This window comes from Manis pentadactyla, chromosome 3 (assembly GCF_030020395.1).
Source record: "Manis pentadactyla isolate mManPen7 chromosome 3, mManPen7.hap1, whole genome shotgun sequence".
NCBI lineage: Eukaryota > Metazoa > Chordata > Mammalia > Pholidota > Manidae > Manis > Manis pentadactyla.
The window spans coordinates 84002491-84146669 of record NC_080021.1 but is presented as its reverse complement, the minus strand read 5'-3'; the positions used below and the strand labels follow the sequence as shown (position 1 = coordinate 84146669).

Genomic DNA, 144179 nt, shown 5'->3' with positions numbered 1-144179 from the left:
TTTCCCACCCTTATTCCTCCCTTCCCACCCATCCTCCCCAGTCCCTTTCCCTTTGGTAACTGTTAGTTCATTCTTGGGTTTTGTGCTTCTGCTGCTGTTTTGTTCCTTCAGTTTTCTTTTGTTCTTATACTCCACTATGAGTGAAATCATTTGGTACTTGTCTTTCTCCACCTGGCTTATTTCACTGAGCATAATACCCTTTAGCTCCATCCATGATGTTGCAAATGGTAGGATATGTTTTTTTCTTATAGCTGAGTAATATTCCATTGTGTATATGTACCACATCTTCTTTATCCATTCATCTACTGATGGACATTTAGGTTGCTTCCATATCTTGGCTATTGTAAATAGTGCAGTGATAAACACAGGGGTACATCTGACTTTTTCAAACTGGAGTGCTGCATTCTTGGGGTAAATTCCTAGAAGTGGAATTCCTGGGTCAAATGGTATTTCTATTTTGAGCATTTTGAGGAACCTCCATACTGCTATCCACAATGGTTGAACTAATTTACATTTCCACTAGCAGTGTAGGAGGGTTCCCCTTTCTCCACAACCACGCCAACATTTGTTGTTGTTTGTCTTTTGGATGGTAGCCATCCTCACTGGTGTGAGATGGTATCTCATTGTGGTTTTAATTTGCATTTCTCTGATGACAAGCAATGTGGACCATCTTTTCATGTGTCTGTTGGCCATCTGAATTTCTTCTTTAGAGAACTGTCTATTCAGCTCCTCTGCCCATTTTTTAATTGGATTATTTGCTTTTTGTTTGTTGAGGTGTGTGAGCTCTTTATATATTTTGAATGTCAACCCTTTATCGGATCTGTCATTTTCGAATATATTCTCCCATACTGTAGGATACCTTTTTGTTCTATTGATGGTGTCCTTTGCTGTACAGAAGCTTTCAGCTTGATATAGTCCCATTTGTTCATTTTTGCTCTTGTTTCCCTTGCCCGGGGAGATATGTTCAAGAAGAGGTCACTCATGTTTATGTCTAAGAGATTTTTGCCTATGTTTTTTTCTAAGAGTTTTATGGTTTCTAAGTTTTATGGTTTCTAAGACTTACATTCAGGTCTTTGATCCATTTCTAATTTACTTTTGTGTATGGGGTTAGACAGTGATCCAGTTTCATTATCTTACATGTAGCTGTCCAGTTTTGCCAGCACCATCTGTTGAAGAGACTGTCATTTCCCCATTGTATGTCCATGGCCCCTTTATCGAATATTAGTTGACCATAAATGTTTGGGTTAATGTTTGGAGTCTCTATTCTGTTCCATTGGTCTGTGGCTCTGTTCTTGTGCCAGTACCAAACTGTCTTGATTACTGTGGCTTTGTAGTAGAGTTTGAAGTTGGTGAGTGAGATTCTCCCCCCACCCCCACCTTATTCTTCCTTCTCAGGATTGCTTTAGCTATTCGGGGTCTTTGGTGTTTCCATATGAACTTTTGAACTATTTGTTCCAGTTCATTGAAGAATGCTGTTGGTAGTTTGATAGGGATTGGATCGAATCTGTATATTGCTTTGGGCAGGATGGCCACTTTGACGATATTAATTCTTCCTAGACAGGATCTTGGGATGAGTTTCCATTTGTTAGTGACCTCTTTAATTTCTCTTAAGAGTGTCTTATAGTTTTCAGGGTATAGGTCTTTCACTTCCTTGGTTAGGTTTATTCCTAGGTATTTTATTCTTTTTGATGCTATTGTGAATGGAATTGTCTTCCTGATTTCTCTTTCTGTTAGTTTATTGTTGGTGTATAGGAAAGCCACAGATTTCTGTGTGTTAATTTTGTATTCTGCAACTTTGCTGAATTCCAATATTAGCTCTAGTAGTTTTGGAGTGGAGTCTTTAGGGTTTTTTATGTAAAATATCATGTCATCTGCAAATAGTGACAGTTTAACTTCTTCTTTACCAATATGGATTCCTTGTATTTCTTTGTTTTGTCTAATTGCCGTGGCTAGGACCTCCATTACTATGTTGAATAACAGTGGGGAGAGTGGGCATCCCTGTCTTGTTCCTGATCACAGAGGAAAAGCTTTCAGCTTCTTGCTGTTCAGTATGATGTTGGCTGTGGCTTTATCACATATGGCCTTTATTATGTTGAAGTACTTGCCCTCTGTAGCCATTTTGTTGAGAGTTTTTATCATGAATGGATGTTGAATTTTGTCGAATAGTATGCACAAAATTTTAAATAATTGTTTAGGAGGTTTCGGGATCCCAGGATAGAATACTGAATGTAACAATCTGTATTACAAAAGCATGAAACTTACTTGTTACCTTACTGAACAGTGGAGGTGAGGGAGAGGTGCTGACCTATGTAATTCGGTAAATGAGTGGACTCTGTGGGAATAAATGCAAAAGAAACTGTCCATAAGCACTGTACCACAGTTCATAATGTTACTTCCTATGGGATTAGGGGTTCACCATCTAACATCATTATGCATGCAATCTAGAGTTGAACCATTAAGTAAATGGGTGGTGGGTGTGAGAGGGGTTTCTCACTGTCGGAGTGGGAGTTTGCAGGTGAACGAGGGAAGGAGGCCTTAATAATCCATGTGATAATGGATTAGAGCTGAAAACTTCAATATGAACTCAAAGACTTATTAGTCTCCTTTATATTTAATTCTTACCTCCTACAATCTATTCTTTCTCTATGAGCTGCTGCTTTCTATAAAAATGAGGTAATAATTGTGAGGTGTATTTTCAAATCTTTAAAATTTGTGCTGTAAAATTTACTTAGGAAAACGTTACTTTGCAAACAACATGAACAATAAAAATGTTAACAGTTGACTTCATAATGAAAAAATTAAATTTTGTGACTATTTCAGTAAAGAGAACACTGGTTAATTTAATTTTTCATTAACTTTAACCATAACTTTAAACATTTGACCATAAATGTTTGGGTTAATGTTTGGAGTCTCTATTCTGTTCCATTGGTCTGTGGCTCTGTTCTTGTGCCAGTACCAAACTGTCTTGATTACTGTGGCTTTGTAGTAGAGTTTGAAGTTGGTGAGTGAGATTCTCACAAAAAATACATTTTGTTTCAAAACATTCTTTGAAAGTGCAGTCTATACCATGGAGATATATTCAGCTGGATTATAGAAATAAACATGTTGCCCAAGGCCCTCCCCACTAGCATATAGAAGCACACAAAAGGCCATATTAGATGCAAACCTCACATGATAAAAATGGACTTGAAATAAGTTAAATATTTTTTAAGGACTATTTCTATGAATCTCTTTTCTCCACTTTTGGGATATTTATCTCTGCATAACTAGCCAATGTTTTAAAACAGGAGGAGAATATATCTTGTAAGAGGTAAGTGTTGTCAAATGGTTTTGCCTTAATTTTTTAAATCTGTCACCAGAAGCATCATTGCTTTGTTAAAGGTTAACTACAGCATGATTGAATGACTACAGTTTTCTTAACATCAGTCTATGATCAGCTTGTACGATCTAGGTTGACACCCTGACCTCTGAGTGAGACTTAGAAGTCTATTCAGTTCCATTGACCTCACACCTCTCAGGGATTTGCATATGGGGCTAAATCAATCCATTATATGTTGGTTCTTCTGTCAATCCAGAAGATAAACTTTTTGACCCTCTCAATTTTTTTTTTTAGCTTAATATAGGAGTTCCTTCTCTTCTAAAACTCTGGCATTCTTAAGACCCACCCAGGGATTTTTTGAAAAGGCAGGTTCTTGGATCCCAATTCTAGAAATTCTGATTTTCAGATCTTAGTGTGGCATCCAAGGATCTGCATTTTTAATAAACAATCCCTCCCCTCAAAAAAAAAAATCTGAGCAGGGAGTATGCAAACCACACTTTTTAAATGATTTAGTTTTTAAATGTTTTATTTGAAATCATTTTAGACTTATAAAAAATTTGCGAGAAGAGTTCCCATATACCACTGACCTAGCTTCTCTAAATGTTAAGCATCTAACATAACCATAGTACAGTTATCAAACCCAGAAAATTAACATTAATACCATTCTGTTAACTGGTCTACAGACTGGGGCCACACTTCATCAACTGTCCTACTGACATCCGTTTTCTAGTCCCAGATACAACCCAGGATTCAGCATCACTTTGAGTACTCATGTCTCCACAGTTTCTTCCAATCTGGGACAATCTTGTCTTGCATGGTTTTGACACATTTCAAGAGTACTGACTATACATATTGCAGAATGTCCCTCAGTTTTAGTTTTCTGAGGTCCTCTACAGGACCAAATTCTGCTCGTCATTTTGGTAAGAACACTACATAAGTGATGGTGTGCCACCTTATTGGGAGGCCCTTGATGTCACTATGTATCATTACTGCTTTATCTTCAATCACTTGTCTACCAGACATTTTCACAGTAAATTACTGATTTTTCCTTTGTAATTAATAGATGTCTTATGGGCAGATACTTCTTGACAAAATACCTTGTTTCTATTCATGCTTTAATCTACTAATTGTAGCATCCATTGATGATTCTGGATTGCAACAATTATTCCTGTGTCTTTGTTAAATGGAAATTTTCCATTTGTGTCAGTACTTTATATTTATTAATTAGACATCTATTTAAGGCAGAACCATCCCTTCTTACTCACCTATTTATTTATATACTTATGGATTTTTATTCAATTCCTTGTTTATATTTGAGAAATGCCATTCTATGTATTCATCCAGCACGTAATGAGCTTCTCTAATCAATTAGGCTTTACTCTAAGCTCTGGGACATGTAAGTGAGTAAGGAATGGTCCTTACTCTTGAGGATTCTAGTTTATTAGTCAGATCCAGATGATTTTGATTATTATGACATATTTTTCTCGTCTACTTTTATAGACTGAGTTGATAATGAAACTTCCTGATCCACCAGGTGCTCTCAAATCCTAGAGAGCATAAGAATCACTTAGGAAACTTGTGGAACATGCAAGCCCTCCAGAAAATCTGACTCAGTACATCCAGAAAGAGGCCTGGCCATCCGCATATGTTGCTCTGGCTCCTCAATGACCGAGATGCTGGAAACCAAGGACCACACTTGAGAACCTGCTCCAGGACAGGGCTTCAACTAACTTTGACAGGTTTTTAATCACAACAGGCATTTTCACTTCTTCAGAAGATTATTCTAAAGCATTTGAAGAATTATTTTATTAAAAGCCATCACTCTCCCAGGACCCATTAACCTGTGCATCCAATAGAGGAAGACATTTGTAAAGGATGAAAAAACACTGTCTTTTATTGAAATTGAATCACCAGGACTTGCTAGCAGTGTTGCAAATGAGTGGTTTTGATTAATCTTGAAGTTTTGTGGGCTCTGGATGGCCTGAGGCTTGTTGTGTAAGGTTCCCACAGACCATCATAGAAAAATCAATGGAATACATTATTGTAGTTCAGAATGAGGTAAAAAGCTAATTTGCTTAAGTAGACTCAATAGCCATTTTATGGATGTTTATATAACTGACTTCATTCCTTAGGAGAAACTGAAGTACAGTAGGTCAAGAAAGAGAGTCTATTTAAGGTTGGTAATGAAAAACCAAGATTTAGAAGCAGCTTCTCCACTTCCTGGCATGTGAATTTGGGCATATCAGTAATGAGCTCTGAATCTTAGCTTCCTCTTCAGCAGAACCTGGTAATCCACTTTACCAGGAATGGTTCCAAAGAATGGGAGTGGTTCCATTGAGACCCTGATGCAGGGAAGCAGTTTTTGTTTCAACTACAGTAATCCATATCTGTACTCTTTGTTATTAGAAGTCATAAAGAAATTAATTGATTGCCATCCTTAGAAATGAAGGGAATTAACCCTGATTACTTAGTGTTCCTCAAAAAAAAAATACGTTCTACTTAGATTGTTAAAATGTTTAAATATGATTAAAATATTGGGGGAAATGGATTACCCACCCCCAATTTACTTGCTCTTTTTATTTTTATTTGATCTTTTCAGCAGCAGAGAGAATGCCAACTTATAATAAATTTCAAGAAATATAATTTGAGGTATATAAAATAGAAATATTCATTTTTGCTTTAAATAAATCATTCACATGATGGTTTATTTCTTATGAATGGACTTGGTGCCACAAGTTAAATTAATGAATTTTTTCTGCATGACAACAACGGCTAACTAACACACAGGAAAAGTCTCCAGCCCTCTGCGTTGCTGGGCGTGTTCAGCTTACTATAAAGTCTGTTTAGATATCAACCTATCTTCTTAAAACATTCTTAAATAAAAAACAAACTCAAACCCTTTAGGGGAAAAAATTGCCTTATTTATCTGCTAATTTCCTTGTCAGTCTCCCAAGGATGATAAATATTACTTAAACCCAACCATCCAAGGGGAATTTTTGACAGTTTCATGAGGGAATTGGTTGCATTCTATTTCATGGCTGGCCTTTTCCCTCTCAGCTGTTTAATATCACTCTTCTGGGGCATCTCCATCCTGTCCCTACACACCAAGCCCATGGCCAGACCCTGAGCTGCCTTCCCTCCATATTTGACACCTTCATTCCGTCTTGCCTCATTCACAATTAAATCCCAAGGTCATGTCATGAGTGCCTTACCTGAGATTTTTCCTTCTATGCTCCCTCCCTCACAATTCTATCTAAGGTGGGTGGATAGATCAACAGATAAAATAAACGTTTTCTGTCCTTTTAGGCATATTATGCTAAACATATTTCCCCCTTTTTATTACACTGAACAGGTGTTTCTGCGCTATCCACTACTGTCCAGAACCTTAGGGCTGACACCCCAGAGTTTTAGTATGAGATAACCATTCCTCTGATCTGCTTAGACATTACTTTTATTCTAAAGATTTATACTATTCTGAACTCTGGCCTGTCCCCTATTTCTCCAGATTTATGGGGCAGTCATTTCTATTTTTCATTTTGTTGAATTCTGTGCCCATATATCAACTACATTTCTTTCAAAAGGCTCTTGGACTGTCATTTTCCAGGTGACATAAAGACTAGAGCAGTGGTTCTCCAAGCCTCATGTGGGAACTTCTTAGAAAAAAAATACTCTGCTCGTCCCAGAAGTGCTGAGCAAGAGGCTCTGGGTGGGGACCAGCAATCTGGGTTTTAAGAAACCCAGCATGGAATGCTGTTTTTTCCTAGTGTGAGAACCACCAGAGTAGAGGATTACCCAAGGTCCTCACAGCAACACATGAATAACTGGGCCCCCAGCAAATTTATGCTATTTTTCCCCCAGCACTGGGAAAGAATCATGACCTCCTTCTCCCTCCACTCTCTGGCTGGTGTTCCCCATTGATTAAATCCTCCCCAAAGCCTGAGCACAGACAGATGGTTCAAGGGTGGCAGGGTGGAGAGCTGGGTGGAGAAGACAGGAGGCTAAATCAGGAGCAGTGAAAAAGCTATCCAGCCTAACTTACTAGGAAGGTACAGTCCCTACCAGCAGTGAAGAACAGCCCAGGGGCAATACAAATACATATGTAACTCACAAATGCAAAGGAGAATATACTAAAATTAGGGTCACCCTTCATCTCAATTTCCCTTGGAAGAAAAATGGACAGAGGGTCATCTTCCATCTGTTTCCCAGGACACGGGGCTTTCAGGGCCAAAATCAAAAGAGAATAGAAAACAACAAGTGTTGGTGAGAACACAAGGAAATTGGAATCCTTGTGCATTGCTAGTGTGAATGTAAAATGGTGCAGCTGCCAGGGGAAACAGTACAGTGGCTCCTCAAAAAAATTAAACATAGAATTACCATATGATCCAGTAATTCTACTTCTGGGTATCTACCCAAAAGAACTGGAAGAAGATACTCTGATACTGGTACACTCATGTGCATACAGCATTATTCATAACAGGCAAAGGTGGAAACAACCCAAGTGCCCATCAACAGATGAATGATACCCAAGTAATGGAATATTATTCAGTAATAAAAAGGAGTGGATTGGGAGTCACAATATACTGTTTGGATTTTTTAAAATTCTCTTTATTGGGGGGGGTGGGGCTTGGTTAGTTTTTTGTTTTGTTTTATTTTATCTTAAAAGAAACTTGAAGCCACAGATCCTTCTATTCTGCTGTAAACTTTAGAGTGCTGGTGCCCAACCAAAAAATTCAAAGGGCCATTAAAACCCAAAAATGCTCTTGATTTCAAAGCTTATTTTCTATCATTTATTTTTTTATTTATATTATATTCTTTTATTCTCTTCTCACTTGTACTTTGGTTCACAAGACGATTTCTTTAAAAGAATGTAAGCATGGTATCTGCTCTACAGGGACAGTAGAGCTGTAGCTCCATACCACATGAGGTCATTGTGAAAGTTTATAATGACACTAATGGAAGATAAAAATATTTTAAGATGTTTTTCCCAGTTACATCAGGGATTTCTCTTTACTTTTGATACATAATAGAAATAAGATGGATTAAAAAGAGTTTAGGCTTACAGCTAACATCATACTCAATGGTGAAAGATTAAAAGCTTTTCCTTTCAGTTCATGAACAAGACAAAAGTGCCTGTTCTCACCACTCCTATTCTACTTAGTATTGTAAGTACTAGCTAGAGCCATCAGGCAAGTAAATAAATAAAAGCATTAGAATTGGAAAGAAACAAGTAAAATCATCTTTATCAGCAGATAACATGTTTTATACAGAAAATTCTATAGACTCCACCAGAAAACTATTAGATCTAATAAAAAAATTCAGTGAAGCTGCAGGATACAAAATTAACATACAAAAATCAGCAGCATTCCTATACACTAACAATGGACTATCTGAAAAGAAAGAAAATGATCCCATTTACAATAACATCAAAAACAATAATATACTTAGGAATAAATTTGACCAAGGAAGTGAAAGATCTCTACACTGAAAACTATAGGATACTGATGAGAAATCAAAGAAGACAAAAACAAATGGAAAGGTAGCCCATATTCATGGATTATAAGAATTTTTATGATTAAAATGTCTATACTAGCCAAAGCCACCTACAGACTCAATGTATTCTTTACTAAGTTTCTGGCATTTTTTATAGAAGTAGAAGAAGCAATCCTGAAATTTATATGGAACCATAAAGACTCCTAATAGCCAAATCAATTCTGAGAAAGAAGAACAAAGTAGGAAACATCACACTGTTGGATTTCAAACTATAGTAATCAAAACACTATGGTAACAGCATAAAGAGAGACATATAAACCCAGGGAACAGAACTGAGAGCCCAGAAATCACCTCATGCACATATGGCCAACTAATATTTGACAAGGCAGCCAAGAATACTCAATGGAGGAAAGACAGTCTCTTCAATAAATGGTGCAGGAAAAATAGAAATTCATGTGTCAAAAAATGAAAGTTGATCCTTATCTTACATCATACACAAAAACCAACTAAAAATTGACTAAATATTTAACATAAGACCTGAAACCATAAAACTCCTAGGAGAAAACACAGGGGGAAAAGCTCCTTGAAACTGATTTTGTCAATTATTTTTTGTATTTAACATTAACAAAGCAGGAACAAAATAAAAAATAAAAAAGGTACAACTCATCAAACTAAAAAGCTTCTGCATAGCAAAAGAAGCAATCAACAAAATGAAAAGACAACTTACAGAATGGGAAAAATTATTTGTAAGCCATATATCTGATAAAAGGCTAACATCCAAAATATATTATGAACTCATACAACTCAATAGCAAAGAATCCCAAATAATCCAATTTAAAAAAGGGGCAAAGGACCAGAACAGAGATTTTTCCAAAGAATATATTCAAATGGCCAAAAGGTACTCAACATCATTAGTCATTAGAGAAATACAAGTCAAAACCACAATGGAATTTCACCTCAAGTCTGTTAGAATGACTGGCATCATAAAGGCAAGAGATAACAAATGCTGGTGAGGATGTGGAGAAAAGAGAGCCCTCATACACTGTTGGTGGGAATATAAACTAATACAACTACTATGGAAACCAGTGTGGAGGTTCCTCAAAAAATTAAAAATAGGACTACCATATAATCTAGCAAGTCTACTTCCAGGAATATATCCAAAGGAAAAGATGACACTAATTTGAAAAGATATCTGCACCTCCATATTCATAGCAGCATTATTTACAATAACCAAGACAAGGAAACAACCTAAGGGTCCATAAATGGATGAATGGACTTATCCAATTACAGGATAAGTAAGTACTAAGGATGTGATTTACAGCATGGTGACTGTAGCTACCACTGTTGTATGATATACAGGAAGTCGATAAGTGAGTAAATCCTAAGAGTTCTCATCGCAAGTTTTTCATTTTTTTGTATCTATAATGAGATTACAGATGCTAAACTTACTTTGATAAGCATTTCATGATATATGTAAGTCAAATTATTATACTGTGTACCTTAAACTTACACAGTGTTGTATGTCATTACATCTTAATAAAACTGTGGGGAAAAAAGAAGACTTTTGGGAGGTATTTTGAAGAGAAGGGAAGCAGGGCACAACTGACCTGGGTACCTGTTTGCCCAGAGCAGCAGCCCCTGCACCCTGAGGCAGATGGAAATGGATGTGGGGAGAGCAGTGTCCTGGGCTTTGGATTCCCAATTTGGGGTAACAAACAAGCCTGTCAAGACAGGAAGGCTACCCATACTTCACTGTCCTGAATTCTGATACTGCCAGTGTCTGTTATGGAGGAGAATGGGACCCTTTGCTAGGAAAATGCCATCATCTCTCCAGAAAGCTTAAAATAAGAGATAACCTAGTAAGAAATAATAGGAAGACTCAGAAAAAAAGGATGTGAAACACAAGAAAATTTTTACCAGAGGAGAATTAATGATGAAAAAGAAAAATACATCTGTGCCAGCAAGACTCTGCGTTGACCCATTGTAATTGAGAGCCTTCCCACCCACTGTAGAGAAATAAGATTTTCTTTTTCTATTTTACTATTAAAAATTTTTAATTTATTTGATGTTTTCAAGTGTTGCCTTCAAGTCTTGAACCCATCAAGGATTGGAATGAACTTTTTCCGAACTCCCTTAGTGTTGATATTTTGACCTCTTCCCATGAATCATGAATGTTCTTGATAGAACTGTGAATCATTTCTAGAAGGTTTTCAATTTACTTTGCCCAGACCCATCAGAGAAATCACTATATATGGCAGCTATAGCCTTATGAACAGTTTATTTCTTAAATAAAACACTTGAATAACTTCCTGATCATGGGCTGTAGAATAGATGTTGCCTTAGTAGTCATGAAAACAGCAATAATGTCATTGTCTATCTCCATCAGAGCTCTTGGGTGACCAGGTACATTGTCAATGAGCAGTAATATTTTTTTTTATTGAGGTATCATTGATATACAGTCTTGTGCTCAGGTTCCACATGAGCAACATTGTGGTTACTACATTCCCCCCTATTATCAAGTCCCCACCACATACCCCATTACAGGCACTGTCCATCAGCATAGTAAGATGCTATAGAGTCACTACTTGTCTTCTCTATGCTGTATTTCCTTTCCCATGCCCTCCCTATATTACGTATGCTAATCATAGTCCCCTTAATCCCCTTATCCCTCCCTTCCCACCCACCATCCCCAACTCCTTTTCCTTTGGTAACTGCTAGTCCATTCTTGGGCTCTGTTAGTCTGCTGCTGTTTTGTTCCTTCAGTTTTTGCTTTGTTGTTATACTCCACAAATGAGGGAAATCATTTGGTACTTGTCTTTCTCTGCCTGGCTTATTTCACTGAGCATAACACCCTCTAGCTCCATCCATATTGTTGCAAATGATAGGATTTATTTTCTTCTTATGACTGAATAATATTACATTGTGTATATGTACCATATCTATCCATTCATCTACTGATGGACATGTCTTAGCTATTGTAAATAGTGCTGCGATAAACATAGGGGTGCATATGTCTTTTTGAATCTGAGATCTTGTTTTCTTCAGGTAAATTCTTAGGACTGGAATTCCTAGGTCAAATAATATTTCTATTTTTAGTTTTTTGAGGAACCTCCATACTGCTTTCCACAATGGTTGAACTAATTTACATTCCCTCCAGCAGTGTAGGAGGGTTCCCCTTTCCCTGCATCCTCATCAGCATTTGTTGTTGCTTGTCTTTTGGATGTTGGCCATCCTAACTGATGTGAGGTGATATCTCACTGTGGTTTTAATTTGCATTTCCCTGATGATTAGAGATGTGGAGCATCTTTTCATGTGTCTGTTGGCCATCTGAATTTCTTCTTTGGAGAAGTGTCTGTTCAGATCCTCTGCCCATTTTTTAATCGGGTTATTTGCTTTTTGGGTGTTGAGGTGTGTGAGCACTTTATAGATTTTGGATGTTAACCTCTTATCAGATATGTCATTTATGAATATATTCTCCCATACTGTAGGATGCCTTTTTGTTCTACTGATGGTGTCCTCTGTTGTATAGAAGCTTTTCATTTGATATAGTCCCATTTGCTCATTTTTGCTTTTGCTTCCCTTGGTCGAGAGATATGTTCATGAAAAAGTTACTCATGTTTATATTAAAGAGATTTTTGCCTGTGTTTTCTTCTAAGAGTTTTATGGTTTAATGATTTACATTCAAGTCTTCGATCCATTTCAAGTTTACTTTTGTTTATGGAGTTAGACAATAATCCAGTTTCATTCCCTTCCATGTAGATATTCAGTTTTACCAACACCAGCTGTTGAAGAGGCTGTCATTTCCCCATTGTACATCCATGGCTCCTTTATCATATATTAATTGGCCATATATGTGTCAGTTTATATCTGGGCTCTCTATTCTGATCCATTGATCTATGGGTCTGTTCTTGTGCCAGTACCAAACTGTCTTGATTAGTGTGGCTTTGTAATAGAGCTTAAAGTTGGGGAGCACAATCCCCCCAGTTTTATTTTTCTTTCTCTGGATTGTTTTAGCTATTCGGGGTCTTTTGTGATTCCATATGAATTTTAGAACTGTTTCTCTAGTTTGTGGAAGAATGCCATTGGTATTTTGATGGGAATTGCATTGACTCTGTAGCTTGCTTTAAGCAGGATGGCCTTTTGACAACATTCTTCCTACCTGTGAGCATGGGATGTATTTCCATTTATTGGTGTCTTCTTTAATTTCTCTTATGACTGTCTTGTAGTTTTCAGGGTCTAGGTCTTTCACTTCCTTGGTTAGATTTATTCCTAGGTAGTTTATTCTTTTTGATGCGATTGTGAATGGAATTTTTTTCCTGATTTCTCTCCCTACTAGTTCATCATTCATATATAGGAATGCAACAGATTTCTATGTATTAATTTTGTAACCTGCAACTTTAATGAGTAATAATATTTTGAAAGGAATCTTTTTCTTTTTTCTGAGCAGATCCTAATAATGGGCTTCAAATATTCAATAAACCATGTTATAAACTGAAGTGCTTTCATCCAGACTTTATTATTCCATTTACAGAGCACAGGCAAAATAGATTTAGCATAATTGTTAAGGGCCCTGGGTAATGAAAGATAAATGAGCACTGGCTTCAACTTATAGTCACCAACTACATTACCCCTAACAATAGAACCAGTCTATCCTTTAAAGCTTTGAAGCCAGGCATTGACTTCTCTTCTCTAGCTGTGAAAGTCCTAGATGGCATCTTCTTCCAATAGAAGGCTGTTTCATCTACCTTGAAAATGTATTGTTTAGTACAGCCACCTTCATTATTATCTCAGCTAAATCTCCTAGATAATTTACTGCTCCTTCTCCACCAGCCTTTGCTGCTTCCCTTGCACTTTTGTGTTACAGAGATGGGTTATTTCCTTAAACCTCATGAACCGACTTCTGCCAGCTTCCAACTTTTCTCTGCAGCTTCCTCACCTCTCTCAGCCTGACAGAATTAGGGAGAGTTAAGATCTTGTTCTGAATTAGGCTTTGCCTTAGGGGAATGTTGTGACTGGTTTGATCTTCTATCCAGACCATTAAGACTTTCTCCATTATCAGCCATAAGGTTCTTATCATCCATGTGTTCATTGGAGGAGCACTTCTAATCTTCCTCAAGAACTTCACCTTCACAATTTAGCCAACTGTTTGGGACAAGAGGCCAAGCCTTCAGCCCATCTCAGCTTTCAACACACCTTCCTCGCTAAGCTTAGTCATTTCTAGTTTTTGATTTAAAGTGAGAGATGTGGGAGTCTTCCTTTCTCTTCACCACATAGAGGCCACTGTAGGGTTGTTAACTGGCCTAATTTCAATATTGTTGTGTCTCAAGGAATATGGAACACTGAAGAGAGGGAGAGAGACAGGGGATAGCCAGCGGATGGAGCAGTCAGAACACACATTTATCAATTAAGTTTGCCATCTTGTATTGGTACTGTTTGTACAACCCCAAAACAGTTACAATAGTAACATTAAAGATCACTGATCACAGGTCACCATAATAAATATAATAATAATGAAAAAGTTTGAAATCTGAAAATTTTCAAAATGTGACACAGACACGTGAAGTGACCAAATGCTGTTGGAAAAAAGGCACCAAACAACGTGCTCAACTCAGGTGACAAACCTGACAAACCTTTGATTTGTAAGAAAAAAAAATGTAATATCTGCAAAGCACAACAAAACAGTATGACTATACTTTTTGGTGGGAAAGCAGTGTGTCCACTCCTTCTTATCCCAAACCAGGAGTCTGTGTGGCATGGTTCCAATCACCCTCATGTCTGGATTATTTTTTCTTAAGGTAAGTCATCAAGAGGACTTATGATGGTATGACCACAAGGCTCTCTCTGGATTAGAGATTTTATAATTTGATATCAAACAGGCAGAACAAAACAAATATTGTTTGCACTTGCTCTGGAAGTTACTCTAAATTGGGTTCCACTTACTATTATCAGTTCAAAGTTGTTTCATCATCTTCTGGTATAATTCATACCAGGTTAATTCAGAGCCCAGCTGTCCTATGAGCTCATATTTTATCCAGGAATTTCTTAGACTTAATAAAGGAGTTCTCAAGTAATTAGTTTTAAAGTCATATGTTTCCAAAACACTCATAAGTAATTTCTTACATGTACTGTAAGGTTTTCAGATACTTAATAAAAATTTTCTCAACTTTTATTCAGTTTAGGAAATTAAACCTCATAGAAAATTAAATTATTTATCCAAATTAATGGTGCAGCTGTGTTGTGTAGGATAGTTATTGTCCATATTTGAAGGTTTTCATTATGAAGTTGGATCAGAAAAACCTTCAAGAGCAGTACAGCACAGAGAAAACAAGTAGTGACTCTATAGCATCTTATTATGCTGATGGACAGTGATGGTAATGGGGTATGTGTGGGGGACTTGATAATAAGGGGAAATGCAGTAACCACAATGTTGCTCATGTGAAACCTTCATAAGATTGTATATCAATGATGCCTTAATAAAAAGAAAAAAGAAGGAAAAGCCTCCAAGAAGACCAATGGTTTGGAGTTACAAGGAGAATATTTTACAAGTCAGATTATAGACAGAGGAAATGAACTGTCCTGGGTGGTAGTAATTTTTCCATCTCTGGAGCAGTTCAAACAACAGATAAGATTTAAACATTGCTCAGGTTTTTGGTGATGATGGCTTTTATGGGCTCTGATATTTTATTATTTTATACAACTCCACTGACGATTTATAACAGGTTTGAAATTTAGAATATTGAGGCCAAGTCAAATGCTTGAACTGATGCTTTGTATCTAAATCACACTAGAAAAGATCATATACCATTCAAAGAAATCATTTATTAAATTTTGATTTTCCTGAGAAGTTGCCTACTAATTATAAGAATAGATTTTAAAACATTAATTGCAGAAAGACTCCATTGAGAATTTATTATATGAATGAAATCTGGAAAATTAAACATAAAAAAATTACATGTTTATGTTAGATTTTTCATCCATTATTCTTCAGCTTAAAGAGAGTTTTGAACTAAATGTATAATAAAGAGGCTTCTCTGCTCTGCATGTGAATATTAGCCAATTTTAAGGAAAAGAGTTAATTTCATATGCCCTTTGGTGCACTAATTATTAAAGCAATTGCCACTTTTTAAATAAGTACCCTTGGATGTCAAGTAGAAGAGAGGAAATAGAGTATCATAAACTTCATTATCAATAATTGAAACACCACACTTACTTTAGCAAGATAATTATTGTTGTTTTCAGTGGGACCTTACTCTGACAATTGTGAGAGTTTGCCTTGTCTCACCTTCTGCCACTAGGAAACATGTCCAGGCATATTTCAGAGCAGGAGATGGGCGGAAATAATAGTGTTTTCTAAGTATATCACTCAAAATCGAAATGCCTTTCACTTACTTATTTCCTTACTGTCCTATCAGAGGCATTAGGCTACTGGGGTCCTGTTGATAGCTATCTCAATTACCTTTATTTAAGGCATCTCTCATTCACCAGACACTGCTTCAGTCACTCATTATGTGGACTATTTTTTTCTGACACAGTCAGCAATTGGTGTTGAGTCCTTTGTTACATTTCTAGGTCCACATTCTTTGGAATGTGTATTTAAGGCCTTTTTGTAAGTTGGTCTTCAGGCATTTATAAAAAATCAGAATGAAAAGAAAATGGTCTTACACTGCACTAAATGTAATCTTATATGAAAATATCTTTCAATTGTGCCTTATCCCTGTAAACAGATGTTTTGTCATTATTGCTAGTAAAATAATTTTAAGTATCATCTCTAAATTAAAAGAAAACTTAAATAAAACTATTGGAATATTTCTGCGAACACTAGCTGGAGAAACACAGGCTTGTAATTTATGTTTTAAAACATCTTTAGGTTTGTAATGTATATCATTTTAATGACTCAATGGCTATTGTTTAGATCACGTTTAATACAAACTGTTATCAATATAAAGTTTGATGAAACAACACTGAGTCTCTAAGGCTATATTCCACTCATGCTGAGTCACAACCACTAAAAGAGCATACTGCTAAAATAATTAGTACTGGCCAGTAAAAAATTACTAATAAATTACTAAGAGGTTAAGTCACTAGTGCCATGTATGAATGTAGAGTAATTTTAGAGAAATATATCATAATGTATTTCTTCTATTGTTAATACATACAAATTTGGGGGTACTGTGCTAATTATGGGAAATAGAAAGACATGCTAAAATATGTACCTGTACTTCGATAAAGGAGCCCCTGAGGGCCAGGCAGTGACAGAGCAAAACACCACATGGACTCCGCCAGTCTAGCCTTAAGCACTTTACAAACATAACTTGAGTCCTCACTCTGAGTTGTTAATGTTACGACTACCCCCAATTGTCATTGTATTCCTACATAGAGAAACAGAATGATGGAGACAGTCACTGGTCCAAGGCCACAGCTTATAAATGGCAGAGTCAGGATCTGAACAGGGAGGTCTGCTCTAGACTTCCTGTTCTCACCTCTCACCTGATAGCACATTAGGTTCACACTCCATATTAGTTTATTCAGTGAACATGGTCATCTATGCCAGCTCATATTCCACCAGCTTCGCATGTCAGGAGGACTTTTTTTTTTCCTGACCTGTTTTAGGATGGTACTTGAGAGGCTGTTGCTAATTTGGCTTTCCTGTCTACGGACAGAACATTTGCATCTCTGCAGAATTAGCAATTAGTTCCTTGGCTTGACTGCAAGCATTTTTATATAACTGCTAAGATAATAAACAACTCCTAGTTATCCACAAGCAGAGTTAGCTACTGGACTGCAACAGCCGCAAAAGGGCCAAAATTTTAAACGGTCATAGTACTGCTCCACACGGTGTGACTCAGTTGGCCGGCTGTGCAGGCCCCCTACCTCATGTGCAGGGCCTCCAAACCCCATGTGCAGGCCCCCTGCCCCAAGGCCCTGAGCCCTTCTGCTATAAGTCAGCCAACTAGCCACATTGGTGGACAATCAGTGGAGCTAAAGTGTCTGTGAATAACTTCTATTTATTTGTTCCTACTTGAAGATTACTTACAAGATAATATTTATTCATGGCATGATTTCCTAATTTTAAAGCAATTTTAAAAAATTTCCACATTAAATATTTTAATGTAAAAATTGTTCATAAACATAGGACGCATAGAAAACAGACATCCCTTCATTCTTCTTGTTAGCATTTCACACTCAGCCCTCCAGCGAAGTGGGAGGAACAAGCCTCGGCTTTCCTGGTGTTTAGTATGAGGACTCACTGGGACTTTCTGAGACTCCTTTCTGGGTCCCTGTGAATGACCACTGCAGTCTGGACTGGGTGTGAGCCACTCACCACCTTTGTTTTCCAGATCTTTTCCTCTGGGAGGCAGCAGTCAGAGTGAAGTATTAATCGCTTGCGTGAGACTAGAGTCTGGAAGGAGAGGCCTAAGGCTAATTTTACAAATATAGAAAGCAAACTGGGCAGCTTGGCTGTCCTTCCCTGTGGCTTAAAGCAGGGCCAGGCATGCAGGACATAAACCATGAGCTCAGTAGAAAGGCCAGTAAGTGCCTGCACTTGCAGTTTTGAAGAATTTGACACTTTATAAAAGGCAGCTTCCCAAAGCTCTTCAAGGACTGTGACCTAAGCACAGATTAATCCAAGTTTGACAACGTTGCCAAAATATGATTGACTTATTAAGATACCTAACTATACATTTTTCTGTCCACATTAAGGTATCGAGCACTGAGGTTTCCCAAAAGCAGTCAGGCCTGATATAACTGCAGTGTTCCTTAACCAGGTAGCTCAGAAACACTGCAAGCATGAAGCAGAAATGTGTAGAGTAGGCAAAAAAAAGAGAAAGAAAATGAGAGTCAGAGAGAGTTTGAATCTATATGCAATAAATAGGGATCAGCAAATGTTTTTACGTAATGAACAGAAATAAAACTAAACATTTTGGTGACAACATTTTGATGCTACTCAAAAGTTGAATTTCCCCTGAAGAAATTAAAACCCACCACAAAGAAAGTGGGATTAAACTCTTAAGGCAACTGTTGGAGGAAATAGCCTGTTGTTTAGGCTGTGGAGAACCAATATTTTCAGAGCTGTGACTTTCTCTTTGCACCCTTTGCAAAAGTTAAGAAACAACACAGGTTCTGATTTGTGCAGAGATTTTCTTGGCACCTTTTAAAGTAATTTGACCCATTCATCTATTGATCTTAGTAACATTCTTGTTAATTTGTATTTATTTTTAATTATATGAAATAGTAAGCTTTTATCATATTTGTAGACCTAGTATTTCTTTGTGAGCTGTTTACCATTTCATTTAGGTTATTGCATTCACTGAAGACACTTTTTCATTAGCAAGTGGACATATCTACCTTTTTTTCCCCTTTGTGCTTATAATTTCTTCTCTTTGTAAGATTAGAAAGCCTTTCCCCTTTCAGGGTGGGATTTAACAATATTTAATCAACTCTTATCACTGCTCTTGTTTTTAAATGGTGTCTACAGTTTCCATCTTGCATTCATCTAGATGTTATTTTGGACAAGGAACTAGGCTGATTTTCCTTTTTTTTGTAAAGGCACATGTCTCCTCTGCTGAAATTCATGAAGTGTGTTAATTTGGTTTCCCCTGTTTTATAGAAGAGATTTCATAGGCTCAGGCTCTTCACTCCTGATATGGGTTCCATCCAGCACCAGGGCTCTGACCCGGGGAGCCCCTACAATATGGGGAAGGTGGAGACTGGGTTAAAGACTTGAAATAAGTCATCCCAGGTTGTTCCCTTTCACCGTCATCACAACTATGAAACTGCCTTTCTCTTTTTCATGCATAGACTTCCTAGGCTAGATGCCACATCATTTAATTTGATTTAATTTGAGTTTTTTTAAAAAGCAGATCATTTGTTCTGAGCACTGAATCCTGTCTAGGGAGGCTGTTCACCACTGCCTCAATGCCTACCTCTGGTTCCGGGGAGGAAGGGGGTGCCCTGCTTGGGGCAAGTTCTATATGTGAATCTTGTCAGACTGAAGGAAAACATGGGTGAGGGGTTGGAAATGAAAGGTTTAAATGTTTATTCTCACAGCTCAGTCTCTTCTCGCTCTCCCCTTACCAGGTGAGGGATTGGCAGTTCTGCTGCAGTAAACATCACACTGACAGGCAAACAGGTCCTTACTTGCATTTCCCTATCAAGGCTAGGCAGGAATTCTGGCTGAAAACTTCCATTTATGCCACAAAGCCCTTTTAGTGTCAGCAATCATAAAAGCACAGCTATCCCCATTTTCTTTCTTTAAATTCTTTCTACCATGTTCATCCTGTGAGCAGACATGGCAAAGGATTTTATTGTTTAAAATCACACCAGGATGAATCTAGGTTAGACATAAAGAAGGTCTCTGAAATTCTGAGAAATGGGTTGAGGCCTTTGCTGCGCCCTGGCCTTGCCTTTCTGGAACTCATAGCCTAGGGTGACAAGCAGAAAGGAGGGATGATAAATGCAAAATAGAAATATGAAGGCAGATAATAAATTTTAAAGTCTAAGACATAGCCTGTATATCCTGCATATCTTACAGCAGTGGTCCAGTATGAAGCTTGCAAACTTGTGTTTTGGAGACCAAAGGGATGGTAGTGGTTACATGTATGAGAACAGTCAGATGGGACATGGGGACACAAGATGGGCTGCGTCATCTCCCCACCACATCCCTTGGTCCTCACAGTGTCACCTGCAGGGATGATGAGTGATGCTGTGAATGAGACATGGATTTCCCAGCTGAGGTGAAAGTGGGGGGGAGAGTAATGCTTCCTGCACAATGGGAAGCCAGCAATAGGAGTGAATTTGAGATGAAAATGTTGCCATTCATCTGTAATAGTTGGCTTTGTGAAGAGTGAAATGAACAGAATTCATGGTCCTGACCCTGGGTCAGTCCAGTCCCTTCCTAAACATTGGTGTCTTTATGTATAAAAACAGAGAGAAACTTATTTTGAGATTGAAAAAGATGGAGAACCTGGCTCTCTTGACTCACCTCAATCCTTGAAATTCCAGGATGTCAATAGGTTGTCAGAATAACTTGGAACTAAACCCCAGCAAAATCCTAATATGGGCAGTTTCAGAAGGAAACAAAAGGGACTTAAGGGCTGGCTAAGACTTTATTTAGGGGAAAGCTTTTCTTTAGAGAAAAGCATGGATAAAAGTAAATATAAATAAACAAATCTATAGATACTTAATTGAAGTATTGAAGGTTATGTGGGTCTTGATAAATTAGGGATAATTTTCTGGTTCTTTGATGTTTTATTTTGCCAGATTTTAGGGAACCTTTTTCTCTTTTCTCTAATGCTACCAAAACAGTTTGGTAAGATATACCTTTGTGAACAAAAATGAAAACTTACTTTTTCTCCTTCTGATCCCTCCAGAATTTGGATATTCTTGAGTATTCATTTTGTGACAATGTATTTATTTACATAAATCCAATGAGAATCTGTTCTCTGTATAACAGAACTCAGTTGGAAATACTGGTTATATCCCCAGTATTTGACTGGAATGTAACATTCGAGAGAGATGTGCAGAGACTCAGACATGACCAGACTGCTCTAAGGAACTAAGGTTGACTTTATGGAGCAATAAAAACCCTTGGAAAAATTGGCCTTGTACTTGTTTACAAAGTTCCAGCAAAACAATCTAAAAAGAGCTTACGTGGTCAGTCACTCTTTCTGCTGCACTTACATAAATAATCAGGCCAAGGTAATGCAAACAAACTAGTTTACTATGAATATCTTTGGGGGGGGAATGGGAATAAGTGTACAGAGAAAAATTAAGTTTGCACCTTTGTCTACATTGGTTTCTAATCCTGTTAATTGCCTTTGGACTTTTGTCATAAACCTATAAACCAGACTAGATCCCGGATCCTAGTTTCCTCAAACACCTGGCTACAACTAACCAAACTAACATTTCCAATGTTCTCCTACTCTTCTGATTTAGAATCACTAAGAACAAAAACTGCCCTTGAATCTCCTTGAAAGGGACTATACTTCTTGGGAGGTCCTTCTCACTACCAAAATGGCAGCCAAACTTCAGGGACATGAGCCTTGAGTACACATCTCACAGCTGAAGAAGGCTCCACCTGACATCTGGTCCTGTGAAGATGCTGGTGAAGATGCTGGAGACCTTCAAGTCAAACTGAGGAGAAAGAGAAGCAGCTGACATAGAGGTAGACCGCTTCCTCCAAGACACCAAATTAAGACTTCATACTTTAACTAAACATGAAACCCTTTCTTTTACTCTGCCATTGGCCTGGAAAGATAACACCACCATTTGTATCTCTGGCCATTGCTAAGTCGGGTAACCTCTGGAATTTAGAAATTTTGCTACAAGGAGGGAACCTAACTGACCTCTGGCTTGAATAGGCAAAGGCAATATTGCATGTGAATGAGTCCGCTAACAGCACCCCCTTAACAGGAATGTTCTGTGCTCTGATATGGTTTTGTTTGTGGTATCATCAATCTACCTGAGCCTGTGAATGCCTAGATATCGGGCATATAGCTGGGAAATGCCTCTTAGATTAGTTAACTGTGTTCCTAAATTGTCACAAGCAAACTGAGACACATCATTGGTCAACAACCCTGGATTTATATCATCGAGTCAGAAAAGACATACCAGGAGACTTTCATGATTTGAGATTCCCTTCCTCTGGAAAGGCTGGTTTCCTTACCCAGGAGTGAGTGAAGTTGAGGCTGTTGGTGGAGGGGGTGCTGTTTATTTTCCTTGGTTCTTGTCCCTGCCACAACAAAGAATTGAAAGGCAGAGACACAGTAGTGTAGCAGAGTAAAAGTTTTATTTAAAATTACTTAAAGAGAGAAAGAGTACAGGGAGGAGAGGCTTGAAAGGCTTAAATTTTATTTAAAGAGAGAAAGTGCACACAGAGAAAGGGGAGTGTGGGCTACCTCAGAGAGAGAGAGTCACGCTGAAAGATTGGGAGAAGTTTTAAGGCAAAAGTTTACATGCTTAGAAAATGCTGGTGACTTCAGAGAGAGGCATGCTCTGAAAGGTTGAGAAAAAGTCTATGCACTTAAAAGGTGCTGGCTACTTCAGAGAGAGGGTGTGTACTGAAAGGTTGGGGGTTCCCCCTTTTAAGGATTTTTCAGGAATGTGACAAAGGGCTAGGAGTGTGGACTTCTTAAGTGTTCTCAAGATGTTTATTTTTTGATGAGACATTAAGTTTCTTATCAGTCCTCCAGGTAATTCTGCAAAATTAGCTTAAGACAAGAAATTTACTGCTCTGATTCCCTCCCAGGATAGCAGCTTCCTGGTCTGAGACCATATCAATCAAGACTGCCTACCATGCCTCCAAAGTGGGCTGAGATATTGCCTGTTTGCTAAAGAATATGTTAAGAATCTTACTTCCTAATTTCTTGGGTTTTAAAATGTAATTTTAGCTTTAAGGTGAAATCTTCCTGTCTTTATTATGGTGTTTATAATGGAGCCTTTTAGCAGGCTAAAGCAAATCTTACAATGGTGTGATCTAATTGACACAATGAAAACATGGGCTGTGCTCAGATACTTTTCTTTATCTGGGGAATATTCAAACATTCCAGGCCAAGTTGCTCCTGGCATTTTGAGCTTTAACTCATTAACTCATTAACTCTGGGTCTTTTCTGGGTTTCTAGTTTTAACTAGTTAATTCTTTGAGTCTCTTGTATTGGGCTTTACCAGACCTAATTCTCTCTGCACCCTGCTCATATCTATTCTCCTGCCTATTAAGGGTATGCCCAGGAACTTCTCTTTAACTCCCAATAATATTGTAGAATCCACTGTAAAAGCACGAGCTGCCCAACAGAGTTCCCTGGATCTTGGCCTTGATTATCTTCCAGCTAGGCCAGTTATGCCTGCTGTGGCAACTACCACTTGCTATGCCTGGAGTAACACTTCTAGGAAGACTGAAACTCATTTACATAGGATGACTGAGCAAGCCTCTTGGCATAAAGAGGTGACTCCTTCCACAGGGTCTTTCTTTGACTGACTTATTTGATTTTGTTTGGTTTGGGTCTGGGGTACCACAGCTCTGAAATACATTCCAGACATTGGAAATTATCTGCTTATAATAATCATAGTGGCCTCCCTGGTAAGCTGTATTCTCTCAAAGGCTTTAAATGCATGTGATCTCCCTAAGACTGGAGTGCCAGGAAAGAAATGAAGAAAATGACCAAGTAAAAAACTGTGAACCTGAAGTCATGACCTGTGAATGCCACAGAGATTCAGCAAAGACCTCATGACCTGTAACTATCACCCAGAGGATCAAGAAAAGTCATGAGAACTGAGAATGGAGAAAGAGTGGAGCTGAGAATAGCAAATGCTTTAAATTTTGATTACTTCTCTCAGTTAGGCTAAGAGTCTAATCAAAAGGGGGAGAGGTATTGTTAAAAAGAAAGATAGAGAGAGGGAGGGAGGAAGGAAGGAAGGAGGGAATGAGGAAGCAAGGAAAGGAAGGAAGAATGGAAGGGAAGGAAAGAAAGGAAGTGTAAGTCTGGGGAGAGGAAATCCCAGGGCAAAATACCTCTAAAACCGAAATCAGTCAAAGGGAGAAATAAAGTTTAAAACCCACTTATTGCTTACAAAATGCAGTCTGGGCCATTTCTTTCCTTCTCGGGCAGAAGCAAGCAAGACCATCCCCTAACCTCACAGGTTCAGATCAGCACTTGGTTGCCCAGGTTGCCAAGATCCATTAATAGGGAGATAAACTACCACTCTCTACCCCTGAGGAACATCTGTTGATATGCAGATGTACTAAAGCCAGGTAAGATATTCTGGAAATATTACAATTTTACCCACAGGAAGTCTTTCTTTGACTGACTTATTTGATTTTGCTTGGTTTGGGTCTGGGGTATCACAGGTCTGAAATACATTCCAGACATTGGAAATTATCTGCTTATAATAATCATAGTGGAAGAAGGAAATGGAAGAAACAAGGCCAAAATGAAATCACTTGCCCATGACAGCAAACTAAGACTTAATTGCAAGAATGTGACCTTTAACCAGTCCATCTGGAATTCCTGATCCAACACTAGTGAGGTAACCTGCAAGATAGATCCCTGCCCTTCCCCCCAAAAAGGAAGGTGATCTTGCCTGAAATAATCCTTTCTTTTGCTAATAACTTCCTTGTTCTGCCCTATTTCTGACTGTGGAAGTCTTCCATTTAGTCCAGCTCCTTGATCTCCTTTCTGCTTGCTGGATGGGATGCTGCTCTATTTATGAATCATTGAATGCAGCCAATTAGATCTTCAAGTTTACTCAGTTGAATTTTGTTCTCAACAATACAAGGAGAAATGTTGTAAAAATTAAAGGGAAAATACATCAAGAATATATAACAATTATGAATATAGGTCTGCCTAAAAATATAGTGTAAAAATACACAGAGCAATATATGACAAAATGGTGTGAATATATAAATCAACTACTGTAGTTATTTTAAAAATTAGTGAGATAAGGCACACATCCAGTAAAATCTATGAGTATAACCAATTCATTCCACCCTGATGAAAAAGTAGACTGTTTCTAGCACCCAAAGTTTCCCTCATGCCTTCTACAAAATTAACTTCTATCATCATGGTTCATTTGTCTATTCTAGAGCTTCATATCAATGGAATTACTCAGTATGTAATCTTTTGTAGCTATCATTTTAAATGTTCACTATTATGTCTGTGATATTTCTCCATGTTGTTGTGTATAGCAATAGTTCATTCTTTTAAATTGCTACATACCATTGTGTGACCATACCACAAATTATCTATTCTTTCATTGAAAAGTTTTTTTTTCGAGTTTTTATCTACATTATTGTATACATCTGTGGGTAAAATTGTAATATTTCCAGAATATTGCACCTGGCTTTAATATATCTGCATATCAATAGGTGTTCAGAGGTGGAAAGAAGTATAGCTTTAGTGCATTTGCATCATTCTTCAGGGGTGGAGAGAAGTTCATCTCCATATCAATGGGTAATTACCTGGGCGAGGAGGGCTTACCTGTACCTGAGAGGGGAGGGGAGGGCCGGTTTTGCTTCTGCTGGAGCAGAAAAGAGAGAAGGGCCCGGACTGCAGTTTGTAAGCAATAAATGGATTTTAAATTTTGTTGCTCCCTTTGACTGATTTTGGTTTTTAGAGGTATTTTGCCCCAGGATTTCGTCTCCCCAGACTTACAACATCTTTTGGTAAACATATTTACTCATTTTGGTAAACAAATATAATCATTATTCTTGGGTAAATACTTAAAAATGGGGTATGTTTAATTTTTAAAAATTCTGCCATATTTTCAAATTACACCCCCCTTCAGTGTATGAGAGTTCCAATTCTCCCACTTTGTTAACCCTTGGTATTACTAGTCTTTTAAATTTAAGTCACTCTAGTGGGTGTGTAGTGATACCACACTGTAGTTTTGATTTGCATTTTTGTGATGACTAATAATGTTAAGCACTTTATTTTTAGTCTATTGGCCATTTCCTCTTTTATGAAGATTCAAGTCTTTTGCTTATTTTTTAAATTGGCTTGTCTCTTTGTTGATTTGTCATTCTTTGTATATTCTAGCTACTACTCCTTTGATAGATGCAGATATTACAAATGTCTTCTCCTGGTCTGTGACTTGCCTTTTTACTCTGTTAATAGGGACTTTTGATGAGCAATAGTTCTTAGTTTCAATGAAATCCAATGTCTCAGTTTTTTAATTGCTTTTTTCTTTTGGTCCTGTTTAAGAATATTTTTGTCTTTCTCAGGGAAAAGAAGATCTATATTTTATTTCTAAAAGTCTTATTGTTATTACCATTCATGTTTAATGTTTGTGATCCATTTCAAATAAATTTTTCTGTTTCAATACATTTTGCATATAGTATGCAGTCAAGACCAAGGTTCATTTATTTTCCATCTGGTGCCTTTCATGAAGAAGAATATCCCTTCCCTGCTGAATTGCAGTGTCACCTTTCTGGTAAATTAGGTGGCTGTATATATATATGAGTCTATTTCTGTACTGTTTTCTTTTCCATTTTATCATGTGAGCAGAGGATATCTGGGCGGCCAGAGATAGTAATTTCCCAAGATGCTATTTTTAGGTTGAGACATGAACGCCTCTGTAAAGTTCTTTTGAGTCTTTGCTTGACTTACTTTCCATCCCTTTATAAGGACATACACTGGCAGTGGTGACCCCAGAAATTCTCCTATAAATTGTTATGTCTACTTTTTCTAATCAAAAAAATTTAATATATAAATTTAATCTTCCTTAACTCAATATCCAGAAAAATGAAATACAATTACATAAATGCCTAAGATACCTTATTTTGCATTATTCATAATTCATTTTCTATATTTCTGTTTGTATAAACACCTCTTAGAAATATTCTACAAATATTTGATTGAGATCTCAGAGAAGTAAGTTAGTGCTATAATCTTGGATTTTAACTTTTCTTCTTCCTATTTTGTTTATGTAAAAAATTATTACATCAGTTTATCTTTAATCTTGGCATTTAATGTAATATTACAGATAATCATATAATCTCTGTATTTGCAATATAAAATATTTTATCTTTTAATTAAAAAGAACATTTTTAGCTCTTGCCTATGAATAGAAATATTAATTACAAGAAGAAATATTTGTATATACTTAGGCTGTGATACATTTTATTAAATAAAATTCCATATATTCTTCATAAACTGACAGCTAAATGTATCTCCTGATGTAAGTATTATCACAGTTTCTCTGTTGCATCCAGTGTATACTTCAGAATCAGTTATGGACAAGCACTTAGTCACTGAACTCTTAATGCCTTGTGAAACTTAAAGTCCATCTCAGAATCCACCTGGCTTTCATAAAATGGGTTCAGCATTTTTGAGTGACTTTATGGTGAAATTACAGATTTCTCTTTTCTCTTCTCCCTGGATTCACTTGTGCTTCCTCAAAATGTTAGATCAGCCTTTTGAGGTCCCATCCAACACAATAGCTTGTTGATAAATTATAGCTACTGGGTCATTCAGGTAAGAAAGTTTCTGTTAAGGGAACAAAGAAAAAGTAGTCATTGGCCAACAGGCACTGTGAAAAATCCATGATTTGTTTGCATTCACAATATACATAAAGGTCTGAGATCTTTCTCTGGAACCTTAGTCTATGAAGATAAGGCATATCTTCTGATAACATCCTTAGATACCATCAGTTTAGAGGAACTTAAGAATATATATGTGAATGAAGTCACATAGCGAATCACTTTATTAGTTTAATTAGTTTTGAAGCATGTAAACTGAAGAAGCATTTAAGAGACATTGTGTATCAGCCCAAAAAGAGATTTAAATATCAAGATGGCCAATGAAGCTCTTATTTGGAAATGAAAAAAATAAATCTGCACCTATACTTTAATCCTTTTACAGCATAATAAGGTTAGTTCTCAAATCTTTTAATGCCATTGTCAAAAATTATTTTTCATCTCATTTTTCATGAAAATTATACTTCATTTTAGAGGAAAACAAACTTTAATTGTGAAAATAAGAGAGGCTGCGTCTAGTGAATGATATAAACTAAAACAGGAATCAGTGTCCAATATATTTTCTAAAATATTCTAGAAATGTATATTCTAGGATTTTAAGAAAACAAAATATGAATACAAGTGATCTTTAAGTGCTACCACCCCATTAATTTTGGAATGGAAAGTAAAATTCTTCTTTCTAAATTCTTGTGTGAAAGTAGCTGACCCAGAGAAAAACAGAGGGAAAAGAGCAGTAACGCCTCCTTGAATCCTTGACGACACAGACGTCATCTGCTCGTGTGTCTGAGAATGCTCTTACTTAGCTGGTGTGGGGTTTTGGTGGAAGGCTGGACTTAGAGTGGAGAACTTGTACACCTTTTTTTGTTTAATTGAATAACACAGCATCGATGTAGAAGCTGAAGAAGATCACCCTACAGCTTCTAATTTGTTATCGTTTTTAAAACATGTAGAATCTCTTTGAAGTCTTTCTAGGAGTGTATAAATGTTTTTACTTTCCAAAATGGAAAACACTTTCACTTACTCTCTCTCACTGTAGTCACCACAACAAACTGGGAGGTTTATTTATTTATTTATTCCGTTTATTAAGGTATGATTGATATACACTCTTATGAAGGTTTCACATGAAAAAACATTGTGGTCACTACATTCACCCATATTATTGAGTCCCCCCCATACCCCACTGCAGTCACTGTCCATCAGTGTAGTAAGATGCCACAGAGTCACTATTTCTCTTCTCTGTGCTGCATTGTCTTCCCTGTGGCTCCATGTATGCTAATCATAATACCCCTCAGTCCCCTTCTCCCTCCTTCCCCATCTGCCCTCCTCCAACCCTCCCCTTTGGTAACCACTGTTTTTTTCCTTCAGTTTTGCTTCGTTGTTATACTCCACTGGGAGGTTTATTTCTTACAGATAAAATAAATTCTTATGGGGAAATTGAGGCCAAAAAGATTACATGGCTTAACCAGTCATTTACTTTGGAGTTGGTACTTGAACCCAGGTTTATGCAATAACAGGGTTCTGCCTTTTATCAGGTTATATTGTACCATATCTACAATCCTAAGCAGCAGGAGCTACATAGAACATTGGAATTTCCCAGGGGACATAAGTTTTAAAATGCTAAACATGAAAGACTTAACAAGTAAATAAGGATAACTGTTCAAATTGTGTATTTTTGAGATTTGACTCTGGATACCGATGATGCACTGTTGATCAGTTTTGTGAGGTGCAGTACTGGAATCCAAACATGAACAGAAAGTGGCTGAGGGCAAGTGCTGTCTTGGGCAGCTTGTATTGCTCTGACTGTTCAGTCTGTGATTTTACCTGAGCACTAGCCTCAGTGTCATGTGCCTACCAGCAAGGTGTAACCTGACTTGACATGGTTCAGAATTTTTCCTTAGAACAAAAGGCATATTTCCTTCAAAGTACAAATGCTAGGGTCGGATAGCATGACAAAGGTCATCTTTGCAAACTCTTCGTGTCTTGGGCATTATCTTTGAGAATGTGGACTACTTCTTGTAGTAGAGCTGTTCATACTAAGGTTTACAGGAGAAAATAGCCCACATGCTCCTTGTCCAACAAGCCATGTCCTTCAAGGTATGCTTGTCCAGGTCTCTTTCTTTTCTGTGTAGAACTTGCTCCAGGAAAGAGTCACAGCTACTAATTATCACTTTCAGTAACATCCAATTTGGGTAACACAGTAAGTAACCTTGAATATATGGGATCCCCAAAACCTTTAGATAGAATAGTGTGCAAAGAAATTTTACTGAATTGATATTCTACATAATCAATGCATTTTCTGCCTTTGAAGTAGCATGACTAGTGCAACAGAAAGCATTTTCCTTTGGCCTTTCTAGCCAAAACATGGATTTCACTATTCTATGAGTACACAATCATTTTGGTGTCAGGCATTCTTTAATGGAGATTTTCTGAACTTCATTCTAATGATAAACTTTTAGGGGCAAGCTCTGTAATTAAGGGAATTAGAAATAATAGGATAGCGAGCACTGTGCAGGTATTTTAGTATGTCAAAGTGTTGGAATTTTCAAAATTTATGTAAATAATTTAGGTATTTCCAATTCCAGGTTGGCTTATTGTAATAACACAACAGACAACACAAGCAGGGAGGGAATCAAGCACCCTCCAAAACTTGAGAAATATTAGAAAATATTAGGGAAGTAATTCAATAGTCTGGAAAGTATGTGGATTTCTGGATGTGTGGCTGGGATTTTAAAACTATGAGTAGAGTTCAATCAGGACTACATGAATTTGGCTATGGATTCAAGTGGACATGATTAGAAAGTAATTTTACTTTTGAAAAAGGTAACCCCTGAACAGTTGAAAATGACACTATTGGTTAATGGTGGGGGATAGAAGAAAGTAGGGAAGGGAGCTGGGGAAGGATGTGTCAGTGTGTGAAAAGCAGACAAGGCCTATCCCAGTAGACAGACTACCACAGTCAGACCACTATGGCCACCTGACAAACTATGGCCACCTGACAACTAAGCCTCGCTCCAGTGCTCAGCTCACCAGGCGATTTTTCTGACAATTCTGCTTCCAACAAGGTGAAAGTACAATACATACCTCAGCAAGTACATAACTCATCGCAAATGAGAATGGTTTTGGTTATACCAGCATCATCCCCCCCCAGGTGGCATGGCCTGCCTTTTTACAGGGAAAAAGTAGTACTATGGATTTTTTTTTTTTTTGGTTGGTATGGGCAACAGTTTGTGTGAAGATATTTAGAAGGGACAGCAGCACTGACATGCTAGCAAAAGGACAGTGGTAATTCAAGAAAACTTAGGTATGCTTTCCAAAGGGTGACATTTTTTTGACATTCCATTTATATCCACAGGCCTCTACCCACCTCGTAATGTTATGAATTAGTAATTGCTATTTAGTTCGTGGTGTGGTATTTCAATTATCTCAACTGAGAATACTCTGAGTATTGATAACAGCAAATGGCCAGTTTTTCAAAATACCAAAGCTTCATTGTTTGGAAAGCCCCTCTGAGGTTTTGAGGAGTGCACAGCTGTTCATAGTTCTCACCAGGTGATGTGTAGGTGCTTCGAGAAATACCCGTTTTTGAGGCTGGAAGATGGCCTGTCTGGCACTCCAGATCCCTACAGAAATTACCAGCATCAGTGAAGAGAGAATTCTTGAATAGAGAACTTTTTAATGCTTTATTTACTATATCATGATACTGTTATTTGCAAGGCATCTCAAAATATTAAATGATACACAATTGCTTTGAGTGCTGAGTGTTAAGAAGAGCCCTGTGGAAGACTCCCGGCATGTAAATAGCCATTTCACAGTTGTGAAAGTTGCTCACCCTTGCTCTCCTGGATTCTCCAATGCTGCAGCCTGAATTTAGGAATATCCAGACAATGTTACTTTTAAAAAGGATCTGACTGAGCATGTGGTGGCATGAAAACAGAAAAGTATACTCTTCTAGTAGACCATGTATAACCCATTTTAAAAGTAGTATTTACATGTATGGTGCCATCTCCAGAGAGCACACTTCTCAAACAGGTTGGATGAAGTGACAAGCTTATAATATGCAATCATGACTGAAATTGTTGAGAAAACTCAGGCTTTGTATATGCTTGTGAGACTAGGCTTTGCACTTTCGTAGGAATTAAGTTTAAGACATCATTTTTTAAGCAACTAAGCAGCACATGTTCGAAGCAGACATTCACTAGTAGAACAGAATTCCAAAGACATTACAAATGACACTGACATTAACCACTCACTGAGTAATATTACTACTTGACTGGTGGAGGAATTAATTGGTGACATTTCTCAGTCTAAGAGAGGAGTATTACAACATCTGTTTGGAATTAGACTGTCAGAAACATCTTTGCTATTAGGTACCAAAAAACTGGAGAGATCTTTCTGAACCAACACGTTACAGTTTTAAAAACAGCTGCTGAAAAGTGTTGGAAATTCCTAAATTGCCAAAATCAAAACTACATGAGGATGGAGGGACTCCTGCCCCTCGGAGACCTCGCACCCTGCTCTGAAGGAAAGGAAAGGTGGTCATCTATGAACATGACTTAATGGCAGCATCTAAGTGGGACATGAACACTAGAGGCATTCTAGATATATTTCTACGTAACGCATGCTACTATGGCTTTGATTAGAAGAGTACATGGAGGACTAATCTTGCACTCTGACATACTGAGCCTTGTCATTTGTTTCCACTAACATTAGTACTATTGCTACTAAACCTTATTTAACATGGGAATGAGACAGACAGATGGAGCTCAATAGCTCAATGTAAATGGTCTCTTAAGTCTGAGACACCCAACAAGTATGTAAACTGAATAGCTTACAGCTGACTGTACAGTCTCATTACCACTGTTAAAAATTGTTTGAATTTCCATCTTTCCCATAAAGATTATAAATTATACAAAGTATTTTAAAAAACTGGCCAAACACAACTGGTTTATATTCTGAGTGTGACTCACACAAAAACTATCAGTTAGTGGACATTAATATTTTTAACTACTTCCCAGTCATCACTAGTAAGTAAACCAAGTTTTTGAAAATTAAAGTTAACTTTACTTCTTTGTAGCTTTAGGAATCATGAAATCACATGCTCTTTTTGAACTTTCAAGGACATCTGCACCTAAATATTAATAAGTGATAGCTAATTTAGAATTAATTTAAAGAAGTCCAGCAGTTTAACTTAAAAAAAGACAAATTCTTTTTTGCAGCTACTGTACTCTGAATCTAAGTTGGCTCTGTGACAGTTTGACCAACAGACTGTTGAAGGTAGAACTGACATAATTTGACTAATAAACCTTGGGCTTTTGCTGCCACTCTCTTAGGAATGTTTAGAAACCCATGGTATGCTGTGACAGAGGCCATGCAAGGAACGAGGGCATCCCCGATGACCACCCTAACCTCCAGACTTAAGTGAAAGCATTATGGAACACCCAGCCTAAACTGAGTCAACATGACCTCAGTCACAAGCAGATAAATGTTCTCTTAAATCATTCTGGAGTGAGTAGTTACACAACATACAGAAACTGGTACCAAGAGAGTGCTGCCATAACAAAGTCCTAGAGCACTAGGCACTGCCTGACCAAGGGTAGTAGAAAAGTGAACCACCTACCCATGAAGGTTCTGAGAGTAAAACTGCTGTTGGGAGCTGGAAGGATGGTAACTAATACTTGTGGAGCAAAACAACAGGCAGAACAGTGAATGTGTACTTCTGCCCAAGAGTTCCCAAGAATGTTCAAAGTGCGAACTGGCTTATTTTAGCTGTGTATAATGAGGCATGGGAAAAGAGAGATGAACTAGATAAGAAACCGTTGCTTGCAAGAATTTAGCAAAAATATAGAAGACTGAAGACCTGTAGGGTTGGGTCCACTCCCTCTGGCAAGCTGAAATGGTTCAAGGTCCTATCAAGGCGGTAACTGCTATGCCCTTTTATAGACCTCAGGTTTACCAGTGCCTAGGAAATCCTCCTAGCTAGGCAAAGTAGTTCATAGGAATCTTGAATGCTTTCCCATAATACTCTACAATTCCAGAGATAGGTCTGAATGCATTATGATTTAGCTTTTAAAAGGCATGTAGAGAGCTCCAATAGTTAAATAAGAAATCCACAGTATTAAGGGAGTTGTACTTTGCTGAACACATAGGCACAGACATTTTAAAATGAAAAAGGCTTCTAGGCCCCCAACTTTGAGCAAGGAAGGATATAGCCAATTTATTGCATGAGTCCACTTCAGGGCACTTAAGGTAAATGCTGTAGTCTTAATTTCCAGCAAATGTGCATCTTTCAGTCTTTTTGTTCTCTTAAATTCATGCCTGAAAGTAGTTAAGTTCACATGAACTATTCTAACCAATGGAGGAAATTAAACCATACACTAAGGGTTCTCCCCCCATTCCACTTCTTTAACTGAAGAAAATTATGCTAGAAGTCAGAGGTGATCAATTGGAGTCACAGCTGTGAGCCTTAATTCTGAGACATTGGCCAACTCAACAATCACTGATCATGTTCTCTTACCTTTAAAGGATCAGGCCAGTAATGATGTCATTTTAAAAAATGGTGGATTAGTACCTTAGAGAGTGGGTTCCTCCACTTAGACAAACAATGATGCAAGAATTCTCAATATACTAGCAAAGTGAATCCAGCAGTAGTATTAAAAGGATTATACACCATGACCAAGGATAGTTCAACATGTGAAAATCAATGTAACACACATCAACAGAAGAAACCACATGATCATCTCAATTGAAACAGAAAATTATTTGACAAAATTCAACATACTTTTGTGATAAAAATAAGAAATTGCAGGGAACTTCTTTTAACATAAAGCCACATATGAAAAACCCAGTGAGGACTTTGATAATGGTGATTTTCAATGGTTAAAGACTGATGGCTTTTTCCTCTAAGATCAGGAGCACAAGAATGCTCATTTTCCCTGCTTCTATTTAACCCTGTACGGGAAGTTCCAGCTAGGACAATAAGGAAAGAAAAAGGAATCGAAAGCACCCAACTGAGGAATGCTTTCACCATGATGCAACACCACGAAAATCAGTATGAAAAAAAGGTCTTGGAGATAATGGAGGATAGAAGAGAACTATAGGAAAACAACTTATCTTCAGAGATTTGAAACGGTAAAGGAACCTGTCATGAAAGATAATCAGCACTCTTGGAAGTTAAACCTGTAATTGGCAACAAAAAATTCAGAGAAATGGTTTAAAGGAAACATTGAGGAAACTCTCTCTGAAAAGACTAAAATATCAGATAGAAAACAGCAAATAAGAATACAAGGGAAACCGATACAAAAGTTTTAACATACATTAAGTCTGACAAGAAAACAAAGAATTTAAAAACTTCCCCAGTGCCACAGGATGTGCACCTTAGGTTGATTGCCTAGCACCATGAATGGAGGGTGGGAACCTCAAGACACTATCATGCCGCTTTAGAATACTAAGATTAAAAAGGAGCTCCTGAAGATTTCTGGGGAGCAATGGATAGGGTAGGAATCACAAATGTAATGGCATTAGTTTTCTCAACAGTAACCTGGAAGCTAGAAGTCAATGGTATTATTTCTGAATGCTTTTTTTTTTTCTTGGGGAGGTTGTTTATTGCCTGGCCATCACACCAGATGTAAGTACCCCCAGGGCAGAGAACATGTTTGTTTAGTTCACATATATGCCCACTGTCAAGCATAGCAACTGGCTCAGGCATGTGCTCACTAACCATGTGTCATGGGCAGGCAGACAATGTGCAATAGCACACCAGTTTGTACTTCACACTATGAGGCATGCTACACACAAGGACACAGACACTAAGAGAATAAGACAGTTATGCAAGTCAGTACATGAGGAAGTGATCAGCTAGGCTCTAAAAGGCACTTCTGCCCACAGTTGTGACCTGCCCAAAGGCACTCAGGCTAGGAGTTTAACACTGGGCCCCAGCCTGGGCCTGCCAGGCGAGTCCTCCCAGAGGACCAGCACCCCATCTGCATGCGTGAGCACCTACCTCCCAGGCTGGGTGCTCTGGGCTTTTAAAAAATTTTTTATTAAGGTATTATTGATATACACTCTTATGAAGGTTTCACATGAAAAAAACAATATGGTTACTACATTTACCCATATTATCCAGTCCCCACTCATACCCCAGTGCAGTCACTGTCCTTCAGTGTAGTAAGATGCCACAGTCACTATCTGCCTTCTCTGTGCTACACTGCTTTCCCTGTGAACCCCACACCATGTGTACTAAACATAATACCCCTCCATACCCTTCTCCCTCCCTCCCCACCCACCCTCCCCCACCCCTCCCCTTTGGTAACCACTAGTCCCTTCTTGGAGTCTCAGAGTCTGCTGTTATTTTCTTCCTTCAGTTTTGCTTCGTTATTATACTCCACAAATGATGGAAATCATTTGACACTTGTCTTTCTCCACCTGGCTTATTTCACTGAGCATATCCTCCAGCTCCATCCATGTTGTTGCAAATGGTAGGATTTTTCTTATGGCTGAATAGTATTCCATTGTGTATATGTACATCTTCTTTATCCATTTACCTACTGATGAACACTTAGGTTGCTTCCATATCTTGGCTATTGTAAATAGTGCTGAGATAAACATAGGGGTGCATATGTCTTTTTGAATCTGAGAAGTTGTATTCTTTGGGGAAATTCCAAGAAGGATTCCCGGGTCTAATGGTATTTCTATTTTTAGTTTTTTGAGGAACCTCCATATTGCTTTCCACAATGGTTAAACTAGCTTACCTTCCCACCAGCAGTGTAGGAGGATTCCCCTTTCTCCACAACCTTGCTAACATTTGTTGTTGTCTGTCTTTTCGATATTGGCCATCCTTACTGGTGTGAGGTGATATCTCATTGTGGTTTTAATTTGCATTTCCCTGATGATTAGTGATGTGGAGCATCTTTTCATGTCTGTTGGCCATCTGAATTTCTTCTTTGGAGAACTGTCTCTCCATATCCTCTGCCCATTTTTTAATCAGGTTATTTGCTTTTGGTGCGTTGGGGCGTGTGAGTTCTTTATATATTTTGGGTGTTAACCCCTTGTCGGATATGTCATTTACAAATATATTCTCTCATACTGTAGGATGCCTTTTTGTTCTGTTGATGGTGTCCTTCTGAACATTTCTATATCCAGTTAAATACCACGTATTAGTCTATTCCACTTGCAGATTCAGAAAATTTCCTAGTAAGATTCAGATTATTTCCTAGTAAGTTACTTGATCATAAGCTCCAGGAAGAGAACCAAAAAAAAACAATGGCTTCCTAACAAAAATGTTAGTATATTACTTCATAGTCTTAGAGTAGGACAGAGGCTGAGATGCCAACTAGATCTGTCTGAGACAGAAGAGCCAATGATTCCACAATGGTGCTCTCTGAGAAAACATTACCTGACAGCATAAAGTATGAGGAGTATTTGAAAAGACTAAAGCTGTGGCAATTATGCAATAGCATAGGATGGAAGAAAAAAAACAAGAAAAACTTCAAATAGACTACAGGTTGGTATAGGAAAGGAAATGTAATCACAGTTAAAGACTTGGCTCAGCAGACAATATTTTTGAGTCATAGCAATGTTCATGTCAGTGGACCATTTAGAAAGTAACATACTATGTAGGAAAGATAAAAGCAGAGAAAGTTCTTATGAAATAACTATCTTCACATCATGAGAAAGGAAACTGATTCATCAAAAAATAGCAGTATTTCTCATGCTTATGGATAGGAAGAATTAATATTAACAAAATGGCTATCCTGCTTAAAGCAATCTACAGATTCAATGCAATCCCTATCAAAATTCCAACAGCATCCTTCAACGAACCAGAATAGTTCTAAAATTCATATGGAACCACAGGAGACCCCAAATAGCCCAAGCAATCCTGACAAGGAAGAATAAAGCTGGGGGGATTACATTCCCCAACTTCAAGTTCTACTACAAAGTCACAGTAATCAAAACAATTTGGTGCTGGCACAAGAACAGACTCTATAGAGAGTCCTGCTATAAATCCAAACATATACGGCCAATTAAGACACAATAAAGGAGCCTAGATAAACAATGGGGAAATGACAGCCTCTTCAACAGATGGTGTTGGCAAAACTGGACAGCTACAAGCTCTGAGAAGATGAAAGATGGTGGTGTGAAAGGTGAGACAGAAATCTCCTCCCAAAACCACATATAATATGAAAATATAGCAAAAACATCAAATCCTGAAAGAGCAACAGGAAAGAAGGCTGTGGCAGACTGTCCACACCTGGGGAAACCAGCAGACCTCAAGGAAAAGGGTAAAGTACCAAAGCTGTGATCTGGCAGGACCCAAGCACTTCCCCCACCCCAGCTCACCAGAAGGAAGAGAAACTGAGTGGGGAGAGGGTGGAGGCTTATTACTGCTGAACACCCAGCCCTGGAGATCGACTCTGGGAGCACAAACCTTACATTACATGGTGCTCTGGAGATCAGTGGGGTTGGAAAGCTAAGACAGGTGGAATACTTGGAGAGACTGAGATTCCAGCTGCTTGTGGAAAACAGATCCACATTCAGCCACTCTGGGACAAAAGAAAGGCAGGCAGTCTGAGAGACTTCCTTATAAAGAGAGGATTGCACAGAGTTTGCTGCTCAGGAGAAAGGACATATGGACAAACTGTCTGGGTGCACTCTATCCAGCAGGTTGGGAAAGTTCAGGAGCTTCAGGCACTCCATCACCCTGGCTAGCTATGCAGCTCTGAGGCCCCCCACAGCAATACACAGCCTGCTGTGCCTTTCTCCCGGCCGGCACCAGCTTGCAAACTGGATGCCCATCATCACACCAGGCTAGCGAGATGGCGGCTCCACCTACGGCAGCTAAAAGTGCAAACCATAGAGGCTTCTTCCAGCATGCTCGGCCCACTAGCCCTCGCAGTGGAGACAGGCACTCTAGCTGGGAAGCAGAAAAGACCTCTTTCCTCCCGACAGGCACCAGCGCCGCTCCTCTGTGACCCCAACCATTGCTCCAGGGGCTGAGTAGCTCTAGAGTAGAGCTTCTGCACACTAGAGGGCACCACCTACAAATATGAAATGTCAAAGGAAACTGGTTCAAACAAAAATCCCACAAACACCAGAAAGAGGGCCACATGAAACTGAATTCATCTTCCTGAAAGATTTCAAAATAAAAATCATAAACATGCTCATGGAGGTACAGAAAAATATTCAAGAACTCAGGGAAGAAATCAGCGGATACAAATGTTGAAGAAATCAGTATCTGAAATGAAAAAACATACAATGAAAGGATTTAAAAGCAGATTAGATGAAGTAGAGAAGATGGTAAATGAAATATAAATTAAAGACGAATATAAAGGAGCTGAGGCAGAGAGAAAAAAGGATCTCTAGAAATGAAAGAATATTTAGAGAACTGTTACCAATCCAAATGGAAAAATATTTGCATTACAGAGGCACCAGAAGAAGAGAGAGAAAAAGGGAAAGTGTCTTTGAGGAGGTACTTGCTGAGAACTTCCCCAATATGGGGAAAGAGTCTTTCAGGCCATGGAGGTGCACAGACCTCCCAAAACAAGGGACACAAGGAAGACAACACCAAGACATATTATAATTAAAATGGCAAAGATAAAGGATAAGGACAGACTATTAAAAGCAGCCACAGAGAAAAAAGATCACATACAAAGGAAAACCCATCAGACTTCTCAACAGAAACCTTACAGGTCAGAAAGGAGTGGGATGATATATTTAATGCAATGAAGCAGAAGGGCCTCAAACCAAGAATACTCTACCCAGTGAAGGAGGGATTAAACAATTTTCAGATGAGCAAAAGCTGAATTTACCTCTTACAAACCATCTCTACAGTGTAATTTGGAGGGACTGCTATACAGGGAAGTGCTTCTAAGGCTAAATAGCTGTCACGAGAGGAAATAAAACCACAGTAAAAAAAACAGACAAATTAATTACTAAGCAGATGCAGAATCAAATCAACCACCCCCAAAAAGTCAGGGATAGACAAAGAGTACAGAATATGATACTAATATATAAAGAATGGAGAAGGAAGAAAAAGGAGGGAAAAAAAACCCTTTAGACTGTGTTTTTAATAGCATACTAAGTGAGTTAGACTGTTAGATAGTAAGGAAGTTAACCTTGAACCTTTGGCAACCACGAATCGAAAGCCTGCAATGGCAATAAGTACATACCTATTGATAATCACCCTGAACATAAATGGACTGAATGCACCAATCAAATGACAGTCACTGAATGGATAAAAAAACATGGCCCATTTATATGCTGCCTTCAAGAGACTCACTTTACACCCAAAGACATATGCAGACTAAAAGTGAAGGGATGGAAAAAGATATTTCATGCAACTAATAGGAAGAAAAAAAAAGCAGGAGTTGCAGTACTTGTATCAGACAAAATAGACTTCAAAATAAAGTAAATAACAAGAGACAATGAAGGACATTGCATAATGAGGTCAGTCCAACAAGAGGATATACCCCTTATGAATATCTATGCACCCAACATAGGAGCACCTACATAAGTGAAACAAATACTAACAGAATTAAAAGGGGAAATAGAATGCAATGCATTCATTTTAGGAGACTTCAACACACCACTCATTCCAAAGGAGAGATCAACCAGACAGAAAGTAAGGAGCCAGAGGCACTGAACAATATATTAGAACAGGTGGACCTCACAGACATCTACAGAACGCTTCACCCAAAAGCAGCAGGATACACATTATTATTCTCAAGTGCACATGGAACATTTTCAAGACTAGATCATATAGTAGGCCACAAAAAGAGCTTCAGTAAATTTAGAAAGACTGAAATTGTACCAACCAGCTTCTCAGACCACAAAGGTATGAAACTGGAAATAAATTACGCAAACATAACAAAAAAGCCCCAAAACACATGGAAGCTTAACAACATGCTCCTAAATAATCAATGGATCAATGACCAAATGAAAAGAGATCAAGCAATATATGGAGACAAATGACAATAACTCAACACTGCAAAATCTGAGGGACTCAGTGAAGGCCATGCTAAGAGGGAAGTATATTGCAATACAAGCTTACTTCAGGAAAGAACAATCCTATATGAAAAGCCCAAACTCAGTACAAGGGACATAAGAAAGATCAGAGCAGAAATAAATAAAATCGAGAAGAATAAAACAATAGAATCAATGAAAGCAGGAGCTGGTTTTTTAAGAAAATAAACAAAATAGATAAACCCCTAGCCACACTTATCAAGAAAAAAAAGAAGTCTACACACAGAGAGAATCAGAAATACAACAAATTACTAGACACTACTATGAAAACTTATATGCTAACAAACTGGATAACCTAGAAGAAATGGACAACTTTCTAGAAAAATGCAATCTTCCAAGGCTGACCCAGGAAGAAACAGGAAATCTGAATAGCCCAATTACCAGCAATGAAATTGAATTGGTAATCAAAAACTACCTAAGAACAAAACCCCTGGACCAGATGGTTTCACTGCTGAATTTTATCAAACATTTAGTGAAGACTTAATACCCATTCTCCTTAAAGTTTTCCAAAAAGAAAAGGAGGGAATACTTCCAAACTCATTCTATGAAGCCAGCATCACTCTTATCAAAACCAAGGATACCATAAAAAAAGAAAATTACAGACCAATATCCCTGATGAACACAGATGCAAAAATACTCAACAAAATATTAGCAAACTGAATTCAGAATTACATTAAAAAGAACATCCATCATGATCAAGTAGGATTTACTCTAGGGATGCAAGGATGGTACAATATTTGAAAATCCATCAACATCATACACCATATAAACAAAAAGACAAAAACCACACAATCATCTCCACAGATGCTGAAAAAGCATTCAACAAAATTCAACATCCATTCATGATAAAAACTCTCAACACAATGGGTATAAGAGGCAAGTACCTCAACATAATAAAGGCCATATATGACAAACCCACAGACAACATCATACTTAACAGCGAGAAGCTAAAAGCTTTTCCTCTAAGGCTGGGAAGAAGACAAGGATGCCCACTCTCCCCACTGTTATTCAACATAGTTGTGGAAGTCCTAGCCATGGCAATCAGACAAAACAAATAAGAGGCATCCAGATTAGTAAGGAAGAAGTTAAACAGTCACTGTTTGAAGATGGCATGATATTGTACATAAAAACCCCAAAGAATTCACCCCAAAACTACTAGAATAACTGAATTCAGCAAAGTTGCAGGATACAAAATTAATACACAGAAATCTGTTGCATTCCTATGCACTAATGATGAACTAGCAGAAAGAAATCAGGAAAACAATTCCATTCACAATTGCATTAAAAAGAATAAAATACCTAGGAACAAACTTAACCAAAGAAGTGAAAGACCTATACCCTGAAAACTACAAAGACACCCATGAGAGAAATTAAAGATACCAATAAATGGAAATACATCTCATGGTCATGGATAGTATGAATTAACATTGTCAAAATGGCCATCCTTCCTAAAGCAATCTACAGATTCAATGCAATCCCTATCAAAATACCAATGACATTCTTCCACGAACTAGAGCAAATAGTTCTAAATTTCATATGGAACCACAAAAGACCCCAAATAGCCAAAGCAATCCTGAGATGGAAGAATGAAGCTTCAGGGCTTATGCTCCCCGACTTCAAGCTCTACTACAAAGCCACAGTAATCAAGACAATTTGGTACTGGCACAAGAACAGACCCACAGATCAATGGAACAGACTAGAAAGCCCAGATATAAACCCAAGCATATATGGTCAATTAATATACAATAAAGGAGTCATGAATATACAATGGGGGAAATGACAGCCTCTTCAACAACTGGTGTTGGCAAAACTGGACAGCTACATGCAAGAGAATGAAACTGGATTGTCTAACCCCTTACACCAAAGTGGATCGAACAGCTGACTGTAAATCATTAACCATAAAACTGTTAGAAGAAAACATAGGCAAAAATCTCTTTAAAATGAAGATGAGCAACTTTTTCCTGAACACATCTCCTTGGGCAAGGGAAACAAAAGCAAAAATGAACAAATGGGACTACATCAAACTGAAAAGCTTCTGTACAGCAAAGGACACCATCAGAACAAAAAGGTATCCTACAGCATGGGAGAATATATTCGTAAATGACGTATCTGATAAAGGGTTAACATCTAAAATATATAAGAACTCACACACCTCAACACCCAAAAAGCAAGTAACCCTATTAAAGAATGGGTGGATATGAACAGACAATTCTCCAAAGAAATTCAGATGGCCAACAGGCACATGAAAAGATGCTCCACATCACTAATCATCAGGGACATGCAAATTATAACCACAATGAGCTATCACTTCACACCAGTTAGGATGGCCAACATACAAAAGACAAGCAACAACAAATGTTGATGAGAGGGTGGAGAAAGGGGAAACCTCCTACACTGCTGGTGGTAATGTAAATTAGTGCAACCATTGTGGAAAGCAATATGGAGGTTCCTCAAAAAACTAAAAATAGAAATACCATTTGACCTAGGAATTCCACTCCTAGGAATTTACTTGAAAAAGACATATGCTCCCCTATGTTTATCATAGCACTATTTACAATAGCCACAACATGGAAGAAAATTAAGTGTCCATCAATAGATGAATGGATTAAGAGATGCGGAACATATACACAATGGAATATTATTCAGTCATAAGAACACAATTCGTACCATTTGTAACATGGATGGAACTAGAGAGTATTATGCTCAGTGAAATAAGCCAGGCAGAGAAAGACAAGTACCAAATGATTTCACTCATTTGTGGAGTGTAACAGCAAAACTGAAGAAACAAAACAACAGTAGACTCACAGACTCCAAGAAGGGACTAGAGATTACCAAAGGGAATTGCATCAGGAGGGAGGGAGAAGGGAATTCAGGGGCATTATGATTAGCACACATAATTAAGGGGGGTCACAGGGAAGGCAGTATAGCACAGAGAAAACAAGTAGTGACTCTATAGCATCTTACTATGCTGACGGATAGTGACTGTGGTGCTGTGTGTGTGTGCGTGGGACTTGATAATATTGGTGAATGCAATAGTCACAATGTTGCTCATGTGAAATCTGATTGTATATCAATGATGACACCTTAATAAAAAGTATATATGTATAAAAAAAAGCACTATTATTTGGCACATAAGATTAATTAACATGACTAAAAAGGTATTACCTCTAGGTGGCAAAACTAGAAATAGGACAGGGGCTTGGGGGCATATTAACTTTTTTGAAAGCAGTTATATTTTACACCATGGTAATTTTTTCCAATTAATGAGAAGAAAAACTTATATAATTTTTGCTTATTCTATTTATTATTTCCAGATACCTCTGTCAAATAAAGCTATCCACATAATTCATGTATGCTTAAAGTTTACTTGCGGTAAAACGGGATTTAAATATTCTTTTAATAATAGAGTTAAATTTCCATTAGAGTCTGAATAGTGAATTTAGAGGTTTTAATCATACAAAGCAATCTTTACAAGTTAGTATTTAAGCAGCTTATGTTTTTTGAAGCTGTTCAAAGCCCTTTATGCTAATTTTCATCACTTAATCTTCAAAATAACCCTATGAGGTAGGTCCTACTATTATACCATTCTATACATGAGAAAACTGAGGTTCACAGCCTCTGTAACGTGCCCAAAATTCAAGTTAATCCAGGAACTGGAACTCAGGCATCCCGATGCAAAGATCATAGTCTAACATCCACCCAAAGAACTCAACTCCTGAGTTTTCACTGCCAGGTTTCATGTTTCTTCTTTTTAACTAAGAAAATTGCATTTTCTATTTGTTTGCTTTACCAAGGCTTATGTGAACACTGATAGGATGGATATAAAATGCTATATAAGAATTAGCAGCAACAAGATGGAATGTTAAAAAGCAATGTGAATGAGATGGCATCATGGATCAGCCCACCACAGTCCCACCATAGCAGACGACTGCATTTAAATTTGAAGGCACCAATTAAGTCATTATGGCAGATTTATTTAGACCCAATGAAATCTGCTTAACAAAACCACTCTGTGTATAGTTTACTGCTTCAGTATTCTTTGGATTAAGATGTCATGGAAGGACTGAATAGAAACATGTGAAATCATTTGTTCATTTATTTATGAATATGTTGTCAAATTCAGTTTTCTATACACTATGGTGTTTATTCCATTTTTTGTACTATTAGATATACATATTTAAAAAAATATTTAACTTATTTTTATGAAGAAATTAAATATTTTCTGAAAAAGAATCACTTTATTATTGTTCTCTAGTAACAGACCCTGAAACAAGCCTCATCCAACTTGGCTAATTTAAATACCTTGCTGCACAGCAATCTGTCTAAAGACCTAGTTCACACAATTCTAGTCTACAGAACACTGTTTACCCTGTTACAGTTACATATAGTTAAAGAACATTTTTGTAAATAAACATGTTTCTCTTTTGATGTGATACAGAACAAGTTTTTCACACTTCCCAGCAATCACCCAAATGTACTAAAAAATGTATCCTCCTTTAAAAGGCACACACATTTACAGGTTCAAATCTTTATTGTTTTAAAATTCTACATGTCTTTGACAATACAATATTTTGTTATTTAAATGACCTCTAAATGGTTAATGTACATGAATATTGTTTTCCAAAACTGAACCACAAATTACGGCTTCATCAGTATGATTACTCTAAACAGAATCATAAGGATACTGGGAAGGTTTGAGTGTTGGCTTTGAAACTGCCAGCAGCACTCATCTAGGACCCAGGCGGCCAATCTCCTCAAAGTGCTTTTGAAGACTGCGGATTATGGCTGACCTTAAAATCAGTCAATCAAAGTAGAGTTCTTTTTTGTTTTGAAACATCAAAGGGCATTTAAAAAAATTAATCAAACAATTTACTTTAGTAATCTACAGAGGCAAACTCAAAATTATGATTATCTGCATGCAGTAACACTCCTCTTTAAATAGTTTTGAAGAATTCATACATTTTATAAAGAATGTGTTAAAGAGTGCAAGTTTTCTGATACTGATTTCACAAAAGGACAAATGCTGGTAATAATAACTAACATTTAATATCTAAGTTCAAGCTAATGTATATGTAACAGGCAATTAACATGGCTAATCATGAGCCACAATGTACAGAGTATGCCCTTTGAGAAAATTAACTAGTTTGGTCCGTATTTCTAGAGTTTTTTGGGTATAAAAAAAAATTTTTTTTAATTCAGCCAAGGATTTTGATAAATTCATTTTTCCTAAAATGTAGCCAGTTAAAAAGTAAATGATATACACCAATGAAGTATACTGTCACGATAACTTTGTATATAAAGATGGCCTGCTGTTTTGGAGTGATGAATAAGCTCTGTAGGACAAATCAGAAACATGTCACAGAAGACACTGATTTCTTCCTTAAGTTACACTTTCTTATTCCATGACACAGCTTTCACTCTGTAAAACTTTGTCCCCAAAGGAACTTTAAATCTGTTCTGTGCCTAAGAAGGAAAGAAGAAAGGGAGTTACTTAAATTATAAAACCAAATTACATAGGTACCGTCCTACCCTATAACTCAATGGTAGGGCATTGGAGTGAGGGGTGTGTCTATCAAACTATACAAGGTCCACCCCTCACCAGGTAAGAATATATCACACACCATTACTGATAGATCACACACCACTATTACTGATAGAAGAAAGAGTTGGTAGATCATTGCTAAAGAATATGGCATAAACTGAGCCATATGTCAATTCTTTAAATACCAAGAAACCTCAATTCCACAAGTTCTATTAGTGTTTCAGAGCAGAGGGGGCCAAAATTACTGAGTTAGGAAGAATGCTCACTAGATTTCACTGATCCCACAGCACTAACACTGCTGACATTACAGTTAAGTGCACTTCTAGCCATCTAGTATTTTATGCTCTTCAATGGCAGTAGTGTATGAAAATTAAACATCAACTTTACCTACAGAAAGCTTCACTGTGGACCACCAGTTATGCTGTGGTCTTTTTCTGCACATGAAAACACCAATAAACTAAGACACAGAACAGAAACATAGTGGCTTCCTTGTACAGGTTGATGGCATGTTGGCATCTATTACTCCACTACTACAACAATACCACCTGAAGATAAATAATGTAAATACTTATAAACCTGCTGGTTCAAAATCACACTCATTAAATTTAAGGTCTACATCAAGTGAGCGCAAAGGCCAAGGACAGCACTATTAATGATTTCCACATAAAGTAGGATGAGAATCTTTGAATTCCTAGGTTTTTATCAGATGAGGCAGCTCTTACCTTTTTGGCTTGACAATATTCCTTTTCCATTACTTTTCCAAGTACCCAGGGTCTTCTAGATGTACCTGAAGCTATTGGATCAAATTGTTTTTGAAAGTACTGTTAACAATAACTCATGAAAAACATAACTGCCAGAATCAAAACAGACTAAGTTCCCAAGAGTTAAGCAATGTGTAAGACTTTCAAAACTGCTGAAATCCCTGAAAAGCTAACGATTTCTAAAACAAAACTGATTTACTTTCCACCATAATTTGGGCTTTATTTGCTCACCAACTATAGATAAGCCAAATCACAGAACTCAAGTTCAAAAATACAAGTAATCCAAGTACAAATCACGACCAAATAAATACAGGAATTCTAAATAAGCTCAACAGTGCCATCTACCGAAAGTGTTAAAGATGACCCTTTCCATTTCTGAATGCAGACAAAGGTATGATTATGTTTATTTTCTAGGTTCAGAGAAAAGCACTGCTTTGTGAGGGGGGGTGCTTTTAACACCAGTGCTCAAGAGTAGGGACGGCACCTTCCTCACCTGTCCTCCACAACACCCCTATGGCATGTGAACACAATCAGTGCCCAATAAATAACAAATGAAGAACCAAAGAGAGCTTAGAAGGATAGTACTCGTGTGAATGAGAAATGGAAGATGTTGGAGGACAGGGTGAAATGAAAAGCTAGTCCTTACAGAGCTGAAGTGTGACAAGCTAATAAGTGATGAATACTCATTCCCATTTAAAATTCATCAAAAGAGAGGTTATAAAAGTTGATGTAAGAAGTATTCAGTCAGTAAATTACCTGGTTTAACCTAAAGCCCTTGACATTCCTGAGAAGGCAAACCTGATTTTTAGCCCATAAATATAATTTGGCAAGATATAAATGAAAGCTGTCCTGAATAAACCATTAGAAATGAACCTATGTACATATTACCATGTGAAAGATAAAAGCCCCTGGAGTAAAGGATGTGGAAAACAACCCTGAAGAGTGACAGAGCACTCGGCAGGTAATTCATAATTTCTGAAAAGTTGTCTCCTAAAACTAATGCTTTTATTTTATGTCTGAGAGGCAGTGAGTCCCACTGTCACACTCTGGTAACCAATATCCCTGGGGCAACAACACAGGGGGACAGCACTGCCCCAGTGGGCACCTTCTCTTCTGTAGTCCTCAAAAACAAACAAAAAATAGGGTGTGTGTGTATATAGATATGCATAGTAAAGTAAGATTTTAAATAAACACTTTTCTGCGAAACTTGTGAGAGCCTTTAAAACGGTAAAGTGCATTAAAATCTCTGTGTAACAGTGTTTCTTAAACACTAAACTCTTCCTATTCTTAGGAAATGAATGCTGAAATATTTAAAGATAAAGGGCCATGGCAGAACTTAGCCTCATATGGTTCTGGAAACAAAAATGTGCTCATGTTTGTATTTATTTGTTTGTATATACACAAGTAGAGATAATGCAAATGGAGCAAAAAGTTAATAGATGAACCTGAGTAAAGGTATATGGGGTTTTTTTGGTAATGAACTTAGGCAACATTTTGGTAAATTTAAAAATCATCTTGAAATAAAGTTTAAACAAATGAAAAACAAAAAAGCCTGTAAAAAAAAAAAATGAAGGGTATCAAGTTGTTTTCAATGTACAAAGCCAGTAAATTTTAAGTTTATCTTTTCATTTTTCATGGGAACATGGCAAGCATATGCATGTATGGACATTCTTTATAATCTACCACCAACAGCCACAATGGATGGGTCACATGACATTGGCCTAGTTCAGGAATTGGTATTGTTCTATGTTGGTAAGTCATGCCAAATAGGAGTATCAATGCAAATGGACATTATTCTTGTTTTCTAGTAACTCTATTTAGGCTACCTATCCCAGCTATCTATTCTGTTCTTCTGAATTCATTAAGATCAAAGTAATAGATAACAAACACTATAGTATACTTTAACAAAGCTTAAAGCCTTTTTAAAAAAAATTAAAGTATCGACAAGTTTAAAGAAAAACTAAGTAGGAAATACAGGATGATAAATAGGATAGAAAAGATGCTTTATAATTTAAGAGAATTTTTGGGGGGAGACCAGAGGAAATACAACTTAAACATGTTGTATTTATATGAGAACTTTGACAATATAATTCTGCTGTTGTTGGGGTAGGAGATATCTGATCCAGTCACAGAGCTGTACTCTTGAGTTTTGAAGTATTAACAGAATCCAGGAAAATAACCTGAACAATGCACATATGGCTTAAGGAGAGCTCCCTCTTGGTGAGTTAACTGATATAATTAGACAACAAGGGAGAAAAATGTTTAATCTGTTCTCTCTACTCCAGGTTTACTATTTTAGTTATGGATGTGACACTTACCACGCTCGCCTGGTTTGAGATCCAGGGCAGGCAGAGACTCTGAATGCAGGAAATACAAGGTTGGACTGACAGTAAATAATACATAATTGTCGTGGCGTTCGTCTAGGATGATGAGTACCAAATCTCCCACCTGAAAACTGGATTAAAGGAATGTAATTTTATTGACCTAAAAGAGTTACTATCACCCTATTTTGAAAACTTTAATAAGTAAATATTATTCAGTGGTTAACTATATGTTCAAATATCAATGTAATATTAACTTTCAGTTAATGAAGTGTATTTTTTAATTCTACCCAGCTTCTAATGGGAGTGCATGTCATACACAGTAGATATTCAAAAGACGTTGCCAGAGACTGTCAAAGACCATAAGTTTTTAAAACTCAATTTCCAATAATATCTACTGTTTAAAAACAAAACAAAATAAACAGGCTTAGATAGGGGAGGAAAAAAACACCCTTTGTAGTTCATCTAGTCATAGCAAGAATATTCAACCTAATCTTTCATTTTACAATAAGAAATTTAAAGTCAGAGGGAGTGAACTTAGTCACAGTGACAAAGAAGAACTATATATATATACTATTTCTCCAGTCTCAGAGTACAGGACTCTTCAAATTCAAAGAGAAACCAATTGAGCTGGGTTCACATACTTAAGTAGGTTTTAAAAAAGTCAATGGAAAGTACAGGTTTAGGGTGAAGGCCTAAAAGAAGAGAGTAAGGAAGGAAAGAAGTTGGTACAACTTGCCTACAATGCTGTAAGTGATTTCTGTCTTTTCCATCTTTATTAGAAATGTGGTCCAAAATATCAACAGACCTTAACAGGTAATCTTGATTTCTTGTTGTCAGGATAATTTAGTAGGTCTGGCACCTGATAAATCATCAAAATCCCTGGGGAAGCTTTTCAAAGATAACAATTATTTATTCACTAATTGTTTATCCTACAAATACTTGTTGCCTACTTGACAAGAAGTGGTAGGCACTGCTTTCCCTCAATACCAGAAAGACAGTATCATAAAAAGGTAGGTGGAGCCTCTCTAAAGGCAGGTTTATTTTAGCTCTTCTCTCTCTAATCTTTGAAAGACCAAACTTATCTGAATCGACATATAGCTGGTAGGTAGAGACAGACACCACCCAGTCCTTTCAAATCAGATAAAAGATAAAGTTCTAAGGGGAAGTTAAAGGTAACTGCAGATACCTGACAACTAGTCTCATCTACAGACATATTAGACAAAATTAATGGTCTTTTAAAAATAGTTTACAGACTTTTGTATCAGTTCTGACTGGCACAGAAGGCTGATAATACTTTTATTATTAAGAGGCCCTCCTTTAAATAACCCATGACAAAAACCAATACACAGGCATACCTCATTTTATTATGCTTGGTTTTATCGCATTTTGCAAATAACGCTTTTTTTTTTTTTTACAAATTAAAAGTCTGTGGTAACCCTGCATCAAGCAAAACTACGGCACCATTTTCTCAACAGCCTTTGCTAGCACCATGTCTCTGTGTCACAGTCTAGTAAATCTTGCAACATTTTAAACTTTTTCATTACTATTATGTTTGGTACGGTGATCTGTGATCAGTGATTATGATTTGCTGAAAGCTCAGATGATGGTTAGCATTTTTCAGCAATTAAGTACTTTTTAATTAAGGTATGTACTTCTTTTTTCTTTTTTAAAGACTTAAAGCTATGGTATACTTAACAGACTAAAGTGTAGTGTAAACATAACTTATATGCACTGGGAAACCAAAAAATTCATTTGACTCACTTTATTGTAGTGGTGTCAAACCAAATCTGTAATATGTCTGCAATCTGCCTTGTATTATATTATGAGGTAACATGGTCCAGAAGACTTATTAAATTACTACACTGATCAATTTAACAGCATACTGTGCATTTGCAACATATCGATAAAGAAAATAAAAATGAGGAAACAGCAACTTAAAGTATAGTCTCTCCAATATAAGATGAAAAAATGATAAATGGTATTTAAAAGAGGTGCCACGAGCTGAAAACTGAACTAAGGCAAAAAAGCTTTAGCAATGCTTATGTGTAAATGATAATTAAAGCTGTAATAGAAATGCCTTCAAATGCAATCCCAATGTTACCAAAATAATTTAGAAAGACCTTGCTGTACAATAAAAAATATTTACTACCAATGAGTACAAAGCAATCAGTTTAATGAACCTGGTGGATCTGAAGGATGATAGCTATTGAAATACATTTTCAGTAACAATTCAGTATGATTCAACTTTTTTCCACAGAAAAAACACAAAATTTAAATAAAATACTTACTCTCTGATAGCTATCTTTTCAGAATGTCTTGAAGATACTGAAGACATGCTCTGAGACATCTAAAAAAATAGTTCATAAAACTTACACAATGAAAACACTACATTATTTATTAGGTCTTTACTGAAAAAGTTTCTTTCAGTGTTACACACATTCATGTCTGTGTCCAGGTTTTAGAAGCCAAAACATATGGTCACTAATATAAATCCTTTCCTTAACAATTATTCAGTGGACAAATTTACCTACATTCTTATTTTCTTAATCAAATTTGGCTGGATTAAAAAATGAATATAGAATGTTTTACTTATAATTACATACTTAAATATAGGGAATGAGAATAACATTCAAGAAGAATGTGAAAATTCTAACACACTGACTTCAAATCTCTCCTTTTGACAAAAGAACAAATAAACCAAAAAAAACTCTTTAGAAAAAATCTTATTCAAAAGTCCAAAATCTAATTAGGAAAAACAAATAAAAACACACTACTACTCTGGTTGAAATGGGTGAGAGAATGAAGTACTGAGAGTTGATAAAATCCCTCTTCTCTCATCTCCAAGGCAACACTGGAGATGCCTTGGCTTAAAACACCATTATTCTGAACAATCACCAAGTAACAGAAGGTGAGACTGCCACCCATTTCCGCTCCTGATATCAGCACAAAGAGATGGGATGGGCTTGTGTTGCCTTAGCTCAGCAGGGGCTACCTGCTTTTCAAACAGGCTTAGATACACTTTTCCTACCATCACATAACACAAGGGAGATGTGGCCCAAGGTCTTGGAGACAGAAAGACGGCAAGGACCCTTAAGCTTCCCAGATAGAGTGGGCCCAATGCAGTCATCCAAATCAAGCGCAGATGAGACGATTTCTCTTTGTTTATTTATTAAGTCTAGTTTTGAGGCTTAGAATTTTTTACACTTCCCTCTGAGCACTATCTGGAACAACGAAGGTGTTAACAAAAGAAAATTGAAAGTGTTTAAAAACAAACTGAGGATGAAAAGAGTAACAACAAATAATAATGAATAGAATGGCCTGAAAGTGCAGAGCAATTTATCAAAATCATCGAAATGGCCCATCTGCTGCCAGTGAAGACAAGCTGGACCATCCATTTTCAGACCATATTCAACTTTAGATTTTTTTTTAAAAAGCTTAAGTTTTTCATATGTTTATTACAAATGAGGGCTTAGATTTTAGGAAACACTATGTGAATACAGTTATAAATCAGTATGAAAGTCTGACTTACACTGAGACACCTCCCTGAGTGGAAGTGAGGTCTTCTTCAGACCTCAAGGGCGAAATTCTTTTATTCATAAACACTTCTCAAGCACCTACTGTGTACCAGTTACTATTTGAGGTGCTTGGAGCAGAGCAATGAAAAAAATTAACTAAAACTCTTGCCAAACTGAGCTTATATTCTACTGGGGATGCTGCATAAAACACAATGTTGAGTGATGTCTGGGATAGGCAACTCTCAAGTCTTCTCGAAAAATGTTTTATTCTACTTAACGAAATAGCTTCAAGATTATTTTGGTGATAAATTAATGATTGACAGTCTAATAATTACAGAATTAATGTGTAGTTCTTGCTGTTCAAGAAAGACGAAGAAAGCATGTTTCCTCTTAACACATTTGATTTTTAAAAAGTTCAATTTTAATCAGCATCTTCAAACTTTCCAAAAGTATTGAACACAGGCCTTAAAACTGTTCCCATTTTCTTGTAAACTGTAATTATTAGAACTTGAAAAATGAAATAACTGCTTTATTAAAGCACTTATAAAAATAACTATACAACGGACCACTTTAACAATTCACAGGTTAGAATAAAGTGAGGTAATTCAGAAGACCACAAAGGATCTCATGCAAGCTGTCAGGTTCAAACACCTTCTTGGGATAAAAAAGACTCATAAAAAGACATGATGCATTAATTATGCATACTTATGAGTGACCATGTTTAATCTTCAAAAGGCTTATGAAGGAAGAGTATAGCCCTAACCTATTTACTGACAAATAAGAATCCTAACTTGATGTATCAAAAACATTTAATTATGGAATTCCTAAGAGATCATTAACATTATTACTAATCTGAAAAGACCGTCAATCTTGTTGACTGCTCTTAAAATCATATTAGTAATTATACTGGTCAGGTCTACAGTCACAGAAGGTAACTCTTAACCTAATGCCATCACCTAAGAACCAATAGTCTTTGATGACAAACATGGCTCAATGAAAGCCATTTACTTAGAAATAAATTAGTCATACACACTTCTGATGGTAGATCTTTATAATGAAATACAATGCAAAAAGTTTTTAAATGTTAAGCTCAACTGGGCAGAAAAAAGCTTACCAGTCTTTGATTTAACCGCTTGTTTTCTTCTTCTTTTAATTGTAATGTCTGCAATGGAGAGAAAGACCCGTGGTTTATCCTTGCATCTCCTCAAATTCAAATATAATGACTGTCAAAATCTTCTTAATCTTCAGATTAATGTTCAGTTCTAGTTGAGAAGTTAGTGGGCATATTCTTTTTTATGGATCCTTTCCAACTGCTCTAATAATTTACTGGCTAAAAAGAGAATTAAAGGGACTAGCGGTTACAAAGGGGAGGGTGAAAGGGATTGAGAGGTATTATGATTGGCACACATGGTGTGGGGGGGAATCATGGGGAAGGCAGTGTAGCACAGAGAAGGCAAATAGTGACTGTGTGACATCTTACTATACCGATGGACAGTGACTGCAGTGGGGTATGGGGGGGCACTCAATAATATGGGTGAATGTAGTGACCACATTGTTTTTCATGTGAAACCTTCATAAGAGTGTATATCAATAATACCTTAATAAAAAAAAAAAGAGAATTAGAACAATTGTAGGTACGTATGCCTCAGCCAAGGGTTCTTAAAGCTTAGTATATAGTAGAATCATTTGTGGAGCTTGTAAACATGCAGTTAAGTATCTGAGATCCTCCAGAAGCCTGTTAGTAGGTCTGGCCTAAGAGGAGGAATCTGCTATAACTTACACCCTGCTGATCCAATTTAGGTTGGATCACACAGTCCCTTAATAATAGAAGAACACACACTACAACACAAAGTTGTACAATTTTGACTTTGGATTCTTGAACAAGCAAGCTTGTAAAAAGCACCTGTTGAAAATTTTAAAATCCTAAGGAACGAAAAGTTGTCTATGAACAAGGTATGTTAAATATGAATCAAAATTACACATTATCTCATAGTACATAAGGAGGAAACCCCTTAGTGCCAATTTTTTCCTGTTCATTTCAATTACTCTCTAATAAAGCCACAACTTTTTGTCAGATTATATTTTTGCTCAATTCTAGAAAATATTTAATACCTTGCTTTTGAAATAAATGTGTAAAATTCATTTGTTTTGCTGAATTCTGAACTATTACTGAATAAAACCATTATTTCATATATTTATTTTATAAAGTCCACCAACCTTTTTCTCTGATACAGACTTAATTTATTGGGAAGATGCGAGAAGTAAGAAGCCTGAGATACTACTACTGATTGACCACTTTGAAAAAAAAAATTACAGGACTTCTCAAAACATTAACACCTAAACAAACAAAAAAATTGAAGAACATCTAATTTATTAACCAAATACAGTATGTTTTAGCATAAGGTTTATTAAACTGCATCCCCAGAGTTAACACATTAAACACTGTATTTCAGGAAAACAATTTACTTACTCGTTCTAACAGCATTATCCTCTGTTTTTCTTCAGAAAGCATATGGATGTTTTCTCTAAGAGAGAATGATTTATTTTAGTTTAAGTCTTTTAAAATTCTGGACTTTATATTTTGGAAACTTAACTATTAACACAGAGCACTTTGAAGGGTTTGTATTATTTTGGGTTCCTTTCATTTCCACATGAATTTTAGAATCAGCTTATTTGGTTCTTCAGAGAAGATATATTTCATCAGTAATTTCTGGTTCACTGTTAAGACAACTGATTTTTAGATACTTGCGCAACCTACTGAACCATTTTATAAGTTCTAATAGATTTTTAGTGGAATCTTTAGGATTCTCTATCTAAAAGATGATGTTTATATAATAGAGATGATTTTACTCCTTCCTTTCCAATCTGGATGGAAGTACATGATTTCTTTTTCTTGCCTAAGTGCCCTTCATAGAACCTCAAATACAATGTTGAGTACCAGTAGCAAGACTGGACTATTCTTGATTACAGTGGGAAAAGCATTCTGGTCTTAATTGTTGATTTTCATATAGATGTCTGCTATTAGGCTGAGTTAATTTTATTCGATTCCTAGTTTCTTCAGTGTTTTTATGAGAGGCTGTTGTATTTTGTCACATGCTTTCTCTGCATCCATTTATATTGATATGGTATATTACATACATTGATTTTTAGACACTGGTTACCTTGTATTCCTGGGATAAACCCAGTTAAGAATCCCTTTTGCACGTCACTGAATTCAGTTTATTAGTGTTTTGTTGAGAATATTTCCATCTATAGTTTTGAGAGAGATATTTTAATGTAGTATAAATGAATTTACTGATGATGTAAGCTTCTAATTTAGCAGAACTGGCATGGGTCCCAAGATAATTTCCAAGAAGCTTAACAGTAATTTTTTTGTTCCTTGTCCAGAAATGAATTTAGAATGGCTGTACTAACACAGTTTCTTATTTTTCTAAAATGAGTTTTGTTCTGTAACTTCAGAAATACAAACAGAAAACTAAGGGGATTTCTAAACAAGGTTGAAACAGGTAGAAAACAGCACATGTAGCCAGCTATCAGGAAAGGACAGAGTCTGCATGACTAGCCCCAAGCTGCTTCTGACTCTTTGTTTTGTTTAGCTCTATTGAGGTTATGGTTGATAAAGAAGTCACACACATTTAATGTATACCATCTTGATGAGTTTGGACATGTGCATAACCGATGACGATACCATCATCACAACCAAGTAACTAAACATACCTGTCAAGTTAAGATACTTCCTTGTGTTCTTAAGAAGAGATTTTCTTTATTGTGATTATTTGATTTTGGTATCAGCGTAACAATGCCCTCAAAGAATGAGGGGGAAAAGCTCTCTTCTATTTTTTTGGAAAAGACTATGAAGAACTGGTGTTAACTATTTATATCTTTGACACATTTATCTTTAATCTGTTAAAAATATTAACTGCCAATCTTTTGCACTCTGTGGTATCTTTGACTGCATTCAAGTTTTAAATTTTGATGTTAACACTTAACAAATTTATAAGTCTTTTCCTTATGCTTCCATACTCCACAGTCGTCTACTTTAAGAAGTTCTATATGTTAAAAACATTTTTAGTCTTGAATAAATCCATAATATCTTTTGGCATGTAATATAAAATATGGGCTACCATCCACCAATGAGTAACCAATTACTACCATGTCCCATTTCTTTTCCCAAACTGATTTAAAATGCTATAAATAGGTTTCCACATATCCAAAGATTTCAAGACTACCAATTCTAGTCATCTATTTGTCTGTGACTTTACAAACGTATACTGAGTTAATGACTAAATATGTAGCTAAGACTGTACTTAACACTCAGCAGGGTAAGCTCCCTCTCACTGATCTTTTTGAAAATGTTCCAAACTATTTTGCACATTTATTTTTCTATATAAATTTTAGTACCCCACATAAAATTTTACCTCACTTATCCTGAAATTTTAACTGGGTATAAATAACTGAATATATAAATCTGATGAGAAAACTGTATTTCCCTCCATCTTTAATGTTGAGGTCTTTTATTATCTTTCATGAAGTTCTAACATTTTCTTCTCAAGAGTACTATGCATTTTTGTTGTTAAATTCACAACAAATTATTTCCTTAAATTTTTATTGGGAGGGGTATTATGTTTAGTACACATGGTGTGAGGGGTCACAGGGAAAACAGTGTAGCACAAAGAAGGCAAATAGTGAATCTGAGGCATCTTACTACACTGATGGACAGTGACTGCAAAGGGGTATGGGTGGGGACTTGATAACATGGGTAAATGTAGTAACCACATTGTTTTTTCATATGAAACCTTCATAAGAGTGTATATCAATAATACCTTAATAAAAAGTTAAAAAAATTTTATTGGGAGTCTAATATTCGAATCTGCTCTTGCTAGTAAATAGGCAAATAGCTCTTTCTTGGACATCATCTATGACCTGTATTTTGATGAGTCCTAACTAGTTGTAATTGTTCGTTAGTTCTTTATGGTTTGAAAGAGACATTATCCTGAAATGATGACAGTGCAGACTTTACTTGACAATTTTTATTATTTATTTTCTTTTTTGAACAGTAATGATGACAGCTGGCATACTTATATTCTTCCTAAATTTATGGAAAATGCTTCTAAATGTTTCAACAGTGAATATGATATTTGCTATAAGGGTCTCACATACACTCTCTCAAACTATGAAAGTTCCCTTCTATTCCTAGTTCGCTCATATGGTTTTGTTTAAAATGCTATTTTTAATGAATTGGCACTGAATTCTGTCAACTGCCATTTCTTTATCTCCTGAGATGATCACATTATTATTCTCATGTGATTGACCAACAGTGAGAGATATTCTTATGTTTTTAACTATTATTATTGCATTCCTGAACTACTCCACTGAGTCATGATGGTTATAGCATCTTAATACTCTACTGTATTTGATATACTCTGTCTTTAGGATTTGCTACATCTGTATTCACAAGTGAAATTAACCTCTATTTTATTCTCAGAAGTTTTTAAAACCATACCTGTGGTTATGGTTCTATTTGTTCCTCAATTTGTACCTTCTTATACTTGATCATTATTTTACCACAGCTCATTTACTTTTATTAATTTCCTTTCTTAATTAATGTACTTGAAATTATATAGCATTCCTAGGGTACCACCTTGATTTTATCTCTTGTTTTTTGGGTTCTTTTGTTTAGTCTTGAATAACTCAATTACCACATTCCCATCTGTACCTATGTATAGATACGAATATGTAGGCATGTAAATTTCCAGATTATAAACTCCCCCTTTTGTTACTAATTTTTAATATTACAGCTTATGTTAGTGATATAGATTATATCAATATTTAGAACTTCTGAGACTTTCTTTGTGCTTTGGCATGTACTTAGTTTTCTTAACTGTTTTTTTGTTGTTTTATTTTTTACTTCATTGTTTCCTGAGATGAGGAAGTTTTCTGTCCTGTGGCTCTAGGAAGTACTCGTTGTAGTTTTAATTCACACACAATTCATCAAAATGTTTTTAAGTACCTACAAGTTAACAAGAAATTGTTATATACATAAAAGTTCCTCTTCTAAAAACTTTTTGCTTTGAATGGCTTATATACTTTTTTCTTGTTACTTGCCTTATATATCTTTTTCAACCACATCACATTAAATGCTCTATATCATTTTTCTTTAGGTGCTTCTTGTATGCAGAATGCAGTTGGATGCTTTTATTTTTTCTGGGAGATTTTGTTGTGACAGGTTGGTTTACCTTTTCATGTGTTTGAATTTCTGTCATTTTGTTTTCTAATTACCATGGTCTCTTTATATGTTTATGCCTCGCCTTTCTGAATTACATTTTGTTTTTTTTCACATATATTCTTAAGCTTTACAACATTCCAAGAACTCGAACCAGTTTCTTAGTCCTTTCTTTTGAACTAAAAAGAAACCTATATACATTTTCACTTTTCAAAAAACTCCTCTGCCTTTCCCATCCAATACGTCCTCACCAAAAAGAATATATTTATTTCTATAGTTAACACCTTTTCCTCCTAGGTAATGGGCCTCAAAGTTTAACACTCCCTATAAAGAAGAACAGCTCAACACTGGTGCAGTGATCCTTATCCTAGTAGCCCATGAAAACTTTGATGCATATATATGAGAACATGCCAAAGTAATTCATATAGACACACAATCAGTAATGTTAAAATACTTCTCATATTTATAGCTTTAAGAATGAAAATGTCACAATTTGCAGATATGTGGGCTGCGGACAGTCAGTAGTGCTCAGCACACATGTAAAGTTCAGGGCTTTTAGCTTACAGAAGTGTACTAGTGCTTAAAGCCCAATTAAGACAGGTGAGGCCAGATGTGCTTACTGGACAGACATCATGCTTGTCTCCATTGCTGAGTCCACTCTTCCCTCCTCTTGTGTTTCCATGGCTGGCCTCTCTGCTCCACTTGCGGGTGCAGGTGCACAAGCTCCACAAAGCTCTGGGGCCATGGCCGTGTATGCTGAAGGAACAAAGCCGCCGCTACGCAACCTACTGACTTCTTCTTCAAGTTTTTTCTTTTCCTCCAGCAAACGAGCTCGACCTTCAGACAGTGACTCTATCAAATCTGAATACCCCCAAGTTGAAATAAGCATTACAGAGTATTTCATGATTTTTTTTTAATTTTAAAAGGGAATGAAAAATATGGTATTACAAATGTTACTAACCTTTATCTCGCTCTTGCTGTTGCATTGTACTTTTCAACTTATCACTAAGATCATTGATTATGGTTTCTTTTCTCATTTTTTCTCTTGTTAAAACAGTGTTAAAATTGGTCTGGAACAACAGAATAACTAAAATTAAGTGCATGCACACAGCAGCCATGACTAAAGGAAATAAACTTGTGTACGTTTTTGTATGTTCCATTTGTATGTGGAGAAGAAAAAGTGTAATTCTCAAATAGTTTATTTTTAAATGAAAATATTATACTGTAATAAATAGTATTTTGTTTCCACATTAAGATGTGTTCCAATTTAATACTCTGAAAATAAATCCTGTTTTCTCATTATTGTCCACATTATTTATTGTTTGAGGAAAAGCATAGCAAATGATTTTTAAATTATGGGGAAAGACAAAAATGCTCCAATGCCTGCCTAGGTCTTGCAGTCCTCTTTCTCCACATCCCAGTGGGTGATCCCGATGAAGGATAAACTCAGTCGTGTCACTGCTTTATTTCCTCTCTAACTGCATCCAGCACCTCAGGTGAGTGCCTGCTCCCTGGCAAGGCATCCCAGTCCTCGTGGTCTGGCCCTCACCTTCCCAGGCTTTATCTTTCACCACTGATCAGTATTAATAAGGGAACCAGCAAGTTCAACAAGATTTTACCATACTCTACCACCAGTACAATATGGATTAAGAATTATAGAAAGAAACTTGAACTGATCAGCATGTAATTCAAAATAACAAAAATCCAGCACTTAGGGGAAAATTTTCAATTATTATCGATGTAGTACTATAAACACTTTCATTTTACAAAAAAAAGTGATCTGAGTTGTTAAGAGGTTAAATGATGTATATGAGATCACCTAGGAGGTAAGAGAACTCAGGCCTCCTAAGGCCTCATCTAGGATTATTTCATTTTTGAAGTGCCTATGTGACATAATGACCATTGAAAAGAAATGCTTTTATTATGAAGAAAATATTAACAAATATTAACAGAGTGAATGTACAAATCATCATCTAAGATATAAGCAACTCTCAGTTACACAAATTACATTTTTTAATTTATGCTTACCTTCTTTAGATCCAAAATAAATGAAATGGCGGTAGGGGAACATACCTGTTGTTCAGCAATCAAAGATATCCGAAAATTTTGCATTTCTTCATTCTTTCTTTTCTCTTGCTCTTCAAGTTGTTCTAGGAACTTAGCTTTTTCTTCCTGAAGCTTTTCTTGAAGTTCAGCAACTAGGCTTGAAGAATCTTCTCTGGCAGACTCAACAGCAAGACTTGAAAATTAAATACAGCATTAAAATTTTCTTCAAAATTACAGAGGTGATCACAAATATACCAAATAAATAATTAGCTAACATCAGAAAGCCTATGTATCTTCTTTAAACCTAACAGGAGCTAATTGTGTTAAGGATATTTCTTTGTAAACCCTCTTTTTATTTACCAAAAAAAGGGAAACATTAATATATATTATACTCTCTTGACACCAACAAAGTTGAATGATGGTATCTGATAAATTCAGGATAACCTGCTTCTACCAGAAAATGGTAATATTTTCAATATAAAAATCAATATATCTCTCAGGAGCTAAGCTCTAAGTTTCAGTTTTGCTGTTATTCCTATAACTGCAATAAACACAGCTACTGAGCAAAAAAAAAAAGAATCACACACCTAAGATTAAATATGTACAAAGTTTTCATATTTTAAATAGGTTTTGGCTCCTTTTGTTAGTTGATGAATAAGCGACACAAAACTAAACCAAAACTTAAATGTTCACACATAACAAATCTACATTTCCCTGAAATAATATTTATGTCCCTTAAAATATGCTAACTACTAAGGGAGTTGCTGACAAAGCGCTAGACAGGACAAGGCAAGGAGGAAAGCATGGACTAGCCAGTAATTAACTTCTGGTACAAAAGTTGATCTTACCATTTTTCACCCAATAAGCCTTTACATGAAAACCGTCCAAGAAGTAGATAATCAATCCCATCGAAAGTGTTAAAATAGGCTCAACCACAGGAAACAGTTGACATGTTAATGAATATTTCCAAACTATTCTAGCAACTAAGCCAACTGATCATTTTATGTGTACATTTACTCAATTTTGGAATCAGGACACATTTTACAATCAACGTGGCTATTCAAACTGTTGTATTTAATTGCTCACCTAATAATAAAACAATCTAGGAGGCGGGCCAAGATGGCGGCATGAGAAGAGCAGCAGAAATCTCCTCCCAAAACCATATATATTTTTGAAAATACAACAAATACAACTATTCCTAAAAGAGAGACCAGAAGACACAGGACAACAGCCAGACTACATCTACACCTGAGAGAACCCAGCGCCTCGCGAAGGAGGTAAGATATAAGCCACGGCCCAGCAGGACCCGAGCACCCCTCACCCCAGCTTGCGGTGAGAGGAGAGGAGTCGGAGCGGGGAGGGAGAGGGAGCCCAGGAATGCTAAACACCCAGCCCTAGCCATCTGCTCCAGAGCGTGGACACACAATGCATGGGGTGCTGGATACTAGGGAAACAGGACAGTAAGACCTGTGAGTGGGTCCCCCGCAGCCGGCGCCTCTGGGACAAAGAAAAGCGAGTGCTTTTTGAAAATCCTAAAGGGACAGGGACCCCACAGCTGGACAGAAGCATCCCAGGACACTTAACCCAGCAGCTGGAATCCCAGGGAACTCCGGGTGCCCTAACCCCCTGGGTGGCAGCGCAGCTCGGAGGCCCCTCACGGCGATAAACAGCTTCCCGCCCGTATCCCCTCTGACGCGGCTCCGCTATATTGGAGCAGCAGCCTGAGGCTAGCCAGACCCACAGCAACCGCAGAGCTCCACAGTGGCCAGGCAAGAGTCAGAGGCCCCATCTGAGTGCAGCTTCCCAGCACAAGCTGCTAGGGGTCGCTGTTCTCCTAGGAGACGAAAGCCACAAACCAGCAAGAAGGGACGTTCTCTCAGCAGACACACGCAGCTCCCCACAACCACCTCTATTGCCATGAAAAGGCAAAAGAATTTGATGCAAACCAGAATAACCCAGACATCCTCCCCTGAGAAGGAATCTGGGGAGATAGACCTAACCAATCTCACTGAAAAAGAATTCAAAATAAAGGTCATAACCATGCTGATGGAGTTGCAGAGAAATATGCAAGAGCTAAGGGATGACGTCCGGAAGGCGATTACAGAAATGGAACAATCTCTGGAAGGATTTATAAGCAGAATGGAGAAGATGCAAGAGGCCATTGATGGAATAGAAACCAGAGAACAGGAACGCATAGAAGCTGACACAGAGAGAGATAAAAGGATCTCCAGGAATGAAACAATATTAAGAGAACTGTGTGACCAATCCAAAAGGAACAATATCTGCATTATAGGAGTACCAGAAGAAAAACAGAGAGAAAAAGGGATAGAAAATGTATTTGAAGAAATAATTGCTGAAAACTTCCCCAAACTAGGGGAGGAAATAATCGATCAGACCATGGAAGTGTACAGAACTCCCAACAGAAAGGACCCAAGGAGGACAACACCAAGACACATAATAATTAAAATGGCAAAGATCAAGGACAAGGACAGAGTTTTAAAGGCAGCTAGAAAGAGGAAAAAGGTCACCTACAAAGGAAAACCCAGCCGGCTATCATCAGACTTCTCAACAGAAACCTTACAGGCCAGAAGAGAATGGCATGATATATTTAATGCAATGAAACAGAAGGGCCTTGAACCAAGAATACTGTATCCAGCACGACTATCATTTAAATATGAAGGAGGGATTCAACAATTCCCAGATAAGCAAAAGTTGAGGGAATTTGCCTCCCACAAACCACCTAAACAGGGTATTTTGGAGGGACTGCTCCAGATGGGAGCACTCCTGAGACTAAACAGATGTCACAAGAGAAAATAAAACCACAGCAAAGAAAGCAGACCAACCAAATACTAACTAAAGGCAAAAAATAAAATCAACCACCCACAAAAGCAGTTAAAGGAAACACAAAAGAGCACAGAATAAAACAACCACCATATAAGGAATGGAGGAGGAGGAATAAGAAGGGAGAGAAATAAAGAATCAACAGACGGTATTTATAATAGCTCAATAAGTGAGTTAAGTTAGACAGTAAGATACTAAAGAAGATAACCTTGAACATTTGGTAACCACGAATCTAAAGCCTGCAATGGCAATAAGTACATATCTTTCAATAATCACCCTAAATGTAAATGGACTGAATGCACCAATCAAAAGACACAGTGTAAGAGAATTGATAAAAAAGGAAAACCCATCTATATGCTGCTTACAAGAGACTCACCTCAAACCCAAAGACATGCACAGACTAAAAGTCAAGGGATGGAAAAAGATATTTCATACAAACAACAGGGAGAAAAAAGCAGGTGTTGCAGTACTAGTATCAGACAAATTAGACTTCAAAACAAAGAAAGTAACAAGAGATAAAGAAGGACATTACATAATGATAAAGGGCTCAGTCCAACAAGAGGATATAACCATTATAAATATATATGCACCCAACATAGGAGCACCAACATACGTGAAACAAATAGTAACAGAATTAAAGGCAGAAATAGAATGCAATGCATTCATTTTAGGAGACTTCAACACACCACTCACTCCAAGGATAGATCCAGCAGACAGAAAATAAGTAAGGACACAGAGGCTCTGAACAACACACTAAAAACACACTAGAACAGATGGACCTAGTAGACATCTACAGAACTCTACAACCAAAAGCAACAGGATACACATTCTTCTCAAGTGCACATGGAACAATTTCCAGAATAGACCACATACTAGGCCACAAAAAGAGCCTCAGTAAATTGCAAATGACTGAAATTCTACCAACCAACTTTTCAGAACACAAAGGTATAAAACTAGAAATAAATTGTACCAAGAAAGCAAAAAGGCTCACAAACACATGGAGGCTTAACAACACGCTTCTAGTCAATGGATCAACCACCAAATTAAAATGGAGATACAGCAATATATGGAAATAAATGACAACAACAACACAAAGCCCCAACTTCTGTGGGACGCAGCGAAAGCAGTCTCAAGGGGAAAGTATATAGCAATCCAGGCATACTTAAAGAAGGAAGAACAATCCCAAATAAATAGTCTAACGTCACAATTATTGAAATTGGAAAAAGAAGAACATATGAGGCCTAAAGTCAACAGAAGGAGGGACATAATAAAGATCAGAGAAGAAATAAATAAAACTAAGAATAAAACAATAGAAAAAAGATTAATGAAAACAAGATCTGGTTCTTTGAGAAAATAAACAAAATAGATAAGCCTCTAGCCAAACTTACTAAGAGAAAAAGAGAATCCATACACATGAACAGAATCAGAAACGAGAAAAAAAATCACGACAGACCCCACAGAAATACACAGAATTATTAGAGAATACTATGAAAACCTAACACTGACAAGCTGGAAAACCTAGAATAAATGGACAACTTCCTAGAAAAATACAACCTTCCAAGACTGACCAAGGAAGAAACACAAAATTTAAACAAACCAATTACGAGCAAAGAAATTGAAGCAGTAATCAAAAAACTACCCAAGAGCAAAACCACCGGGCCAGATGGATTTACCTCAGAATTTTATCAGACATACAGAGAAGACATAATACCCATTCTCCTTAATGTTTTCCAAAAAACAGAAGAGGAGGGAATACTCCCAAACTCATTCTATGAAGCCAACATCACTCTAATACCAAAACCAGGCAAAGAACCCACCAAAAAAGAAAACTACAGACCAATATCCCTGATGAACGTAGATGCAAAAATACTCAACAAAATATTAGCAAACCAAATTCAAAAATACATCAAAAGGATCATACACCATGACCAAGTGGGATTCATCCCAGGGATGCAAGGATGGTACAACATTCGAAAATCCATCAACATCATCCACCACATCAAAAAAAAGAAGGACAAAAACTACATGATCATCTCCATAGATGCTGAAAAAGCATTCGACAAAATTCAACATCCATTCATGATAAAAACTCCCAACAAAATGGATATAGAGGGCAAGTACCTCAACATAATAAAGGTCATATATGATAAACCCACAGCTAACATCATACTGAAGAGAGAGAAGCTGAAAGCTTTTCCTCTGAGCTCAGGAACAAGAAAGGGATGCCCACTTTCCCCACAGTTATTTAACATAGTACTGGAGGTCCTAGCCACGGCAATTAGACAAAACAAAGAAATACAAGGAATCCAGATTGGTAAAGAAGAAGTCAAACTGTCACTATTTGCAGATGACATGATTGTACATAAAAAACCCTAAAGATTCCACTCCAAGACTACTAGAACTGATATTGGAATACAGCAAAGTTGCAGGATACAAAATTAATACACAGAAATCTGTGGCTTTCCTATACACGAACAATGAACCAATAGAAAGAGAAATCAGGAAAACAATTCCATTCACAACTGCATCAAAAAGAATAAAATACCTAGGAATAAACCTAACCAAAGAAGTGAAAGACCTATACCCTGAAAACTATAAGACACTCTTAAGAGAAATTAAAGAGGACACTAATAAATGTCAACTCATCCCATGCTCTTGGCTAGGAAGAATTAATATCATCAAAATGGCCATCCTGCCCAAAGCAATATGCAGATTTGATGCAATCCCTATCAAATTACCAACAGCATTCTTCAACGAACTGGAACAAATAGTTCAAAAATTCATATGGAAACACCAAAGACCCCGAATACCCAAAGCAATCCTGAGAAGGAAGAATAAAGTGGGGTGGATTTCACTTCCCAACTCCAAGCTCTACTACAAAGCCACAGTAATCAAGACAATTAGGTACTGGCACAAGAACAGAGCCACAGACCAGTGGAACAGAATAGAGACTCCAGACTTTAATCCAAAAATATATGGTCAATTACTATACGATAAAGGAGCCATGGACATACAATGGGGAAATGACAGTCTCTTCAACAGATGGTTCTGGCAAAACTGGACAGCTACATGTAAGAGAATGAAACTGGATCACTGTCTAACCCCATACAGAAAAGTAAATTTGAAATGGATCAAAGACCTGAATGTAAGTCATGAAACCATAAAACTCTTAGAAAAAAACATAGGCAAAAATCTCTTGGACATAAACGTGAGTGACTTCTTTATGAACTTATCTCCCCGGGCAAGGCGAACAAAAGCAAAAATGTACAAGTGGGACTATATCAAGCTGAAAAGCTTCTGTACAGCAAAGGACACCATCAATAGAACAAAAAGATACCCTACAGTATGGGAGAATATATTCATAAATGACAGATCCGATAAAGGCTTAACATCCAAAATATATAAAGAGCTCACTCACCTCAACAAACAAAAAGCAAATAACCAATTAAAAAATGGGCAGAGAAGCTGAACAGAGAGTTCTCCAAGGAAGAAATTCAGATGGCCAACAGACATGAAAAGATGCTCCACATTGCTAATCATCAGAGAAATGCAAATAAAAACCACAATGAGATATCACCTCACACCAGTAAGAATGGCTACTATCCAGAAGACAAAAACAAATGTTGGCAAGGTTGTGGAGAAAGGGGAAGCCTCCTACACTGCTGGTGGGAATGTAAATTAGTTCAACCACTATGGAAAGCAGTATGGAGGTTCCTCAAAAAGCTCAAAATAGACATACCATTTGACCCAGGTATTCCACTTTTAGGAATTTACCCTAAGAATGCAGCAGCCCAGTTTGAAAAAGACAGATGCACCCGTATGTTTATCGCAGCACTATTTACAATAGCCAAGAAATGGAAGCAACCTAAGTGGCCACCAGTAGATGAATGGATAAAGAACATGTGGTACATATACACAATGGAATATTATTCAGTCATAAGAAGAAAACAAATCCTACCATTTGCAACAACATGGATGGAGCTAGGGTATTACGGTCAGTGAAATAAGCAAGGTGGAGAAAGACAAATACCAAGTGATTTCACTGATATGTGGAGTATAAGAGCAAAGAAAAACTGAAGGAACAAAACAGCAGCAGAATCACAGAACCCAAGAAAGAACTAATAGTTACCAAAGGGAAAGGGACTGGGGAGGATGGGTGGGAAGGGAGGGATAAGGGTGGGGAAAAAGAAAGGGGGTATTACAATTAGCATGTATAATGCGGGGGGGAGGCACAGGGAGGGCTGTGCAACATACAGAGGAGAAGTAGTGATACTACAACATCTTACTATGCTAATGGACAGTACTGTAATGGGGTTTGTGGGGAGGACTTGTTGAAGAGGGGCCCTAGTAAACATAATGTTCTTCATGTAATTGTAGATTAATTATAACAAAAAAAACAATCACATTAATAATAACTGATAATCATAAAGGAAATTGTGAATTGTGATTCTTTTATTCATACTTATTGATGAAATCTAGTAATCCTGATAAACTTGCTGCCCATTTTCTCCTAAGGTATGGTTTTAATTTGCCAAACATGGAGTATGCAGTCTGAGGTGAAGTCTGAGACTTCTTGCCTTAACTTCCAGAAAGGCTTGAATGGGAAAACCCCTATCCCATAACTCAATTAATCAAAAGACAAGGTAAAGGATTTGTTTTCCATGTTTTCTCCTTTAGAGCTAGAGAAGAGAGGGGTATGTGGAGCCAGCAAAAGACTATTATACCCAATACTTCTAGTAACTGGAAAATCTACACTGAATGCAAACTAGACTATCTTGATGTCTGGACCTTTTCTATCACTGACTATCAAATCTGGGTCTAATAAACAATTACTGTTTATCCTGGATTTTAAAAACTCTTTTGAGATTAAAAAATAGTATTAAAATTACAAAATTCAAATGGTCGCATACTCACCCAGATCCGCATCAACTACCTTTTGGAAGGATGATCATGAACAGTGTAGGAGGTGGATTTCCTGGCACATGCAAACCACACACACACTATTCTTACTCATGTTCTTTCAACACAGGTATATGAGAAAGCCCTTTCCTCTAAATCCTCAAAAAATAATGTATGCTACAGACTTAACTTTCCCAAGTTACAGAGTTACACAGAAGAGTAAGTATCTTATTTTCATTTTACATTCCTTAATCCCAAGCAGACCCTACAGCTATTCCCATATTGGCCATTTGTGTTTCTTCTTTATCTGTTCATATCCTCTGCCCACTTTTCTAATGTATCATTTGCCCTTTCCTTATTGACTCATGGAATCTCTTTGACATTACAGATACAATTAATATTTTACTTGTATCTTGCCAATGTTTCTTCCAGGCAGTTGGTCCTTAAATGGTGCCTCTGGCATATATGTAAAACCATGTGGCAGAAGATGGGAAATGTGCTGGACTGTGTGTCATCAAACAGCATCATTTATTTGTGAAGGTTTCCTCATCCCTTTTTCAAGTGTTTCCTCTGCATGACAGAGAAGCCAAGAACTACAGCATCCAGATCCCCTTCCCAGTAAGGTCTGGGTTCAGGTTTGCCATGAAATCTGCCCACACAAGACCTGGAATACTAAAGAGAGTACATTGTTCTCTAGAAGTGGCTTGGTGCTGGTATCTCAGCAGACCACTGGCAGAAGACTCCAAAGAATTGCAGCTGTCTCCTTAGTAGCCACCTATTCTGGTTTCAGGGGACTGTGAACCTACAGGTTTCCAGGCCTTCAGCCACAACTTCCTTACCCCTCCCCAAACTCAGGGTAAGTTCTAATTCTAATATTAAACTCTTTAATCCTAGAATATTATGAAGAGAATATTATGTTTTCTGACATCAATCCAGACAGATACAAATATGATCACAGAGGGGGAAAAGACCATAAAGATGGGAATCTGCAGTTGATTCTCTCATCTGCTCTGATGTGCAAGCACTAATGACTTCACTGACAGTACAAATTAATTCTGTAGAGCAGGATATTCCATGGCAGGACAGCTGACACCAATAGTTGTCTTGGATCAGGTAGCCATAAGCAGCAACATTTTGGAGATGTCCCAACTGTTCCTCAAAATCCCACCAAACCTCCCATGCCAGAAGCAGAGCCTCTCACCATTATCTGAGGAGATCAGTGTCACCCTGCCTGAAGTTCCCTTCTCACCAAGTTGATCCTTCTCAACAATCTCTCCCACCATTTCATCACTTCCAGAGCTTTCCAACTTTTGAATGTGCATATCCCAGAGGAGTTAAAAATCTATCCAAAGAGGAATTGCATTTGCAAAATCTTCCTTTTATGTTGGCAGGAAATGTAGGAATAGGAACTATGCATGGTAATGGATCCAACGGGAGTTAGAATGGGAAGAAAAAACATAATGCTGAATCAGGTCAAAATTATTTGTATGGATATAACAACCAGAGATTCTAGATTTAATGTTAGCTTTTAACAGTTTGCTAGGTTAACTGCCTAAAATCTTGACCTAATGGCCAACAGTAAATGTAAGCAAAATACCAAAGGAGATACTCTGGTAGACCACAGGTAGGCAAACAATGGTCTACAGGCCAGATACAACCTGCTACCTGTTTGTATAATTAAAGTTTTATTGGAACACAGCCACACCCATCATTTATACTGTCTTACTCCTCTCTTCTATAATAGTAAAATTAGTGGCTTGGATAGAGACCATCTGGCCCACAAAGTTTAAAATATTTACAATGTGCCACTTCACAGGAAGTTTGCCAATGACTCTCTATACAAATGATGCTCAAAGTGTGATCCACAGAACCCTAGAATACTTCCAGGGGATCAGTAAGGTTTTAACTATTTTCATGTAATAAGAGGATGATTTTTGCTTTTTATAAGTCTTTTACAATCATTGACATTTGTACAAATGATAAAACTGCTGATACCTTGACATAAATTAAAGACAAGAGCACCAAACTATATTTTTAGTCACTGTATCCATTACTTCAAGTCATTCTAAGTAAAAAAGGCAGGTTTTTACTTTGGACTATCTCTGGTGTAGTAAAAACTATTACTATTACTTAATCCCGACCACTGAATAGACATCTTTTTAGGTTCCTTGATGAAATGAGAATACATATAAAGTACTAATGCCACTTAAAAAGTATGTTTATCTCCTGGGAAAGCTTTGGTTGTATGCTGAACTAGCTACTTTTCTCATGGCACACTCTTCTGGTTGAAAAATGACAATGCCTAATTCTTTAAATTTGGGTTTTCAACATTTTCTCAAAAATGATCAACGTGAACCTGTTATGTCAATAAACTTACACAGTTTGCTACCAATGATAAAATGTGATTCTTTAAAAGGATATTAAATTGTTAGAAAATTTATATCTGCCACTATGAGCTGGAGAGTTTCCTGGTACCTAAGAGCTTTTTTATAGAACAGGTAAGTGTTATTCACAAATGTGCTTTTTTGTGTGTGTGTGTTAAGAAAATGTGTCAACATCTGCAAATCTGCCTAACTCAGCGAACCAGTATTTTCCAAATGATTAATTCCTTGTGCTACAAAGTCATGTATGGGTAAAATACTCAAAATGCAAGATAGATAGTTCAGTAGATATTAGCATAAAGAATTTGAAAAAAAGTCTATTGACAGTTTCATATTCCATAGTTAAACTATTAAAAAATTATCATTTGTTGGATTTTGTCTCAAGGAAAAATATCTGTAATTATCTAAAAAACCTATTTTAATATTCCTCTCTATTCCAATTAAATTAAAAGGCTGGATTTTCATCATATACTTTAAATAAAAAAATACTACAATAGATTGGATGCAGAAACAGACATGAGAATCCATTAAGCTGAACATTAAAGGTCTGCAAATATATATATTAAAAAAAGCTACTCTTCTAATTTTTATTTTAGAAAATAGTTCTCTTTAGAAAACTTATTTATGCTAACATGCAGTATGCTTACTATTTTAAAATAACTAAATATCTTTCAAATTTGTTTAATTTAAAATACAGATAATATTGAGAGTTATAATCCATAGAAACAAAACCACTTTGGGGTCCTCAAAAATTTTTGAGTGTGTAAAGGGTACTGAGACCAAAGTTAAAGGACCATTTGCTCTTGATTTTACCTAAAGAGTGGTAACACACACAGTCTCACACACACACACACACACACACGCTCTCAAATGTGACAAAGATTGCATGTGACCAGCAAATCCTGAAGTATTTACCATGTGTCCCTTTAAAGAACAAATATACTGACCCTTAGTTAAGAGGAAGGCATCCAAAGAATGATGGTGACAGGCATACTAGATGGGATTTATGTACACCCTTTAGAGTCTAGAGAACACTGCCTTCACCTCAAAAGGCTCTGCTCTGCAGGATAGGGTGAGCAGAGGGGAGACAAAACCACTGAAATTCAATGAGTTTAATGGCAATGACAGAATTCTGGAATGGAAGAGGCCAACTGGTAGCACTTAACCGGAGACATGATGTGGTGCCATCAAAGGCAGCAGAGCCAGAGCAGTAATCAGAAGGCCTGACCCAGAAAAATCTTCAGCGTGACTGTCCCTAGGGCTGTAATGGAATGGGCTAATAAGGTCTTATTAAAACTTAAAAACAAACAAGAACTCCCTATGTGGCGTGGTGTTCAGAGTTCTAACTTAGAACAAAAGAATCACCATCCCCTCACCTAATTCCAAGTCAGTCACCAACTACAATGCACAAGTCTGTATTATGAAGTCTTCTACCCTTCACCAAGGGGCCTGTGGCCATTGTCCGTATTTAGTGTGCATTCAGGGAAGGTAATTAACCAACTTTTGGGGTACTACTGAACACTGGCCCTGAAGTGATTCTAATGTCACTGTGGTCCACTAGATTACTGTCAGGTGACAAACTGAATTTGGGCCCAATGGGTCCCTCACCACAGGCAAGAATCTATAGTGGAACAAACATAAAAGCAACTATCTGTTGGGGAATTTCTGTTGGTCCCCGAACTCACTGAATGAGGACTATTATTATAGAAGGCAGCAAGAAAAAATCTCTAAAACTGTCATACTTCAAATGACACAAGGAAAGAGATTTCTATCACATTCTCTTTTGTCATAAGTATGTTTCCTGCAGAAACCTATAAAAACAAGCACTGGATTACCATAAATATTATCAGGTCATGACCACAATAAAACTGCTCTTTCACATATGACCTCTTTGCTGGAGCAAATCAAAAGGGCCACTATTACTTGACATGTAGCTATTGATCTGGTGATTTCTTTCCACTCTATTCCTATTAGTATAGACTAGCGATAAACAAAATATTTTTCTGTAGAGACAAATAGTAAAAATGATCTATCACAACTAATTAACTTCACCAAAAGCAGCCACAGGCAGTAAAGAGAGGTACCTCTGTATCCCAAAAAAGCAAGTGGTGGGCTGGTTTCCTAAGGCCAGTTTGTCAATCCCTGATATAGACCAAAGCAGCAGTGTGGTTTACATACAGGGACAGCAGCAGCCTTTCACTGTCTTAATTCGATCTTGTCATCTACTCCTCTGTTAAAATCTAGTTGACAGGGATATAGTTCTTGCTATCCCTCAAGATATCACACTAAACCTACATGTTTATGGCAATATGCTCATCAGATCTTGTACGTAGAAAGCAACTACCTGAGCTAAAGGTAGAACACAGGAATGCCAGAAACAAAACAGCCCATGAAAATCTAGGAGCTTGTCAGCAGTAAAATTCCCAAGTATCCAATAGTCTGGCATGTGAGATGTCCCCTCTAAGGAGGGACAAGCCACTGCTAGGTGAGCATCTCTGGATTCTGGAGGCAATCCTACTCTGCTGCCCTAACTCATTTGCAAGTAACTTTTAAGGCTGTCTGGTCTGTTTAAGGCCCAGAGCAAGAGGTTCTCTTGCAACAGGTCCACTCTGACATATAAGTTGTTCTGTTACTTGGACCACATTTCCCAGAAGATGCTTAAGTGTCTGCAGCATAAAGGGATACTGTATGGTGCATTTGTCAAGTCCTATGGAGAACCACAGTTTAGACCCTTAGGATTTTAAAGCATACAACGATTTTCCTTCTGTACAATAGCTCTGTATAATGACTGACCACAGTCTCTCAAGTTTCTGTGTGACCTCAGCTGCCCTTCATGAAATGGATGTTGTCTACCCTGTTAAGCCATGAAGTTGTGAGCACGTGCTACAGTGCATAGGTGTGGCATGCATGAGATGGAGCCCAAACATGTCCTGAGACACAAGCCATGCACAAGAGAGTTGGATTCCAGGGCCTGACTCCTGCCACCACGTCTCCTTTCTCGTCACAGCTGAGGTGCTCACTACAAGGGAAAAACTGGCAGGCCTGATTTCCTGTGATCCTGCACAATATGCTGACACAATTCAAAAGCACAATTGAAGCATGGAGCCCCACTGAGGAGTGGCCCTGAAGATTCCACACATTCCATGATGGGAATTCTTCCCCATGGAAGTGCCAGGCAGTATACCTGAAGTTGCTGAAGAGGAGACAGCCAGAGGCATAGATCTACAGTGCCTCAAGGAGTCGGGCCAAAGGCTTGGCTGAATAGTAAGGAACTTGCAAGAAATGAAGCTGAAATCTGGTGACAAGGAGAGCTACAGAAGAGAAATATGGATGAACCTCTTAAAATGGGTACCAGTATAAGGATACTTAAGTCCTCTGAGTATATTGTGTCTCATTTGAGGAGTCTCTTAATCAGGGGCAAGGTGAATATTCGTTATCAGTCAACTGCCTTCCCAAGCCACACCAGTCCTGTTCAGGACTGTCCATAAGGCAGGAAATGAAGCTGTGTATGGGCTTGGCAATATGGATTTCTACACATCCAGTAACTGACATAGAGCCCCCTGACATAGTGCTCCATCAGGAGACAAGATAGCCAGCCACTTGGTGGCAGGTCGATTACACTGGCCCACTTCTATCAGGAAGGGACAGTAATTTGTCCTCACAAGAACAGACCATTAGTTTCCATACAAATTTACCTTCCATGCCTACAATATTTTTGCAAAAACACCATTGCTGAACTTACAAAACAGATTATTCATTGGTATGGCATTCCACTAAAATTGCTTCTGAACAAGTCAATGAGGTGTAGCCCTGGCCACATGCTTATGGAAATCACTGGCTTTACAAATATGCAATCCCTAAAGCGCCTGCCTGATAGAACTGTGGACCCACCTATTCGAAATCTAGTCATAGTAGCAGATGGATGAGATCCTGCATGGTCTGTGTAAAGAATGCACTTACTACAAACTCTGAACCAGATATTGCTCTGTGAGACTAATCCCCATAGAATGCACAGGTTGGAGAACCAGGGATAGAAACTGGAATACCCACTACCACAATAAGCCACTAGCAAAACTTCTGCTTCTTGTCCCTACAATTTTGGGTCATGCTAATTTATAAAGCTGGTTTAGCAACCCATCAAAAGAATTCTTTTACCAGAAGATACAGACAGGGTGCCTCTGAGCTGGAAGTTTAAACTACTTGGCTACTTAGGGCTCCTCCTGACACTGAGCCAACATGCAAGGAAGGCTGCTGCATGAACTTGCTGTATGCACTGATATGATATCAATGGGTGACAAATGCTCCTATTTAATAAGGGTAAGGAGGAATATTACTAGAAGTCAGGGGATTCTCTAGGCTGTATGGTGGCACTGCCATGTCCAGTGACAGAGTCAAATGAATGGCAGTCTCTTCAGGACAAGAAGTAAAATCAGCTGAGGTAAAGCTAAGGGAAAAAATGGAGTGGGTAACAGAAGAGAGCCGTAAATACTACTAGACATGCAAGGCCAGTTACAGAAATGAAGACTATAGTGATCAAGCCCATATCTTTTAACCCATTTTTATCTTTATCCTCTTTGCTTAGGATCTTATATATGCTGTGACAGTTGTAGTTTGACCCCATATTTCAGCATTTAACCTACGTAAAACCAAAAAGACACTGCCTTTTTGAAAGATGAATGGACATCAACATGTTCACTCTAGGCCGGCTCGAGTGTTATAAGGCTGAGCCTGACCTCTTGAAAGAGGATGACATATCTTAGGTTAGAAAAGGGATATAAGCTGAATTACCTTAGACAGAAACATGATGTGGTATGTGTCTTTGTTTGGAAGTTCAATATGGGTAGAGGACATATGCAGGACGACGTATGAGTACCTGGGTCTCAGGCAGGACAGTGCAGGCCATCTGCCAGTGTCTCGCCACCCCCTCAGGAACTCACCTACACAGGAATAGACTCTACATATCCCAGAATCCCCAGCAGCTGCAAGCGTGCCAATGAGAAGAACACGCACAGTTCGCAAAGAAGAAAAGCAGCCCAGGCTTACCCTCCACAGATAGCTGCAGCCAGATACACTTCTTTACACAGCAGCTCCCTTCCTGCCAAGTGACTGAAAACTACCCATTCTGTGTTGCAGGCTTTGAAGAGATTCCTGAGTGTTGTGAGCCATGGAAAAGCATCAGCTCTGGTGGGCGCCTCACTATATGCTTTCATGGTATTTCACTCAGAACTCTCCTGGACTGTAGCAGCGACTCGTGCAACCTTAACCCCCAGTTCTGGAAACACTTATGCAGGCCCTAGTCCCTCTATAAGCCCTCCAAACCCCCTAACACACAAGGAGTTTCTGCTTTCAATTAGAAGGGGAGGTATAACTATATACTGATATATGAATATTACACAGCAGAGAGTCAATCACAAGATACAATGTAACAATGATATGGCAAGAAACAGGTTAAAATATATATTGTATATATACTATATTCAGTTGGAAGAATTAATGATAGAATTGGTAATGTTCTAGATATTGTTTATTAGGCCACAAAACCACTCTGAAAATTTTAAAGAATAGAAATACTGAAGACCATTCTCTGATCAAGTCAGTAACATCAGAAAATAAAAATGAAAAAAAAAAAAAACCCACCCACCACTGTATAAAACCTGAATTTAAAAACATTATCTTTTGAACAATAGAGGAAATAAACTGATAAACTGTATAGCCCCAGTTTAGAATTTGGCCTTTAGCAAACATTCTCAGAGGAAACAGCTTTTATACATACATACACAATTTAAAAAGCATGAAATAATTTTCAACTGAAGGCTATAAGGAAAAATCTTCAAATAAACCAAAAGAAGAAAATTTGCGAATTAAAAAGGGAGAAAAAAGCTTCCGAGAAACATTCAAATTTTTCAAAAAAATTTGTTTCTCTGGGAATCCAAATAATCCATTTTTAAGTCGCTCATGAATTTATGCAGTCTGGTATTTTTTAAATGTTTATAAGAAACACTTTAAAAAATAAAAGTTTTTACTTTGTAAAAATATCTCAATTGCTAGATTTACCAAAGATAAATTCATGGATTAAAGTACTGTGATTACACACAATTAAAATTTGAATCACCAATATTTTAATTTAATAATCACAGACTAACATTATTTCTTACCTTTTTGCTATTTGATTCTTAAGATGCTTAACTTTTTCTAGTAACTCTTTCTCAACAGCTTCTCTCTCCAATTTAAATTCTTTTAGGGCAGTCTGAATAGCTTCTTCTTTTTCACAATTAAACTTCTGAATTAACTGTTCTTTGTCTTGTTCCTGGCTCAAGATGAATTTCTCTTTGTCTTTCTCAAGTTTCTGGATAATGGCTTCATATTTCTCTTCCTGCTGGGTGATTTTTTCATATTTTTGTTTTTCAAGAGCACTCAATTCTGAGTCCAATTTACTCTGTAGCACAATTATTTCTTCTTTCAGGTTTTTTTCTACTTCACATGCTTGGTGATGCAATAATGTTTCTTTGTTTAATTCAGCTTTAAGTATATCAGATTCTTCTTCATGTCTGCTAATTAACTCTGAAATGCACTGATCTTTTTCAAGTGCCATTAAAGTTCTTAGCTCTGCCAAACCCACCTGATAATTTTCATTATTATCCTGAATCTTTTGGTTTAGTTTACTGATCTCTGTTCTCAAATATTCCGTTTCTTGTTCAAGGAGGGATTTTAAGGTCTCCTTCTGCTGGGCTCTGCTTTCTTCCAGCAGAATTTTTATTTCATCAGTTTCTGTTTCCTTCAATGCCAGTTCAACCTCTAACTTACATCTCATGTCTGACAAGTCAGAAACCTTGAGTTTTAATTCCTGTAGCTGCTGTTCTTTTTCCTGTATAATTGTGGCATGAGACTCTTGTATTTTATCGATTCGTTGTTGATTTTCCTTTTTTAATTCCTCCAAAGAAACTTCGTGGTCTGTCCTAACTTTCTCAATCTCCTGTGTGTGCCTGACATGGAGACTGTCCTCTAATTCCTTCAGATGACTTTGCTCTAAGCACTGGAGCTCTGCCCTCAACAACTGGATCTTTTCATCATTTTCAACATGGAGCTTTTTTAGGTCTTCTAACACTGTCTCTCGTGACTGTTTCAGTTCTGTAATTTCACAATCTTGAGTGTGCATTTTATTTTCCATTTCTAACAACTTCTGATCCTTTTCACTCTGCAGGCAGATGACAACTTCTTTCTCATGTTTAACCACAGCAAATTCATTATCTTTATTTTGTAAAACCTCCTCAAGGCATACTAAATCTCCTTTCAGCTTTTTAATTTTGTTTTCATTTTCTTCACTCTCCTTTATTAACTCACCGAGTTTGCCTTCATAATCACTTTTTAAAGACTGTACTTCCTCGTGATGTTTTTTATTTAGTGTTATTTCCAGAGAACATTTTACCTTTTCAATAATGCTTCTTATTTCTACTGCTGTACATTTTAAAGAATTTGAGAAGTTACACTGTTCTTTTTGCACAAATGTTCTAAAGTGGCAAAGGTCTTCCTTGATGGTTTGTATACTGAAGTGTGAGTCTTGGGCAACAACTCTACATTTTTCCAACTGGAGCTTTAGAGAAGCATGGTCTCCTAAATCCCCTTTATCACATATATTTGTATCCTGCATTCTTCTACTGTCTATTGCATTGATAACTGATGAATAAAGTGACTCCACCATCATTTCTGGACTCTGTGGATCACTTATAGGATTAGGGGATGATAAATTTTCTTCTATTACAAACTCATTCACAGCAGACATAAAATCTGATTCAGGACTTTCTGCTAATGAATCCAAGTCTAATGAAACTTGGTGAATAGTCTGTTCTATGTTTGGATGGGGGATAGTTTCAAAATCAAATGTATGGGCATCAATACTATCTGGGGATAATTCTTCTAAGGGGCACACTGTAGGGCATAAGGGATCCTGAACAGTGAGTGGAGGAGTTCTCGGTGAGGTAGTAGTTATAATTCCTGTTGCACTTTCTATCCTTGGAGAGGAAGCCGACTGTGGGGATGTCTGACTCATGGATGCCTGGAAAAGAGAGGGACAGGCTTACAGAGCTGCAGCAATGTAAACACACTAACGAAGTGAACCACTTGAAATAATTTAATTTGCCTTTTGTTCACTCAGTAGATCTGTAATGGTCTGTGACATTTCATCCAAACTTTGTGCTGCTTTTACCAAATTATGCAGAGCAAGAACATGCTGGTGTAGAGGTTCAAAGTCACAAAGTAAGGGAACCCTGAAACAGAATGCAATCAAATTAGATTTCTGATTTAACAAAAAGATGGGTAACTAGGGCCAAATATTTTATCTATGACAAAAATAACACAGCATTACCATCCTCTTTCAATCAATACCAGGAATTGTTTAAGAAGCCTAGGACATAATCATTAGAGTGATAAATTAGAAATCTCCCACAGTATGCAAAGTTAAGAGTAACTATTAGAAAAAAAATTAATCATATGGAAGACATTAATCCCCTTCTACTTTACATTCATTTTTGGAACATTTTTATATTCTCCAAAGATTTCCTAAGGTGTCTGTTGGAGAGCCAGTGTATCATAAGATATTTCTCTATTGTGACACCTTCCTTGAGTACTGGTGCTACCTTTCCACAGCTCCAGAATAATGAAAACCTTATAAAGTGATCACCAAAGTTAAAAATACTACTGACGTTTACCTGAGGAATGGCTGGACTTCTGAAGGACAAAATGATTGCAGAAACTGTAAATCTTTTAATGAAATATCTGGAAGTTCACAGTCAAACTTTCGAGGCTTCTGTGTCTGTACAAAATAATTTACCAACAAATATACAGGATAAATTTATAAATGGTTTCTTACCATAATTAAATTAAATATAAAAACAAGTAAAAAATGCTCCAAATAATCTACTCACACTTAAAAAACAGAATAATAAAAATGAAGACTATTCAATGACAACATAGTATACTATTTTTCTGAGTCTTAAATAACTAGGGCATATAAACTATTAGTAATCAAACTATCTGCTTGTTCCTCTCCTTTTCTGTTTATGCTTTTTAATCTTCTTCTTATGGGATTCTAGTATTTCCACCAACAATATGGAACCCATCTGTCTCACTAGTACATTGGCTATTTCCAAAATTTTCCTTAACTTACAGCACCATCACAATCTCCAGTCCCTATACCAACCCCTATCACCTACTACTACCTTGTTCTTTTGACATGGTAAACATCAGTGTTTTCCTACATAACACTTCTTTCCTTGCCATTTACTAGACCTTTCCATTACATTTTCCAAAATACAAACTCTTAGTCAATTTTAGCTTCTTTAAAAAAAAAAAAGTATCTGCAAAGTCCTACCATTTCTTTAAAATATTGCCAAGAAATACACCTTTTAAAAGTAACTCGAATTGTTTCAATGATTATTTAAGCAGACTTAGTAATGTCCAGGTGCTCTTCCTTCACAGGGCTCCCAGACAAACAAGTATGGGAAACCTGGCCTATTATCTGGCTCATTCTTAGATTTCAAAAACACTAATATTTAAAGGACAGAAAATCCTGTCCTTTAAGAAATCCTGCAGTACAGAAACATGCTAAGCAATATGTCTGAGAAAAAAACAAAACAACAAAATCTACAGCATTTCCCACACTTAACTGTGTAGTCATTTTTCTCATATAAGATTAATGGTCCCCTGATAATCTGGTTTAGAAATAGACCAAACTTATTTTTCCATGGTTTCAATGCAGATGACCTGAGAACCTGAGAAGTAACCCTAGTCTGATTTGTTGAAATAGGAATGAAAGGAAGCAGGGAAAATGGTTAACAGAATGAAAAAGGGGAAGAGAGGGGAGAGAACAGGAGGAAAAGGAAGGGCAGGGAGGAGGGAAGCCGGGAGAAAGATAAAGAAACTGGGAGAGAGAGAGGAGGGGGAAAGAGAAAGACCAAAAAGAATAGAGAATCTATTCTTACCAATCTTACCAGTGTAGTGTAACATCCTCCTGTGTTACAAAAACTCTTAATCAAAAACTAGGAATATATCTTAAAGCTTTGTCACAATTGGCTTTTAAAGCCACAGACATTTTGTTGATAAAAAAATTTCTCTAAGTTTCTGATAAATACCTCTGATTCTGAAATAAAGGTTTGAACACATACAGAACTCTCATGGTTAGAAAATAAATACATACACAAAAGGATGAGGGCCAAGAGTCCAATCCCCTAAACAGATGATTTCTTAAAAAAGATTTCCCTGTGTAAAGAAATGAACAATAGGATTATTTTATAACGTAAGGTAAAATAATAAAAAATCTCTGGTTTTTGAAAAAATATTTGGCAAGTCTTATTTAAAATTTAACAATGGATTCAATTCTATAGGCTTCTAGATTTCAATGGTAATTATTTGAACAACACAGATTTGAAATGCATGGGTCCACTTATATGAGGACTTCCTTTCAGTAAGCATATTGGAAAAAGTTTTGGAGATCACTGACAATTTGAAAAACCATTTTCTCTAGCTTGCTTTATTTTAAGAACAAAGTATATAAATACATGACATAGAAAACAGGTGTCAACTGACTATTATAAGTAAGGCTTCCATTCAAGAGTATGTTATTAGTAAAGTTTTGGGGGAGTCCAAAGTTATATAGACAAATTTTTGACTATATGGGGAATGGTGCCCCTAACCAACATGTTGCTCTAGGATCAACTGTAATGCTACATTCATTTCTATGAAATAAAAATACCATTTTTCTTTAAAAATTACATTTTAGTTATTAATGAAGAAGACTTACTAAATAATTTCCCAAAGGATTCCCTTTTTGACTTTTCAGCTTCATATAATCGCTTTCCATCTTTCACTAAAGCACCAGCCCACTAAGAGAAGAAAAGCATATGTTAATACTACACATCAATCATTAAGGCTCATACACAATTAAAGTAGAATTCAACTTGCATACCTCCCTGTAGTGTTTTATGAACATTTTTCTCCTTACAACCTCAACAACAGCTAAGCAGTACATCTGGGGAACTGTACTAAGAGCTTCAACAATTTTGACTCTTTCTAAAAGCTCCATTACGAGGCGGAGCAAAGCTTGCAATTTCTCTCCATCTTGATCAGCATGCAGCATTACAAAGCAACACCACCTATAGAATAAAATCAAGACATACAAACTCTATAAAAATAATCAAACCCCAAGTTAATCAACCAATCAACAATTTCAAATTAGTGATAAGAGAAAATTATCATTTGGGAGAACTAAAAAATATCAACTCTAAGCATCCTAAATTAAATGTAACAGTACTTACTTCAGTCTGACATGTAGGTTACTTGCTAGTTCCTGTTTGGCAGTGGTACACTTCTGTTTAATATCCAACAGTTTCCTATGATTTTGCAACATGATCATCAACTGATTTGCATGACTCAGGCACAAATCAGGTAACACAGAAGCATCCTTCAAGTTTTCAGCTCTCATCTGATTAGCTAAAAATCCCTTTGAGAGAAAGCATTTAAAGAATATCAACTTTGTTTTATGAAAAACTTAATCATGTAAGAGGAAAATCTTTGTTAAACTGAGCTGTTTTAATTTCAAATAAGATTTTTAAAAATCTATTTTTCTGAATGCAGATGTGTTTACAGTAAAAGATTCAGAATTTTTAAGAAATCTATGCTCATGTAGCTCTGTTCCATTTTCATGCTACAAAAAAAAAAGAAACCCAGGAAGACAAATTAACTTATCAAAGGACACACTTCATGATGAAATACAAACTAGAACTTATATGTCTAGTACATCACAGTTCAGTCAGAAAATGACATTAAAACATAGTCACTGATTTTAATGTAAAGCCATGAAAAGTAAGAACTACTTAATCTAACAATGACATTTAATGGTATATCCCCGAATTAAAAAACAATCAACTGACTTTACACATTTTTCCTTCCTCTGGTATTTCCGGACTATATTTTGTTTCACTGATAGTAAATATATTTTTGTGTGTTCATCTCTTTAGAACAATGACTGAATTGTATAATTTTACACTATATTTTACTGTTTGGTGTAAGTAAATATACTTTTTCTTAGCGATCCTTACTTATTTTCATCCTTACACATGAACTTTGCATTATCTTGTTAAATAGGGATTGCTGGTTCAGGCTGTAAATTAATTTAGACACATGTGCCATATTTAAAATCATTTATTTTTGTACGCACAACCAGCAAAACGAAAAACAGCAAACTCTTAAAAAAAGTCCAAGACATCTTGATGAGGTTATTAAATTGTATTTACAGGTTTTTTCCTAATCTATTTACTAAATAGTTGTATTTACAGGTTTTTTCCTAATCTATTTACTAAATTGTATTTACAGGTTTTTTCCTAATCTATTTATTAAATAGTTAATATGTTAAAGAAGTTTTAGGACTTGCACATCTATCTCACTGCCATACTTGCTACTGAAAATAATTATCTTTCTAAGGACTTTACTTTCTGGTAGTTCTCTCTCTCTCCTTTCTAAATCATGATTTTCTAAGTATCATGAAAAGATTTAAATTTAAATGACGTGCATTAAAATAAAGGCAAATGGTTCAATATCTGAAAATAAATTGTATTTACAGGTTTTTTCCTAATCTATTTACTAAATAGTTAATATGTTAAAGAAGTTTTAGGATTTGCACATCTATCTCACTGCCATACTTGCTACTGAAAATAATTATCTTTCTAAGGACTTTACTTTCTGGTAGTTCTCTCTCTCTCCTTTCTAAATCATGATTTTCTAAGTATCATGAAAAGATTTAAATTTAAATGATGTGCATTAAAATAAAGGCAAATGGTTCAATATCTGAAAATAAGATACCTTAAATAGTAATTTTATATCCTATTCTTTCAATATGCTGCCTTATGCTCAAGTTGACTATTTCTGTAATTGAATCTATTTAAAAATAACTTACTGATTTTATCTCCTGTTAAAGTCTTAGGTTTCCACTTACTTTTTAGTGAATCTGAGAAAAATACAGAATCCCCAAATCTGAATTCTAAACCTTAAAGGATTTCCTGACACCAAAAACACATATTCCAAGTATTGCCAGAAGAAAAAAATGTAAATTTCCTTTTAATACAATAAATTCTGTATTTCTCAAATCATCCTCAGTATAATTTAGACTAAACAGAAAAATTCCTGATATTATTTGGTATATTTTTCTACGTATATAAGGTTTGATAGCTACAATATATAAAAGTTCTAAAGAAAACTATACAGCAGACTGACTGAAGACTGACAGCAGAATTTAAACTATACTACAATATCCAAATTCTGAATTTTGCTGGATTACTTAATTTAAGCTAAATAATTATGACAATACTAAAGAAATGTAACTACTTGTTAGGTACTACAGTACTCACAACTCTCCTCAATATGCATTTTGTGATCTTTTAGTTTAGGAAGAAAATTGCCTGTTATTTTCTTATTTTGCTGATAATCCTCAAGGATAACAAGATAGCTAGGGAATTAATACATTCTGAATAAATTTCCAGGGCTGCAGTATTACATAGCTTCATAGGGAGTTTGGTGAAGTTTCCCTGCCTGCCATACCAGGTAGAAGGATCTACAAACATCCTCAAAAGTGTGATGGTTTAAAAAAAAAAAGTACTCTGTTAAAGCCATCTGAACTGGTCGTTATCTTATAAGATGTTAAGGCAATAAATAAATCCCTTTCCATTATCTCTTTTCCCTTCTCTTTAGTCCAAAGTGTTTAGAGGATTTAATTACTATGTAGCTAGAAAACTACAAAAAACTGTTTATCCAAGATTTAAAATCATTTTCTGCAACTGACTGATCTGAATTTAGCTACTTTCACCAACCACATTTTGAAAGAAAGAAAAACTGGATAAGCAAGGAAAATGAAAGATTACTATGCTTAATTTCTCTCACAGGCAGATTCACGCAGGCAAAGCCAGTTGAAATCCAACTACTTTACTGCCTTAATTTGCTTTTGTTTTGCTCCCAATATGTAAACAGATAATCAAAATAATTTCTAAACACACTCATATTAAAATGCATAGGGATATTAAGAAATATTCACTTTAGAATAATTAAATGAGTAACTGCCTCAATGTTAAAAAGGACTATATTACTTCAGTATCAAAATCAAAAAAGAAAAATATTTTTTAAAGGAATATTATCTCCAGTTAGGGCAGTATGTTCTAAAATTTAAGTTTTATGAATTACCATAGTTTATTTTACTTCAGTTTGGGTTCAAGAAGGTTTAAGGGTCAAACCTAGAAACCATACATGAAAGGCTCTTATCTAAAATAAATACTTTTTATTATTTTGAGAAAATAAATACTATTACCCCCTTCATCACAGCAACCAAACTCCCAGAAGAATGACTCATCTTTGCATTACAAAACTCCATTTACTAAATCCAATTTAAATTTGAGGATTACATGGGCAATAGATTTAAAAAAAAGAAAATGTAAACCATTCAATATAGCTGCCTGATTACAGTAGAAATATTAGCATTTTTTTTAAAAACAAGAAATTTGCAGGAGCCAAAAAAGAGAAAAAATAAGTAAGATTATCTAAGTTAAGAGAATGGGAAGTACTGGTTTATTTAATCTGAGAAATAACTATAAAGAAATCTGGAGGTACTAATGGAATGATGGCTTCATAAAATTAAATATGAAAAAATTACTAATATATTTGACTACATTAAAAATAAGCATTTCTGTATAACATGAGGGAGACATACTGCCAACAAAGGGAGAGACAGTATCTGTAATATTATAGTATTTGTAATACATAAGGGATTATCCAGACTATATATGACAAATTCTTACAAAAACATAAGGACTAAGAAAATTTGGCAAATGACAATTCAGAGGAACTACATGGCAAACACACTGATAAAAGGGAAATTGCTCTTGTCATTAATTACTCAGAATATTAATCTTTCCTTTATGGAGAGCATTATAACATTACTAATTAATATTTAAAATGCACAAACACCCCAGTGGAGCAATTCCATTACTGGAAATTTGCTTTTCCTTCCTTCAGAAATAAAGGTTTGGAGAGATTTTCAAATGAGAAAAACTGAAATACTAAAAGATATTTTAATGGTATATTACATCTAGAATGGATATATTGCTTAAAATGAAAAAAAGCTAATATGGGGATAGAATAATGAATAATTACAACTCAAAAAATTTTAAGTAATAAAAATCTTAAGAGCAAAAGGAGAGAGAAAAAAAGGACACAGAATTGAAAGAAAAAAAGGAAAACTAGAAGAGAAAAATTGGAAATTTAAAGACAGACAGTGAATAAGTGGACTAGATGTTCCAAATTAAAAGATTTCACAATTTAAGAGGCCACCATAACCTTGATGCCAAAATTTGACATGTAATAAATGAAAAATATATACACACAAGTCAATATAATTCAGTCTGCCAATATGTTAAACTGAATCCAGAAATATATACAAAAGACAGTACATTATAACTATGTTGAATTTATTCTAAGAATTTAAGGAGGGTCAAGATTTTAAATAGAATGTAATTTTCTTAATCTGCTGAATAGCTATTAAAACAAAGAGAAAAAGTAACTACCACGAACATTATAATGGTGAAATGTTAACCACTTTCTGTAGATCAGGAATTAAAAAAGGACACCCACTATCACATCTATTCAGCATTGTCCTGGGGTTCCAGCCAATGCAAAAACACAAGATAAATTCAGTTCATAGTAAGGTGGCTAGATCCAAACTCAAGAGAGAATAGGAAAGAATCTGGGAATTGCAAGATGAATTAAATTAGAAAACGATAAAAAGACAATAAACATTTAAAATTAAAAATAGTAGAGAAAGGCTATATCACATTTTATCTACCTACACTACACTGTGTATACTCTACCATGCAGGTAAAATAAAATATTTGTACCCATTAAAATGATTATTTGTATGTTCTAATGAAAGAACACATTTAGAGGGAAATGTCGGCAGAACAAAGTTAAACTAGAAAAATGTGTTAGAATCAAGATCATACAGTTACCAAAGGGGAGGGGTGGGGGAGTGGGGAGGGAGGGAGGGAGAAGGGGATTGAGGGGTATTATGATTAGTATACATGGTGTAAGGGGGATCATGAGGAAGACAGTGTAGCACAGAGAAGACAAGTAGTGACTCTGGGGCATCTTACTACACTGATGGACAGTGACTGCAATGGGATATGGGGGTTACTCGGTAAAATGGGCCACACTGTTTTTCATGTGAAACCTTCTTAAGGGTGTATGTCAACAATACCTTATTTAAAAAATTGTAACAATAATAATTAAAAAAAAGAATCTAGATCACAAAGTCAGCTATTTTGCTACATGCTGTTTGGCTGAAGTACCTGTCAGGGTGGTGGAGGACAAAGTAGTCATGAGTTAAAGCCATCAGTGTAGGGGAAACGTCTAGGTTAAACGACTCTGGAACTCTTATCACTTTCTTTCAGTTACAAATCAAATCTGACAACAGAATTCTTGGAACACTGCATTAAATTAGACCTAAAAACCAAAGTATTAGTAAATTCTTTAAGACTTCACATTTTCCTTCGGTCTTTCATAAATTTAACTAATTTTTTTCCTTCTTAGTTTTTTAAGGGGGAGGGGGCAGGAAGTTCTCAGACATTTGGTGAAACATTTGCTTTATCATGTTCTTTCAATGTTTGTTTTCCCCCTGCTGCTCAAAGCACTTTAATGGTTTATCTTTCAACTGTCATCTAAAGTGGCCTCAGCTCACTTTATTTTATCAAACCTGAATATTCAGGACATGCCTTCTTCTTTATTACGTGGAAAACAGTAATATTGCATTAACAATATTCAAAGTTGAGGTGGAATAATGGTGCAAACCAATTTGATATTGCACATAAAACACTGTTACAGAAAACTTCAACTCCTCTTCCTGCAGTGCACACCTGAGCGAGTTCCTTCTGTTCATTCACCAGTCGGCTGCAGCTGGCAATCATCTGGTCCAGGGCGTATAGCCGGTCTTCAAGTCCTTTGATGGCTTTCATATTCTGATTATCAAGTTTGGCAATAGTTTGACGGCATTCTGCTAAAAATGGTCGAATAATCCTTGGATCAAGCTAAATGACAAGGAAACATATGAATACAATTTTCAGCAAATGATTTAACATACATTTCACACTATTGTGATATATACCTATATACATCTATACACCTTTATACATCTATAAAAAATAGAGAAAAACACAGAAAAGCAAAAGGGAGGGACATCTAACATTATAGTTTCACAAGAAGGTAATTATTATGTTAATAAAAACAATTTTTACTGTATATTGGAATAAATAATTCAGAATATAATTCCAGGAATTACTACCTTTTAACCAATGCCAAAATTAACTCAGTTCTCAATATTCCACAGAAAATGTTATTTTCAAGGTCTTATGAAGTAAAGCAGAGTTAGCAGAACACATTCTTTGGCCATTAGTCGTCTTTGACCCAACTTCCCTCTAAGACATCTTCAAACTTACCTCCTTTTGGAGATAACTTTATACTTAGTCTCTATCTCCTCAAGGAATTTGCTTTAACTTTCTTACCTTCATTCTCTTTTGTTCCTTGGCTTGAAATCTACAAATTTACTAGAATTCATGAAACCTAAAAAATTTCTCTTAACACTGCTCCCCTTTCCCTGAAAGAATACCTTCACCAGCAGTTTTCTGTATGAACACTTCATAAAAACGATTCAGCCAAACGACTTCATTTCATGTAAGGCCCTTAAACATTTAGCATTGAACATAACCTTTAACTCTAGGAGTTTTGGGGCATTACCTCAATGGTTCATTAATAGTGCCCTTCCTTTGTCACTCTTCCTGTCTAAACCCTAAGAATAGACAATCCAAAGGACTCTATGCTTAGCCCATCTTATTATACCTTATGATTTCAGCATCAGGCATAACTTTATGGCACTAACTCGCAACCCTTTTTTGATCTCTGATCCTTCTCACAAATTTTCTGCCTGTGTTTCTGACTGCTTGCTAATATCTCCATGTGGTTATCAACCATGATATCTTCTGTTACTAATTCATTACAGTTGTCTCCTGTTGAAATCCCTAAATGGCTTCCTTTTGCCAACACCAAAAAAACAGAACAAATAAAGGTTTCAGTGATCTGGTACCAGTAAGTCCTTCCAGGCCTACCTTCTTTTTCAAACTCTACTGCCTATTACATCCAGAAAAACCCCATTTCTCTAGCTCTGATCTTTGTTCACACTGACCATACCTCCTAGCTATTTAAAAGCCTGTCTCTCTCTCTCTCTCTTCCTAAGTATGCTAGTCAAAAATTACTTCCTTCATGATGCCTTCTCTGATCTCTACAGTTGAAAGGACCATAAATTATTTATTTTATGTACAGCGTCTAGTACACAAATAACATACAAAAGCAGCTAAAACTGAACTACTCTACTGTTATTATTCATAATCCAGTGTAGTAAATAAGAGGCGGTATTTCTAACATCAAAAGGAAACAGAGACATTATTAAATAAAGGCAGCACTTGCTTTTTCCACATTAACTAAAACTTGTGCATATGTGAATATTTTCTCACTTTTCTCAATTTCATGGTAACTGAGTCCAATGTGTACACATTCCCAATCCAAAGTATTATACAAGCCAAAGACTAGTTTAAAATCATTATGTTGATAAAGGGCTAGAAAACACAACTAAAATAGATTCAAATTTTCAACTGGGGCAAAATTACAACTACACAAAAGCTTAATGTAACAATAACTTAAAGAAGAAAAAACACGACCCAAACCAGGTCTACATTTCATAATTCATTAAAAGTATACTACAACTACACTGACAAGCATGGGAGACTACTCTATGAGACACTGAATACAGGTGTATAACTTGATTTCCTATCCTATTAATATTTTATTTCACTTGTCCACAGTAATAAAATTAAAATTTCCAAATAATCAAAAACTTTTTTTGGAATTATGTATTTTAAAACAGAATTACATTAATAATTACCTAGCAAATTTTCAATAATTAAACACAGTGCTACATTCACTTCTTATTCTTGGGCTCTTTCCTTGACATCCACAAAGCTTAACATTATAATAGAGAAGAACTATAACAATTTTCTTACCCTCTCCATTCTTCCCTTCCCACATTTAAACCCACATCCCATTGCTTAGAGAAAATAGTAATGTTCCAGTGAGATCACAATTATCCTGAATGAAATACTAAACTTCAATAAATTATGCTGGTATTATTCTAGACAGCTTAGAAGTGGGCTAAACGTGCATGCTTCAGATTATTAATCATCAGATACATGAACCAGTTTGCCTTTTGCAGGGTAAATTGAAATAGAATATCCAAGAGTAGTTCTAATATGAACACACTACAATCTAAGAAAACATGTGGGGATATCAAAATGCAGAAACAATTCTAAATCTTTCTTCATTATATGTAGAAAAACTAAATAGTTCATGAAATGAGCAATTATTACCACACAGACCTTATAAAATGGGGGATTCAAATGACCTCATAAGGGCCCTTATGATCCTAAGTCTTTATGCAAGTTCCATAATACATATGTTTTAATTAATTTCTTGAAAAACATATTTGATTTTGGTGAAATACTTGTTACAAATATTGTTGAAATTGGGATTTCTGTAATCAAAAAATTGGGATTCTCTCTTTTAAAGTGATGGCTCTAAACATAATCTACTGTTACAGAAGAACATCAAACCTTGGCACATCTAAAAATTTCTTGGTAAACAGCACTACTGCCATTAGATAATCCAACAGGCTAGCTGTTTTAGAAAACTATAAGTGTGAGATTAAAAAGAAGGTATCTGATAGAAATCCCATATTCAGTTCAATCAATCTTTAGAAATGGTACTAGTGGTATCAAGAATACATACATAAAACTAGAGGAGGAAAATAATCTAGTAATGTCAGAGCACAGTGCTGTTGACTATATGCTGCATTCTATTAACAGAACACTTTGTATTGTGCAGAGCACAAGCATAAATATATGAAAAAATTATTCAAAGTGGGTTTTTGCTGCTTTTGAGCAAGTATTTTTAAAACCTAATGGGTCTTGACTTGCCGAGATTAAGGATGAGACATGAGAGGTGAGACAGAGGCCTCCTCCTAAAACCACATATGATATGAAAATATAATTAATACAACTAAACCTGAAAGAGCAACAGGAAAGAGGGCTCTGCCAAACCACATACACCTGAAGAAAAGAATAAACCTCAAGGAACAGGGTAATGTACAAAAGCCATGACCCGGCGGAACCCAAGCCCTTACCCGACCCCAGCACACTGGCGGGAGGAAGAGAAAAGGAGCAGGGAGGAAGTAGTGGCCTGGGACTGCTAAATACCTAGCTCTGGAGATCTGCTCTGGGTGCACAAACGTACATTTCATGCTCTTGTGATTGGGGGGTTGGAAAGCTAAGACAGGCAGAATACTTGGAGAGACTGAGATTCTAGTTGCTTATGGAAAACAGGGAACGATATCTGGCTGCTCTGGGACAAAAGAAAGGCGGGCAGTCTGAGAGACTTCCTAACAGTGGGAGGGCTGCTAAAGGGGCTAAGATTGCACAGACCTTACTGCTCAGGAGAAAGAACAGGTAGACAAACTGTCTGGGTGCACTCTGCCCAGCAGGTTGGGAACTTTCACGATCTTCAGGCACTCCAGCCCCAGGCTGGCTATGCAACTCTAAGGCTGCCCCTCCATGGTATGCAGCCTACTGTGCCTTCTGCCTGGCCAGCCTGCACCTGGCTTGCAAACCAACAAAACCTGCCCTAGTGTCAGGACAGCAAGAGAGAAGCCCCACCTACAGCAGCTACAAACACAAAGCATAAAGGCTTATACCTGTGTGCTCAGCCCACTGGTTCTGGCAGGGGAGACAGGCATAGCAGCTGGGAAGCAGGAAACAGATCTTTCCTCTCCCCAGACACAAATGCTGCTCCCCGGCGATCCCAGACATTGCTCCAGGGGCTGAGCAGCTCCAGAGAGTAGTTTCTGAGCACTAGAGGCACCACATACAAATATGAAACGTCAAAGGAACCTGGTTCAAAGCAAAATCATAAATACACCAGAGAAAGAGTCAAATGAAATGGACCTGATGAATCTTCCTGAAAGACAGTTCAAATTAAGAGTCATAAACATGCTAATAGAGGTACAGAAAAATATTCAAGAACTCATGAATGAATTTCAGTTAGAGACCCAACATTACAGAACACAGTATCAGAAATAAAACATACACTGGAAGGTTTTAAAAGCAGATTAGATACAGTGGAGGAGACGATAAATGAAATAGATATTAGAGAATAGGAATACAAAGAAGCTGAAGCACGGAGAGAATCTCTAAGAATGAAAGAATACTGAGAGAACTGTGTGACCAATCAAAACAGAACATTATTTGTATTATAGAGGTACCAGAAGAAGAAGAGAGAAAAAGGGATAGAAAGTGTCTTTGAGGAAGTAATTGCTGAAAACTTCCCCAATCTGGGGAAGGAGATAGCCTCTCAGGCCATGGAGATCCACAGATCTCCCAACACAAGGGACCCAAGGAAGACAACACCACCAAGACACATAGTAATTAAAATGGAAAAGATCAAGGATAAGGACAGACTGTTAAAAGCAGCCAGAGACAGAAATAAGATCACATACAAAGGAAAGCCCATCAGGCTATCATCAGACTTTTCAGCAGAAAACTTTACAGGCCCTAAGGGAGTGGCATGATATATATAATTCAATGAAGCAAAAAGGCCTTGAACCAACACTTTAACTGGCAAGATTATATTTTAAATTTGAAGGAGAAATTAAACAATTTCCAGATAGGCAAAAGCTGAGAGAATTTACATCCCACAAACCATCTCTAAAGAGTATGTTGGAGGGATTGCTATAGATGGAAGTGTTCCTAAGGTTTAATAGCTGTCACCAGAGGTAATAAAACCACAGTAAAGAAAGTAGAACAGTAAATTACTAAGCAAATGCAAAATTAAATCAACTACCCCAAAGTAAATCAAGGGATAGACAAAGAGTACAAAATATGATACCTAATATATAAAGAATGGAGAAAGAAGAAAATGGAGGAGAAAAAAAGAACCTTTAGATTGTATTTTAAATAGCATACTAAGTGAGTTAAGTAAGACTCTTAGAAAGTAAGGAAGTTAACCTTGAACCTTTGGTAACCACAAATCTGAAGCCTGCAATGGCAATAAATAGATACCTATCGATAATCATGCTAAATGTCAATGGTCTAAATGCACCAATCAAGAGACACAGAGTCACTGAATGGATAAAAAAAACAAGGCCACCTATATACTGTCTACAAGAGACTCACTTTAAACCCAAACACATACAAAGACTAAAAGTGAAGGGATGGAAAAAGATATTTCATGCAACTAATAGGGAGAAAAAAGCAGGTGTTACAGTACTTGTATCAGACAAAACAGAATACAAAACAAAGAAAGTAACAAGAGACAAAGAAGGACATTACATAATGATAAAGGGGTCAATCCATCAAGAGGATATAACCATTATGAATATATACCCAACAGAGGAGCACCTACATATGTGAAACAAATACTAAGAGAATTAAAAGGGGAAATAGTATGCAATGCATTCATTCTAGGAGACTTCAACCCTCCACTCAATCCAAAGGAGAAATCAATCACACAAAAATTAAGTAAGGCAACAGAGGCACTGAACAACACATTAGAACAGATAGACCTAACAGACATCTACAGAACTCTCCACCTAAAATGAGCAGAATACACTTTCATCTCAAGTGCATATGGAACAGTTTCAAGAAAAAATCAGATACTAGGCCACAAAAAGAGCCTCAGTAAATTCAGAAAGATTGAAATTGTACCAGCCAGTTTCTCAGACCACAAAGGTATGAAACTAGAAACAAATTATACAAATAAAATGAAAAATCCCACAAACACATGGAGGCTTCAGAACATGCTCCTAAATAGCCAATGGATCAATGGTCAAATAAAAACAGAGATCAAGCAATTTATGGAGAAAAATGACAACAATAATTCAACACCGCAAAATCTGTGGGATGCAGCAAAGGCCGTGCTAAGAGGAAAGTATATTGCAGTACAGGCCTACTTCAGGAAAGAACAATCCCATATAAGCAGTATAAACGCACAATTAACAAATTAACAAAAGTAGAAAAAGAACAAATGGGGCCCAAAGTCAGTAGAAGGAGGGACATAATAAAGATTAGAGCAGAAATAAATAAAATTGAGAAGAATGAAACAATAGAAAGAATCAATGAAAGCAGGAGCTGGTTCTTCGAGAAAATAAACACAATAGATAAAATAAACAAATAAAATAAAACCCTAGCCAGACTTATCAAGAAAGAGTCTACACATATAAAGACAATCATAAATGAAAAAGGAAAAATCACTACAGACATCACAGAACTACAAAGAATTATTAGAGAATACTACGAAAAATTATATGATAAAAAACTGGATAACCCAGAAGAAATGGACAACTTTCTAGAAAAACACAACCTTCCAAGGCTGACCCAGGAAGAAGTAGAAGATCTGAACAGCCCAATTACCAGCAATGGAATTGAATTGGTAATCAAAAAACTACCTAAGAACAAAATGCCTGTACCAGATGACTTCACCACTGAATTTTATCAAACTTTTAGTAAAGACCTAATACTCACCCTCCTTAAAGTCTTCCAAAAAGTAGAAGAGGGAATATTCCCAAACTCATTCTATGGGGCCAGCATCACTCTAATAAGAAAAACCAGGCAAAGACACCACAAAAAAAGAAAATTACAGAGCAATATCCCTGATGAACATAGATACAAAAATACTCAACAAAATATTAGCAAATCGAATTCAAAAATATATCAAAAAAATCATCCATGATGATCAAGTAGGATTTATTCCAGGGATGCAAGGATGGTACAATAGAAAATCCATCAACATCATTCATAACATCAACAAAAAGAAGGACAAAAACCACATGATCATCTCCATAAATGCTGAAAAAGCACTCAACAAAATTCAACATCCACTCATGATAAAAACTCTCAGCAAAATGGGTATAGAGGGCAAGTACCTCAACATAATAAAGGCCATATATGACAAACTGACAGCAAACATACTTAACAGCGAGAAGGTGAAAGCCTTTCCTTTAAGATTTGGAACAAGACAAGGATGCCCACTCTCTGCACTTTTATTCAAAATAGTTGTGGAGGTCCTCGCCACAGCAATCAGACAATACAAAGAAATAAAGGGCATCCAGATTGGTAAGGAAGAAGTTTAACTGATACTGTTTGCAGATGACATGATACTGTATTTTTTTATGTACAATAAAAAGAATCCACTCCAAAACTACTATATCTAATATCTTAATTCAGCAAAGCTACAGGATACAAAATTAATACAGAGAAATCTGTTGCATTCCTATACAGTAACGATGAACTAGCAGAAAGAGAAATCAGAAAAACAATTCCATCCACAATAGCATCAAAAAGAATAAAATACCTAGGAATAAGTCTAACCAAGGAAGTGAAAGACCTATACCCTGAAAACAACAAGATATTCTTAAGAGAAACTAAAGAGGACACTAACAAATGGAAACTTATCCCATGCTCTAGGCTAGGAAGAATTAATATTGTCAAAATGGCCATCCTGCCCAAAGCAATCTACAGATTCAATGCAATCTCTATCAAAATACCAACAGCATTCTTCAGTGAACTGGAACAGATAGTTCTAAAATTCATATGGAACCATCAAAGGCCCCAAATAGCCAAAGCACTTCTGAGAATGAAGAATAAAGTGGGGGGGATCTCGCTTCTCAACTTCAAGGTCTACTACAACGCCACAGTAATTAAGACAATTTGGTACTGGCACAAGAACAGCACAATAGAACAATGAAGAGACTAGAGAACCCAGATATAAACCCAAACATATATGGTCAATTAATACACGATAAAGGAGCTATGGACATACAATGGGGAAATGACAGCCTCTCCAACAACTGGTGTTGGCAAAACTGGACAGCTACATGCAAGACAATGAAACTGGATTATTGTTTAACCCCATACACAAAAGTAAATTCAAAATGGATTAAAGACCTGAATGTAAGTCAGGAAACCATAACTCTTAAGAAGACAACATAGGAAAAATCTCCTGAATATAAACTTGAGCAACCTCTTCCTGAACACATCTCCTCGAACAAGGAAAGCAAAAGCAAAAATGAACACATCTGACTACATCAAACAAAAAAGCTTCTGTACGGCAAAGGACACCATCAACAGATCAAAAAGGTATCTTACAGTATGGGAGAATATATTTGTTAACAACATACCCGACAAGGGGTTAACATCCAAAATATTAAGAGAACTCACATGCCTCAACACCCAAAAAGTAAATAACCCGATTAAAAAATGGGTGGAGGCATCGCTGGTCATCAGAGAAATGCAAATTAAAGCCACAATGAGATATCACCTCACACCAGTAAGGATCACCACCATCCAAAAGACAAATAACAACAAATGTCGGCGAAGTTGTGGAGAAAGGGGAACCCTCTTACACTGCTGGTGGAATGTAAATTAGTTCAACCATTGTGGAAAGCAGTATGGAAGTTCCTCAAAAAGCTCAAAATAGAAATACCATTTGACTCAGGAATCCCACTTCTAGGAATTTACCCTAAGAATGCAGCAGCCCAATTTGAAAAAGACAGATGCACCCCTAAGTTTATCGCAGCACTATTTACAATAGCCAAGAAATGGAAGCAACCTAAGTGACCATCAGTAGATGAATGTCTAAAAGAAGATGTGGTACATATACACAATGGAATATTATTCAGCCATAAGAAGAAAACAAATCCTACCATTTGCAACAACATGGATGGAGCTAGAGAGTATTATGCTCAGTGAAATAAGCCAGGAGGAGAAAGACAAGTACCAAATGATTTCACTCATATGTGGAATATAAGAACAAAGGAAAAACTGAAGGAACAAAACAGCAGCAGAATCACAGAACCCAAGAAAGGACTAACAGTTACCAAAGGGAAAGGGACTGGGGAGGATTGGTGGGAAGGGAGGGAGAAGGGGGGGAGAGAAGAAAGGGGACCTTATGATTAGCATGTATAATGTGGCAGGGACACGGGAAGGGCTGTGCAACACAGAGAAGACACGTAGTGATTTTACAGCATCTTACTATGCTGATGGACAATGACTAATGGGGTGGTGGGACTTGGTGAAGGGGGAGTCTGGTAAACATAATGATCCTCATGTAACTGTAGATTATTGATACCAAAATTTAAAATAAAATGGGTGGAGGATATGAAGAGACAATTCTCCAAAGAAATTCAGATGCCCAACAGACACATGAAAAGATCACTCCACGTCACTAATCATCAGGGAAATGCAAGTTAAAACCACAATGAGATATCACCTCACACCAGTAAGGATGGCCAGCACTGAAAAGACTAACAACAACAAATGCTGGCAAGGATGCGGAGAAAGGGGAACCCTCCTACACTGCTGGTGGGAAGGTAAGCTAGTTCAACCATTGTGGAAAGCAATATGGAGGTTCCTCAAAAAACTAAAAATAGAAAAATCATCTGACACGGGAATCCCACTCCTTGGAATTTACCCAAAGAATACAAGTTCTCAGATTTAAAAAGACATATGCACCCCTATGTTTACCGTAGCACTATTTACAATAGTCAAGATATGGAAGCAACCTAAGTGTCCATCAGTAGATGAACAGATAAAGATGTGGTACATATACACAATGGAATACTATTCAGCCATAAGAAACAAATCCTATTTGCAACATGGACGGAGCTGGAGGATATTATGCTCCGTGAAATAAGCCAGGTGGAGAAAGACAAGTGCCAAATGATTTCCCTCATTTGTGGAGAATAACAACAAACCAAAACTAAAGGAACAAAAAAGCAGAAGACTCAGACTTCAAGAAGGGACTAGCAGTTACCAAAGAGGAGGGGTGTAGGAAGGCAGGTGGTGAGGAAGGGAGAAGGGGATTAAGGGGTATTATGTTTAGTACACCTGGAGTGAGGGGTTACATGGAAGACAGTATAGCACAGAGAAGGCAAACAGTGAACCTGTGGCATTTTGCTGCACCAATGGACAGTGACTACAGCGGGGTGTGGGTGGGGACTTGATGGTAAGGGTGAACATGGTGACCACATTGTTCTTTCGTGTGAGGCCTTCATGGGAATGTATGTCAGTAATGCCTTAATGAAAAATAAAAAATGAATAGGAAAGCTAAGGAATATTTCATGGATGAGGGATCCATTAAAATATATTTGAAGCTGTTAAAAAAAAAACAACTAATGAGTCTTCTCCAATGAAGAAATATAAATAGCCAACAGGCACATCAAAAGATGCTCCACCCACATAACTAATCATCAGGTAAATGAAAGTTAAAACCATGACATATCTCACATCAGGCAGAATGGTAATCTTTCAAAAGATAAGAAACAACAAATGCTGGTGAGGATGCAGAGAAACTGGAACACTCCTACACTGTTGGTGGGAATGTAAATAGGTGCAACCGCTGTCAAAAGCAGTATGGATGTTCCTCAAAAAACTAAAAATAGAAATACCATTTGACCCAGTAGTTGTACTCCTAGGAATTTACCTGAAGAAAGCATAATCCCTGATTTGAAAAGATATATGCATCCTTATGTTTACTGCCAAACTATTTGCAATAGCCAAGATATAGGAAGCAACCTGAGTATCCATTGTAAATGAAATGGATAAAGAAAATGTGGTACATATACACAATGGAATACTATTCAGCCATAAAAAGAAAAGAAATCCTCCTATGCAACAACTTGGATGGATCTAGAGGGTATTATGCTCAGTGAAAGAAGCTAGGCGAAGAAAGACAAATACCGTATGATTCCACTTATTTGTGGAATATAAAAACAAAGTAAAACAGAAGGAAAAAAACAGCAATAGACTCACAGACACTGATAAGTGCCTAGTGTTTACCCAAAGGGAAGAGGGATAAAGGGGCACAATAATTCGCAATCACAATATAAGTTGATCACAGGGACTACTGAACCACTGTGGTGTACATTTGAAACCAACATAAGATATATATGAGATGTCCTCTCAAAAAATATATATATATATTGTTAAGAGTTCTTTCAATGATTGGGCACTACACTCAAATGAATTTAATCTACCCAGAGTAGCAAAAGTTGACATTTTTAAACAATAAAGCAAAACTTCTTTGTTATGAGTCAGTCAAAATCAAACCATTTATACAGTAACTGATCTAGGTGGGAGATTGAGAATATTGATCATTTTTGGAATTGCAATCAAACTAAATTTGTATGACCTAATAATACCAATGTATTCTTTCTAGGTTTTAAACTTTGTGAAGGCACAGTCCTTGCTTGTTTTGTTTACCTTATATGCTAGTGCTAAGATAGTATCTGTCACCATAGTGTTCGCTCAATAAATATGTGATGAATGATTACTTGAATTAGTCATTAAAATAAAAACAAAATGCCAAGATAAAATAGCTTAATAAAAAAGAAGCCATGCTAGTTTTCAAAATTGAAATTTATCCATGAACCATTGTAGGACAACATAAGTAAGAAAAATAAATACTTGTGACAAAGATGAAAAAAAAAAAAAGATATATATGAACAATAATGGAAAAAAAAGAAAGCCTAATGGGCATGCAGCTGTTCAGAGTGCTGTGTGACAGGCCAAGTTCTAGCTGCCCTTCACTAACTTTACGGGGAATTAGTACAACCGAATTAAAACTTTAGGTTTGGCTTAAACAATGTAACAGTCATGTGAAATATCACAAGACCTTCAGGTAGTGTTGCCCTGTCCTAAGAAAGTAGTCATTAACGTCTGAAATTCAATAATGTAATAAGTAGTATTACTATAACAATTTTGCTAGTAATAATATGATAGCTAATTTCTGTATTTTTTTCTTCTCTTGTGATACAAAGTGAATAAAACCTATGGCTCTGTGAGATTTCATTTAAACATGCCAACATAAAGGCAATTTCAAGTCCTTTCAAAAAGTGGTTCTTGAGACTTCTGGCAAAAAAGATGGTGGAGTTGGAAGGCAAGGTCGAAACCTCCCACACAGACACCCCAAGGAAGCAACTACAGCAAATACAACTAACCCTGCCAGACCACCTACACCTGGTGAAGACCACACAGAGAAGGGTAAAGTGGCAGAGCCACGATCCATTGGTACCCCAGCCCTTCCTGCATTTCAGCCCACAGGTGGGAGGAAGAGGAACAGAGTATGGCAGGGATAAGAAATCAGGAACTCTGCACACCTGGCCTTGGAGATCTGCTCTGAGAACATGAATCCACACTGCCTTGGGTTCTGGTGATTTAGCAGGGCTGGATATTAGGGAGAGCTGGAGCATTCTGTGAGGCTGAGACCCCTAGTGCTTGTGAAGGACTAACATGTTCTGCCAGTCCCGCTGAGACCCAACACAGACGTGGCAGTTCAAAAGATTTACTGGCGGGAGTGCAACAGGGGCAGGGTTTGGATGGAACTTACTTCCACAGGAGGTCAGGTAGGTGATGCTTCCCAAGCCCTCCCCCAGCCCAAGTGGACAGGTGTGCTTTGAAAGCCCCCAAACCTCCATACCCACTGCTGGTGACTCAACCACCAATTGCTTCCCTGTGCACCCATCCACCCACAATGATCCCAGCAGAAATGCTGCTAACTAAGCCCACAAAGGGCCTCTGCTGAGAGAGATCAGGAACTGCTGGCAGACAGGCAGAAAGGTGGCCCTGCCCACAGCTCAATGACAACAACTGGAGCTCTATGGCAAAGGAGAACCAGGGAGAGGTGAGCAAAGAGTCTTGAGATTCTGGGCACCACAGTACACCTTCTTCATAGAGTCATTACTTACTAAACCAGGAGGCACAGCAAACTATGTAATGCAAAGGAAGAAACACAGAAACCCAATTAAAATGAGAAGATAAACAGTGTAACAGGAGAAAAAAACACCAGAAGGAGGGCCAAATGAAACAGATCACTAAACTTGACAAAGACTTCAAAGCAACAGGTATAAATATGCTCAGTGAACTGCAGAAAAATACTGTTGATCTCAGGGAGGACTTCAACAAAAAGAAGAGCTAAAAAAGAGGAACTCAGCTGAAGAAAACTAACTGAAATGAAAAATACAATGGAGGTAATGAATGCTAGATTGCTGCAAGTAAAGGAGACAATAAAATGGAAATTAGAGAACAGGAAAACAATGAAGTTAATGAACAGAGAAAAAATGAAATCTCTAGGAAGGAAAGAATGCTGAGAGCTGTGTGACAACTCCAAATGAAACTGTATTTGCATAATAGGAGTACCAGAAGGAGAAGAGAGAAACAAAAGAGTAGAAAGTCTCTTTGAGTAAGTAATTGCTGACAACTTCACCAATCTGGAGAAGGAAATAGACACCCAAATCCTGGAAGCTGGAGAGTCCCTAACAAAAGGAACCCCAGGAAGACAATACCAAGAACATATAATAATAAAAATGACAAAGATTAAGAATAAAGAGAGGGTAGTGAAAGCAGCTAGAGAGAGGCAAGAAATTACTAAGGGATACCCCATCAGGCTATCAGTAGATTTCTCAGCAGAAACGTTACAGGCCAGAAAGGAGTGACAACAATATTTAATGTATTGAGACAGAAAGCCCTTCAATCAAGAATCCTCTACTGAGCAAGGTTATCATTTATAATTAAAGGAAAGATTCAAAGTTCTCAGACAAATAAAAGTTAAATGAATTCAGCACCATGAAACTGACCTTACAGGATGTGTTAAAGGGACTTCTACAGCTGGAAATGTTAAGCATAAATATTTTTCATCAGTGAAAATGAACCCACACTAAAGGTAGTAGACCAATTACTTACTAAGCACGTATGACATTTAAAAAAAAAGTACTATCAACTATACACAAAATCAATCAAGGGATACACAAAGAATTCAGATTATGACATTTAACACACAAATTGTGGAGCGGTTAGAAGAAAAAAGAAGTACTTTTACCTGTTACACATTTAGGTAACTATCCAGGAACCTTATGGTAACCACAAACTGAAAAATAATAACACATAAAAAAAAATTAATTAAAAGAAAAAAAAAGAAATCCAATCACAACACTAAAGAAAATCAACAAAATAATGAGTATAGAGAGGAGGATTCAGAGGTGAACTACAAAAACAACCAGGCAACAATAAAATGGAGTAAGTACATATCTAACCACCTTAAATGGACTGAATGCACCAATCAAAATACATAGGGTGGCAGAATGAATAAAGACACAAAGACCCATCTATATGCTGCCTACCAGACTCATTTCAGACTGAAAAGCATAAACAGACTGAAAGTGAAGTGATGGAAAATTATTTTGTCAATAACAGGGGGAAAAAAAACAGGAGTAGCAGTACTTGTCTAAGCAAAATTAGACCTCAAAACAAAGAAAGTAACAGAGACAAAGACATAATGATACAGGGATCAGTCCAACAAGAGTATATAACAATTATAAATATCTACACACCCAACATAGGAGCACATAAATATGCAAAATAAATATTAATGGAACTAGAGGGAGAAACAGACTGCAACTTAATCTTATTAAGGGACTTTAACTCATACTTACATCAGTGGATAGATCAACTAGACAGAAAATAAGGAAAAAAAGGCACTGAACAACACGGACTTAACAGACAGCTACAGAATATTCCACCCAAAAGCAACAGGATACACATTTTTCTCAAGTGTACATAGAACATTCTCCAGAAGAGATTACATACTAGGCCATAAAAAGAGCCACAATAAATTAAAAAACATTAAAATTGTATCAAGCAACTTCTCAGACCACAATAGTACAAAACTAGAAATGAATAAGGAAGAAAACAAAAAAGCCCACAAACACATGGAAGCTAAACAACATGCTTCTAAATAATGGATCAATGAACAACTCAAAGAATAAATCAAACAATACTTGGAGAAAAATGAAAACAAAAATACAACAGTCCAAAATTTGCCATATGCCGCAAAAGCAGCTCTAAGAGGGAAGTACACAGCAATAAAGGTCTACCTCAAGAAACAAGAACAATCCCAAATAAACAGTCTAAACTCACAATGAAAGAAACTAGAAAATGACAGATGAAACCCAAAGTTAGTAGGAGGAGGAACATAATAAATATCAGAGCAGAAATAAAATAGAGATGAATAAAACAATGGGGAAAAAAATCAGCAAAACCAAGAGTTGGTTCTTTGAGAAAATAGAGTAGACAGTCCTAGGCTGTCAAGGAAAAAAAGAGTACAAATGAAAAAGAAATAGTCATAATAGATACAACAGAAATACAAAGAATTATCAAAGAATGTTAAGAAAAATTATAAGTCAATAAATTGGACAACCTAAAAGAAATGGAAAAGTACAACCTTCCAAGACAACCCAGAAAGAAACAGAAAATCTAGACAGACCAATTACCAGTAACAGGGCTGGTATTCAAAAAACTCCCAACAAATAAAAGTCCAGGTCCCGGGAGTTGACTTCACAGCTGAATTCTACCAAACATGTAAAGAAGAGCTGATACCTATCCTCCTTAATGTACTCCAAAAAGTAAAAAGGAGAATAATTCCAAACTCATATATGAGCCAGCATCATTCTAATACCAAAACTAGACACGGACACTATATAGACAAATATCCTTGATGAATATAGATACAAAAATCCTCATTAAATTATTAGCAAGGCAAATTCAAAAATACATCAAAAGGATCATCCATCATGACGAAGTGGGATTTATTGCAAGAACGGCACAATATTCATAAAACCAATGTGATATACCCCATTAACAAAAGGAAGAATAAAAACCATATGATCATCTCAATAGTTGTTGTAAAAGGATTTGACAAAATTCAACATATATTCATGATAAAACCTCTCAACAAAATGTTTATAGAGGGAACGTACCTCAACATAATAAAGGTCACATATGACAAACCCACAGCTAACATCATACTCAATGGCAAAAAGCTAAAAGCTTTCCCTCTAAGATCAGGAACAAGACAAGGATGCCCGCTCTGACCACTTTTATTCACCCTCGACAATCAGACAAACTAGAGATAAAAGGCATCCAAAATGGTAAGGAAGGAGTAAAACTGTCACTCTTTGCAGATGCCATGGTTCTACATATAGAAAAACCTAAAGACTCCACTGAAAACTATTAGAACTAATAAATGGATACAGCAAAGTTGCAGGATAAAAAATTAATACACAGAAATCTGTTGCATTTGCATATACTAACAGTGAACTAGAAAGAGAAAGGAAAATCATTCTATTTACAATTGCATCAAAAAAGAATAAAACACCTAAGAATAAATCTAACCGAGGGGGTAAAAGGCCTGTATTCTTAAAACTACTAAGACACTGATGAGAGAAATTTAAAAAGACACAGAAGTATGGAAATCTATCCCCTGCTCATGGATAGGAATAATTAATATTGTCAAAATGACAATACTTCTCAAAGCAATTTACATAATCGATGCAATCCCTACAAAAATACCCATGACATTTTTCAATGAACTAGAGCAAATAATCCTAAAATTCTTATGGAACTACAAGAGATCCCAAATAGCCAAAGCAATCCTGAGAAAGAAGAACAAAGCTGGGGGTATCATGTTCTGCACCTTCAAGCTATACTACAAAGCTACAGTAATCAAAAACAGTATGGTACTGGTACCAGAACAGACCCATAGATCAATGGAACAGGACAGAGAGCCCAGATATAAATCCACACATATATGGTCAATTAAGACATGATAAAGGAGTCATGAATATACAATGGGGAAAAGACTGTCTCTTCAATAACTGGTGCTGGGAAAAATGGACAGCTACATGCAAGAGAATGAAAATTGATTACTCTTTAAACTCCATGCACAAAAGGAAACTCAAAATGGATGAGAGTCCCAAACATAAGCCATGAAACCATAAAACTGAGGAAAAACATAGGCAAAAATCTCTTGAACATAAGCATAAGCAATATTTTTCTGGACATGTCTCTTGAGGCAAGGGACATAAAATTAAAAAAAAATAATGGCCACTATCCAAATGACAAGAAATAACAAGTGTTGGTGAGTATGTGGAATAAAGGGAACCCCTGTGCACTGTTGGTGGAAATGTAAATTGGTGGAGCCACTATGGAAAGCAGTATGGAAGGTCCTCAAAAATCTTAAAATAAAAACACCGTATGACCCAGTAACTCCACTTCTAGGAATTTACCAAAAGGGAAAAAAATCCCTGATTTGAGAAGATATATGCACCCCACCCCTATGTTTACCGCCACATTATTTTACAATAACCAAGATATGGACGAAACCAAAGTGCCAATGAATAGATGAATGGATAAAGAGCACGTGTACCTGAACACAATGGAATGCTGTTCACTCATAGAAAAGAAAGAACTCCTGCCATTTGTGACAACATGGATAGACCATTATGCTAAGTGAAATAAGCAAGGTGGAAAATTACAAATACCATATGATTTCACTTATTGGTAGAATCTAAAAACAAAGCAAAAACAAAATTAATGTAAGAGCAGTAGACCCAAAAACACTGAGAAGTGACTGGTGGTTCCCATGGGGGAGGGGATGGAATGGGTGGGTAGGGTGGGGGATAAAGGGGCACAAAAATTCTCAATCATAATATAAGTTGGTCATAGGGATGGTAGTACAGCATGGAGGATATAACCAATGATTCTGTAACATCTTCCTTTGCTGACAGACAGTAACCGTACTAGTTGTGGTGAGGATTTAATACGGGTTAACATGTGAACCACTGTGTTGTATGCCTGAAACTAAGATTGTGTATCAACTATACTTCAATTAAAACAAAAAAAAAAGAATCCACTAGGAAAAAAAATGTGGTTCTCTTCATAGTCTGTAGCCTTGATCTCTGATGCAAGTGGAATTTTAAAAAATAATGCCTCTTTCATCCTAATTATAAGCATAGTTGATATTCCACAATCGTAGTTGAAATTTCTTGGCTACTAAATGTCAATAGTTTAAACAGAACACTAGTTTTCATTCATTTGTGGAAGTAATCTTTGCAAATTACATACTCCTATGACCAGGAACAAATGTCTTAAGTTTCCTTTGATGACAATTATAAATGGCCAACATGAAATGCTTACTCTACAAGGTGTCATCAGTGAAATAGATATTGAAAGAATTAAGGAGAAACCAAGGATTTAAAGTTTTCCACTTTACTGTTGTATGATTTAAACAAGAAAACTATGTGCTATTTACCAGGCATTCCAGGCAATGCCTGTCTTCTCAGTAATTAATCAAAGATGAAGTATCTTTCCCAAATGAGTGCCCTTTCAGGAAAGTTTAGCTGTTTCTGCCATTTACCTTTAGACAACAGCAGCCTTCAAAATACAAGGTCATATTTCTGCATCACTGAAACATGTGTCCCTATCAACTTCCTTTCTGGCTTCAAAGATATTCTATCAGATTATGGATCAGATATGAAGAGGTTTAAGTTTCTGTAAGTGCATCTGGGGGAGAACTTAATCCAAAACACAAGCTTACCATAATTACAAAATACAACTAAAAATCCAATGTCTGAGTTTTGAATTACAGAATATCTCAGGCAGATGCAGTATTTAAATTTTCCCCTTTTAAAAGTCAAAAAGAGGTCTCCTCCAAGACAATGCTGATTAGAAAGGAGCACACAGGGATTTTCTGGGAAAAGGAAAAGTTTAGTATCTTCTTTTGGGTGGTGGTTACTCCATGAACTACCCACTCAAGAACTTGTGTATTTTACTGAATGTAAATGATTCTCAGTGTCTAAAAAACAAAATTTAACTGTGAAGGTAAAAACAGACTTATATCTTTTAATATTTTTCCAAAAAATGTTTGAAAGTCATCATCATCTGTAAATGTGAACATATGATCTGTTATTAAATTAATAGGGCAGGCCAGAGGTGACCAAATACTACCATTTTACCTATTGACTTTTATTTACAGAGAGTGCTCAGTACTCACAGCTCAAAAATGGAAACACTAAGACTGATCAGGTTTTACTGAACAGATGAAAGAGCCTAACTGAGGAACAGATAAAAGGGATAGGTATTAAAACATCCAATTAACTTTACAGGGCTAGGAAAAAAATGTTTCTACCACTACCAAAAGCATCATCACCATTTGAGTAGACACTTTAAAGCATGACAACGCAATAGAAATTTTACCTATTTACCTCTAATAATCTTCACATACTTATTATCACTTCATAAAGAAGGTTTGCAAGTTAAATGATTTGATTTGTCCAAGGTCAAAACTATGCAGTTTTACTTCAAGGCTTCAGCAACAACGTAAAACCTGTCCATCCATTACATAAAATATTTAGTACAAATAATACAATCTAAAGTAGTTAAAATGACACAAGAAACATCAAGAAACTGACAATACTTACCCTGCTCATGGAATCAAAGCACTTTCTGACCAATGATTCCACATCATTAGGTCTGTCTTGAACATTTATCCAGTCTAACAAAGATACATTAAAAAAAGGTGGATCACCATCTTTAGTATCTACTGGAGCTTCACCCTGACAGATGGTGCTTTGACAAGATTCTTTCATTTCTTTTCCACTCTCAGCATCTGTGGTATCTGGGGCTGCATGTTCCACTGACTTGTGAAGTAAGGTTAATGAGGACTGGTTAGCTGTTCTGGGCAGATCAGGAGAGAGCACCGGATCAGTGGAAGTTTTCATCTCAACCTGCTCTGGGCCTTCATGTTCAGGTGAAGAATCCAGTCTTCCCAAACATTCTCTGTAACTATGTCTGGTCAGGCACTCCAGAAGCGGGATCTTGGCCATTATGGAAACTGCAGTTCCTAAACTTAAAATACAAAATGTCTGTCAGTAAAATAATAGGACGGCTCTAGTGAGAGATTAGCATTTAGACATAGATAACATTTTATCAGATACACAACCTTACGACTATCTTAGCTATATCATATGGCAATATTTAGAAAAGAAAATTTTCCTCAGTTGCCTAATGTCTGAAAACTTCCATTTTCATTAGATATGTTTTTACATTTTGCTTTACTTTATTGTAAAGTTGGTAGCAGGGCAAGGAGGCAAAGATTCTTGGGTTTATAAATGATTTCAAAAGTATTTTGAGCCTTTTCATTAAGAAAACAAGACAAGAAAAAGAAATGTGAGAGATCCTTAAAATATGTAAGATTGACCAAAACTTTTAAATTTTAGAGACTATAAAAGTCATAAGTCTCATAACATGAACTTCCTTTAAAATAAATACATGGCCTATTAGAAACAAAATTGTAGTTACTAAAATTGATAAATTGCACAGGTAATTTAAGCAAACATCTTATCATCCATTTTAATGGCAAACATACTGAGTAAGTTTTAACTTGATGTCTTCTATGGATTGCAGATAATTTGAATAAATACTTTCAAACTTGAAAAGTAGTTTTTGGTATGAATTTGAACAGTCCTCTAGATTTGCCATGATTGCAGCCCAGCCTTGGTGTTGAAGATGTTCATCATGGACCAGACCTTCACAGAAAGAGCAAAGTTTCTTGGCAACTTCATACATTTCCTATATTGAAAAAGAAGAAACAAACAGTGAAAGAACCTAACATTTGTATGCACGTTTGCATATGTGAACTTACTAGTATGCATGGATATATTCTAAACACATTTTAAAGAAAGCATTGTCAAGGGAATGTTTTAATTTATCTTATCATTCCTGCTTGTTGCTGTATTAGTGAAGAGGAAGAGAAACTCCCAACTCATTGCTGCTGTGACTATATACTGGTAGAGCATCTACAAAGAGCAACTCAGCAAAGGCTTGCTCAATGTAGGGTAGCCACAAATCTTCAATTTGTAAAAAACACAGTATATATGAAGCACAATAAAATGAAGTACAATAAAATGAGGTATGCCTGTATTTCTAAACCAAGACTGTTCTTTTCTAGTTAATCAGAAAAGAAATCTAAAGGAATTTAATATATGAATTTCATTTATAGCTTTTTTTGCTTTTAAACATAACTTTGTTTTCCCAAAAACATTCCTGGACTCTTTAATGCTTATTAATTACGTTCTAGAAAGATGTTTATTCTCTTTTTTATGTTGTATCCTAAGTGAAAAACTGGGTTGTTTCACGAATGTATATACTACTTAAATACTAACTGCTCTAAGAGATTTACTTTAAAAAGTAAATATTAACACTCAATAAAAATCTATTCTTTATTAACTTGTTTATTTTTACAAAAGGTAAGTACTGTTATTTGGTTTATTCAAAACATTTTTTCATGTCTGAAAGTAAAATGTGTCTCACTACTGATAGCTTAGAGCCAATATTACAGTAAAGCAGTAGCAAGTCAGAAAGGAAAAACAGATGGTAGGAGGCAATATAAGAGGAATGTATTGGGAAGACACTTGGTTTTTCTCAAGGACTGAAATATGGATATGGAGGAAATAGTCACATTTTTTAGAATTATGTAAGCTCTTATCACCTATGTCTATTCTAACATATGTAGTTTACTGATTAAAGCAATGTTCAGAAGCCATTATCTACATGCCATCTTTTAGGAAAGAAATCGGACATGTTTAAAACAGCTTTTCTACTCTAAGATCTTGTAGTTATTTGCAAATGCAGAATGACTAATAATGTACGGGCCTAAAATTTAAAACCAAGACATATTATTCAGAAAATATTTTTTCAAAACAAGTTTGTTATTTTTCATGATTTTTTTTGCATGCTTCCTCCATAATCTGGAACACTGGCTATTTAGATTTAAACACTTCAAGAAGCAATCAATTCATTACAATGTTTGCCAATGCCTAATAAGCTAATAATTCATGTAAATATTACCAAATATGTAAGTAACATCACTGTGTTAAATACACCAATTTCTAATTTTAAAATGTATGAGGGGTAAATAAGTGTTATGTCTGAAAAAGTAATTATATTTGTATCTTACCACTGCAAGTTGTGTTCTTGAAGCAACAGTGTGAAAAACTGCAGGCATCATAAGAGACTCTTCAACTTTTATTTCCATGTCATTTTCTGCTGAAAAGGTAGTTTTAGGAATAGCAGGTGGACGATCACATAAGATCATTTCTTTGTTAAAAAGAAAAATTGGATTTGTGTCCTACAGAAGTAAATGCAAAGAAAAGGAAACATAAGTAAAATGTTGAAAACATTGAGTGTGTGCACTGCCCTCAACATAGGAAGCAGATGAGACCCCCTTTTGAATGCTGAGCTCCGGATCCCCAATGTGGTGTGAAGCTGGCACATGTCTGAATGGCAGGGCTCTTAGACACCTACCGTCCCAGCACTGTAGGTGCACACTCTCCTGTCTGCAGCCATGCATTCTCCTCCATTGACCACCAGCACCTGATGCTGAATAGCAATCTTGTATTTGCTATGAATGGCATGCTTAAGGTCTGCCACACTTTTTAGAAAAAGGCAAAAATCAGTTATTTCCATTTACCCAGTGATAAACTTTTTCATTATCAAAGTAGCACTATGTAAAATATCTGAAGACAATGAATTTCACCCTAAAATTTCTCACCAAGAATACTAGTAAAAAATACAAGCTTTCTGTTTCTGGAATTGGATTCTATAATTAATTGGCTGATACTCAGGTGAATATATCACCCATATATCACATCTAAAAGTGAGTCTACTAAATACACACAATAGATGTATTTATTTCTGCGCTCTTTATATAACAGGCAGGATTATGTTCAAATTCACATTAGGTCCATAAAAATCCTTAGAACAAAGGATGTTAAAATCCCCACATAATATTATACAAACTACACTGAGTCGAAACCATATGAAAATTGCTTCCTTTCCTGCATTTCAGAACAATCAACCCTTAACAAGTAAAATTTTTATAAAATCTAGAACGTACATTTAAAAAAATTTTACAATTCCATTTTTATTTATTTTTTATTTTTTATTTGGTAACTGTTTTTTTTTATTAAGGTATCATTGATATACAATCTAATGAAAGTTTCACAAGAAAAACAATGTGGCTACTCCATTCACCCTTATTATCGAGTCCCCCCCATGCCCCATTGCAGTCACTGTCCATCACTGAAGATGCCACAGACTACTTGTCTTCTCTGTGCTACACTGTCTTCCCCATGATCCCCCACACCATGTGTACTAATCATAATACCCCTCAATCCCCTTCTTCCTCTCTCCTAACCCGCCTCCCTCACCCCTCCCCTTTGGTAACCACTAGTCCCTTCTTGGAGTCTGTAAGTCTGCTGCTATTTTCCTCCTTTAGTTTTGCTTCGTTGTTATACTCCATAAATGAGGGAAATCATTTGGTATTTGTCGTTATTCGCTGCCTTATTTCACTGAGCATAATATCCTCTAGCTCCATCCACGTTGTTGCAAATGTGGATTTCCTTCTTTCTTATGACTGAATAGTATTCCATTGTGTATATGTACCACTCTTTCTTATCCATTCATCTTCTGATGGACACTTAGGTTGCTTCCATTTCTTGGCTATTGTAAATGGTGCTGCTATAAACATAGGGGTGCATATGTCTTTTTGAATCTGAGAACTTGTATTCTTTGGGTAAATTCCTAGGAGCAGAATTCCCGGGTCAAATGGTATTTCTATTTTTACGTAATTCCATTTTTAAAACTAAGATTATTAATTCTACAAATTAATTGTAATATCAGTGTCAGATTTTTTTATTCTGTATTGCTGTCAAGTCTTGACTATTATGGCCACTATAAAAATTTAAGGTTTGGAAATATTTGCTCCTCTATTTCCTTCCTGTGTGGCCACAAAACATATCCTCCCCACACTGAGACCTCTCCCTATTTTTCACAAATATAAGAAGGAATTTGTTAGTCAAATATTTGAAACCTTGCAAAGCTGGAGAGTTACTAGCCATTAAGTCCCACTAACTGAGAAAACAAACACTACTGACTTCACTCATATGAGGAGAAAAAAAGAAAATCACTAAAAAGCACAGGACTGATACATGTTGCCATAGCTAGAAATTCCCTTAGCAATGTCCTATGAAATTTAATAGTAATCAGCTATGAAAACTTACTTCTGATAGCTTCAGTTTGAAATCAGTGCAGGTAAGGTTTTTTTTTAAATTGTGGATAATATATCCCCACAAACAGAACACACAATTTAATGTATTTAATTTTAGCATTTTGGAGAAAGATGACAATTGCATATGTAGTATGCTAAGATAAAAGATTTAAGACTTGCTATATTGCTACTGTTATTTAACAAAAGAATGGTTTTCTCAAAATCATTCTTAACTTTTTGCATACACAAAATGCAATACTGATGAGAATAAATGAAATGCAGCTCACGTCTGCACTGTGAGTTCAGTGTCAAATGTCAGGGTAGTCCCAGTGTTAACCAGAAATACATATAACTTCATGATGATTTCTCTGGGTTCTGTGAGTTTCTCTCACACTTGGATACAGTTACTAAAAGAAACAGACAAGTGGTCAATTTTACAAACACACTGCAAATACAAATACCCTCACATAAGACATAGCACAGTTGTACTAAATAAATAATTTAAAAACCAAAATAGGTTTTGATGGCTAAGATGGCTAACTGGGCAATTCAGTAAACTTGTTGCTCAAAAAAAAGTAATAAATGAGAGTACTGAAGAGTATTATAGCTGTTCTGTCATGAAAAACTAATTTGCTTTAAGGAAGAAAGAGACCAGTGGTTAGAATAAAAGTTATGTGTACATTTCACAAAGCTCTCATGTATCCCTCTATATTAAGAAAAAAATAAATATAAAAACATAGTCAAATATCTTCCTAAGTCCAAAAGTTCTTCCCCCGCTTCTTCCTTGTAACAATAAAAACTTGTCTTAAGATAAACTTAGTAATAGCAAATAGTAGCCACTACTTCCAAGTTAGGGGAAATAAGTTACTCAGAATTTTTCTTACCAGCTGTCTCTTAAGCTGAGTTCTACCACCTCATACTGAGTTAAATTTGCCCCATATAAGAAACTGTGGCCCTAATAGTTACATCATTCTGTGGAAAGTGCACAGATCTAGAAATCAGAGTCAAAAGAACTCTGCCATTAACTAGTTGCCCAAGTCAAAACCTCATGTATAAAATACAGTTTCTTTCTCTATAAAATAAAGGAACAGATTTCAAAATCTAGCATTTTTTTAACTGGAGGCAAAAAACCCTAAAGACTAATGAAAGTGATTAAAGACAACAACAAAAATGAGATCTCTTTTCACAGGAATTTTAGAGTAAAATTATCAGTGAAGAAGGAAAGTGCAAATGTTTAAAATTAGTATTTTCAAAATTATTTAAATATATTAGATCAAAAACTGTTATAAAGGTAGGAACTGCAACTTACCGTGAGGCACTGTGAAAAGGACTATCACTTTTCTTCAGAAGCCGATTAAAACTGGCTTATATTTGCTTTGCTTATATTGGCAACTGAATGGCATTACTGGTTAAATTCAGTGAACTGGAAGAGAAATATTTCTGAATTATTATGGAGAGGAGTAATTCAGTATGTGACAAAACATGTGGTTATACTACTCTCTTCAAGATTACCTTCTGAAGGAGTAATCTCCTGTTTTTGTGCCTCCACATTCACTGAAACCAGAAGCATACGACTTCCACCCACACCACTCCATCGGAAGGCATCCAAAGAACTCCCCAAACCACCAAATCCTACAGCCATTTCTCAGTCCTTAAAATATAATGGTAAAAAAAGAGCCCAGTCTGTGGAGTCAGACTGTCCGGGTTTGACTCTGGCCCCCACTAGCTGCACATGATCTTAGTTTTGCTCCTTTATGGTTTTTGTTTCTTCTCTCATACAACAGGAATAAAAATGGCACCTGTAGCAGACAGCCTCTAAGACAGCCCTGCCACCTCAAGGTATCCATACTCTGGTGCAGTTCTGATGCCATTCCCCTCCCTCCATGTCTTCCTTATCCTTCATCCATCAGCCTCCACACTGCCTTCAAGGAGACCATTCCAGATGCCAGGATGAGCAGGTTTTTCTGCTGCATAAAACCAACAGTGACTATGATTTTTACAGCAGCAGCTACCATTTATCAGTGTTTACTATATTCTTGGCAGCTATTCTAAAAGTTTTCTTAAGTGGAATGCTTTCACTTGATCCTCACATAAACCCTTTGAGGTAGACAGTAATATCCTCATTTTATAGATAAGGAAACTAAGAATTAAGGACTTAAGTAATGTCATAGGTTAATTAGTGAGGATTCAAACCCAGGCAGTCCAGTTCCACCTTCTGTTTCCTTTGGCTCCTACAGTAACATCCAGTAAGACAGAAAACATATGGCTTCTTCCCCTTCACCACAACCTCCCACCCTCATATCCCCTACCACTTCCAACTTTTCACTCCCAAACACCACACTGCTTAAACTCCCTGAACAAAACGTACCATTTAAAGTCAGCCTTCACAGCAGACTCAAGAGACTCCAAGAGTGAACTAGTGGTTACCAAAGGAGAGGGGTGTGGGAGGGTGGGTGGGGAGAGAGGGAGAAGGGGACTGAGGGGTATTATGTTTAGTACACATGGTGTGGGGGATCACAGGGAGGACAGTGTATCACAGAGAAGGGACATAGTGGATCTCTGGCAACTTGCTGCACTGATGGACAGTGACTGCATTGGGGTATGGGTGGGGACTTGATAATATGGGTAAATGTAGTAACCACATTGTTTTTTCATGTGAAACCTTCATAAGAGTGTATATCAATCATACCTTAATAAAAAAATACATACATACATACATAAATAAAGTCAGTCTTCATCAGGGCTTGTACTCCCTTAGAATCCTCCTTCCTCTACCAGCTATTATCACTCCTTTTGCCAGCTTGACTCTCCCCCTACATGTTTTCTTCCACAGCTTTAATCATGCAATCAAATAATTAGCTATGCTATATACTCTATGTGTGCTTCTATGCTTGCATATATTGTGATGTTTCTTCTCATATTTCCCACCTTTATTTAATATAAGCTTCTTTAAAGCAAGGACCATGCATTTCTGGGAACTAGCTCTAAGACAGTTTCTAAAAAAATCAGTGAATAATCCTATACCAGTAAGATTCTTCTATATCACTGTGAAGACTGCTAAGAAGTCACATGCTTCAGATCACCCCAGGATTCCTTCAGGTTTTTCTCCAGAACTGTTATTCCATGACAATAAGTAAGGCTCCATTCCATCCATCATGAGCACACTCCCTCACCCCCACCATTCATGGGTGATGCTGAGAGACTACAAATGCAGTCCCAAAGGCTCAGTCCAAGTAAACAGATACCTAGTTAACATATACTAACGTATGTATTCCTGTTATGCTACAGATTATTACTGAATCTTTTAGTGAATGAGGCAAAATAACTAGGAAGCTAACAGAATAAAATGGCAAACAGCCGATCCTTAGTCTCCAAAGTAACAAAGTATCCCATGTTTTCATCCATTATCTATTGTTTATAGCCATCAGGCTGGCAGCTTTAACCAGATCCCCCCTCCTGGATCTTCATTCTTTACATCTTCATTTACTGTCAGCTACCCACAAGGGCCTATCCTGGAATAACATAAGAGAAAAATCTTAAACTAGTAAGATAAGTCATTTTTGCTCCCATGGATCTACCAGTCCTGGTGATCTGTGATTAAATGTCAGGCTTGTGGCTTCTGTGGCTACAAAATGCTCTTATTTCGTATGTTGTATGAATAGAGCACATAAAATGATCATTGCCAACACTTACTAAGTGATTCAGTCCATGCGAACCATTCTGCTCAGTACTTTTATATGCATGACTTCACTTACTTTCTTCACAACATATAAGATACCCATATAATTAGGGCTTCCCTTTGTAGATGAAGAAAGATTCAGGTTATCCCGCTTGCTTAAAGGCAGAAACTTGATAAATAAAAGATCCAGGGGCTTGAACCCAAGGTGACATACAACATTTATGCAGTAAAAATATCACCTAGAATCTAGAATATCTTAGGCATTTTCAAGTAAAAGCAATTCCAAAATATGCTTGACACTTCTCTCTGTTTTCTTCTTTAAAGACATGGATATTGTTGGCTAAACAACAGCTACTATTGACTGGAAACATGAACTATAAAGATTATAGCAGCTACATGATATCCTCACAATTCCTACTTGTGAGAAAGGCTAATATTATCCCCATCAATCAAATGACGAAACCATGGCTCTCAAAAGTTCAGCTACTGCCCAAAGTCACAGAGCAAGAAAGTGGTAAAACCAGAATTAAAATCTATGGCTGGATCAAGGAAGGTAGAACATGAATATACTACTGAAACACATGGATCACACACATTCTATAACTTGCCATTCTACAGTTCCTTTAGGAAGTCCAATACTACTTTCTCACCCCACCAATTTTACCAGTTTCTGCAATCATTTTTTAAGCCTTAATTTTTCTAAAAACAGTCAGATGCAGAAGAACCTCCAAGATCAAGTAAGAGGGGCTGGGATAACAGAACACTTCAAAATGTGACACAGGAAGATTTTCAGAAGAAAGGAAAGTCACCATCCAAGACCCTGGCATGCACCTACTGGGAGAATAAGATTTCCTTGGATCCATGGATGTGAATGATTCCTGGCATGTAGTAAAAGCCAAAAATTCTTCTATTCCTGAGTCATCTTTGCACTGTGGGATTTTGAGGACTTCAGAGCTGAAGATATGTATAGAGGAGAAACTTGCCTGCAGCAGCCGAAGAGTGTGCAGTGCCACCAGGGACCTCCCCTGCTCTGCAGTCCATGGACTGAGCGTGTGCTGTTCTAAGGGACAGCTGTTGAGGTCGCAGATGCCACTCCACTCCCAGTTGCTGCTTTTTCCTACCCAGGGCACACAGTGAGTGACAGCTATACATGTCAGCGACTCTGCTGCTACTGTGGGCAGCAAGGTGTAGAATCTCAGACCTGCAGTGAGAGACCCAGCAGGTCACCAGTCCTTCTGCTGGACCTTCAGGAAGAAGAGAAGGGTAACTGAGGATCTGAGCATCTCTGCTCAGACAGTAAAACTTATTGTGTTGGCCTCTACCCCAGCCTGCTAGGCTCATACCCCATAAGTGGTCCCTTGTGGCTCTAGAAAAAAGCTCAAACTGATGGCAAAGGAACACACAGCATGCCCACCACCCTGTAAGGCCCATTCTGGACAAATGGGACAGAGGAGGGGAGGAATTTTTTCTCTAATTAGATAAGCATCTACACAATAGCCTTAATCTTGAGTCTTGACCAGCCAAGGCTAAATACTTAACGATCTGGTCTTTTACAGAGAATGGCTGCCAACTTCTGCTCTAAAGCTTGAGCAACTACAGCCAATTCAGTGAGAGCTGTGCATACCTTGGTTTCCACTGGCACCTAAGTCAAAGACTGGAGCCCCACATGAACACACGCTGTCTGCAACAGTAACAACACAGGGAAATGACTAGAGCAGCAGCAGCCAGGAAACCCTCCAGGAGACAGGCCCAATTTCCCAGCTTGCTTTCTACAAGACTCTGGATAGATCACAGAAGTTACTTTTTTCTGACTCATGGGGGAATGGGGAAAGAGTAGACAACCAAAAACGGATGAATCTTCCCATTACCCACCCTTTCATTTAATTTGAGTATCAAGAGGTAATTTAACTTTCTCCTCAAAACTGGTAAGTGGGACAGTGTTTTAAGTAATTAAGGATTAATCATCTTTTAAAAAGTTTAAATGAATTAGAAGAAAAGCACAAAGATCCACAAAAAATAGGCAAAGTGCATGAGGAAGTAATTCAAAAAGCTAACAAATTGGAAACTATGTGAAACCTCTTCAGTAATAAAAGAAATAAAAACCTAAGAAGGGCACTATTCCACCTATCAAACAAGCAAGATTTTCAACCTAAGAGATAAAATAAAACAGTCAAAAAACTACTTTAGAGATGGATGCCCAAGAAATTCTTCTCTTTTCATAAAATACATATTCCACAGACCCACTGGAAAAAAAGACAGCAACCACTCTAGAGCACTAAATACCCACAGTGTCCGTGTAATGAGGAGGGGGCCTTACTCAAAGAAGGTCTAGCCCTACCTGTGGGCTACAGGAGGGGAACTTCAGGCCCCTGAAATGTCCCACCTGACAGGAGTACCTTTGCTTATCTAGGGGCTTTAGGACATACTTTATCAGTTCCGACCTCCAGGAAATGGAGACTAAAAAGACATTAGTCCAGCCTCCAGGGAGAGCTGGAAACCAACGGTCAGCTACATAGGCAGTAGGTGATAGAGCCCTAATAAAAACTCTGGACACCAAAGACTCAGGTGAGATCCCCTAGTTAGCAGTTCTGTGTAGTCACCCTTCCTGGCCAAGGGGAGGTAATGCAGTCCCTGACCCCATGAGAGAGGGTGAGTGAACAGAAGCTCTGCATTTGCAGCTTTTCTTGACTGTTCTGCGTGTGTCTTCTTCTGCCTGACTTTAATTCTGCCTGACTTCTTCTGCCTGACTGAAAGTTGAATCCTTTCACTATAATAAGATTACAGTCATAAGTGTAACACTTGTCAGAGTTCTGTGAGCTGTTCCAGGAAATTCTGGACTCCTGAATTTTCATCAGCTGGCTGCAAGTAAGGGTGACCCTGGGCACTATTGAACTGGTGGCTGCCATTCAAAGTAAGCAGTCTCCTTCTAACCCTAGAGATAATGAGAAGCACTTCATACCTGTATTGTGCTTTCTAAAAGGAACCTTTGGAGAAGTGGCTGATTCCAAAGGTCTCAAGTACCAATCACCTTAGCCTAGACCATCTATCAAAGATTGATAAGACTACATCAAAGGGCAAACAAATCTACTTGAAGGGAATCACACTGACTAAAATGGGATAGTTTGAGCATCAAAAGAATGATTACATATTATTGATAAGTTTTCACAAATGCCTAGGGTACGTAACTGGTTTTCTTGGTTTCACTGGATATGGCCGGTATTTGTAGGTCTGCTTTTGTTATGTATCTGTATTCCTATTCTGTTAATGTGTGTACGCAATTTAATTAGTAGTTTGTTAAAACCTATACATGTTTATGTTACTCTACAAGAAGTTATGTCAAAGAAATAATCAATCTTCCCATGTTTTCTTCCGTCTGCTACTTCTATAACTTTTCTTCTTCATTCCTTCCTAATTACAGCCCTTTAGTAGAATTCGTAACCCATATCGAAAATTACCGAGTATCATAATTCTACCAAGTGGTAAAGACACCTCAAGACAAATGCTGGACATAGAAGCCACAGGGCATAAATCTGCAAAGAAGTAAAAAGCTAACCTTTTCAAAGAATATTGCTTCTCTCTCACTTACCAACTTTACATTTCCCTGTATGGCCCAGGAAGACGGCTGGTTAGCCAGAGACGGGTAAGATTCCTCAAGGGAGGAACACCTAAGACAGGCACAGTCGCAGGGGGGCCATCGGGTGAGAAATTGGGGATCAACAGAGGTGAGGCTTAGAATCTCACCCCCCACTGTTTTGAGAGAAATATTCTGCATCTGTGGATGTTTTGTTGCTCTTGTCTAGCATGGATTAATACTTAGTCTATAGGCACAGACCTGATCATCTACATTTGCCCTCTTACAGCACTAAATTATGTTTTCTACCTTTATCTTGCATCTACCTATGACTTCAGCATTTTATTTAAAAAAAAAATAAGGGAGAAATGTGGGATTCACATATAAATCAAGTATAAAAATCAAATGAATAATCATATCTGACTTGATGATGTGTGATCAAAACCGAAAGTTTCTGTGATATGACTGCCCTTGCACTGTTCACCATGTAAGAACTTATTTACCATGTAAGAACTTGTTCACCATGTAAGAACTTGTTCACCATGTAAGAACTTGTTCGTTATGCTTCAGAAGGTTGGAGACTGTTGAGAGGCTTGGGGTTGATTAATGATTGTGCATTGAGTCCCCTATACAGAATTTTATTGTTAACAACCATTTGATCAATAAATATGAGAGATGCCCTCGCAAAAAGAAAAAAGAATGATTACAAATAATTAGTATGAAGCCCATGAAAATTCATTTGTTCAAAATGATAGCCAAAGAAGGGGAAAGAAACCCTCAGTGAACTAGGACAGCAATGTACCATAAAACTGAAAAAGTTAAGAATTAAGCATTTAATCATCTCTTTCCTACATGAGCTGTATTTCAGGATAACCAATATTTGATGAAGGAAAACATTTTTTCATAGAAAACTTTTTATGGAAAACTCCAGCTAATACTACAGACATAATATAGAAGATGACCATTTTGCAATAAGATAATGGATCTAGACATCAGTAGATGTTAAAATAATTATTAGAAATTTAACAGTTAAATTAGGCTGTCAAACATGAACACTTTGCTACAGACACGTCTGTGCTTCAGCTAAAAGCACACGGTACATCTATAAAGCATTCTTGTCCTGCCCACCGCCCGAACTGAAGCTTAACATAACTTTAAGAAAGCTACTATAGGTAACACGGGTATAGAGAAAAAACAAACAGAAGAAAATAATCAGCTAAATTCGTAAATGAGCATTCTTACAGAATAGTGACTCAAGGGAGGAAGAATTCTCTATTAAAGGAGATGGAAGAAACAATAACCAAATGTAATGTGTGGACCTGTTCGGACGCTGAATCAAACAAACTGCTGTAAATAGTCTTCTTTAAAATAAATGTGGAAATCTAAATATGGATTAGGTATTATACTGAAATATTACTATTCCTTTTTGAGATATGACAATGGCATCCTCCAGTTATAAAATAATGAATTCTGAAAAATTAATGTGTAAAATATATTTGAGAAGATTTAAAAGTCTAGCAAACAAACAAAAGAGGGGAGGGAGAGAAAGTTAGTTAGACAGGGGAATAGGTAAGATCAACAAAACACTGGTAACTACTACAGTACACGGATGAATAGATTAAATTCACTGTAACAGTCTACTTTTGTATATGTTTGCAAATTTCCATAGTACAATTACAATAATCACATTTTAATATTCAACATTCATACATTATAGGTGGGAATTGGCTATTATCTTCCTGGAAAGCAACAGACACATGTACATGGGGAAGGCAAGCAAGTTTCATAAACACACATTTCTCTTGTCAGTAATTCTACCATAAAAAATCATATTAAGAAAATAATTTGCAAGAGTTGAAATATATATGATACTTCACTATTTATGAATATTGTTACTATTTAGCTACTCATTGTCCTATTCATATGGTAAAACAGCACATGGAATTTTAAAAAAGATATACAATATTAAATAAAAACACCACATACAATATTGTTGCAATCATGTAAAAGGAATGCAGAGGGAAAAAAGATTAAAGGAAGAAGTATACTATACCAAAATGGTAAAAATTAAGTACCTCTAAGTACTGGGTTTAGTAATAATCTAGTTAAATGTTTATTTAGCTGCTACCAGAATACACCACCTTCCTGGTTATAATCTGACATAAAGGAAAACTAGTTGACTTTTACAAGGAAGAGCCTAACAGACTTGGTTTAAATTCCTATTGTGCCATTTACAAGCCAGGTAACTTGAGCAAAGTAAATTACACTCTCTCAGATTTAATTTTCTCATCTTAAAAGTAGAGATATATTCCTTGTAGAGATACTATGGGCAAACTCTTCTTCAAAATTCACAAGACCAAAGCAGTGAGAAAAGCGGAGGGAGGAGAACAATGTAACTGAAACAAGATTGGCTATAAGATAATAAACTTTTGAAACAATGATGGTTACATGTGACTCATTATTCTACTGCCTATTTTTTGTTTTTAACTTCCATAATAAGTAAATATAAAAATAAAAAAAACAAAACTTATGGAACAGTTCCAAAGGCTTGCCATCCCTCTAACAGGAGAAAAATAATATAGCTAAAGGCTTTGATCAATAACCTGATTTTTTACTCTGGATTTTTTTTTTTTTTGACCAGTGCTAAGTTGTATTAGAAAAGCAACTCCATCCTATAAAAGGCTAAAGAACCATTTCCATTCTGAATCCTTACTGCTGGCAACGTCTATACAAGGGCTGCATGAGTGCTAGAAATTATGTGCCATATCATCTACGATGCATGCTGCAAAAAGTTTAATTTTCCCCAATACCTACTGGTCATCTTTTCTTATGTTGACAGAAGTTATTGAAACACTTTCTGAAAACTGTATTTCATTGTGGTAAGACAGCCAAGAAATTTTTCTTTTCCAGGATTTTTCAAAGAAAACTGTCTATATGTTGTTATGTAAGTCTGGACCCAGCATATATCAGCTTTCAGCATATCATATTTGCAGCCAATCCATGAACATGAGCAGAATATACAAATAATGTTTAAAACACCAAGGCTTTGTGAATATTACAACTTCCTGTAAGCAAGCATGTATACATAGAAACATACAAATTAAACTTCCATTTTGCACCAACACTAATCAATATATAGTATAAAAGGATATTCAAAGCTTTCTTACTCTTAAACTATTTGCTCAGCCTTAGTTTTTCAGCAAAAATCCCCACAGACCTGAAAAATGAAATATGCCTTTAAGTTAAGAGCTCCTAGGGTCTGTCATTGTAATCAGAGGAATCCATCCGTGATGACACCTAGCATGCCTGGGCACTCAAGATTCTCTAAGAAAGCTTTATGTATAAGTCTCTCAAGCCATCTATTCAGTATCTAGGGAAATAGCAAAACTGAAACTATCTTGAAGGGCTACACAATTTTACTGGGGTAACAAAACATAAAGAACAATTCAGAGAGCCAAGTGGGAAATAAACAGTACATGTCCAGGAGTTCTGTCATTCTCTTCCATGAGCTCCAAGAGTTATCACAGATCTCCACTTTTCCCTTACCTACATCTCCTCATACCTTAGCTCCTCCAAGAGTATAGAGTCTTTTTAAAAACCCAATTTCTACCTTGAGCTTTGGATTATTAGTTTTTAGGTGGGCATCTTGTAGCTTCACAGCGGCATTACTTTGGTTTAGTAAATATTTTATTTCTAAATCTAATTTTTTTTCGTATCACAGACTGGACACAAGTAAGGGAATGGAAATATGAATTTTTGTGTAAGCAAAGTAAAAGCTCTGGTCAGATTCTACCTGAAAAGCATGGTTTATAAAATAAACTAAATGTACTAAATGGCCAATGAACAAAATATAATTACTCATGATAACATTTTAAATTCTATTAAAAGAAATGTCTTAATACTTTAATGAAGACTAATTTTGTATAATCAGTTATAAAATGTTACTGAAGTGCACCTTCTCCATTCAATCTATGAGCCGCATGACTTTATCAAGTAGAAAAAAGTAGAGTTTAAAACTCTCATCAGTACACAGATGTCTAAATTTCTGTTTCTTAATCCGTAAAACGGGGATGTTAATAACACCTGCCCTGTATGCCTGCTGTGAAAAAAGAAGTAAAATCCATGCCAAAGTTGTTATTTAAACAATACCAACTTCACAGTAAATGCTCCAAAATGTTACCTAGGTACAGGAAGTACCAAACAAAACACACAGTATTCAAGGGCATCTACTGAGTGAATAGCAAAAGTACTTTCAGGACACTGCAAGCAGTTACATAAATGACAAAGCAGAGTACAAATGGTAACTGAGACAAATTATATCCAAGCAGCTAATTTCTGGCAGTATATTAGCCAACATATTCTACAGCTCTTTATTTAAAAAATAAAAACTAAAACCCAATAATCATCACCCCTACCTTAATCTTTTCTTCCTCTCTACACTATTTCTCCTACTGACTTCTGGTTTCACTGTGGTAATCAACTTGGTTTAACATGTATGTCATATGTGATAAGTACTCCCTAGCCCCAGATCTAAGTTACCAAGTCTGTGAATCCCTCTCTTCCACCACTTTATTCCCATAAACTATCTAATTAGTGTTTACTACTACATATCTGAGCACTGACAATAACCTTACTGAGCAACGTCTACTTGCAGATTTCAACTCAAATGCAACTTACAGGACACCACCAACTAAATAATCGTAGGTCTTATTTCAATGTCAATGTACTTCTCCCAAAACTAAATATGTTTCATAACATCTACTTAGCTGTCTATATTCCTTGGTCTAATACTCTAGTATTGCCCTTCAAGTCTCACTACAGGAAGCTCCATGCCATTGAAAGGGGCCTCCTGACTAGAGAGGAATAAGCCTTGGTTGCCCAGGCCTTTAGTCATGTCATTTCATTGCCTCCATTCTGTGGCCTCTTCTCAAACATTCTGTCAGAGTCTTCACCAATCTACTGCCTGCCAAGACTCTTCGTTGAGCATTTATGGCCCACACATCAAAGTTCAACTAATTACATAACAGTGTTTATATCCAGAACATAAACAAATGTCCTGCTATACTTCTGTCCCACGTGATGAATGCCTTACATTCCCCAAACTGACTGTGAGTGACCAGAGTACTTAGCCATGCCTACACCTCTCTCTGTACCACAGTACCTAATATACACTACCTGGGCCCTGGACAGTCAATGAGGCCAAGGCCGTGGAGAACAGAACAAGCACCAACACTGAAAATCAGAAGAAAGGCTCAAAAAAAAACCCCCACAAGAACTGTATTTATTTATAAGAATGTATAGTTTATTTGCATATCTCTATATGCTTGCTACAAAAATGAGATGATCCAATAGACCTGAATTCACTTCTTCGTATGTAATCATTAAAAAATTAAGCAAAAGGGGACATTAGTAACCAAGCACAGATTTGGTCAGTTTGAACAGAAGAAGTAAGAGATCTGTGTTTTTAGTCTAGCTTCACATCGTTACCTCTGTGGCCTTGACAGAACATTACCTAATTTACTAAATCTCAGTTTCCTCATCTGAAAATTGAAAGGGGTGCACTGGGTGATTCCTCCATGCTTCTGTAAAATGCCATATAGTCAGATTATATATAATAACCAGTTCTAATTTATTTCATGTGCTATTAACCAAAATTAAAAAATAAAACTTACATGTTTATGAGCCTTCAAAGAGCTTAATTGCAAAAATGGGCATGACAATATAATGCAATATATACTTCAGACAGGTATGCACAAGTTATACTGAGAAGAAATGGGCAAAAATTCCAATAAAGGAGGTGTCATATCAAAAACCATCAAAAAGGATATGTAAAATTGAGTTCCAGCTAGAAACTTACGATTTACCCTTCTTGATCACATTTACTGAGACTTAAGAGGGGAAACTTAAGAGGAAAAGCTTAATATATCACTAATTTAAGTAGTCAGTCATTACAAACAGCTAATCCTTTTGCCAACTTATAATGTTGGGGTTGCTCATTATGTAATTTTCCTTTAGTTTATATAAAATCTATTAAACTTCTTAAGTGGATTGAGTGTAAATGATCTAGAACTGAAGTTATCACACGTAGTCGTAAAGTACCACAACAGACGTTTACCACTGCTTGTAGGAGTTAGAAATATACATGACATTAACTTTAATGTCATATAAAAGTTTAATTGATAAATCAAATTTAACTAAGTTTATAATGCTAGTACATAAGACAGTATTTCTTTTTACTAAATAGTCAAAATTTTCTAAAATTGGCATAATACTCCTTATATATAAACTTTTCTTAATTCCTACACAATGAAATCATACTATTACACATGTCAACATAAACCAATTTCAAATTAAAAGCAACAGGTTAGTACCTCAACAATTGACACAGGATTTTCGTAAAGACATTATGTGGCCCCTTGCCTAAACAATGTCTTTAGTTTCTGTCCACTGAGACAGTAACTATTAAGTGCCTACTATATATACATATACATACATATGGTCAGACAGACATTGTAGGAGAGAGCATTTATCAAAAAATGTCAAACATACCCAAAAAGTAATTAAAATTGGGACTCTAGCTCATTAATAGATAACATGTAGAACAGACCAGACTCAAACATCTTTATATATACCAACAGCAGAAAAATTCAAATTGGGGGAAGAATAAACTGTATATGCAATGGTATTGTGGCAAATTGCTATCCATAGCATGCAGAAAAATTAAGTCTTCTGTAAAAACATTTTTGACCCTTTAGATTATTACTAATGATTAAAATGAATGCAAAGTGTTGACAAGATAACAGCACACTGGCACAGTTTTGACAAGACTATAAACTGGTACAACTTTTAAGGAGATTTAATCTGGCAATATGTACCAAAATTTAAAATGTGCAAACCAGCAATTCTAAACTCTGGAAATATATTTAAAGAAACAAATAAAAAGACAAGTATCCAAATATATACATCCAATGACTTTCATTACACCATTATCTTTAACAATGAAAAAACAGAAAACTATCAATAGGAGTTGGTCAAATAAATTCTAACTATACAAAGTGATAATAATTAGTTAAAAATGTCAGACCTACACATGTTGACTGTAAGAAAAGTGAGTTATAGAATGTATGTGACCCTGGATTTTATTAACTAATGCTAAAAAATGCATATGCATACACAACTATTTAAAAGGTCTGGAACAATTTGATATCAGTCCTTTTAACAATGGCCATTTCTGGGTGCATGACTTTCATTTTCTCTGATCTACTTAAGTCACATTTATAATCAGGGGAAAATATACTTATTTCCATTTTGAAAAAGAAAAACAGAACACTTGTATTCCTTACAAAGAAATAAAGAACCTGAATATGCTTGCTCTAGAAGAGGCTGGTCCAACTAAGAGCAAGACAATGATCCCCAAATGCTGTCTCCATTCTAGCCCCCAATCTGATGTCCCAGTGGAGATGTACTCCTACTCTACAATTTTCCCTAGATGGTCATTTGTATTTAGTTCTCTAATTGTTCTCTTTATGTACACTTTAGAGGGGCAATAGAACTATAAAAAGAACATGAGATTTGGAGTCAGAAGACCTACACTCAAGTCCTGTCCCCAGTGACTATGTGACCCTGGGTGACATCATCTAACATTTTATTACAAAAAGGAAAAAAGCTACCTATCTCACAGGGTTGTATGTGAACAATCTACACATACATGAAGTCATGCAAACTAAAGTCCAACACAAACATCAGTTCTGGTTACAAGCTAATCCAGACCTCTGTTTTGAGTCCAGGACTAGCACTTAAATATCACTAATTAGATACCATAGTTACCACAAAGTCAGTGTGTTCATTTTCAGTTCAGTGCTTTTCGTTTAAAACTGCTCCCTAACCTTTGTCAACAGAACTATCATTCTCCTTTTACTGAAAATCTCAATTATTTATATCCAAATTCTATCCATTCTTCCTTTATAAATCCAACCCCCATTTTCCAATGGCATGACCCTTATTTTAGGGCCTGGAAACTCTTCTCCCTGCCTGTAAGACTCCACCCTGTTCCAACTCTTCCCACCAGTTACAGCCACTGAAATGTGCTGCTTCTCCAGCGGGTCAATGGACCACCCTGCTCTGTTGTTTTGCAGCTCCTCTCCTTTCACCTCAGTGCAGCACCTATTTCTGTACCCAGATGATTTCACTATCTTCCTGCCCTGTTAAAAGCATGTGAATTTGCCAACTCTGTCAAAAAGCTAAATTAGCATTAAAACGGCAGATTTTGGAGCAATATTTATCTGTGTTGGAATCCCATCTCTCCCACTGATGCTTAGATGACGTACGCACTCAGTTTACCAGCTGTGAAAAAATGATACCTTTTACAGAGTGGATGAGAGGTATAGCAATAATGTATTTCAGATTCCTTTCGATGCAAGGTCTATAACAACAATGCATTAAAAATGACAGCAATTGTAACTTTAAATTCTAGTGTTCAAGGGCTTCATAATCAACCCGTTTATCCTTCTACAAGTACTTTCAACTACTCCCCTATAAGAAACCTATACTCTTATTTCACACAGTCCTGCCAGATAAAATTCTCCCTATTTCTGCTCACCTGAATTTCACTCATCCAAGTATGGTCCAAAAATATGTCCTATTAGCACTTCTGGGAAGTCTCCCCTAATCACAGGTAGCTCATGGAACTCTTTTCCCCTCTCCTGAACTTACAGAGTTCTTAACCAGCTGTATATCGTAATATGAATTATCTTATATTGGGGAAAAATATCTCACATTGTGAAAGGACATTTGTTCCTCCTGGATCCTTCTGGGATCAGCTATAAATAAGGGGAAAAGGAGAGAAGTATTTTTTAAAATACTGATTCCTTTGCATTTATTCCTAGATATACAGTGGTTGCAACTGTACTTTTATGTCCATAAGAAAAATAAGAAAACATTTCCTACACTCATAAAAAACACTGTCTATCCAATTCAATTGGAGAGTAATTTACACTTTCCTCTTTGAGATTACCACCATACCATTAGTGGGCACAAAACTAGAATGACAGACCTAATCTACTCAAAACTTAGTATCAGCTTCCTTATGTATGGAGGACAAAGGAGAAAATGCTAGATGAAAATCACTGACCTCCAAAAGAGAACACCTTCCATCATCATTCATCCAACATTTGCTGAACAGTCAACATAAGCCAGAAACTGTGTTGGGTGCTGGGAATACAGCCACACTCAAGTTGTTTTCCAGTCTGGAATACATGGAATTTGAATGGCACTAGATAAAGTGGCCAAAATCTTCAGAGGGAAAAAATAAAGAGTGGGAATAATTTTATCTGCTCTTAATTCCAAAAATTGCAATACAAAGCAATTTTACCTCATTGAGGGGTCACTGGGTGCTGTATCAATGAAAATAATGTTCACCGCAAAGGAAGTGTGCTTCAATCTCTCCAAATCAGATTTATTCCCATCTGATCCTAACTCTTTCTCGCAAGAGAGGAAGAGAAAAAGAAGGAAAGAAAGAGGACTAGACCAGCCATCTTCCTCATGCTCCCCCAAAGCGAACGTTTTCTATAAAGGTGGAGGGCCTCAAGCAACTTGAAGTAAGAACAGCACCAAAAGAATGAAGATAACAGGAATATTTTCAACAGTTTGAAGTAAGTCCTGTAGGTTTGAGTCGAATAATACAACATGGGAATCTCTCCATGTCAGTACACATGAACATATTATACATTTTGTGCCCTGCCATTCATAAAAATTATGTAAATACATGACTTAAAAGAAAATTTGGATTTGGATACGTTAGTAAATGACCAGTCTTATTTTTTCAAAAAGCTGTCCTAATCAAGAACATCATTAAGACTGACATTTTGAATTAGTCTCATTCATAAAAACTAAATTCACTTTATAAGTATTATTGCATTTAAGAATGTTTTTTCATATTTGTCATGGCATTTGGAAATTTCTGCTCAATAGAATCAAAAGAACCATTAAAATTAATTTAAGTCAAGCCTACTAAAAAACAGCTCTGATACTTCCAAAGTGTACCAAGACTACAAATCACAGTCATTTTTACTGTATTACTGTCACCAGCTGAGATATGACACCCAGGGTTGTGCATGGTATTGTTTTTAAGGGGTAGCAGTATTAACTGTGACACTTCCTTTAAATGTGAATTCTGTTTTTTCCAACTGTGAATACATCAATTATGTCTATAGCAAAAACTTTCTAGTTCTATGTTTCACTTTATAATATACTAAGTTAAAAAAATGAGACCAAAATTATCTATTTAACAAATGTTGAATTACCTTCATTCTATTAAACCAAGACTATCCGTAAACATAAAGCAGTATTGAAAAAGGATGTGCAAGTCTGGAGTTTGCAATGTAACAGCTAAAAAAATCAAACATAAAATATTAACTAGGTGGTACTTATTTGACTAATATTTCAATAGATACTCTGGACAGTTACTGACCAATTACTCTGTGTGAAATACAAAGGAAAAATATGGATAGTCCCAAACCAGTACCAAAAAATGGAAATGGGTCACAATTATTTTCATTTCTTAGTATGATTACAAGCCAAAAAAACATGAGAATTCAAGACAGAAAAATCATGGGGGTGGGGCAGCTGATCCATAATCCTCACAGAACTCGCTAAACAGCTGTGATGGCAGAGACTAACCAATGAAAGAAAGGGTGCTTTCCCTTCCTAACCAATGAAAGAAAAGGCACCAGAGTGGTTACCTGCAACAAGTAATTTTAACAGAGACTCAACCTCACTGCAGGATGGAAGGAAACACCATCCCATCAGGAACCTGGACACAGAGGTTCATGTAACAGTCAAAGTAAGCTTACTTTGTTAGGCACACAATAATGAAAAAAAATCAGAGAAATGTGATAGTTAAAATTTACATAATTCTATGACAGTAGGTCAAAATCTTCAACCTGGCACTCCACAATCTCCTGCTATTATGGCACTACATCTATTCCAGCATCTCAAAACATTTGCAATTTATCTTCTTTAAAATGTCCAAAGACTCACTGTTTTCCACAATCTTATATACAAAGTTTACATGCACAGTTCATCTCATTCATGGTTCATGCTGCCAGAGCTTAAACTATGTACTGCAGGGATTTAACCAACATTTCACACACAAAAAATGAATGACTCTAGCTACAAGTTGCCCTCCAGCCTTGCTGCATTTATTGGAACAAACCTCTGTGCCCTCTGCACATGCAAGATTAGAGTACATTATAGTCTTCTTACTATGACTCAAAAAAACTAAGTATCTGTAAGAGGCCCCACTACAACATGGTCCCACTACTCTCCCTCTCATTCACTCCAGTCCACCCTCAATTACCTTTTCACTTTTCCCTGTATGTGCAAAGTATATCAGAGCCTTTGCACTGACTGTTCTATTCTTTATGCCAAGAATGTTCTTTTACCCCATATAATGATACAGCTAAGCTTCCTCACTTCTCTTGGGTCTTTATTTCCAGTTATCAGACCAGTGGGTGAGGCCTTCCTCAAGCACTTTACCTCGTGTCAATCCTCCAATCCTGATACTTCATCTCCTCCCTCTACTGCTTTATTTTTCCTTCCTAGCATACCTCTTACTCCATATTTTCTTGAGTGAATACAGGGTTCTAATTTGGTTTGTTCACTGCTAAATCCCCAGCATTTCTACAGCAGTGCCTGGCATAGTAGGTACACGATACCGAGTCAAAACTCATTAAGGTAACTAGGACATTTTTTAAAGAGAAGTGAAGTAACTTATCCATGCTGTACCATGCTTCTCCTGGAAATATTCTTTTATAAGGCAAGAACAACTTCTTACACATTCTTCTATTCCTTGTAATAACTGGTTCAATAGTCTTCTGTGATAGGTAAAAATAACTCTGAGTTTGTGCAAAAAGGGATTACTGGATTTTCACTGCGTTTCTTGAGCCAGTCTTTCCTGTGCTACAAAACGAAAGCTTGATTGGGGTTAGAGAATAGCATTACCCATACTAGAACATTTCACTGGCCATTCCTTTTTTAAAAATATTGTTGTTATATACATCTGCAAAGTAATGCATACAGCAGGTACTCGAACATATTCCAAATACATTAAAATTCGAAGGCAATCTCAAAATTACAAGTCAAATAAAGCTCACCTCAAGCTTACACAATAAAACTTTAGGTACAAAAGCATGACTTCTCAAAAACAAGTATCTTGTGTCTTCTGCCCTTTCAGACTCTATGAATTTGACTTGCTCAAACTCAATTTGCCCTGCATTCTGACCTTGTGTTTGTTAGCAAGGCCAGAAAAATTTTCGTAGAGACAACAATACTGGCTTCTCTGTCACCCTGTAACACCAGATAAAAACTAGACCATAGCTAATTCTAACTTTGATTAACATAGAAGATTCAAAAGGGACTAAAAATTACTTTTAAAAAGTGGTCTGACAGTGACTGTAATGGGGTTTCTGGTGGGGACTTGGTGAAGGGGGAACCCTAGTAAACATAATGTTCTTCATGTAATTGTAGATTAATGATAACAAAAAAAAAGTGGTCTGAGTCCATATCTCATTTCCAACAACAGTTATTTATCAGAAATAAACACTTATCAAAATGAAGCATCCCTTTGAATAGCTACTGTTTAAAACTAAAACACCAAAATAAAAACATGACAGAATGTTACTCAGAAAATATGTTCATTCAGCCCATATTACAACACTAAATACAAAAAGCAAAAATATCTCCACACTCCTAATAATGGTCCGCTTATAGATGAAATAACCCAAAATATCAAGTCAACTACCTTCTCGGTCCTTTTGCTTCTCATAGTCAAATCCTACCATAATTGGAAGGATTATCTTTGTACCAGACTTCAAAATAATGAGATTCTTTATAAAGACAGATTTGTCTACTTAAAAGCGGACATCCCCACCTGGCTTCGTATCTGGCAGTAATGAGACTTTATCAGCAGTGAGCACACCAGTCTCTTGGCACCCAGACCCGCACCGCCCCGTGGCAGGACCACACTGTTTTCAAGAGTCATGATGGAAAAAAGGCTGGACTAGGAAACGACAAACAATGAACAGGGCGCATTCGCCAGACGGTGAAGAGACTCCAGGCAGTCCCCTCAGAGGCGGCCGTTTCTCCCGCCGTCCTGTTTCTTCCAACGAAGTTGTGAAATCCGCACACACCCCATCCCAAATCTACCGGTGGGCGGGCGGGGGCTGAGTCACTCCTGGGAGTAACTTAACACCGATCCTCGCTCTCCGGGTCGGGGTCGGGACCGAGAGGCCACTCGCTCCTCCCGCGGTGCGCTCGGTTCGGTCTCGGCCCAATTCCACTCCCAGTTCCTCGAGTCAAAGGCCCCTAGGGCCGAGCGCAGCCGCGGCAACAAGCAGGGTGCGTCCGGGTAGACGCAAGGGGGCAGGGAGGGCCCAAGGCCCGGCCAAGGAGCCTAGGCAGGCGGCAGCCTGAGGGCCTGGTCCCTCTCGGAGCCCAGGGGCTTGCCGGGAGCCGGGCGGGGGCCGCTCACACCTGCGCGCGGGGTGGACCGGGCCATCGGGGTACCCGCACCCAGGGCCGCATTCCCGGATGCGGGAAAGGGGACATAGCGGCAGCGCTCACCTGGCAGCACCTTCTTCTGCGCCGGCGGCAGCAGCAGAGCCGGCAGCCCCCGGCACCATCTTCCGCCGCCGCGCAGCTACCAACTGCCCATCTGGCTCCGCCAACCAACACAACTGCCTGCGCCCCGAGTGCCGGCCGCGGTCCCGAGCCCCGGGCAGGAGGCGGTCGGCCAAGACGGGCACGCCGTCAGGGCCCTCGACTCTGGGGCGGGAGCGCGGGCGGGGACCGCGGCCGGTCGGAGCCGAGGGGCCGGGAAGCCGGGAGCAGTGGCCGAGGCTTTGCCCAAGGATCGGCAGGGCCGCGGATTCCGCCACCGATTTGTTATTGTCGACCCGCGCCTGCCCCCGCAGAGCACGCCGGGAAACGGAGGGCGGGGCGAGACCTGACGGGGGACGGTGCGCGCAGACCCGGAAATGGGGGCTGTGGAAAGGGGCAGTTCGCGCAGGCCCGGAAGTGGGCGCCTCCGGGGCGTTCTTTGCCGATTCCGAGGCGGCGGGCTGTACCCGGGCGGCACACCTCAAGGTGAGCTTGACCCTTGTTGCTGCAGCGAGTGGGCCCGGGCTGGGCTGGCCGCCCAGTTTGGGGTTGGCCGTGGGGTCAGTGAGCTCGTCTTCAGCCGGCCGCCGAGGAGCAGCCCACCGGCGCCTGCGGACCTGGTCAGGATCGGTGGGTGGTCGGTGGTTCTCGCAAACCCACCGGGGGCCCTGGCGGACCGGGCCAAGGTCCAAGGAGGGTGCCGCCCCGAGGAGCTGCCACTGCCTTTCTCGGCCTCCGGGTCGCGGGCGCCGTTTTCCCCCAGGTAGGGAGGGTGGGCGGAGTTTCAGCGCCACGATTCGAGTCTGTAGCAGCCCCTAGCCGGTGCGTTGACACGGGAGGAGCAGCGGTTGACCGGACTGCGAGAGGGAAAGCACTCGGCGCCGATTCCGCCGGCGCCAAGGGCAAACACTGACTGGAAGCGTTTGTGATACGTCGTGTCAGGATGGAAACCGATCATGAAAAGACATTGAACAACTGACTGGTACACGGTAGGGATTTTCAGTGTCCGTCACACTGAAGGGAAAGAGAGAGGAGGGCTTATTATTTTTACCTTTGTTTTCAACATTCCTGCATATATCGCATAGAATCTTGTCTACGGCAAGGCTTTTTTTTTTTTTGGTATTTTTAAAGCAGGAATTAAAAATATACAATGCCCCAGCAAGATACAGCAGAGAAGTGAAAATTTTAAGAGAGTGAATTATTATTATGCTTTGGGGTAAAAGTGTGAACTGGGAAAACTGAAGAAAGACGCTAATTTTTTAAGGCACAGCACAGTAATGAGAAAACGGAATCTAAGTGGTGAGGAGGGGTTTGGTCAGAAACTAGGTAAAGTAAAATACAACAACATCCAGTCTCTGAAGAATATATCGCTGCTTAAATGTCCTCTTAGTTATCAGTTACAAATATAATACAGCTTAGATGATAAACTATCACTGGAATATGCCAGTGATAACCTATTAAATAATAAAATATTTTAAACATTACTTTTCTTTCTGACTGACTTCTTTGGGAAAAAAAATTCATTCCTCATGTTAGTCATAGCTTGGAAGAAATAACCAGAAATGAGTGGGTAAATACCTTAAAGGTTTTTACATTCTCCAGAATGTAAACGTTAGGAATTTATATGCATCTAATATTTCCTTGTGATAAGTGTGGTCAGTTCTGAAGTATATCGATTTATGCATATTGCTGGAGTAAATACTATTACAAGTTGCTGTCTGTAATAATATGTCTCAAAAAATATTCCTTCAAACCAAGGATATTGGAAATCCTCTATATTCTCCCTTCCTTAATAAATAAAACAAAAACAAAATCTCTCATTGCAGCATTACTCTAAGCCAAGCTTCTTGACAGGAAGTCCTCAATCCAGTCTCATTTCCACCTACCATTCTTTTCTCACTGGAAATGCAAACAGATAAATAGGGATGCCCAAATTAATGCATTAAATGGATGGTGCTGAGACTTTACTTGAACCTTTTATAGCATTTGCCATTTTAAATTACTCGTTTTCTCTTCCCTTTTTGCATCATCTCCCTCTTGGTTCTTAAATCTGTCCTTGTATTTGGTCCTCTTCCAAATTCTCAAGTAATTATATAAATGATGCAAATATAATATGCTGCATCATTTGAGACAAAATGAAAGTTGTCCTTACCACATTTTTTTAAATGTAACAAATATTCAAGTTCTGTGATAGATTTATAGTGAGGGCAAAAGAAAGTAGTTCTCTTCAGTGGAGTATATAGGGATATATATATAAAGTCTATGATAGACACTCTAAGTACTTCAAATCATTCAAATCTATAAATCCTGTTTTTTTTTTTCAGGTCTTAATTTCAGTGTCACTTTCTCAGGGAGCCCTTTCCACACATGCCTGTATTCATGTGGATTCTTAAAACTTTCAGTATCTTTTTAACTTGCTGAAATGAGTCCTTTTTAATAGAGAAACTGTTTTCCCCAGTACCTAGGTACAGGGGTATGCACTCAAACATCTGTTGGCAGTGCCCTACACCTGTTTCAGGCCTTCATTTACACCTGGCCTTGCCTACCAGCTAGAGCCCATCATTCAAGACCAATCTGATGATGTCTCTTCTCTAACAACCTTCAGTTGTGTTTTTTTTGTGTGTATTAGATAAAATTAACACCTACTAATGTGGCATAAAAATCTCTTCATTGTGTCCCAGCCCATCTCTCCAGCTGTATTTCATGGCACTTAACTCGAGTTTCTTCCTCCAAGAATGTTCTCCACCCTTGAGAGTCATCCTGTACAACGGAACTTGGACACCAGCCAGCTTCCAACCTTTGAACAACAGAGTCATCTACTCACCCTTCTACTCCCTCTGCTCCATATCATGCAACTATAAATTTTTGTCTTCCCTCTTGAGTCTGTGAAACCTTTAAGAATAGAACTATGAATTACTAATTTTTAGGTTCCTAGAATTTTATTGTAGAGAGCATGGCACATAACAATTAGAGTATTTGTTGAATGTAATAAATACCACAAATATTCATATTAAAGGTCAATTAGCTAAGTTACTGTGGAAAGTTCCTGCCCTCAATTACCTCAAAGGTTTGTACAGGGGACCATTCAAAAGTCATTGTAGATCACGGGAAGATAGCGGCATGAGTAGTTCAGAGGAAACCTCCGCAAAACATACATATTTATGAAAATACAATAAATACAACTATTCCTAAAAGAGACACCAGTGGATGCACTACAACAGCCAGGATACATCTACATCTGTGAGAACTCAGCATCACACGAAGGGGGTAAGATACAAGCCGTGACCAGGCGGGACCCGAACGCACCCCCACCCCAAAACCCGGCGGGAAGAAAGGAGTCAGAACGGGGAGGGAGTGAAAGCCTAGAACTGCTCAATAACCAGCTCTAGAAATCCACACCAGGAACGCAGACACAAGGTGCACGGGGTGCTGGATATTAGAGAAACGGAAAAGCCAAACCTGGGGGCAGGTCCCTGCAACCGGCGCCCCTGAGACAAAAGAAAAGTGAGTGCTTTCTGCAAGTCTTAGACAGGGACCCCATAGCTGGACGAAGTTGTCCTGGCAGCAGGGAGTACTGGGGAAACTTACGCACCCTAAAAGGAGGCAGTGCAGCTTTTAAGCCCCTCACAGGACGAGGCAGCCTGCCAGTCGTTCCTCCAACTGGCACAGACCCTGACACACGGGCCCAGTAGGAGGAGAGTGGGAGCGTGCGCCGGGGGCGGAAGCGCTAGAAGGAACCGAGAGCAGATCCGTGCACCGCAGGGCTAGCCCGCAGCGGTGCAACCGAACAGCCCGGGCGGGCGGCAGTGAAGCCAGAGCCTTGTAGAAACCTGCGCAGAAAAGCCCAGCACACACCAGCAGCGGAGCCAGAGGCAGAGGGAGCAGGCGCGCTCCCAGGAGCTGACCGGAATCCCAGCCCAATGCACAGCCGCCTGGACCATACCCAAAGGCCACTGATGCCACACAGCTGCCCGACAGGGTCACCGCTAGCACGGAGGAGCGCACCTGGTGTGCCTGCCACTCCCCACAGGGCTCTGCACTGCTCTGACGGACACCCTGCCCACAGCAGTTTAGGAGATTAACCCGGTGGCTGCTCCAGGAGTGCAGGTAGCCGTCACAGGCAGCGGAGAAGGGCAAGGCATCCAGCAAGCAGGAAAGGACTTTCGTCTCCCAGCTGACACACCCGCAATCTGCCTACAGCCACTGCAATCACCATGAAAAGGCAAAAAAAAATCTAGTCCAGACCAAGATAGTTACACCTGAGAAAGGATCTGCAGAGGCAGACCTAAACAGTCTCCCTGAAAAAGAATTCAAAATAAAAATCATAAACATAGGAGGATGGGGAAGATGGCAGCGTGAGGAGAGCAGCGGAAATCTCCCAAAACAACATATATCTATGAATATATAACAAAGACAACCCTTCCTAGAATAAAGACCAGAGGACACAGGACAATATCCAGACCACATCCGCACCTGAGAGAACCCAGCGCCTAGCGAAGGGGGTAAGATACAAGCCCCGGCCCGGCGGGAGCCGAGCGTCCCTCCCCCCAGCTCCCGGCGGGAGAAGAATAGGCAGAGCGGGAGGGAGACGGAGAACAGCGCTGCCGAACACCCAGCCGCAGCCATCCGGGCCAGAGTGCAGACACAGTACGTGCCCATGGGGCCCTAGATACTAGGGAAACAGGGCAGCAAAAACAGTGAGCGGGCACCGGAGGCCGGGTGTTGGAGGACATAAGAAAAGCGCGCGACCAATTTTTTTTTTTTTTTTTTTTTTGCTTTTTTGCTGTTTTGTTTTGGTGAGCGCTTTTTGGAAGTCTTAAAGGGGCAGGGCGGGAACTTAATCTAGAGGTAGGGAATCCGGGGATCTCTGGGCACCGTAGCCCCTGGGCTGCAGGGAGCAGGGAGGCCCCTTACAGAGATAAATAGCCTCCCAGCCACTCCTACTCCAACACGACTACACCACTTTGGAGTAGATTCCCGAGCCAGGCCACGCCCACAGCAACAGCGGAGATTAACTCCATAGCAGCCGGAAAGGAAGCACAAACCCTGTCTGCGCGCAGCTGCGCAGCACAAGACACTAGAGGTCGCTGTTCTCCCAGGAGAGGAGGGCCACAAACCAACAAGAAAGGAAGTTCTTCCAGCCGTCACTCGTCCCAGCTCTGCAAACTATTCCTATCACCATGAAAAGGCAAAGCTACAGGCAGACAAAGATCACAGAGACAACACCAGAGAAGGAGACAGACCTAACCAGCCTTCCTGAAAAAGAATTCAAAATAAGAATCATAAACATGCTGACAGAGATGCAGAGAAATACGCAAGAGAAATGGGATGAAGTCCGGAGGGAGATCACAGATGCCAGAAAGGAGATCGCAGAAATGAAACAAACTCTGGAAGGGCTTATAAGCAGAATGGATAGAATGCAAGAGGCCATTGATGGAATTGAAATCAGAGAACAGGAACGCATAGAAGCTGACATAGAGAGAGACAAAAGGATCTCCAGGAATGAAACAACATTAAGAGAACTGTTTGACCAATCCAAAAGGAACAATATCCATATTATACGGGTACCAGAAGAAGAAGAGAGAGAAAAAGAGATGGAAAGTATCTTAGAAGAAATAATTGCTGAAAACTTCCCCAAACTGGGGGACGAAATAATCGAACAGACCACGGAAATACACAGAACCCCCAACAGAAAGGATCCAAGAAGGACAACACCAAGACACATAATAATTAAAATGGCAAAGATCAAGGACAAGGAAAGAGTGTTAAAGGCAGCTAGAGAGAAAAAGGTCACCTATAAAGGGAAACCCATCAGGCTAACATAAGATTTCTCAACAGAAACCCTACAGGCCAGAAGAGAATGGCATGATATATTTAATACAATGAAACAGAAGGGCCTTGAACCAAGGATACTGTATCCAGCACGACTATCATTCAAATATGATGGTGGGATTAAACAATTCCCAGACAAAAGGTGAGGGATTTTGCTTTCCACAAACCACCTCTACAGAACATCTTACAGGGACTGCTCTAGACGGGAGCACTCCTAGAAAGAGCACAGCACGAAACAGCCAACATATGAAGAATCGAGGAGGAGGAACAAGAAGGGAGAGAAGAAAAGAATCTCCAGACGGTGTATATAACAGCTCAATAAGCGAGCAAAGTTAGGCAGTAAGGTACTAAAGAGGCGAACCTTGAAACTTTGGTAACCACGAATTTAAAGCCTGCAATGGCAATAAGTACATATCTTTCAATAGTCACCCTAAATGTTAATGGGTTGAATGCTCCAATCAAAAGACACAGAGTAACAGAATGGATAAAAAAGCAAGACCCATCTATATGCTGCTTACAAGAAACTCACCTCAAACCCAAAGACATGTACAGACTAAAAGTCAAGGGATGGAAAAACATATTTCAAGCAAACAACAGCGAGAAGAAAGCAGGGGTTGCAGTACTAATATCAGACAAAATAGACTTCAAAACAAAGAAAGTAACAAGAGATAGAGAAGGACACTACATAATGATAAAGGGCTCAGTCAAACAAGAGGATATAACCATTCTAAATATATATGCACCCAACACAGGAGCACCAGCATATGTGAAACAAATACTAACAGAACTAAAGGGGGATATAGACTGCAATGCATTCATTCTAGAAGACTTCAACACACCACTCACCCCAAAGGATAGATTCACTGGGCAGAAAATAAGTAAGGACACGGAAGCACTGAACAACACAGTAGAGCAGATGGACCTAATAGACATCTATAGAACTCTACATCCAAAAGCAGCGGGATATACATTCTTCTCAAGTGCACATGGAACATTCTCCAGAATAGACCACATACTAGGCCACAAAAAGAGCCTCAGAAAATTCCAAAAGATTGAAATCCTACCAACCAACTTTTCAGACCACAAAGGCATAAAACTAGAAATAAACTGTACAAAGAAACAAAAGAGGCTCACAAACACATGGAGGCTTAACAACACGCTCCTAAATAATCAATGGATCAATGACCAAATCAAAATGGAGATCCAGCAATATATGGAAACAAATGACAACAACAACACTAAGCCCCAACTTCTGTGGGACACAGCAAAAGCAGTCTTAAGAGGAAAGTATATAGCAATCCAAGCATATTTAAAAAGAAGAGCAATCCCAAATGAATGGTCTAATGTCACAATTATCGAAATTGGAAAAAGAAGAACAGATGAGGCCTAAGGTCAGCAGAAGGAGGGACATAATAAAGATCAGAGAAGAAATAAATAAAATTGAGAAGAATAAAACAATAGCAAAAATCAATGAAACCAAGAGCTGGTTCTTTGAGAAAATAAACAAAATAGATAAGCCTCTAGCCAGACTTATTAAGAAGAAAAGAGAGTCAACACAAATCAACAGTATCAGAAATGAGAAAGGAAAAATTACAACGGACCCACAGAAATACAAAGAATTATTAGAGAATACTATGAAAACCTATATGCTAACAAGCTGGGAAACATAGGAGAAATGGACAACTTCCTAGAAAAATACAACCTTCCAAGATTGACCCAGGAAGAAACAGAAAATCTAAACAGACCAATTACCAGCAATGGAATTGAAGCGGTAATCAAAAAACTACCAAAGAACAAAACCCCCGGGCCAGATGGATTTACCTCGGAATTTTATCAAGCATACAGGGAAGACATAATACCCATTCTTCTTAAAGTTTTCCAAAAAATAGACGAGGAGGGGATACTCCCAAACTCATTCTATGAAGCTACCATCACCCTAATACCAAAACCAGGCAAAGACACCACCAAAAAAGAAAACTACAGACCAATATCCCTGATGAACGTAGATGCAAAAATACTCAACAAAATATTAACAAACCGAATTCAAAAATACATCAAAAGGATCATACACCATGACCAAGTGGGATTCATCCCAGGGATGCAAGGATGGTACAACATTCGAAAGTCCATCAACATCATCCACCACATCAACAAAAAGAAAGACAAAAACCACATGATCATCTCCATAGATGCTGAAAAAGCGTTTGACAAAGTTCAACATCCATTCATGATAAAAACTCTCAACAAAATGGGCATAGAGGGCAAGTACCTCAACATAATAAAGGCCATCGATGATAAACCCACAGCCAACATTATATTGAACAGCGAGAAGCTGAAAGCATTTCCACTGAGATCGGGAACTAGACAGGGATGCCCACTCTCTCACTATTATTTAACATCGTACTGGAGGTCCTAGCCATGGCAATCACACAAAACAAAGAAATACAAGGAATCCAGATTGGTAAAGAAGAAGTTAAACTGTCACTATTTGCAGATGACATGATACTGTACATAAAAAACCCTAAAGACTCCACCCCAAAACTACTAGAACTGATATCGGAATACAGCAAAGTTGCAGGATACAAAATCAACACACAGAAATCTGTGGTTTTCCTATACACTAACAATGAACCAACAGAAAGAGAAATCAGGAAAACAACTCCATTCACAATTGCATCAAAAAAAATAAAATACCTAGGAATAAACCTAACCAAAGAAGTGAAAGACTTATACTCTGAAAACTACAAGTCACTCTTAAGAGAAATTAAAGGGGACACTAACAGATGGAAACGCATCACATGCTCGTGGTGAGGAAGAATTAATATCGTCAAAATGGCCATCCTGCCCAAAGCAATATACAGATTTGATGCAATCCCTATGAAACTACCAGCAACATTCTTCAATGAACTGGAACAAATAATTCAAAATCATATGGAAACACCAAAGACCCCGAATAGCCAAAGCAATCCTGAGAAAGAAGAATAAAGTAGGGGACATCTCACTCCCCAACTTCAAGCTCTACTATACAGCCATAGTAATCAAGACAATTTGGTACTGGCACAAGAGCAGAGCCACAGACCAATGGAACAGACTAGAGAATCCAGACATTAACCCAGACATATATGGTCAATTAATATTTGATAAAGGAGCCATGGACATACAATGGCGAAATGACAGTCTCTTCAACAGGTGGTGCTGGCAAAACTGGACAGCTACATGTAGGAGAATGAAACTGGACCATTGTCTAACCCCATATACAAAAGTAAACTCAAAATGGATCAAAGACCTGAATGTAAGTCATGAAACCATTAAACTCTTGGAAGAAAACATAGGCAAAAACCTCTTAGACATAAACATGAGTGACCTCTTCTTGAACATATCTCCCTGGGCAAGGAAAACTACAGCAAAAATGAGTAAGTGGGACTATATTAAGCTGAAAAGCTTCTGTACAGCAAAAGACACCATCAATAGTACAAAACGGATCCCTACAGTATGGGAGAATATATTTGAAAATGACACATCCAATAAAGGTTTGACGTCCAGAATATATAAAGAGCTCACACGCCTCAACAAACAAAAAACAAATAACCCAATTAAAAAATGGGCAGAGGAACTGAACAGACGGTTCTCCAAAAAAGAAATACAGATGGCCAACAGACACATGAAAAGATGCTCCACATCGCTAATTATCAGAGAAATGCAAATTAAAACTACAATGAGGTATCACCTCACACCAGTAAGGATGGCTGCCATCCAAAAGACAAACAACAACAAATGTTGGCGAGGCTGTGGAGAAAGGGGAACCCTCCTACACTGCTGGTGGGAATGTAAGTTAGTTCAACCATTGTGGAAAGCAGTATGGAGGTACATCAAAATGCTCAAAACAGACTTACCATTTGAACCAGAAATTCCACTCCTAGGAATTTACCCTAAGAATGCAGCAATCAAGTTTGAGAAAGACCAGTGCACCCTTATGTTTATCACAGCACTATTTACAATAGCCAAGAATTGGAAGCAACCTAAATGTCCATCAATAGATGAATGGATAAAGAAGATGTGGTACATATACACAATAGAATACTACTCAGCCATAAGAAGAGGGCAAATCCTACCATTTGCAGCAAACATGGATGGAGCTGGAGGGTATTATGCTCAGTGAAATAAGCCAAGTGGAGAAAGAGAAATACCAAATGATTTCACTCACCTGTGGAGTATAAGAACAAAGGAAAAACTGAAGGAACAAAACAGCAGCGGAATCAGAGAACCCAAGAATGGACTAACAGGTACCAAAGGGAAAGGGACTGGGGAGGATGGATGGGTAGGGAGGGATAAGGTGTGGGAGGAATAAGGCGGGTATTAAGATCAGCATGCATAGAGGGGTGGGAGAAAGGGGAGGGCTGTACAACACAGAGAAGACAAGTAGTGATTCTACAACATTTAGCTATGCTGATGGACAGTGACCCTAAAGGGGTTTATAGCGGGGACCTGGTATAGGGGAGAGCCTAGTAAACATAATATTCTTCATGTAAGTGTAGATTAAAGATAACAAAAAAAAAAAAAGAAGAAGGGGATTAACTCCATGATAGGATAAAACTAACTGTAAATCAATGATTGATGCATGCTTTAAATATCTTTAACTTTGATCACTTAAAGCATGTCAGATGATTGGCTATAGAGGTACACTTTTCTGATAATATTCCTTTCTCTTAAAAAAAAAAAAAACAGTTCCTGTGTGGTGACCTCCAATGAGTTCTACATAATGGTATAAAGGACAGATCAAAGTGTAGGCAAAGGGTCTGTTTGTGTTTATACAGAGGATCAAAGCCTAATTTGGCTACCCAGAAAATGAACTAAGATGGGATATGAAGAAGAACTTCCAACATCAGCACTCTCTGGTAGAGTCATACCAGAAGATGATCATCAAAAAACCTCAACAAAGATCCAGGCAATGCTGCAGTTGTAGCTGCATTCATCCCACCGGTTCCTGGACTT

General features: G+C 37.3%; 1 protein-coding gene across 2 annotated transcripts; it reads right to left on the bottom strand.

Moving 5' to 3' along the window:
* Positions 1-44874: 44874 nt before the first annotated feature.
* On the bottom strand, positions 44875-133677 carry RB1CC1 (RB1 inducible coiled-coil 1). 2 transcript variants are annotated; one of them, XM_036878955.2, is made up of 24 exons: positions 133320-133677; positions 113759-113872; positions 112737-112856; positions 110706-110832; positions 110359-110529; positions 108769-108971; positions 107822-108248; positions 88272-88442; positions 82638-82822; positions 82289-82475; positions 82124-82205; positions 81521-81582; positions 80034-80137; positions 79466-79592; positions 77484-79381; positions 61235-61400; positions 60123-60231; positions 59782-60022; positions 55409-55463; positions 54053-54100; positions 51712-51770; positions 49418-49554; positions 47061-47131; positions 44875-46259 (listed from the first exon to the last, which is right to left on the bottom strand). In XM_036878955.2, exons 3-24 carry the CDS (start codon positions 112805-112807, stop codon positions 46182-46184), a joined length of 4779 nt encoding a protein of 1592 aa, XP_036734850.2. In that variant the 5' UTR covers positions 112808-112856; positions 113759-113872; positions 133320-133677; the 3' UTR covers positions 44875-46181. The 2 variants fall into 2 exon arrangements, with proteins under 2 accessions (XP_036734850.2, XP_036734852.2); XM_036878957.2 differs by having other exon boundaries at positions 49427-49554.
* Between the last annotated feature and the right edge of the window lie 10502 nt (positions 133678-144179).

Excerpts from the sequence above, each read along its gene's own strand:
- RB1CC1 (XM_036878955.2), bottom strand. The coding sequence starts at position 112,807 with ATGAAGTTATATGTATTTCTGGTTAACACTGGGACTACCCTGACATTT. Across the intron at positions 79,593-80,033 it reads GAAGTCCAGCCATTCCTCAG|GGTTCCCTTACTTTGTGACT; the intron begins GTAAACGTCAGT and ends ATTCTGTTTCAG. Across the intron at positions 54,101-55,408 it reads GGATAATGCTGTTAGAACGA|ACATTACAATTAAAAGAAGA; the intron begins GTAAGTAAATTG and ends TCTCCATTGCAG.